Source organism: Nelumbo nucifera, chromosome 3 (assembly GCF_055504915.1).
Source record: "Nelumbo nucifera cultivar China Antique chromosome 3, China Antique-T2T, whole genome shotgun sequence".
In the NCBI taxonomy this organism is placed as follows: domain Eukaryota; kingdom Viridiplantae; phylum Streptophyta; class Magnoliopsida; order Proteales; family Nelumbonaceae; genus Nelumbo; species Nelumbo nucifera.
Window position 1 is genome coordinate 48,425,822 of NC_142651.1, and position 134,262 is coordinate 48,560,083.

Genomic DNA, 134,262 nt, shown 5'->3' on the forward strand with positions numbered 1-134,262 from the left:
CAGGTGAGATGCATTTAGGGTATACGCTTTGCCTAAGTCCCATGCGCAGCACTTTCAAAAGGCATTTGCCTGGTGCACCTTACACTTCAGCCCAGGCACATGCCTTTTGAAAATTTGTGCATTTTTCTGTTTTTTTTTTTTTATGCCTAGAGCTGGGATGGGGGCTCTGGGAAGCCCCTCGCAACAAGCCCAAACAAGTCCGTATTTAGGGTCTTAAATTCTTAATCCCTATAAAAAAAGATTTTATAATTTTTATTTGTCTTTTAAAAATATTTTTATTAGGATGAATGAATGAGACTAGAGCAGAGAAAACCCCCTATTTGCTTTGCTCATTCATTCATCCTAATAAAAGGTATTTTTAAAAGACAATTAAAATTATAAAATCTTTTTATAGGAATTAAGAATTTAAGACCCTAATATGGACTTATTTGGGCTTGCCTAGGGGGGCTTGGTAGAAAGGCATCTCATAGAATCAAGAATGCGTAATGTTCTACATCACATTAGCTATTTGAAATAATGCAATTGGGGAAAAATAAATAGAATGAGAGTTTTACATGCTTGAATATGTTTTATATGTTATGCTTGATTCTATTTTTAAATTTTCATTTTAAACATGTTTTACATGTTATGTTTACATATTTTAATCTGAGATAAATAATAGGTTTTTTAAAACAATATTTTAAAATTTAAGTTTAAATTTTTTTAATTAATATTGTGTTTAATATTTTGCATTTTTTTCATTTTTGCACCTTTCTTTGAATTTTGAAAAAGCGGACGCCTCACTTTACGCCTTGCGCCTCGGGCAGAAAATTCCCTTTGTGCTTGAGAAACACTGGATCCTAGTCCTTGTCTAAATCAATCTTACACACTAATCCATTCTTACTCCTCTTGCACATTCAGCCGATCAGTTTGTTGGCAATAAAGACTCCAGGATGGAAATGATTGAACCCAAAAAAAAAATGTAATAGCTCATGAACCTGATGGGACCCTCCAATAAACATCAAAGATGAAAATGAAAAACTCCCTCTTAAGACACTTTCAAACAAATACAACAACCCCTTGCCTGGAGCTACAAAGGAACTTTATAAGAAAGATATCCCCATCCTGCTTCTAACTCCATCATCAATTCCTTTAGTAAATTTTGCTGGAATTTTGTAAAATACCTTTCAGTTTAATGAATACTCAAGCTCACAACCTTTTTTTATGGTGCTTCCCCTTATATAATACACTTCCATTTTCAAAAATAAAAAAGAAAAAGCTCAAGTGATAAACAACTTCTATTCCATTTTTTGAGACTGCAATAATATTTATCCTTCAGCACTCTTTAAAGGTCTATACAAGATTTTCTGCAACCATTTTCCTATTTTGTCATTTTTTTCTTTTCTTTTGGTTTCCCTTGCCAGCCAAACTAAGAAAAGTCCCTTTTAAATTTTCTTTTACATTATTCCATTTTCTTCTTGATCAAACACAACTAAAGGAATAACCTCATCCTAATCAACCAAATCATCCTTCCACTCTCTTACCACACCACAACAACAACAATAATGGTGCAGTGGATTCCATCTATACTTTTATCAAGAATAAGCTTACCTCCCCTTAGATATATATGAAGAGTTCAGTAGAGCTAACCTCCTTCTGAATAGCCTTTGTGCAACATAACTAGAAACCAATACAAGTCAAAGATAAGAAGGAAATTTTTCTACAAAGCAACACAATGCACCAACAAAGTCCTCCGTTTTCAGAAATGAAATTTTCTCCAACTCTAAAACTCTCAACTTCGAAAAATTCAGTAGATAGTCTTAAAATGACTAAAAAGTATTATAGCATTTTTATTGGTAACAGTCCAAAAAGCATTATAGCATTAACAATGTCGTTCACAACTAGCATTCTATGAAAATGAGGGAATCATCTGCTTATCATCACAATGAGGTATAATGGCCTCAATCTACCAGAAGAAATCCTTAAAGTTTCAGCCCCACAGATAAACGATTAAAGGGACAAATGATCACCTTGCTTCAAACCCCCCATAGCTCCTAACTAACAAGTTCTGGATCATCTGCTTCACAGTACCCCTAGATCTTTATGCCTAAATAACAACTGCTCTCTCCATGTTGATATAATAAACACTTGGATCAGAACTTCCTTATCCAGGCAAATGGATTCTTTGGCTAGTAAACACAATACACTGAACCAAAATATGCATTCCTTATGGCACATTCACTGGAACATGAAAATCAATAGAACATCAGATTTTCTAGCTACCAAGTATTATTTCTTAAGGTTTTAGCTTAGCTGTCCAGAGGCTGAAGTAGGCTGCTCTGGGCTGTAATGTTTTAGGATGATTAATGTGCCTTTTGCTTTTTGTTTCATCAATAATGGATTTACTAAGATCAAAATAGGAGCACTAGAGAAGCACAACAACAAAATTGTAATTTCATCAACCCCTGTAGATGAACCAGCTTCACTTTCAACTAACACCTACCTCTTCTACATGCCCTCTTGGTAGAACAAGAGAAAGTTCCAGCTTTTTTCTCACGCATTTATGCATCCTACCGTAATACTTAATTCATGGATCCCCCCAACCAGAACAATTGGTGTCATACAGGGATTCTGAATTAAGGGTGTCAATTGGACTGGATTTGGTCCAATCCGATCCAGTCCAACGTGAGTCCATCACAAATGGACCAGGTCCAATCCAATCCAATGAATATTTTGGACCGTCCAATCTGTTCAAGTTTGTTTTAGTTTAGATTAATTCTAACCCAAACCTGGTCCATCGACACCTATATTCCTATCTTCTTTTTTTTTTTTTGATCAGCAACACAGAAATGATTTCATTACTAAAAAATAGGCATGAGTACAACAAGAGGTTGTGAAAAAAGAAGAAAAGCACAGCTATGAAAAACTGACCCCACCCAGATATTACAATTGAGTCCTGTGTACCCCTTGCTTAGCTAGACCATCTGCCAAGCTGTTGGTAGTTCTTCTCACCCACTTAACTCTGATAGTCAAGTCCTTTGCTAACCATTTAAAACACCTGAAGTCATTCCTCAGGTGCCGTGTCACCCCCTCTCCTTCCTTCAGCCATTTCACAACAGTTCTCGAATCACCCTCAATGACTAAGTTATCGATGCCCAACTCCTTTGCCTTCTCAACCCCATATACTGCAGCTAACAGTTCTGCTCTTGTCACATCATCCTGTTCAGCAGGCCCTGAGTATAAGGCTATGATGTTTCCTTCCTCATCCCTAATTACCCCACCCCCCATCGGCCATCCCTAAGGGGCCTGGGTAACCCAAGCAACTCCCATCAAAATTCAGTTTCTTCCAGCCGCATAATGGGGGTGGCCACATCTCAGCAGGTTTCTGTCTTCTAGAAGATGAAGCAACAATAACAGCCCAGGCCCTAAAAAAGTCTTCAACCTTAAAGTCTGAAAACAGTTTCAAACTTTTTGCCCATTGTGCCACTCTCAAGGTTATGATTTCCACCAAGGCTTCCTTACTCCTTTCTCTTTCTTCAAATATTCTTGAATTCCTTTCCTCCCAAACTGTCCATGGTATCGCTGCTCTCACACATCTCCCCAGGATCCTGCCCCTCCTTTTAGTACAGCTAAAAACAGGAGGGATAAACAATCCTTCTAACCTGTCAGGAGGAGACCAAAAGCATCCAAAGAGGGAGGAAAAGCAATTCCAAATTCCTATCTTCTATCAATGGACCAGATATTGGATCAATCCAACCCAATCCAATATAAATTAGGGTCCAACCCAAAACCAGTCCATTGGCACCCCTATTCTGAATCAACACACTCCACTTCATGAGATGTTACAACCACTGACCGCAGGGGTTCCCTAGGGCCTGCAGATTCATTCCTTAGTCAGATGATACCAGTCTATCAATCCCCCCCCCACCCCGGAAAAAAAAAAAAAAAAAGGAGATCTACTCAGACTTAGATTGGAGAGGAGAAACTTCACTCTAATTGAGTTTCCAAAACCAATAGGGCCAGAATATACCATTGGAATATCCCCATTGTGGATTCCAAATGCCCCACCAATGCCTGAATACCTGGATTCCCACTGCAGCATCTATCAAGGTTCAAATTTATGTGATACTAATTTTCTCACTATTGTTCAACTAGTCAATTTTAATGCTATTTAAGCACAAACAGGTAATCCTAAAAAAGCATACAGAAATTTGAACGGATGTTTTAAAAATTAAATAAGAAAAGCATAATAGCATATAGACTCAATTTTTCTTTTAGGAGATACACAAAATCTGGTGCAATAACCAGAACCATGTTGGGTATTATTTATGACCCATAGGACTAACTGTCAATGACAAGACCCACATGAAAGTCATGTTGGATCTTATTCTTACATTAAATAATCAAGTATGCGTCCCAATAGCTTATCTACAAAATATAGAGTGAACAGAGCATTTAGATATACTGCCTTCAGATGTATCAATTTATTGACACAAAATTCCAAAAAAAAAAAACAAGGAATTTAGCAATGATAACATACTGCATTCATTGCTGATACAGGTAGCCACCCTCCATGCTGTTGCTGTGCCAGATCAAGTAGAGGGATAACTGCAGATTGCTTGTAGTTGGATGGATAGTGAGACAATATCTCCTTGACCTAGAGATACAAATACCAGGTGTCAATCATTCAACAAACGATGGTTCTTCTTCTTCTTTGGTGGGTGCTGTTAACTGTTACGGATCAGAGTACAAATACATACAAAATAATACAAAATACATGATTTTGCACTCTACATATTTGTATTTGTACTCCTTCCAAACTAAGCCTAAGGTACAAATAATACTTCAACTAATGCCTTGAATACGTTATAATTAAATGTCCGGTGGAACATTATCAAATAATTACGTACATTTATAATCTATATCTATCAGTCCCAGGATGAAGGAACTCATAATCACAAATCAAGTGGTTTATATATCAGAACCCCTTTCTTGTCGAACATTATTAGATGTAGACCAAGAGTTCCATCCAAAAGAATAAGCTTGAGCTCAAATACGGAAAACAAACCACAACCAAAGTAGAAACATAGTATAATTACATAACTGGATTGCACACAAAGCATATGTAAATATATAATGACCTGCATCTGATCCATGGGAGTCAATTACCTTTTCCTTGTTCGCCTCGCTGAATTCCCACGGAATGTCGGGATTGTTATCCGGAGAATCGATATGCTTTACATAGGTCAATTCATGAAAAACAAAATGATTAAGTAACTAACCAAAATACATTCGAGACTGCAATTATGATGTTTATTAGTGGAAAATGAGACTCACATAATTCAGAGCAGTGGAGAAAGAACCAGAGGCCTGCAAAATACAATGTAACAATTGATGAATTAAAAGAGAGATGCAAGGGAAAAAAGTTAAGAGAGAGAAGGATCAGATTAGCACATGGGGAGGCTGATAGAATACTTGATGAATCTCAAGCAACTTTTTGCTCGCAAGACGAACTACTGGAGCGAACATTGTTATGGCATGCAGAGCTAGGCGTACTGTGGGAGATGGAGAGAGAGGGAACTGGGAAATGCACGAAGGTTATGGAGAGAGCTGGGCGTACTGTGGGTGCGTAGAATGCACCCGGCGTTTGCTAAAGGCGTTACGTACGATGTCACAAGTCACAATTTACACTCGTGTAGGGATTGCAACTTGGGCTGAGTTAGCCCGAACTTTGGGTTGGATCGGGTTGTAGTTCAATTAGGCCCGGTTATATAGGATTACAGGGTAGAAACGAGTCCGGATCCGGTCCGAACATAGGTTTCCCACGACCATTACAGCCGTACATCGGGAACATCAAAGGACAAGGGAAATATTCGCAATGCATGGCTGCAATGGCTGTTTGGACCAAATCCCAAAACCGTAGGAGTGAGAATCGAGAGGTTAAGTCAAACCATTTATAAAAAAATTGATAAATTGAAATTTCATTAGTGAATTATAGTAACGAATATGTGACAAAAGTAATTAGATCATATGATATTTTTAATATGATTGCTATTTTTAAAAATTAAACAATTTATGTAACTTCTTCAAAGTGATTACTTTTTTTTTATTTATGCTATGTTTAGTTTGAAGGAATAGGTGGGGAAATACAAGATTTGTAAAGATTTCTTTATCTTTTCCTTTCTTTATCTACTTTTTCCTTCAAATCAAGCACAGCTTATTGTGCAATTATTGTATTATATTTAAATTCATATGTGTATGTATATATCAACAATTTTTAAGTTTTAAAAATGTAATATAAAGTTAGTGATCGTTGAATCATACAATATAAGTATATAACAAATATAGTAAACCTTATAATTAATAAAAGAATTCGACTATGATACCAAAAAGACAATAATACTAAAAAATTTATAACCAACTAACCAGCATCATAAAATTAAGAATCAATCAGGTGGGGTTTTCATCAAAATTCATCGAGATTGTGATTGGTCAAAACTTTTCGGTATGATGTCTTTCCAGTATCATAGAATTTTCCTTAATAAAAAATTAAGGTGGTGTTCAATTGGTGATTAAAAAAACTTACAATTTAATCATGATAAGATATGATACTAAAAAAACTTGTAACCAATCAATCAGTGTCATGACAGTGGTAACCAATGAGGTGGTATTCCATTTAAAAAAAAAAAATGAGGTGGTATTTATAAAAATTCAATGAATGTTGGTTTTGATTGGTCGAGCTCTTTTAGTATCATGTCTGTTCAGTAGCATAGATTTTTCCAAAAACTTATAATGTGATTCAAGAAACCAGGCTAATGTTGTCAAATTGGAAACTCTCTTTTTTTTTGTTTTTTTGTTTGTTTTTTAAGTCATACACCTCATAGGATGGCATTTTGTAACTCTTTGTTATATTTTTGTTGACATGACATGTGCTTTTTTTAGAAAACAAAACTATTCACATTGTCAAACACCCCCTTAGTTATATTTTTGCTGATGTGGAATGTATTTTTCTTTGTTTAAAAAAAAAACAAAACATTTCACATTCCCCAACACCCCCACTTGATTTTGTTCCTTACGGATGTGAGAGCATCAAGTTGACAAACCAGCTTCCTTTACAATGGCTCTACACTCTTTGACCAACTCTCTTTCTCTCCACGGAATGTTTAGATTACCTCAAGAACTCTCCCTTAACACCTTAACTTTCTACTTCTTATTTAATGTCAAATCAAACACGATCTTAATGACAAAGAGTATGTTTGGTTTGCAGGAATAGAGGTTCAGAATTGGAATTGGAATGGTGCAACCATTAGGTAGGGCAGAGTTGGAATCCCATTCCCATTCATGGTGGAATGACATTCCCCCATTTGAGGGAGTGGCCATTCCCTCCCCTCCCCTTGGAGTGAAAATCCATTCCATCCGATTTTTTTATTCTAGTCTAAACCAGACAAGTGAGGGGAATAGACCATTCTGATTCCAATTCCAACTGTGAACCAAATGGACCCAAACTTTATGAGAGTAATTTTTACTACTATGGATAAGTTTTTCTTTTTTCCAACAAGTTTATAGGCATTTCTCATTTGAATTTGCTAATCTTTAAATTTGTGGTTAATACTTTTTGCAATCTCCTATGCAAGTTATTTGATCAAACCAAAATTGATTTTCCATAGAGTTTATTTTATTTCATTTCATGAGAGAATAGAGGTGTAAATCGAGTTGTGCCGCCCGCGGCCCAACACGAATTTGGCCCGACCCGGCATGGCCCAACACAACGGTCCACGAGCCGTGCCAGGCCCAGCACGACCGTGTGGGCCATGCTAGGCCTGGGGTTTTAGGTCCACGGGACAGGCTGGCATGGCCCATATATATTATTTATGTATTATTAATATATTTTTATATAATATTATATAAATTATAATTATATAATAATATGTAGTATATAATATATTAATAAAATAAATATTTTTTTATTTTATTAGACTAATTTATTTAATTATTGTATATATAAGCAATTGTATACAACAAAATTCATATAAAATTAAAATTTTAAGTTTTTTGTTAGTTTTTTTTAAATAAATAGCTTTGGCCCGATGCACAGCCCGACCTGGCCCAAGGCTTAGCCCATGGGCCTGTTTTACACCTCTATGAGAGAATATTGGTTTTTGCATGGAAATGGGAATTATCTACAAGGTTCAAAATATTGATACACCCGATATGCCAAATGATGTGTATGGATACTTTGAAGTTTGATCTTGTGCTCTCTTTTTTAAGTTTTCTTTTTCAAAATTTTGCAGGGGCGGTCTAAGCAAGAACTACCTCTAAGGATGATCATTTATGGCCCAGCCCAACCCGGCTTCCCATCCTAGAAAATTCCTAGCTTGGGTGTCTATTTTATTTTTCTTGGCTTGGCCTGATCCAGGCCTGTACCAAGCTCGTATGAAATATGGGACAAGCCTGGGTGCAGAAAACATTAGGCCTGAAAAACCTAGCCCAGTCCGAACATATAGTAGGGTTAAGGGTTTTTTAGTTTTTAAGAACTTTAGTACTTAAGGCATGTAGTTGTTGTCTTTTACATGTTTTCCTAAGAGTTGTACTAGTTGTCTCTAGGTTTCTTTTTACACTCTTACAACTTACAAGTAGCTTAAAAGAAAGTCGCACGTGACTTTCCATCTACTCTAGTATCTTTTTTTGATTTTGGTAGAAAGCATATTCATTAAAACAATAAGAACAACAATTGAACAACAAGGAAACCGAAAAAAAAAAAGAAAAAAACAACAACAACCACAACAAAAAGATAAATCCAACTTTAAAACATCAGAGAAACAAGCGGGTTTGAAGCACTAGACTTAAAGCTTGGCAATCTACCTTGCTTTGTAGCAGCATGAGCTGCACCATTAGATTCTCTCGAGCAAAAGATAAAATTAAAAGTTTAAAACATTTCCCTATAGATAAGACTTTAATATCTTGGCAAAAAAGAGAGAATTTCAAAAGCTTCAACCACAACATCATGTCTAAGAGCTTTCACTAAGCAAGAACAGTCAAATTCAAAAATAACATTTGTTACTCCTAATTAACCTACAAAAATTGTCACATTCAAAAGGGCCTTTGCCTCCACTACCAATGAAGAAGAAGCTTTCATTAACCCAAAACCATAGCTACCATGCTCTAGATTAAGGCCTAAACCCAAGCTCAACCAAATCTATCTGGCTTTATCACACAGTAAGAGGGAGAGTAAAGTAGATTCAAACTCATTATCACACTTATCACATGCATCTAAGACAACCAAGCCCCTTTTGAAGAGTTTTTTTCCAACTAATCCATCAATATTGCATCTCCACAAAAAGTGTTTGATTTGGTAATTCCCAAATCAAATTCCAAAAGCTTTTGTCAAACCTTAGTCTAGAAGAGGGAGTAGATTACTCCTGCAATTTTCAACAATGGAGGAGGCTAATTGTACTAAGAAATTTCCATTTTTACTACCAACCCAAGTTAATTTATCATTCTAAGGGATAGAGGAAAGGTCCAACTCCAAGATATTTTAGGCAAAGCCAAGGAAATAAGAGATTAATTTTTCCCTGTTATAACATCTATTTTCATGGTCAATAAGATCGACAACTACCATATTTGTTGAACTCTCTAGTCTAGGACCCATTAGCCTAAACCCCTAAATTCCCCGAATCCAAGGGTTATCCCATACTCTCGCATCCGAACCACTACTAACCTTCCAATAGATGCCATTTTTTAACACTTATCTTCCTGCAATAACACTTCTCCAGCCCCACAAAGGTCTACTTCTCAACTATGCATGGAGAAAGTGGGACTCAGGAAAGTATTTTGCTTTTAAAATTCTAGCCAACAAGCTAGAAGAGTCATAGGACAAATGCCAAACCAACTTAACTAGTAGAGCTAGGTTAAAGGAATGGGAATCTCTAAAGTCAAGCCCTCCATTGGACTTATTTTTACAAATTTGAGTCCATCTGACCCATCTCATCCTTTTTCCTTTGCTCACTATCGCCCTACCAAAAACATTTTTGATTATTTACAAAGGATTTATAAGTTTTCTTAATCAAGAGAAAACAAGACAAACAATAAGTCAGGATTGTTGATAAAACAAACTTGATGATAACCCAAATAATTAAATAGAGGGTTTTATTGACAACTCTCTCAGCCAATTATTTGAAGGTTTGGGATTTCCTCCTTCCAATAAGGGGATGAGAGCCCAAATAAGTAGAGGGTTTCTTTGAGAGGCTTTTCTTAGCCTTTGTGTCTAGGTTTTCTTTTAGACTTTTCTTCATGCCTTCACTTTTACTTTTTGTTTCTATATGATCTTTCACCAAAAAGGGAATTTTCACCACCAAGACCACATGAGTCAAAGATGTTAGAATCGAAGAATTCACCATTGTTCTCTTGATCCAATGTCAAATACACCTCATGTTTTAACACATATATACTTGTCTTTTAAGGTTTTGGTTTCCTAACCTATTGATATGAAGTTTGAATTTTGTATCTTTTTTTCAATAATTTTATTTTACATTTTAAATTTTACTAGAAGAAAATCCAAAAGTGTGATCTTGTATGGGATTGGAAAAGCAATACATTTAAGTTACCCTATTAACTTTATCACCTTTATTACATAACATTTATTATATTATATTATATTATAATTCAGTTTTAGATTTCCCTTTTATTGTTACTATGCTATGTCCAAATTTAATATGCTGTAGTTAATGACAATAATATATCTGAAACAAATTATTCTTTCATGGTTTTTCTTTTCTAATTATTCTTCTTTTCTTCATTTGATTTAGTTATGTCAATGGTTGTTAGTGGAGACAAGGTTAATGAGAGTCTTAATAATGTAAATTTAAATGTAGATGTGGATATTGATGTAAGTATGGGCATACTTGGGACTATAACTAAATTGAAAATGAAAATGAAAATGAAATTCAAATTAAAAGAAATAAAAAAACCATCAATTGTTTGTTGGCTAGGTATAAGCATTGCAATGAGATATTTTCAATTATTTGTTGGTAAATAAGTTAGAGATGGATCAAAAAAGTTTGAGATTTGTGTTTCTAAGGCAAAGAAAATGCGTCAAGCAATTATGTATATGCCTATGAAGATTGAGTTGCCATTCCTTTTTTGTTGAATCTCTAGATTTCAAACATCTTATTAGTGTTGTACGTCCAAAAATCAAGGTACCATCTCAACATGCCATTAAGTGTGACATATTGTTACATTTCAAGATAGAAAAGAAAAGACTGTGATTTAGTGACTTCAATTCCTAGGCATATTTGCTTGACTATAGATTTGTAAAAGTTTATCGTAGGTGATGAGTACCTGACCTTAACATCACACTTTATTGATTCTAATTGAAAGTTGCAAAAAAAAAAAAGAATTTTGTCTTTCCAATTCATTCCTCCTATATTGGGTTGGTTATTTGTAATGCTATTATACCATGTTTATTAGATTGGCAGATTAGGACATTAAGCACAACATACTTTCTATCACTTTAGACAATTGGATTGTTAATGATGTTGTTCAAGATACTTTGAAATGACATTTATTGGGTAAGGATGTTCTTATATGTAGAGGTGATTTTTTTTCATATTCGTTGTTGTGCTCACATATTGAATATTATTGTTCAAGCTGGGATAAATGAATTGATGTACATTGTTCCTAGAATACGAGATAGCATTAAATATATAAAACTTTTAGGTCTTAGGAAAAAAGAAGTTTAAAAATACTGATTCACAATTTTGTTTAAATCCAAAAAGAAGGTTGCGATTAGACTCTGTTACTCAATGAAGCTTGACTTATGATATGGTTTTGTGTGTTTTGTACTTTAAGTGTACAATTTCTCATATGGTCTCTCATGATACAAACTTTAATTTTGCGTCATGGAAAGAAGAATGGCCAAAAGCATAAACTCTTTGTGATTTTAAAGGTTTTTAATGATGTAATCAATCTATTTTCTGGTAGCAAATACCTAATTGCAAACTTGTATTGGGATGATTATAATGTTATCTTGTTTATAGTTGTTATTTTGGACCCTTGTTACAAAATAAAATTGGTTGATATTGCTTTACCAAAATTTATGGTCTAAAAGTTTATTTACACTTGGAGAAAGTAATGAAGGCATTTTATGCTCTATTTGGACAGTGTTCAACTTAAGTAAATTCCAATTGTTAGGTGAATGTGAAATTATTAGTTTTGAAACTAAATAGTCTAAATGTTATAAGAGCAATTTCTTAAATGAAGTTACGTATGTCAGCTTCCAAAGCAAATTATCTCGAGTGAAATTAAGGTAAGAAATCAATTCTTGATATTTATTTGGAAGAATCAATGCATAACAATAAAGAGGATATGGATATTTTAGAATGGTGGAAATCAAGTGCAATGAGGTATGGTGAACTTGCAACAATGGCTTGTAACGTTCTATCCGTTCTTATTACAATCGTTGCTTTAGAGTCAACATTCAGCACTATAGGAAGAGTAATATTGCAATATAGAAATTTATTCAAATAAAAAACAATAAAAGTGTTGATTTGCTTTCAAATTGGTTACAAGTACAAACATATAATGATAATTATATAGCAACTTATTATATGTATTTATTTGACAAGTAATTAATCTTTAGTAACTATTTGTATGTAGATGCTTTGAATGATGAATACTTCCTTGATGATGAAGATTATGACAACAATGAAGTTAACCAAATTCGAAGTAACTTAAATGCTTTTCACTACATATAAAATGATTTTTTTATAGTTTTATATCAACTAATTACATTATTATTTAATTCTTTATACAGTAAAAGTTATTTATACTTTGTTCTTGGAAGAGATTATCAAGAGATCAAAAGTTATGTTCAAAATTGACTACAGGACATGGATCTTATGGAACATGGAGTTGATTCATCTTCTTGTTTTTTTTTTATTCGTTTGATGTCATTGAACTTGATGAAAAAACTAACATTGTATTTGAATTTTGAACTTGATGTGATAATGCTAATAATAAACACTATACTTGCAACATGTTGTGATTGTTTTTTTTTAGATGAATGTAACAAGTTATGCTTTTGGATTTTTAAAAGTAGGTTATGATTATTTTTAGATAAAGGAAACATGTTATTAATTTAATTTTTTTTTATGAAAATACTATGTTATGTATATAATTTTGTTGAATGCAACAAGTTATGGTATTGATATTTAAAAAATATAGGTTGTATTTGTTTTTTTTTATTGATATAAGGTTACCTTTGATAGGAAAATTAGATGTTAATATGTTATATTTTTAAATAAATATAGAATAGATATTTACAGTTAAAAGTTGAATCGTTATTTAATGTTTTAGCATAGTTGGGGCCTAATCCCAAGCTAGCCAACGTGTACTTGAAAGTTGAATTGTCAATTGATGCCTATGTGGGTACGCCTAAACATCCGACCTAACGTGGCCCAGTCTTGGGCCTAAACACTTATTATTAAACCTGGGGTGTGGTCTGAGCCAAGCCTAGGCAGTCCTATGCTTTGTTAATATCCTAACATAACCCAACCTAACCCACCATGATCATCCTTAACTACCTCTAGTTACATCCAACTTTGAAAAACCTAATATTTCACATATTGAGGCAATGCCAATATCATACAATATGCCCCAATACATGATGAATTGTAAGTTACATGTGGGAATGTTTTCATTAGGAGTCCACAAGTGAAGTGTTTGAAATGGTCTACCTTCTGGTTAAACCATTTCACTTCTTCAATAGAAATTAAAAAAAAGATTTTAGATTATAGTCAAAAGCAATTTTAGCTACCAATTCTTAGTTTTGATGGTTTAATTATTGAATCCATTTGAATATACTTGTTCCAAGTACATATTGTTGTTTTTGGAATTTTAGCTAAAATGATACATAAATACATATGTAAGTATTTATATTTTTATATGTATAATGTACTTGAAAATTACTTATAAAATTATGTGTGGAACAAAACTAAAATTCCATCAAATTCTTTATGCTTAACTTCTACCCAACTACTCTTAATTGACTTTTAATACATTTACTAAGGTCAATCCCTTTTGGTATTATGTCTTTTTGGCATCATATATTTTTTCATATTTAAGTTTTAGATTGTATATAATATGAAAGATTTTCATTCATAATAGGGAGAAATTAAGAAAGAATATAAATAACCATTAATTAACAAAAATATTAAACACAAAAAATGGGGATTTTATAGTTGTACTAGAACTTAGATTTAGGTCTTGGTGGTTGTAACTTAAAAAAAAATATTAGGGGGTGTTCATTTTTTATTTTTTATTTTTTTTTTGAGGGGGAAATTGGTCAATGGGATTGTGACCAAAAAACCCATATTTCTTTTTCAGATTTATGTGTGGATCAAGTAAAGTTTATTTTCCCGAGGAAGTGATACCCAAATCCCAACTAGGTAAATAACTTTCCCACCTGGGGGAAGTTGCCAACACTTGGATGGGACAAAAATGCCCCTTTTGATAATGATTTTTTTATGGCTAAAACAGTCATTACATTGTTTACCTAGAAAATAAAAGAACATTGGTAAATGCACTTAACTGGATAAATGTTTCTTAGGAAACACTTACCCAGGTAAGTAACTTACTGAAAAGTGAATGGCATCTTAATGCATAAAGTTTTCTACACTATCTTTAGTCCACACTTAGAGTTTTTTATAAAGTTAGTCCATACATGGATTGAAACTATAACATTTTTGGTAATTTTTTTCTAATATATAATTTGACTCTAAACTATGGGGCTATTTGGTAATTGTTGAAGTGGGTGAACTGAACAAAATTGCTTTTGAAAAACCAAATGATGTAAATTCGGGGTCAAACTAGCCAAACAATCTAGTGGATTTGCTTCTTAGATGATCTCCTATTAGGAAAGTTGTAATGAGTTTGTTTTTAATTTGGCATATTTAGTCTTGTATAAAAAGGCAATGGAAATAAAAATTCCTCCAAGGTTTAAATTCATTTTTTCTCGTGGCATATCTAATTGTGGGTATAAAGGATTGTCTTATCAGTCAGGGTATTATATATTAGTGAAAATTTACACCCTACATATCCATATGAATAATTGAAGATGATTCCACTATGCATTTATTTTATTACAGTTCCTTCACCAAAGCTTTGTATTTGCTAACCTGTGGAGCACCATTATTCAAAACAATCAATTTGTTTATTGTTAGGGGCAATAATTTTTAACTCAACCTGCTCAATCTACCCATTTATTATTGGGGTTGGGTTGTATTTTTAATATTGAGTCCTTAGCGGGTGGGTCAACCCAATAAGAAGAATTTTAATGGGTTAGACAATTAGGGTCATGGGTATCCAATGGGTATCCATCAATTAGGATTTTGTATATTTTTCGTCATTTGTTTATTTTATTTTTTAAAGTTTGGAGAAAAACCTCTCGCTCAACTATTTTCTCCTCCTCTACAACACACTCTCTCTCACTCTCGTTTTGTACTAAAACCCTAACCTAGTGTTTTTAACCTAGCCAGTTGAACCATTCAAACCATCACCTAGCCAAGATTCCAAGTCCAATTTTAGTAAAACCTATAATTTTGTCAAAAAATGTTGACCATGTAAAAAACCATATGACTTGGTCAGTGAGACCATTGGCCTGTTTGACCCAGTGACCAAGTGACGGGTTGAACATTAAATATGTATGCAAACTTTTGGAGGCCATAACTTTGCGCTCCAATGTTGGACTACGGTGACCTTTTTTATTTTAGATAACTTTTCGAGATCTATGCACCCCCAATGGGCTTGTAAGTGCCTTTCCCCACTATTTTTGCAAAAAAAAAAAAAAAAAAAAAAACTTCTTTGGCATCAAATTGTAATTTTCAATATTTTTTACAAATAAAATCTTAAAACTAAATAAGCAATATAAATTAAACATAAAATAATGCATATATTACATGTAGATTATAATTATATGTTATTTTATTGATAAAATAAGTGTTTATAGACACATATATATATATATATATATGCATATATATATATTTTGTTTGTGTGTATATATATATATACTTAAATATATAAAATGCTGATATGGAATGGTCTAACCTATTCGACCGAGATGGTTGAATCAGTGACCTGCGACAAAAAATGGTTCAGCCCCCGAGTTAGTTTTAAAACAACACTGCCCTAATTTGAAATCTGAGGTAAGATGACAACAAATACATGCATCAAGAACTAAAGTGGTTCATCCTCCTCCTAATTTTGGCCATAGTTTATCGAAAGCCATAGTTTTAGGTTGATGATTAGCTTCAACTTTATCGGAAACCATGGCTATAGGTTGAATATAAATAACTAGAGTTGTGCAACAAACCGTGGCAAAAAATCACACATTTTAGTCACGATTTATCAAAAACCATAGCTATATATAGATTGAAGTATTTAGCTTTGGTTCTGCCAAAAAATCTATGGTTATAAGTGGCGTATTTAGCTACGGTTCTACCAAAAAACTATGGTTATAAGTGGCATATTTAGCTATGGTTCTACAACAAATGTGGCTATAGATAATACATTTTAGTCATTGATTTTCAAAAACCATAGCTATAGGTTGAAGTACTTAGTTTCGGTTCTGAAAAAAGAAAATATCATGGTTATAGGTGGTGCATTTAGCTACGGTTTTGCAACAAACCGTAGCTAGAAATAAAGGACTTTAGCTATGGTTTAAGAAAAATTTGTGGTTGTAGATTTGAATAATAGCTACAGACAACTTAAAACCGTAGCTATATGCATCTTTTAGGTACAATTTATTCTGTAACTAAAGGCTCATACGGTTTGCATCCATCCTTTAGCTATAGATAACTACTATAGCTATAGATGTTCTATAGTCACGAATTAGTTGAGCTATAGTTGTAGGCTATAGCCACGTGAACATTGACTATGGTTTTCTGTTCGTAGCTATAGAGTTATAGCTACGAAGTTTTTAGCACTTTGTCACAGTTTTGTCTGTAGCTAAAAGTCATATTTCTTGTAATGGCGTGTACTAGAACCCTAATATGAGATCTAAGGTAAGATGGTGACAAATAAAATCTAGGGTTTAAGATTTAATAAGAGAAACCATTGTCCAACTTACTGGTTTTGGTTTTTTTCTTGGATTGCCTTTGTTCAACTATTTTCTAAGAAAAAAGGTTCATTGGAATCGTGAATCAATAGCTTATGTTATTTTCTACCATTAATCAACTTTCTTTTACCTCTATTTTTCTCGAAGGAAATGAGTGATTCTGTTTCAAGTGATTTTGGTAGTCAAGCTTATTGAGGTGTGTGTGGAGTAGAGCTATTATTCTTGTTTGATAGAAATCTCAATGACAAGTATCTTTAGGGTTTTCCATACATGTTATCTTAAATACGATGAATTGTATTTTACCTGCCAATGGTTTTTATACATTTTTTTTGTCATTTTTTGGTATTTTTTATATTTTGTGTAATTTATTTTAATTTGCATTGCTTAATTTTCTATGTTTTTCTATAAATTTTTAAACTAGTCTACAATTTTTGTTATTTTTTCTGTAATTTGTAGTTTTTCTTTGGTTTTTAGTAAATTTTGTTGTTTTCATCATTTCCACGTTTTTCTATAATTTTTATTATATTATTGTGCAAATTTAGTTTTTTGTAATTTTTTTGTTTTTCATATATTTTTCATATTTTTATTTTTCTGTATATTTCTTTTGTTTTTTTGTTCATTTTGTATGTTTTTCCTATATTCCTTTTGCAAATTTAGTTTTTTTGTAATTTATGTTTTTTTTGCATTTTCTATTTTTATATACTCTATTTTATATAATTTATGTTTTATTTTTCTAGAGTTTACATATGTCTCATTTAGTGAATGAAAATTGAATGGGTTGGGAGGACTGACTTTGATCATTCCTTGACCATTAGTAAAAACATATGCTTTTTTTTTTACCTTATAATATCCTTGCCTAGACTGTGATGACCTTTTATTGTATTTGGGCATCAAGGAATTACTTGGTGTTTAATCAAAGAGGTCCTGTGGATGGATTTCAAAAGTGTGTATCATAAACAATAAACTCTAACTACTACATTTTTGAAGGTATTGTTTATTAGAATTTGCTAGAAGGTTTCTACCCATCAAATGAGAGAGCTAGAGAGTAGAGATCACCCTTTATTTTGATCCCTTCGCCCCTGGGGGGTGAGGCCTTTATATATTGGAGTCCCTGCGGGTTTGGTGGAGCAGTTCCCGGATCCTCGTTGTGATGAGATCCGCTTTTGTGTTAGGTGGGGATAATGCCACCAACTGGTAAGGTTGCCCATCTCTATCTGAATCGGGGAGTGGGTGAGCTAATATAGCCGTTACAAGTCAATCCCGTAAAATGCGGGGTACGGTGGTGAGCTCCTCGGGGTTGTCATGCGGTGGTCGGTCTGACTAAGAAGCGAGTTGCCTGTAAGGTGCCAGGCTGCCTAGTGGCGAGCTGCCTGTGAGGTGTTGAGCTGCTTGGTGGCGAGCTGTCTGTAAGGTGCTAGGCTGCATGATGGCGAGCTGCCTATGAAGTGCCGAGCTGCTTGGGTGGCGAGCTGCCTAGTGGTGAGCTGCCTGTGAAGTGCCGAGCTGTCTGTAAGGTGCCAGGCTGCATGATGGCGAGCTGCCTGTAAGTGGCGAGCTGCCTGTAAGGCACCGAGCTGCCTAGTGGCGAGCTACCTGTAAGTGCTGGGCTGCTTGGTGGCGAGCTGCATGTTGTAGTTAGCACTTAGTTGTCATGAGGTGCCAAGTGTCATAATGTCATTGGAGGGCCAAATCCGCCCTCATAATTTGCCCTCCACTCCCGAGCTGAAAGTAACTTGGCGAAGGGAGCAGATTTCTCCTTTTGGCCCGTAATTCGATGAGATCGTAAGCGCTGATTCAATTCCTTAGGCTTTGGGAGTTGCTTGGAAGCGAGTTGCCCGTAAGGTGCCGAGGTCTCTGCCAGTTCGGTACTATAGCCCTTAGGCTCTGGGGGCAACTTATAGTCCACTTTTGTTGATTTTGTCCATGCCGAAGAGGCGATTGTGTCTTAAGTGCCCATGCTAAGGAGGCGACTGGGACTAGCTCGCCCATGCTGAAGAGGCAACTGGGTCTTAAGTGTCCATGCCAAGGAGGCGACTAGGACTAGGTCACCCATGCCGAAGAGGCAACTAGGTCTTAAGTGTCCATGCCAAGGAGGCGACTGGGACTAGGTCACCCATGCCGAAGAGGTGACTGGGTCTTAAGTGTCCATGCCAAAAAGGCGACTGGGACTTAGCTCGCCCATGCCGAAGAGGCGACTGGGACTTAGGTGCCCATGCCGAAGAGGCGAATAGGACTTAGCTTGCCCATGCCAAAGAGGCGACTGGATCTTAAGCGCCCATGTCGAGGAGACGACTGGGACTAGCTCACCCATGCCGAAGAGGCGACTGGATCTTAAGTGCCCATGCCAAGGAGGCGACTGGGACTAGCTCACCTATGCCGAAGAGGCGACTGGGTTTCAAGTGATGAGGAAGTCTTTTGTTAGTTCATCAGTTCACGCCTGGGTCAGGCCGCCAGGTCGGCGCATGTGCCAGGCTGCCAGGCCGCACGTAGGTCGCCAGGCCGCGTCAAGCTGCGCCAGGCCACCGGGTGGGTGCCTTAGAGCTATGATTGTACTACATCAGCCTCGTAATGCTGGTCACCCACTCCTACAAGAAGCTACTAGGAACTCAACATTCGGGGGCAGTACCACTAACTTTAGGTCGCCAGCTCGCACGGGAGCCTTGGAAGGCTCGACCAGCAAGGGCATCCATGTAGTCTGTTGGCCGCCAACTCCCGCGGAAGTCTTGAAGAGCTCATCTTTATAGAGGGGACCTCGCGAAGAGGACTGATGAGGTTTTATCTGAATTGAAAGTAAAGTTGGTAGAGTTGCTTAGTCTGTTAGCTCATTGCATAGTCTTTGAGTTCATAAAAAATGGAAACTATAAAGCGAGATTTCAGATTCTAAAAAGTGAGAACTTAAATTTCTGGGAGAAGAGGACTTAGCTTTTTGTAGGATGAGAACTTAGCTTTTGTAGAATGAGAACTTAGCTTTTTGTAGCGTTTCCCACAGACGACGCCAAATGATGTAATGATTTCTGGTCACGTATAACTTTTTTTTTGGCTAAGTACCTCGTCATTTGGTCTGCTTCCAAGTGGCCGATGACTCAGAGGCTGAAGTGGAGCTCCCTGGTGTAGCACAACCCGATTGCTCCCTGCAGGAGATGATATGCTCATCTTTGTAGACGGCAGGAACTGAGGAACCTGCAAGAACTGATCAGAGAACCCGGGGTGTTTACCCGGCGAGGTCACTCCGATGGCTAAGTCAGCACTTAATAGTGAACTGAAAATGATATTAGAGAATGAGAGAGCTAGAGAGCAAAGATCACCCTTTATTTTCATCCCTTCGCCCTTGGGGGGTGAGGCCTTTATATACTGGAGTCCCTGCGGGTTTGGTAGAGCAGTTCCTGGATCCTCGCTATGATGGGATCCTCTTTCGTGTTAGGTGGGGATAATGCCAACAACCGGTAAGGTTGCCCATCTCCACCTGAATCGGGGAGTGAGTGAGCTAATATAGTCGTTACAAGTCAATCCCGTAAAATGCGGGGTACGGTGGTGAGCTCCTCGGGGTTGTCATGCGGTGGTCGGTCTGACTAAGAAGCGAGCTGCCTGTAAGGTGCTAGGTTGCATGGTGTCGAGCTGCCTGTGAGGTGCCGAGCTGCTTGGTGGCGAGCTGTTTGTAAGGTGCCAAGTTGCATGATGGCGAGGTGCCTAGTGGCGAGCAGTCTGTAAGGTGCTAGGTTGCATGATGGCGAGCTGCCTGTAAGTGGCGAGCTGCCTGTAAGGTGCCGAGCTGCTTGGTGGTGAACTGCCTAGTGGCAAGCTACCTAGTGGTGAGCTGCCTGGTGTAGTTAGTACTTAGTTGTCATGAGGTGCCAGGTGTCATAATGTCGTTGGAGGGCCAAATCCGCCCTGATCGAGAAGTGATAAGAAAGATTCATACGCTAAGTTTGGAAAGAGTACAAATGCAAATATCTACGGTACAAATACATAGAAAATAATACAAAATCAATTAAAACTCAATTCAAAGGGAACCGAAAAAGGGACAATTTTTGGTCCTCCATTCACAACTTGCCACGTTTTAATTGCCATTATGAGGTCAAAAGAGAAACATAAAAAAGAAAAGCAATAAACTACTCACCGGAAGAAACTTTCATATGTTTTTGAAAGAAAATAAAATAAAAATAAAATTTGATTTAAAAATCTTAAAAACAAGACATAGCACTCTCTCTCTCTCTACCATGGTAATAGAATCGGCGGTGAAAAGGAAGATAACCAACAACTAAGAAGGCAAATAACGTAGTTGGATGGTTTTGGGAGAAAAAGCATGATTAAGTTCTGATTTGTTGTTTAGTTACCAAAAATACAAAAAGTTTTGATTCATTGTCTATTCTCTGCTTTTTTTATACGTTGTTAAAAAAATCAAACCATTTTATTAAATTGATGGTATCCCAGATGATGAATCCTAACTAGTGGAATAAAGTGTAAAGACATACCCCATTTTGTCACCTAACCCCAAAAGGTCTATGTTATAATCTATTAAGAACATTGTGAACATCGAAAGAACTAGTTGTTTACTTCATGGTTGAACAGATGGAGTCGCCACCCATACATAACAGTGAGTGATGGGCCTCTTACATTTGCATTTTGTAAATCATTTCGAAATTAATAGTCTCCATACCATTCAACCAAGACAAGGCTAACCTGTGTAAGTTGTGGAAGAAAAAGGGAAAGGGGTTAGGGACCCCTCTCTCAAGTAAGTGAAAAAGCCAATTTCCTTCTCTAATTTTTTTTTTTAAAATTTTTATAAACAATGAAAATGTACAGACCTACATTCCTGATGACTTGAAGATTGACGTTGATTATGAAATTCTTCCTCTCCTCTAGGCCACACCACTTTTGGATGCAGGAGCTTGAGCAAGCAAAAGGGTGAAAGGGTATGTCCCCACCCCTTTTCTATCAGAAGCCCCAAGAAGCCCCACCTTCGGACTCAGTTGAGTGGCCAAAGGAATCGAGATAAGTAAAAGTCGCCACCTTCTAGATGCCGAAGAATATATGGTTCTCACACTTGCAAAAGCAATATAGAAAACAAAATGACATAAAAGAAAAACAGGGAAAAGATACTAATAGCTAAAATAGGCTAATTGACTACTTATCTAGCAAAGACAATGGAAATCTTTAATTGTAACGTGGGAATCTGAGGTAAGTGTGTTACCTTTATGTAGCCTTCGAACAATGAACCGATGCTACTATTGGATCCTGGAGAGCTTACAAGTAGGAGTTAGACAATTTGAATGATTTGGTGGTGTTGATCACTTGGATTGACACTATAGGAATTTTATCTCGGTGATGACAAAGAGATAAGTCGAGGGCACAGACAATGGCACTGGAATCCGAATGGTAAAAGGATTTCAATGGGAAAAACCTTCCCCCCTTCTATCCTTTTGATCTCTCATTCTCTCTTTTATTTGCTCTTGAACCTTCCCTTTCGTTTAAGCTCGATAGTCCCCTTTCAAAATCGAGAGAGCCCTCCCTGCTCATCCTATTCGAGAGCCTCTCTTTTACCGAAAATTGGTATCTCTCAAAACATCTATACTCCTCCTCAAGCTCTCCCTTCTACTCTGAGAGACTCAGCTTTTTTGGGAATGGTGCCTCATATTTATAATGAGAAGGAAGAGGTTTTTGTAAGCTTTCAAAATGAAAGGGGGGGGGGCGGTTTTGGCAAGTCAGGATTTTGGGGGGTATTCGAATAATTTGGTGAATGAAGAGTATTTTAATAATTTTGGCTTTGAAGGGTTTTTTGTTGATTTGTAAAGAGGGGTACTTTATAATTTTGTATGAGGGGTATTTTAGTAATTTTTATGAGAGGGATACTTTGGTAATTTTAGGGAATGAAGGGTATATTTAGGCTATAAGGGTATTAGGTAAACTTGATCATTGAGAAGGTGATAGTAGTATGGGCTTGGATTTAATGCTTTTGGTATGGGTCATCGAACTAGGGGATCAGGTAAGGTAAATGGTGGATTTTGGGTTTAAAATTGGACTTTTTGGGTTTTTAGTGTTTTGGAGAGATCGGAATGGTCAGATTGGACGTTTAGAAATGAGTTGGGGTTTAGATAGAGGGCCGAGCAAAAATCGGGTATTGACAAATTTTAATCATTAACATGTTGATATTGAAAATAGGAACAAACTGATCAAAAGGCACTTTTGTTTGAGTAGGATAAAAGGATAAATAGAGAAGTGAGTTTGAAAGTGAAGATCATAATTGATCGTTGGAGGGAGAGGAATGGTGGTAAGGGTTTCGAGAAAGATGACAAAGATATTACGATTTAATTTTGATAAATTAAAGAAAGGAGAATACGACAAGGGCAATAATCAATAATTTGAGCATTTCATCCTTTAATATTCTAGTTTATTAGATAGGGTGGCATGATCTGAATGGAAATCTGAAAAAAAAGGCCATTTTTTGGTGCATCCACATCGAATTTTTACCCATACAAAATATACAAGGTTTTGCACCTTAAATATTTATATTTGGACTCTTTCCAAACTAAGCCATATGGTTTTATTGGACTTAATATTGATAAGCACTTTGTTTTAGTTGTAGGTAGAGGCAGATGCAAGGGGACCTAGGGGAGCCTTGGTCTCCTTATGCCCCAAAATCCATGTTTATTCTCCCTCTCGCCCCCAATGGATGGTTCCACCCTTGTTTGCAGCCTTGTAGGTGTCCTTTTGGACTTTTTGCATAAGAGTATTGAAACAAAACTATGAACTTATCTTCAAAGTGATATTTTTCTGCTGAGAATATGAAGAGAAATTGGTTGAAATGCATTTTGACTCTCATAATTCTATTTTAGCTTTGAAGGATCAACGATTGTTATCATATAGGCCTACCAGTGGATGATAAAGAAGATATTGGATTTCCTAAAAGCAAAGACCTTGTGAACACTATGAGAGCACCACATCCAGCCACACATTGTGAATATCTATCCATGAATCTAACATACAAGGGAGATATTTCCGATGTGGGGTTGGATGGTGTGCTCTCAAAGTGTTTGTAGTAGGCCACCCTTTGAGATGACTTTGGTTTGATAAAGAATGTGCCATTTTTTTTTGATAAAGTCGTATTTTCTATATTTGTAGAACATTAAATAGGTACCATTCATGTGTCCCAAGGCTGTGTTTGGTTTGAAGGAAAAAGTAGGAAAAATAAATGAAAGGTAGGGAAACCAATACAAGGTTTGTAAAGGTTTCCCTACCTTTCCTTTCCTTTCCCTACTTTTTCCTTTAAACCAAACATAGCCCAAAGGATTAAAAACCTTCTCCCCTAGAGTTGTGGTGGGTTAATTCTTTGGTCTATATTTAAATTTCTTTGAATCACATTAATATATTTGACAGCGATCCTACAAAGACATGATACAACAAAGTTTATAATCAATCAATTGACATCATACAAGTGGTAAACAACAACATGAATTTTCTCAATCATGGGTTTTTTCATAAAAAAATAAATATAGGATTAACTGAATGCAATAATTATTTAGTAGGCTGTAGGACTAACAATAATTCTCCACGGTCCACACTAGTTTTTTAATACATGGTACCCACAACCATTCAACTTGTCACTATGACCCCATGCATTTTGTCATTGACGTGGGATGTTATCATTGGGTTCTTTATAATTATTGTGTTCAACTAATCTGAATTCTCAAAATTCAGCCAGGGGGAAGACAATTACATTTCTTCTGTCATTGGAAACTTCGAATTTACAAAATTACCCTAACTACTTATTAGTACATCTTTCTACGTAATTAATGTTAGATTTGCCCTTCCAAACTTCACTCTACTTGACAATTTACATATTAAAAGTATTTCATTCTTTTCAATTTGACCCAAACAACTTTTTTAGTTAAAAGTTAAAAATTGGTTTGGGGGTATTTTAGTAAACATTTAAATGAATTAATAAGCATAAGGGTAAATGGGTATTTTCAAAGAATTAATGCATTAGGTTAAGGGTAAATTGCTGAAACCTCCATTATACTATCTGACAATTGCGGTTTAGTACCCTGCTTTATGCATGCTAATAGCAGTGTCATCCCTTAAACTTTTTGACATTGTTGCATCTACACCCCTCCATTATTTTAACCCAAAATACCCAACTTTGACCTTTTGAATCGTTAATTGGCTTCTAAATTTGCCTTTCCATATTACATTGATCATAAAATTCATAAAATTTGTGCTTTTTTCTATAATTTCTTTATAGTTTGTTGAATTATTTATATGTATATATAATATTGTTTATGAAATTTGTATATTTTCTATATTTCTACGTTTTTATTAAAACTTTATCGTTTTATGTATGTTTATGCAATTCTGATTTTTTGGTTGAATTTTATTTTTTAAGAAAATCATATAATTTTATATGTTTTTTTAACTTTGGCTTTTTTAAATTTTTATCAAATTTTGCGATTCCTACATTTTTCTTTGAGTTTTGAGAAAAATATTGAGAGTAGTGAATATACAAATCAAAGCAGGTGGGTTGAGGTTGGTGAGAGTTAGGGTGGGTTCTAATCCACTCTTCAAGCAAGATATAGATGATTCTTCCCCGGGCAGTTTGGTTAGTGTAAAGCCACATATTTTCATCTAAGGGCAATCTTAATCTTAACATTTAAAAATGTTGAGATGATGTCATCATCAATTTTGGTTAACATTCTAAAGTTGAGTTAATGAAGGGGTATAGATGCAATAATGTCATAAAGTTTATAGAAGGATGATGCAATTAACAAATTAGGGTACTGAACCGCCACAGTCAGAAAGTACAAGGGAGGTTTTAGCAATTTAACCTTATATTTAGGGTAAAATAGAAAAACCATTCTGAAGTTTTTGATAATAATAAAAATCTTTCCTTTAGTTTCATTTTAACAAATACCTCTCTGAACTTTTAAAAAGTCAACAAAAGCATCCACTCCGTCACTAAGTCCGATGAAAATTTTAAAGTTACTAAATTACCCTTGACTAATTGTCATGTTGATTTTGAAGCTTCTTGCATTGGATCCTTTGAGTTACAGAGTGAATATGGTCTAAAACAAATATTTACTTACACCCAAACAAAAAGACGAGGTATGAATAGAAGGCGAGAGAGATGGATGGGCGAGATTTGGAGTTCGAACGAACACAAAGTGATAAATGCAAATCGTCCATCCTTTTTTATAAGCAATGGCTCTCCCACCTTCTTTTCCTTCTTATCCGATTTCACAAACTGGGTTACATCAAAACCCACCAACTGCCCGGTAGTCGAACTATTATTATTTTCTCTGCAATGACGGACGAGCTTTAAGAACGAATCCTTTTCTTCCCAAATTACTGGAGAAAAATTCAAAGAGATGCCAAGGGAAGCTAAAGAGGACGAATGGAAGATAAGCGCAACATCCGATTGCGCAATGAGACCATATCACTCATCATCTGTACTTCCCTGCATGATATGAGCAACAACAAGATCGCTCATCGTTCCGGTTCCTCTCCCAAACAGATTTCCCACTCTTTGCAGAGTAGGCGAATAATCCAAAACGAATTTAGATTTTTTACGATAAACTTCCCTCTTCCAAATTGAAGAAAACACGAAGAAGAGGAGGAAGGCGGCTTGCTCTTGTTCTTATAATTTTGGTAGCCTTTGGAATTTTCAACGAGCCATCTTCTAGGGAGTATAGTCTTGGGTGGAGATAGAAAATTAATGGCATTAGTTTTGGATAAGTGGGTTCGAAAATGCACAGTGAAGAGAAGAGTAAAGAAGACTATATGAGCATAAATGGACATTGCTGATTGCGCTTTGTTGATGAGGAGGTTATTGCTACCATATTTGTAGGAACCAAAAGATTTCATGGATGAAGAAGGTGAGGACGAAGAAGAATAGGAGGAGGAGGAGGATGAAGATGTGAGCATTTTTTTCTTCCTGTGGATGTATTTGTTGTGGTCATTGCCATTCTCGTCGTCTGGGAAGAACACCAAGAGAAGACCCAAACCCTGACTTTCGTTGCTGCTCTTGGCCTCAATAAAGATGCCCATCTCTGTCATTAACCTCCTCATCAGCAAAACAACAATGTACATAGAAGCCGAGGACAATTTAGTGAATCCTTTATGGGTTCAACATCCTTACAACAACAATAATAATTTGGTAACAGCATTGTTGGCATTAGAGAAAGAGTGATGCGGCTCAAGAGAGATCCTGATTGCCATGGCATTGTAGGGCTGGTGGGAATGGTGTTGGAACAGTGGAAGCGCATTTTTGGGTGAAGGCATGCCTAATTGTAAGTAGACCTGCCTGTTCATGGGTCAGGCCGGGCCGGGCTTTGATTCTTTATTAATAGAAAAATGTTAGGTCCGAGCTCGAGCCCGGTCCGACCAACGGGCCTACAATTTGGGTCCAAGCCCGGCTCTAATAAAAAGCCCGATCTAATAAAAGAAATTCAAAATTTTCCCTATTCAAATAGACATTATCTATTTTAATTCAGATGTTTTTTCCCCTATTTAAATGAACAATGGGCCTATAAATGAATCAACAACTTTTTCAAATCAAAAAATTTATTCAAATGGACATCACATAGGGTTTTTACTTAGGTTTAACTATAGGTCGGGCCGGGCTGAGCTATTTTGGCAAAGCCCGAACCCGGCTCGAATTTTATGCAAGCCGGGCTTTTTGGCCCAAAGTTAAATCCACGGGCCAAAAAGCCTATTCAAGCCCGTCTGGGAGTCGAACCGGCCTATCGGGCCATCCAACCCATGAACAGGTCTAATTATAAGGGATGGGACAAGTGTCATAAAATTTTGTAAGTGCTCATTTAAGGAACTTGCAACGTCTGGCCTACCTGATCCGAACTGCAGTTGTAATTGCAAAGAAGGTGAGTAATGCTGAGGCATGCCCAATTGTAATCGTGAGAATGACGGATTACAACTGCAGTTATTGCTTTAAAGGCACTTCCTTCTGCTCTTGTGCAATAGTGACAAAAATATCTTTGCTTGTTTGGGCTTTGCTTTATTTCTACTATAGAAGATTAAAAATGGTAATTTTGTTGAAGGGTTTTTACGGATACACACATAGGGAGGTGGATATTCCTTTCTAGTATATATGGGGACCGGCAAAATTTGGAAAAATTGGATGCATCAGTTTAACATTTTCGGTGTAGGTTAGTGATGGAAAGGAGGTATTTATCTAATTTTTTAGAATTTCAAGAGAGATATTATTAAAGAGCTTTTTATGATTGTCAGAGAAACATTAGGGAAGTTTTTGTATTTTACCTAATGTTTTTCATTTGGAGTTAGAAGGGAGGTTGGTGCAAGTTTTTTCAAAAATATAAAAGGTTTTGTTAAAATAAAACCTCGTCTTTATCATTGTCAGAAAATTCAGGGAGGTTTTTTATATTTATCCAATATTTTTTTCCCATAGTATAGCTACTAAAAAATACGAAATAACATGGCCTCTCAAATCATTCCCAACCGCCTATCCGGTATCCAAACAAAATCACGACCGGCGACGTTCAATCCGATCACTGATCTTGCCATCTGGCAATTCCCTACAAAGATCGCTCCGGCTGCAGCTTCCTGGAGAGAGTGGCGAACCAATTTTATCCGGCTTCTACTCACAGGCGCACTGATTTTTCGCAGCCGCAGACGGTGAAGCTTGGAACTCGGGAGGACCCCAAGCCAAGAGCTCTACCGGGAAAATCAAATCGGATGTTTGACACAACCAAGACGGGGCGAAGGAATGGAGAAAGCGGTGAAAATGCTGAAGCCATCATCAATTCTATGTGTATTCGTTCTCATATTCTCTGCCATTTCTGTCGACAGAGCTGTGGCAGAAGGTGTTACTCCCGATGAAGCTAAACAGCTTAGAGACGAGGTGCCTTTTCTTGTCTATGTTGCCAGAATAGCTCATTTTCTTTTCCGATATTTTGATAGTTTTAAGAGGGTCAACTGTTATGAATTTCTAATTGTAAGGAAAATAGGAACTTGTTTGATTGAAATTCATGATTGATCTGTTTTTGGCCCGGAACGTATCGGAAGGTAGTTCTTTTATTACAGCCGATTATCTTCGAATTTCTTCCTTTTGCTAAGAGCATAATTCAACGGATCGAGGTTGCGAACTTTCACTAACATAACCAGTCGACTCTCATTTACAATTTTTTTTAGTTGATTTTAGATATCGTGGGGTTCTCTAGTTCCTTTTAAACTGACCTAATGCTTAAATTCACCGTCATATGAGATGATTGAAAGGCCCGGCATACATCATGATATTGGTTCAGGTTTTCTCGTGCAGTGCCAAAACGAAAAAAATCTAGCTTTACCATATCTATTATAATGTTTCAACTCAACAAAGCCACATTCCATTTTACTGTATTTATGTACTGCAAAACGTAGTTCCTGGACACACTGACAGAGATCCATTAGTAGAGAAATCGCCCTCATAGGCATATTCTACTAATGAATTCTTTTTGGTGTTTGTTCTAAGGTTTTGATAAAATTCTATCTAATTATGTGCTTAAGTTGATACACATCTATTGGAGAAAATTTATTTTATTCTTTTTTGTTCCAAAGCATATGCACCCTGGTCCCAGGGTATTTGGTTTTGTTCTTTCCTGTTCAACTGAAGATGTTAGCTGAAAATACCGTGGATTAGAGTGCTTTAAGGAGTTTATCGACTAATATGTCAAACACAAAGAAACCGTAACTACTCTCATAGTCATGTTTTTTAGATGAATGATAACACATATTTTCATATTGACTAATATTGTAGTTTATGTCTCTTAAACAGTATTGTCTGTGTGTTTGATACACTATTAATTATTTATGAAATGGTAGTTGATTATTATTTAATATATCTTGTAAATTTACACTTCACAACTTTCTGAGAAATTTAGTTGGTGATATATCTGTTATTTCCTATAGGTGCGTGAAATGTTCTACCATGCCTTTGATGGTTACATGGAGCATGCTTTTCCACTTGATGAGTTGAGACCTCTGACATGTACAGGAGAAGACACACTTGGTGGTTATGCCTTAACACTTGTAATAAGATAATCCCATCTTTTGTTTGTTCGAACTTTTTTCCCAGTTTAATTTTGTTTAAATATGCTTTGATCATTCATGATAAAACAGATTGACTCCTTGGACACATTAGCCTTATTTGGCGATCGTGAGAGATTTGCTGCCTCTGTTGAATGGATTGGTAAAAACCTTCATTTTGATATTGTAAGTGCCTCATATGCTGCATTGGCTTTACTGGCTTGAACAAGTAACATTTTCTAATTCTGTGATCCTGAAACTTTGAAATATATCAACATATAAATTATCAGAAATCTTAAATTGTAAAGATGCATCATGTCCCCAGTGTGGACCAGACTATATTGACACTTTGCCGTGAAAAGATGTTCAATTTAAAAGATGTTCCAAAAGAAGGCTGAAGGGCTTATTTTGATAAGTATTAAAATTGTTTTAATTATTAACAGGATATGTGCATAGCTTACAGACCCTTAGGGAGGGTAAAAAATTCTATCATTCCCAAACTCAGACTTCCTCTTTACAATTGCTCCCTGGTAGCACCTTGTTAGGCTAATGCATTAGCTGACCTTTGTACCTGTTGTGTTTTTACATGTGTGTTCCTTGTCAGCCATTTAAACTTTCCAGACTTCATTTTTGTAGGACCACAACACTCTCTCACTATTCTTCAGTCAACTGCTCATCACTTTTGAGTTCCTTTCAATGATTATCTTGTTAGAATTCAAGTCTTTTGCCAGTTGCCTCCCCTGAAGAACAGCCATGAGTTCTGCTCTTGTAGAGTCCCCAACTCCAATTGGTCCCGAGAATAAAGCCCTTGCTTCACCTTCTTCATCCCTAAATACACCTTCCATTCTGGAAGGACCCGAGTTTACGAGGCTGCTTCCATTAAAATTGAGCCTAATAAAATCTTTTTTAAGTGGTGTCCATTGTCTATGCTTCACATTCCTCTTAGAAGAGGTTGCAGCCACTTCCCCCACTTAAAATATCATCAAGGGAGAAAGGTGAGAATGCATCCAGTGATATTATCCAATGTGCCATCCTTATTGTATGCATTCAATTAATGCCCTACCTTCCTACTTTCTTGGTCTTTAAAGATTATTCAATTGCTTTCATCCCAAATTGTCCAAACAACTGCTGCTCTAGTGCACCTCTACATAATTCTTCTTCTTTTCTGTGGCCCTATAAATGTTGATAAGGAGAACAAGCTGGCTACTTCCAAAGGAAAATCCAACTACACTCAAATAAGGAGAATAACCATTCCCAAAGTAACAAATGGACAAAAGATTAGTAAATGATAGCAGGTCTAATTAGTAGTTTTGCAAAGAATGCACCAATTGGGGGATAAGCACTAGTTTGCCCATCTCTTTTGAAGAGAGTTGAAAGTATTGATATTCTCATAGATCTGTCAATGGGTTGGGTCTACCCAACAGAACCAAACTGAACTGATTATAATGATTTGCCAAATGCTGACACTGAATCGCGATGTCATCTACTTCCACCAGGATCCTAGCCACATCAATTTTCTTCCAACATCTATTTCTATCATCACACCTCACGTACTTACAGAAAAAATTACCAATAACTTTAAAAGTAAAGAGACACCACACATGTGGAGGAATACCGAGGAACCCAATCCACATTGCTCTCCTCCTTCGCCCCGCTTGAATCAAACCTGCTGCTGGGAACCACCACTCCCTGCTCTTCTTTTCTTCTAAACTCAGGACCCACTCTGCATCTTCTCTAGAATGGAACATTAATAACAACAGGCCTTCGTTCAGCTTTCAAACACCCAGAACTCTCTCTTTCTCCCATTCAAACCCCGCCCAAGATTCCACCTCTTCTTCTTCCAACTCAAACCCAACAAACCTTTCTACTAGACTTGCATTAAGGAAATTTAATCTCTCCCAAACCTTCCGTCCGAGTCGCCACATCCTGCATCACTCCATTTCCTTCCACTTTTTCTTCTCTCCTTTCTGCGACCCAGCTGCCCCTCCTCCATTTCTTTCATTGGTATCATTTGAATGGTTCATATCTACAACTTCTGCTGCATAGAAGCGTCATATGCCCTTCACTAGGTTGACTCCATACAGGCAATGAACCTCATCTGTGAAAGATATCTCCATCTTTGATCAGAAATCCCTCGTCCATTGACTGGCAAATCCCTCCTTTCTAACTTCACTAGCCTCTTTGCCCTGCCTCCTCTTTTCCAACTATTTCCTTTTCTTTAAGCTCTGCAAGGAAAGCACCTATTAGAGCCCAGTTTCCATTAGCTTCTTCCCTATCTTTCCCCTGCTTCTCCTTCCTTAACCCATAAACCTCTATCCACCCCTTCTGGCAATGGCAGAGCACTTGGACAGTCTACAGAAGCACCTACTACAGGCTCAACACCCAACTAAGTAACCAAAACTGAATTTGCACAGGTACCTGGCTTTTGAGGCAAAGAACAGGAGACCACAACATTTTCCTGGCCCATGACTGGACTAGAAGGGTCAACCTGGTTACACAAAGGAGTTTGTTGATCAGTGTACTTGGGACAGGAAACAACTCTTTCTGTGGATTTAGCCTTTCCAAGCTCACCCCTCCCTGGACAGTCTGAACAAATCCTCTGAGAAGAGAAAGGTTCCACTGTACTGACACCCTGACTTCAATACATGTAATGGCTCCTCTGAGAAAGGGACAGTGACCTGCTGAACTTTGGCTTCAGGTTCCGTCACCTTCATTGTTTGAGGTGCCTTGATTGTCCTATCCAAACTCGTTTCAGCTTCTTTACCAAAAGCAACTTCAAAATCTTCCTTAAAAAGAACATCCGTGTGGAAACTATTGACTTCTTCTATAACCGAAGTCTTGTCTTCATTGACACTGCCTACGCTTGGCAATTCATGGGAATCTGAATCAAAACTTTTGTCGCTTGAGCTGGTTAAACTTTGGGTTACGCCTTTCTAGAGAACCACATTGTTTTCCTAACTCAGGATCCATTGCAAGGTTGAGTGAGCCACTGTGTTTGCCTTACCTAATCCTGACCAATGAGCCCTGGCCGAGGACGATTGTGGACCCGAAGAATCATCTACCATTGGCCCTTTGTCTTGATTCACGTGAGACTTTAAACAGTCATGTGCCTCTCCCTTTTTGGGCCTAAAGCTCAGCCCAATTTTTTCAATCAGGCCTGTATTCTCAGGCTTCAAACAACTAGGCTCAGTACCCACATTAATACCTGACTTCTTCACGTGACTACTTAAAGAGTCACACAGGGGGATTTGGACTGTTAGTCCTACCTGGCTCAACTCTCTCTGGTCTGCTTCACCCCTACAACTCTCGACCAATCTTTGAGCCTACATTCAGTTCCCCTTCTTTTTGTGTGTGCTTAACCTCTTTAATGCCATTAGTCAGTGCCTGAGCATACGACCAATCACCTGTCACTGCTTTTCCTTTTTGATTTCTCTGTGCACAGCTTCTGTTCTTCCAATTTGGTGTAATTTCCCATTCCTTCTGCCCCAACGAGCCAACGCCTGCCATGTAAGCTATCTCTCTCTACCTGTTCATCTTCCTCCCTTCTACCTTCCTTCCAGAATGAAGCTTCCATGGAGGTTGTCAACCGCACAATAAGACAAACCATCTGTAAAATCCTCCACCTTTCTGGGTATTTCTTCTGGTTTGACGCCATTTAGCTTTAAAACTACTGAGTGAAGATCAGTAGGCAAAAATGCCGACAAGCTGAGCACTGCATAATGACACAGGGGATTCAAAAACTTCTTTCCACAGATGAAAAGGCAACCCAATGATTCTAACGATAATATTATCTTCTACTCCAGCTTCTTCTGCGTTAGACAGAGGACACCACCTTGAGACTGTTACAATACCAGAACCTATTTTGAAGCTTACTGCTGCAATTATTTTTGATAAGATATGTATTTTATTGAAATTAAAGAGAAGCAAAAGAAAGGTACAAAGATGGACACTACAACCACAGAGGCGCGAGCTGCAGCCTCAGAGTAAAACGCTAATTACATCTGTGCCCAGAATAACTGATTCTTGTGTACCCCTTGCTTAGCTAAATAATCAGCAACTCCATTGATGATCTTCTTTCCCAATGAAACCTTACTTCAATGCTTGTGGTTAGCCATTTAATTCTTCACAAAGCCCCCCTAAATTACCAAGGTGGTTTCTCTGGTTCCCTTGGCCACCCGATTACCAGTTTAGAGTCACCTTCAACTAGTAATCTGCCAAAGCTCAACTCTCTAGCAAGCTCCACTCCTTGTGAGGCTGCAAGGAGTTCCCCATTCACAGCATTCCCTACTCCAATTGGACCTGAGAATAAAGCTAAAACGTCATCATCTGCATTTTTGAATACTCCCCAATCCCAGAGGGACCGGATTGCCTAAGCTGCATCCATCAAAGTTCAACTTGATAAATCCTTCTTTAGGGGGCCCCCACTCTATCACAGGCTTCTCCTTGACAGTTGAACCTTTTGCAATCAGTCCCCAATTCCGCCATAGGTCATCAAAGGAGTAAAGTAATGTGAAAAATAGTCAGATTGTCAGAGGCTTTAATCCAATTTATAACCCTGTTGAGTAGACACTCCCAAACCGCAACCTCATCTCTCTCCTTATCATTGAATGTTCTAGCATTTCTTTCCTCCCAAACTGCCCACACTAGAGCCGCCTTAACTCATCGCCACATAGTCTTACCTCTCCTCTTAGGCCATCTGAAAGATGTAGGATCAAAGAGGCTATTAATATGCGAAGGCTCAGTTCATATGCAACCAAAAGTACCAAAAATCTTTTCCCAGAGACCTACAACAAAGGGGCAGGATATTAGTATACACCAGTTTGGGGAAATACTAGACCGGGTCTTCTCTTTTGCAAGTTGTCCAAGGTGTTTCACTTTCCAAGAGACACTTCCCTACAAAAATCCCTCACTTTAGGGGGAATTGGTCTAGACCAGATTTCCTTACACAAAGACAACTGGGGGTTAGACACAGAACACAAGGAATAGAAGAAGGATGCACAAGAGAAGGAACCCAAAGAGTTGGGGTTCAAACACACGCATCAGGTTTAGAGGGGTCCAGGCAAATAGGTTCAAGAGTCTTGAGAAGCATGGCCACACAATCAATCTTTGAATCCCTCAGGTCTCTCCTAAAACCCAAGTTCCAATTAAAACCCAAAGAATGAGAAAGGGACACAAAGCTTTGAATGGGTTCATTTTTAAAGAGAAAAGAAAACAAAGAAGGAAATTGATCCTTTAGGGCAGAGTTACCAATCCAGATGCCTTCCCAGAAAAGAACCTTATCACCAGAACAGACGTCATACCTCATGAGGCTCAAAAAGTGGGGGAGAACCTCGATTATAGCCTTCCATGGAGAGTTCAAGGTGGCCTGCCAAGATACACCAGCATCCTAACCATTATCTGCACGACCATGAATACTTCCTACAACCTTATGCCAGAGCCTTCCCTCTCAAGCTTACCGCTGCTATTTCTATCTCATTTTCCGTTAAATCAACACAGAAGGGGTAATAATAATGGAACTTTTTAACTTTAACTCCTTCAACAAAGCTTCTGTGACTATCTTCCAGTCTTGTGGATGCTCCCTGGTTTGAACTACCCACTTCTTGCCAGTCCTCCATTCCTCCGTTGGCTATCATCCTGCAACTCTGGGATCTCCTTTCCAAAAACTGCTTGAACAGCTTTAGTTACCTCCTCCTCCTCCATAGCCTCCATTTCTCCAGATTTGTCAATGAACTAGTTCTTGGTTGGAAAACTGGGCTTCTTGCTGTTCATTCTGCTTCAAGAAATCTTGTAGCACTGTTAAATCTCCCCCCATCCTTTGATTTTGCTGCCTTCAGGTAAACATATCACCTGTTTTTTTTCCTCTTCCAAAGAATTCATAGAGTTATAAATAGCCCCTTAACATTTGGTTTTCTCTCTGCCTTAAACTCTCTTCCTGCCTCAATGTTTGTACTCTTGTAAGCAACCTCTCTTCTCAGATTTAGAGCTTCTTCCAAGAAACTTTGAAACCATTCTATTACTTCTATCCCTACTAACAGCACCATCACCATGTTCATCTCCCTTGCCTTCATAGTAATCCTACCTTGGGTTCTGAAACTCTTGAACAGAAAAGTTTTAGCTTCAACCTTCACTACTCTCCTCCATCTCCCAGTCTTTGCAAAGCTCCTCACCATGTCTCCAACTCTCAAATTAAGTTCTGAGTTGTTATATTATAGGTGATTATAGATGACAAGTATAATCGAGTCAAACTTGATTATCCCAATTAATAATCGGTTTGGTACTTTGGTTCTGGGTCTGATTTTACAGAACTGATAGGATCTGGTTTGGAACTGGTTCTACCCTATCCGGGACCCAACATGACCCATTGACAGCTATATCTTCTCATGGAAAACCTCCCAATGAAAAGCTTCAATTCTAGAGGGAATAGGGCTGCACAAAATCTCTTTCAAAGAAAAGGCCTGCACAGGGGTTAAGGGAGGGCAAAGAATATGGAAAAAGGAGGCATGATAGAAAGATCCAGATGGATGAGGAGCCCAAAATGAAGGCTTATCTTGGCCATATGGCAGGGGACTTGAGCTGAAATTTACGTTATGAATAGAGGGGATGGTGAGAGGAATTGGACCCTCAAATCATAATTGCCAAATGGAAGATCTCTAGGTCATTTAGACTTCTTCAGTAAATAATTTGACCAACAAAAACTGTTGATGCAGAAAAGACTAAAGCTTGTACAAAGAATTAGATTAGATATGGGGCTGACCACAATCCCAAAAGAATACAAGAGATAGTTAGAAAATAGCAAGAAAGAGGGAGAATGAGACAGAATAAAATTGCTGTCTAAGATTTGGCTCCAAGAGTGAATGAAATCTCAACTGAAACATAGCAAAGGGGCAAAATTAGTGTTGCATGGACTTCTTAAATTGATGTTGTCTTCATGTTAGACATGCATTGGAGTCTGACACTCCATGGTTTTTTGGAGAAAACTTTCCTGTCTCCTGGCTTATATGACATATTGACATAAATGAACAGATAAGTTACAATATAAATGCCATTTTTCATACTGAAATTACATGTTAACAAAAACAACTTTTTTTGCAGCTATAATACATAGAATTCAAAAACATTTGAACTATGTTAATAGTATATACTTATTCCATAGATGTCTTCAAGAGTCATGTTTTCTCATCTGCTGAGTTAGAATCTTGGATACATGCCAGTTCTGATTCACGTGTCCGTGTTTGTGCAAAACTGGACAAAATACCCCTACAGTCTGCATGTCCACTGACAGGTTACTTCATGTGCAAGAAAAGAAAAAGGAATAAAAACCAAACCTCATAATTTATTCTTATACTCAAACAACCCTAGGAAAGAGCTAAAACATGGAAATCAACATGTGCAATGCTTCAGCACAAAAGGCAACTACCCAATAATGCCTCTGGACCTCCTGGTTATACAAGGTCTTGGGAGAGGTAGACTGGATATGGACCTAACTTCTTCTCTTTTGGCACAAAGTTTTAGCAATCACCTCTGTATATCCTTTTTCATGTTGAATGTGCTGCCTTCTGCAATTGTCTGTCTGTTGTAAGAAAATTTCGATGTTATTGGAAGTTGTACTTTGCTCATTTAGTTTGTAACTCTGAGCTTTGGAGACTATTTTCCATCCAACATGCAGAACAAAACAGTATCTGTTTTTGAGACTACAATCCGGATCCTTGGAGGTTTGCTTTCTGCTCATCTCATTGCAAGTGATTATGCTACGGTATATTTCTAGTTCCATGCAGTCTTCAACTATTTAGTTTTCTGTCATTTTCATTCTCTTTTTTGTTGGATGTGGTGAAATTAGGTCTTCCAATTAATAAAAAAATTAGGTCCCCCTATACCCAATTCTGAAGAAAATTTTATATGCTTACAGAGTTACAGTAAGAAAGGCATTTGTTGTCACATACTTTCTATGCATAAAAATTACAAAACTCAATAGTTTCCAAGTGACCATTTTTTGATAGGTCTTATGCAGAATTCTTTGTACTTTAACTAAGTTTTGTCCAAGGTGCAGATTTAATACCTTGCTTTCTAGTGCTTCTCCTTCATATTGCATGCATTAATAACTTGAAATCCTTGGGTAGAAATCTGCTGAATTAAAAAATATGAAAGAAAAGTAGTTTCTTGAAGAGAGAAGGAAGAGAGAAGGAGAAGAAGTTGAAAAGAAAAGAGGGCAATAATCTGGTCGCTCCCTTCACTTATTATTTATACTAAAAATAATAGAGCAGTACAAAGACAACTATGCCCTTATAGGGCGGCAAAACATAAAACAACATATGTAAGACTCAAAAACATAATAAAATTTGGACTCACATAACTACTGTGGTCCCCACCTTCTATCTAACAACTAACATAAAACATCTACTCAGAAAAACATCATAAAACTGATTAATCTTCAACACTCCCTCTCAAGTTGGGAGTAAATGTCATACATTCCCAACTTGCGTAGATCATGTTCAAGCTTGTTCTTTGCCACCCCTTTAGTGAGAACATCAGCCAGCTACAACTCTGAAGAGACATAAGGCAAATAAACTTCTCCAGTTGTTACCTTTTCTCTTATAAAGTGTCTATCAACTTCAATGTGTTTTGTCCTATCATGCTGAATTGGATTGTGGGCAATATTGATTGCAGCTTGATTGTCACAGTATAGCATCATAGGTTCCTCTGCTTTCACCTCAATCTCATTCAAAAGAGATCTAACCCAAAGAAGTTTTGAGACACCATGAGCCATTAATCTATACTCAGCCTCTGCACTTGACCTTGCCACAACCGCTTGCTTCTTACTCTTCCAGTAGATCAAGTTTCCACCTACAAAGGTACACACTCTTAATGTAGACCTCTTGTCATCTAAGCATCCTGCCCAGTCTGCATCTGTATAGGATTCTAGCTTTAGATTCCCATGATTTGAGAAAAGAATGCCTTTGCCAGGGTGCTTTTTCAGAGGTGCATGCATGTACTGACTCACAACACTGACAGCATAAGAAATATCTGGTCGTGTCATACACAAATACAGCAGTCGGCCCATCATTCTTTGATATCTCCCCACATCCTTTACCAACTCACCATCTACACCATTAATTCTGTGATTTGGATCAATAGGAGTGTTTATTGGTTTGGTCCCCAGCTTTCCAGTCTCCCACAGTAGATCAAGTACATACTTTCTCTGTGAAATGAAGATCCCATGCTTGGATCTTGCAACTTCAATCCCCAAGAAGTATTTAAGCTCACCAAGATCTTTGATCTCAAATTCTTGCTACAATGATTTTTGAGATCATCAATCTCCTCTATATCATTTTCTATCACAACTATATCATCCACATACACAATCAAAATTGACACCAGAGCATCTCTCCTCTTCACAAAGAGGGTGTGATCAGACTGTGTTTGTGTATCCAAAACGGATGAGTGCCCTTTGAACCTGTCAAACCAAGCCCTAGGTGACTGTTTCAGTCCATACAGAGATTTTCTGAGTCTACACACTTTTCCTTTACCAACATTTTCATAAAAGTCTGTTGGAATGTCCATATATACCTCTTCTTGTAAATCACCATTGAGGAAGGCATTTTTGACATCAAGCTGGTACAAGGGCCATGAATAGGTGGTTGCTAGAGATAAAAGGATACGAACCGAACTCATCTTAGCTACTAGTGCAAAGGTTTCTAGATAATCGACACCATAGGTCTAAGTATACCCTTTTGCTACCAACCTTGCCTTGTACCTCTCTATCTTGCCATCGACCCTATACTTCACATTGAATATCCATCTGCATCCGACTGTCTCCTTGTCTGGGGGGAGATCAACTATTTCCCAAGCTTGGTTTTTAACCAAAGCCTCCATCTCATCTTGCATGGCTATTTTCCACTCAAGTTTGGAGAGAGCTTCAATAACATTCTTGGGTATAGACACAGAATCCAGGGAAGAAAGAAAAGCATGGTAGGAGGGTGATAAGGCACTGTAGGAAAGATGGTGTGAAATGCAATGGGCTATATACTTTCTCTTCTCCTTACGAAGTGTAATGGGAAGATCAAGGTCAGTGGGATTAGCTACAACAATGGTGTTAGGGATAGGAACATTATCATCAGAAAACATAACAGGCTCAGGCTCAAGAGGAATACTTGGAACTGTATCTACCGAATCTGGAGTTTCAGAAGGACTGATAGAGAGTGGTGTGGGTTGAGGATGTGTGGAGTCAACCATCATCTGCCGGCGCTGATATTTCTGTGAGGCTGCTCGTAGTGGCTCAGGTAATGAAACTGGAGGTGCAGGTGCTGGCTAAACTGATGGAGGCACCAAAGAAACAGGAAGAGGAACAGGTTGTGAGTTCTCCTCCCCAAAACTCTCCCCCTGAGGAGAACCACTCGAGAAGAAGAAGGTGGATTCAAAGAAGGTAACATCCATAGTAACAAATCTGCTCCTTGACACTGGGTCATAACAGCAATACCCCTTTTGGTTTTGAACATACCCAAGAAAAACACATTTCTTGACCTTAGGATCCAATTTCTTGCGATGAGGGCCAAGAATGTGAACAAAGGAAACACAACCAAAAATCCTCAGAGGTATATGAAATATCTCCCCATCTGGAAAAAGAAGACTAAATTGCACCTTAAACCCCAAAGTCCGTAAATGAACATGGTTAATCAAATGCACGGCTGTAAGAACTGCATCTCCCTAGAACTGCACAGGAACTGAAGCACACACCATAAGACTCCTTGCCACCTCCACAATGTGTCTGTTTTTCCTCTTAGCAACTCCATTCTGTTGCGGTGTATATGCACAACTGCTCTGATGAATTACACCATGTTCTAAGAGATACGTGGTCAAGTCCTTCTCAAAGTACTCTCTGGCATTATCTGATCTAAAAGCCTTAGTTCTCACTCCAAATTGTGTGAGAACCATCTGGTGGAACTGTCGTACCATGTTAGGAACCTCATCACGTGATCTCATCAAATATATCTAAGAAAATCGTGTATAATCATCCACAAACAAGAGAAAGTAACGGAATCCTCCCTTGGAAGGGATATAATATGGGCCCCCATACATTAGTGTGAACAATATTAAAAGCAAAAGTACTTTTATTACTTGGTTTAAAAGACTGTCTACAATACTTTCCTAATTGACAACTCTCACATTCCAAAGTAGATAACTTAACATACTCAAACAACTTTGGGAAAAGACATTTCAAAGAACTAAAAGAAAGATGTCCCAAGCGATTGTGCCAAAGCATAATCTGGTTCATTGATTCTGACCCACTACTACTGCTGCTGCTAACATGATGGCCCTGATGTCTCGGAATCTCATCCAGAAGGTAGACTCCATTCACCTCACGACCACTCCCAATCATCTTCTTTGACTCCAGATCCTGCAAAACACAATTACCAGGAAGAAAGGTCATGAAACAATTCAAATTTTTTGTTAAAGAACTAACAGATAGTAGGTTGGTATGAAGTCTAGGGACATGTAAAATAGAAGACAGAGTTATATCATTGGTCACTCTAACTGTCCCCTTCCCAGCAATGGGAATATGTGAACCATCTACTGTAGAGAGACTGTCTCTACCAGAGCACAATTGGTAGGAACTGAAAAGGGTAGGGGCATTAGTCATGTGCTCAGATGCTCCCGAGTCTATAATCCAGGGAAGTCCCTCCTTACTCGAAGTGGATGCAAGATTTGCAATTGCATATGAACTACCTATATGTGTAAAGGAAGTGGTGTAGTTGGCTCCTGCATTCTGCTGTCCATTTGGGAGGCTAGAGCTAGGTGAATCTTTCTTACTCATAAGCTGTCCAAACCTCTCCAATTCTTTTATCACTGTTGCTACTGCAATGGATTCCCAATCAGTTTGGGAAAGAGGGGCCGAAGAGTCTCCTGTAGTGGCTGCATTTGCATTTCCCTTCTTGTTTCTTATCTGGGCAGGCATAAGATTTGGATGAAGCTTCCAACAAGTGACCCTGGTATTCTTAGGCTTCTTGCAATAATCACACACCAAGTCCTTCTTATCTTCCCTTTCTAGTCTCACTACTCCCCCTGTCTCCATTCGGCTTAGGTTTTGTTGTACCAACCATAGCCGACTGGTCAATCCCAGGCTGTCTCAGCATTACATTCCTCCTACTCTCCTCTCTAGAGACAAAGGCATAGGCTTGAGAGAGTGTCACACCCTCCCTAGAAAGAATATGCTGCCTAGCAATGCCAAATTCAGGGTTCAGCCCTGCCAAGAACTCGAAAACCCTATTCCTCTCTACCAGTCTGTGATAGGTTGCTGCATCATTTACATTTTCCCATACCATAGTTTCTAAGTGATCTATTTCCTGCCATAGGGTTTTCAGCATGGAGAAATACAAAGCAAGAGGTTTTTCTCCCTATTTCATACTTATCACCTGATTCCTTAATTGATAGGCTCTGGCTTCATTTTGCTTATGAGGGTAGGTCTCAGTCATTCCATCCCAAATCTCCTTAGCAGTATTAGCCCATAGGAATTTTTTTGCAATATAAGGAACATAGAATTACACAGCCAGGACATTACCATGTAATTCTTCTACACCCATCGGGAAGAGTCTGTATCAGGTTTCTTCTCCTCCCTAGTGAGATACCCTAATTTTCCACGGGCACCAATAGCCATCTTAGCTGATTGTGCCCACTCCAAATAATTTGTACCATCAAGTTTTACTGTAGTAATGATCTCAAACCCAAAAATATCACTTCTACCTCCAACACCCAGTCCCACAATACTAGTAGATTTCATCTCAGTATTCCAACTTTCCATCTTACTTCAAACAGTTCAACAGTAAGAAAAAATAGATAGGAGACCTTCCAAAAACAATTTAATATCACACACACAGAAACCAACCCTTCTGGAAGAAGAAAACCCTATCTGGAGAGAAATCTCTCTCCTTCCCACGCCTCCCAACAGTGAGAAGAGTGATCGATCACCTTCCTGATGACTAGATCCCACCAAAAAAATCCAAGAACTGGGCCATCTATAGCAGATCGATCAGCCCTTTATTACTTCATGCAGTCGGCTGATCTAGGGCTCCATGAGAATGCTTCAAGAAACCCTAGCCGATGCTCTGATACCAAGTAGAAATCTGCTGAATTAAAAAATATGAAAGAAAAGTAGTTTCTTGAAGAGAGAAGGAAGAGAGAAGGAGAAGAAGAGAAGTTGAAAAGAAAAGAGAGCAATAATCTGGCCGCCCCCTTCACTTATTATTTATACTAAAAATAATAGAGCAGTACAAAGACAACTATGCCCTTATAGGGCGGCAAAACATAAAGCAACATATATAAGACTCAAAAACATAATAAAATTTGGACTCACATAACTACTGTGATCCCCACCTTCTATCTAACAACTAACATAAAACATCTACTCAGAAAAACATCATAAAACTGATTAATCTTCAACACCTTGTTAAGAGGGAAGGGAGTCATATAGAGGAAGAAAGAAGGAAAACAAGAATAGAAAGTCACCTTGCATCTGTTCTCCTCCTCCTTTTGGTAAATGGTGGTATATATATATATATCAATAACAGAAATCTTTATTGAATTCAATTAAGCATAAGTCACAGAAAAGTGGAGGGAGGTAAAGTATCTTAACTCCCCCAAAACAAGGAAAAGAAAAGGTACAGAGTTAGAAATAAACCCAAAACAAAGAATCCCTATTCACCCCTTGCTTAGCTAGCCCATCAGCGAAGGAATTTGCAGTTCTTTCCTTTAACCACTTTACCATTACCTCTGAATCACCTTCAATAATCAGTCTCCTAATATTCAATTCTCTTGCCCTTTGAATCCCTTCCAAGGCTGCTAAAATCTCAGCCCTAAGAGAGTCACCCTCACCAATCGGGCCAAAGAAAAGGGCTAAGTCATTCCCTTCCTCATTTCTGAAAATTCCCCCAATACCTGACAGCCCTGGATTCCCCATGCTACTGCCATCAAAATTCAGCTTTATATAACCAGCAGGAGGGGAAATCCAAGAAGGATTTATGACCCTTTTAACCTGGGCAGAACTTGCAATTTCTTTCCATCTTCTCAACAAATCATCCACAGTAAAGTCTGAAAACAGGTCCAGGGATTTCAACCAATGTGCTGCCCTTATGTGGATCAACTCTGTTAAGTTCTCAGCATTCCTCTCCTTATCTAAAAATAATCTGGAGTTTTTTTTTGATAAATTAAAATGTGAATTCATTAATCAAAGAGAACAATCTGTTACATGCATCCCTTGGAGAAGCAGAAGGTGCAGCCTCTCCTAGATATTACAGTGAAACAAGAAAAAACAATAATAATGTAGATACGTGGTTTGCAATTAGTCTGTTGCTCATTTTTTTTCCTTCTGTGATAAACTTATAGTACATTGCAGGTTTGTGATGAACACATGATTCATCACACGATTGCGATAAACCTATGCTCAACGCAAGCCCAAAACAGATTAGGGTTGAAACTGCGATGAATTCTTATACACATTCGGTTCTGTGATGAACCTTGAGTGCGTGCGACCCTGCGATGAATCTCATACACAATCGGACTGGCGATGAACTTCGAACGAACGCGGCCTTGCGATAAATCCTGGACCGATATGGAACCCCGATTTGATTAAGAATCGGGCTTAAATATTGACTGCATGTGTAATTTTGAGCGATGTGCATAACAAAGCGCCACGTAGGTTTAATAAGAGATTGTCTGCCAAACAGTGATATCACTAGCGCCATGTTGGTTAAGTAAGGTGCAAGAGGCGGTAATACACGTGGATTATGAGAATCCCCGAGTAAAAGGAAAGTCAACCTTTGAAGGGATCTCATAAGACACATGGTGAAACCCTATCTATGCTCCTTAATGACCGACAACGAATCTAATATTCCCTTTCCTAGTAGAAAACAAACTCTTTTGGCTCTTTCCTTTCAGCACCTCGGGATCCTTCTCCAAAAATAGGGATTCCCCCTCATGACGAAGGACATTCGTTCTACCACTGATTACCCCTATCATTGATTCCCTGCTCGAGCGATCTTACTATTCTCTCTACCCTAACCTTTTGGTTGATTCCCTGCTCCTGGTCCTCCTCTGTCCTTTCAAGGAGGCCATTCCCCTAGCCTAACCACTACCTTACTTACAAATAAATTACAAACTTGCCCAAAAAAGCTCTTCCCTAGAAACCCCTTGTTTGGCAAGATTGTCAACAAAAGTATTTGCTGACCTACCCACCCATTGGACTCTAATGATCATGTGTCTTGTTAACCATTTAATTTTTTTTCATAAGATCCCTATAGCTCCAAGTAGCTGAATTGGGGTTCTGCAACCAGCCCACAATCACCTTAGAGTCCCCTTCAATCAGCAACTTCTCTATCCCAAGTTGGTTGGCGATCTGGCCCTTGTAGAATCACCTACTCCCACCGGGCCTGAAAACAGTGATAGGATCTTGCTATCGTCAGTTCTCAAGACTCCTCCAATCCCTGACAATCCCGGATTGCCTTGACTGCTCCCATCAAAGTTCAATTTGATAAAACCTTCTGAGGGAGGTATCCTAACTGTTGCAGATTTATTTTTCTGAGAGGACAAATTAGCCATTGCAGCCCAGCTTCTCCAAAAATCCACAAAGGAAAATGGAGAAAAGGATTCTAAGGTTCTCAACCACTGTATAGCTTTATTAACGATACACTCCTTTACTGCTGGAATGGTTCTCTCCTTGTCAAGAAAGATTATAGAATTCCTTTCTTCCCAAATAGTCCACAATGTGGCTGCTCTAATGCATCTCCACATGCATTTCCCTTTTCTTTGTTGGCCAAATGGAGGTAGGTGAGCTAAACAACAGATTGACTTCTGATGGAAGAACCCACCTGCAACCAAACAGATCAGAAATCCAATCCCACAGAGCTGCAGAGTAGCAATCCTCACTATGGGCTTTGCACAAAATACACCAGTTTGGGGAAAGACACAAAAAAGGCCTTCTCTTTTGCAAGTTTTCCAAGGTATTAATCTAACCATGGTACACCTCCCAACAAAAGACAGCTATCTTAGGGGGAATAGGTTTGGTCCAAACTTCTCGTACAGGGAAAGATCTAGGCACATCACTAGAACAAAGGGATTTGAAGAAAGAAGCACACGAAAAAGATCCTTGAGGAGCAGGGGCCCACACCCTCTTATCAGGGGAAAAAGGGTCTAAACAAACATTGCCAAGAGTAGAAAGCAACTCGATGACACAAGGAAGTTCAACCTCCCGTAAACCTCTACGAAAACCAAAGTCCCAATTCAAAGAAATAGGGGGGACTGGAGAGGAGAGGAAAGGGGAAATAAGCTCTTTTTTTTATAAAGGGAAAGAGAGTAAAGAGAGGGGAAAAGGTCTTTGAGAGACAAGTTACCCATCCAATTATCTTCCCAAAACAGAACTAGATTGCCTACACAAGCATCATACTTTACACATTGAAGAAATTTAGGAAGAATGCCATGTATTGCCTTCCAAGGAGTTGATAGAGTACCCAACGAGATACTTAGGCATCCTAACCTGAATCGGAACAGCCATGAATGCTACCCACCACCCTATGCCACGAGCTTTCTCTCTCCATTGACCATCTCCACAACCACTTTCCCAACAAGGCCTCATTTTTAAGAATCAAATTCCCTAAACCTAGCCCCCTTCTCTCTTTACTTTGACTCACTATCTCCCAACTAATTAGATGGTCCTTTCTTTCAACCCCTGATTGCCACAGGAAATCCCTCATTAACTTTTCCAATTTTCTAGCCTCCCTAGAGGGGATCCTAAAAACGGAGAGGAAGTACATCGGGAAATTGGTAAGCGTGGCCTTGATCAAAGTTACCCTTCCCCCCAAGGAAATATAGTTCTTTTTCCAAGTTACTAATGTTTTTTCAAATCTCTCCACAACTGGAATCCAGAAGCTACTTTCCTTAGGATTCCCACCCAAAGTAAAACCCAAATAAGTCAATGGCTAGGATGCCACGAAACATCCCAAGTAAACAACAATGGACTCGACCTCACTATCCTCCCATGGAACATTCCAAATAATTTGGAGTTTCTTTCTTCCCACAAAGACCAACACATAGCTGCCCTTATACTCCTCCACATTATCCTTCCTCTTTTTACTGGCCAACTAAAGAAAGATGGAGAGAGCAAACTCTGTACATTCAAAGGAGGGTTCCAACTACACCCAAAAAGGGATAAAGCCCAATCCTAAACAGCTTTTGCATAATGGCAAGACACTAATAAGTGGTACCCATTCTCCCCATCTGCTTTGCAAAGAATACACCTGTGCAGGGATAAACAAGTCTTGGGTCTTTTTTTTCTGGAGAAGATCACAAGTGTTGATTCTTTCTAGGAAGGATTCCCAACCCGAGGAGGGATAGGTTTGCACCATATCTCTTTAACAGGGAACGACATGCCAAGGGAGGTAGGTTGCTGAGTTAGGATTTTAAAGAAAGAAGTACAAGAGTAAGAGCCCGAAGGGGAGGGGGTCCAAATTCTACAATCTTACTTTTGGGGGTCGAGAAAACCATTTTCAAGCAATGCCAAAAGGGAAATAGTATTTTCTAACTCTGTATCCCTAACCGCCCTTCTCAAGTTCAAATTCCACCCATAACCAGAGGTTGTATCTGAGGGGACTAAAAAGGATGAAATGGGCATATTCTTTAAATCAGAGAGAGCATGCAGAGAGGGGAACTGGGTCATCAAAGGAGAGTCCCGTACCCAAGTTTGTTCCTAGAATTTGATAAGGTTGCCTGAGTTCAAGTCATACCTGGTCCACTGGGAGAAAATTGGAAGAAGGTTATGGATGGCTTTCCAAGGAGATGTGCATGTAGTCCTTGCCATGATTCCGATATCCCACCCATTGTCCTCCATCCCATGAATGCTAGCCACTATCTTTGCCCACAATTTATCCCTTTCTAAAGGAAATCTCTATAAGCACTTCCCCAATAATGCCAAATTCCTTTTCCTGATATTCCCAATCCCCAATCCTTCTTGTTTCTTGCTTCTTGTTACCACCTCCCATTCGACCCTATGGACCCTCCTTTCCTCTCCTGTCTCCCACAGAAAACCCCTCATCAACTGTTCCAACCTATTAGCTACCTGAGAGGGAATCTTAAACACTGAGATAAATGGTGGATATATATTGTATTACTATAAATCAGGAAGAAGGGACCCCATGGTTACAAAGAATAGAAAGTCACCTTGCATCTGTTCTCCTCCTCCGTTTGATAAATGGTGGATATATATTGTATTCATAAATTATTAGAAAGAAGGGACCCCATGGTTATGAAAACATAACATGGATAAATGGTAGAACCATGTATGAGATATACATGAATTCCTGCATACACAAAAGCCCCATTGAAAATTAACTTGCATCTGTTCTTGAATTTACATTCTTTTGCCATTAATTAGAGTGCACATCTTAGGGAAAGTTTCTTCTGAATCATCTAAATGAACAATATTTGCAGTATTGTAGCATTGACCATGTTGTGTTGATATTCATGAATATTTTTTGATACATCTTTCGGTTTTAGGGAATGGGAATTCCATCCTATGATAATCAGTTGCTTCACTTAGCTGAGGATCTTGCACACAGACTGTTACCTGCATTTGATACTCCTACAGGTAACTTTTGGATTATTCTTTTGTCTTTTGTCTATATGCATAGAATGATATCACTGTTTCAACCTCTAGTTTCCTCTAGACTGAGTTTTTCTGCATATCATGTGTCAAATTCTTTGGAGGATTATTTAACTTGGATACTGATGTCTTATTTTTCTTATGATCCTTATGGTATGCATTACAATCAAATTCTATACAGGCTAAACATTGGACTGGAGAACATGAATGCAGGAATCATAGATGGGTTTAGAGTCTAGACTATCTATAACTTGCCATAATCATCTGGCCTAGTAGATTAGCTGGGTCTGTAATCATCATGTGCAGAGGATTATAATCATGTGATCTTACTGTATTTTGTTGGATGGTGGAGAAAACTTTTAAAGTAAACTGGCAGAAGAGCATGTGCTTCGCATGTATATATAATGTTAAAAATATATGGGTATTATATACACTCTAGGTTTTGACTAGTTTGTCATGTAAAAAAAAAAAACAAAATTATTTTCCCCATCAAAAGAAAATGCAGAAAAGATTCTCATCTTTAGAAGTAGATTGAATATATTTTTTGATCAGCAACACTGAAAAATATTCATTCATTAAGATTTTAAAATAAAAGCATAACAACAAGTTGTGAGAAATCAACAAACTCATTACAATTTACAAACCAAACCACCCAACATTGTATTACAATTGTGCCCAGTACATATGTTGTCTTTGAACCACTTGCTTAGCTATTTTCCAAGCTATTAGCAGATCTTTTAACCCATCTTATTTGAATGTTCATGTCTTTTGATGGCAGCCATCTGAAGTGCCTGAATTCATTCCTCAGCTGCCAAATCGCCCCACCTTTTTTCATCCACCCCACTACTAGTTTCAAATCACCTTCAATAATCAACCTACCAACTCCCAACTCTGGCTATCTCAACCCCAAAAAGTAAAAAATTCTGCCCTTACCTGATGTGGACAGAAAAGAATATATATGCAGCACTTTAAGTATATAGCAAAAAGCACAATAATACCAATCTGGAAACAACAAAAACAAGTTGGACTCTTAGGGATTTCAGACTAGAACCTGAAGTAGAACTCCTCTTGGAACAATTCTGCTACAGTAATAATGGCGTCAAGCTCTCGCGTGGAGACACAGCGATAGAAGGATTGGAAGGTGCTAAATGGGTAGATTCCTCAAAACCCAAGCTCCCAATACTTGAAAACCCTAATTGGGGCTGAACTATAACTCAAATAAGAGAGAAAAAACAAAAAAAAGGACCACCATTGAAGTACCCCCTTCCCTTTCATAAGACTCAATGGCTTGCTGGAGAAGTTAACTAATATATTTAAACATAAGCCCCTAAAATGTTCTCCTTTCACAAACGACACCTTAAGAACAAAAACCAACTTCAGGCAACCTCCCGAAAGATAATTTTTATTACAAAAAGATCTAAGAGACCAAAATCCAACATATGAGCACCTTGTCCTTACCAAAATCTGAATTATAAAATAATGAAAATACCTCTGGGCCTAAAGTGACAACAAAGCTACCCCAGAACAACTATTTGGGATCCTACTACAAAAACAAACTTAAAACATATTGACATTATTTTTTTTTCTCTTTTTTTAATTCTCTCTCTCTCTTTGGGCTCCTGAACCTCATAAAGGTACTAGGGGCATTAGATGACCCAAATGGGCATAACCAGCCATTCATAAAGACCTTCCTTAGTCTTGAATGCTGTCTTCCACTCATCCCCCTCTTGGATACGAATTTGGTAGTACCCACTTTTCAAATCTATCTTTGAAAAGATTTGTGAGCTAGCCAATGTGTCTAACATATCATCAAAGTGAGGTATGGGAAACTTGTATTTAATTGTTTTCTTGTTGGTAGCACAGCTATCAACACACATATGCTAACTACCATCTTTCTTCGGTGCGAGCAAAGCTGGTACAACACATGGACTTAAGCTTTCACAGATCAACCCTTTCTTCAACAACTTTGTTACTTGTCTTTGGAGCTCCTTGTGCTCTTTAGGATTCATTCTATAGTGGGGTAAGTTAGGTAATGTTGCTCTTGACATTAAATCTATGTGATGCTGCACTTCCCTTAATGGGGGAAGGCCATCAGGTAATTCCTCACGCATCACATCAGCATACTCATGAAGTAGCTTTTTCATATCCTTCGGAACAGGTGTTTCCTTCTAATTTCTCTTGTAACCAGCACATAAACAATATCCAAATTCCCATTTCCTTAAGCTAATTAATTTGAGGTGAAGAGGGTAGTGGTTGGCTTAGTTTCTTTCTTTGGAAATGAATTAAGTTGCATTGGTTTAGCAGTTATCTTCTTATTGTCTTAAACAAAGCTGTATGTGTTCTTGTCCCCATAATGAATGTTTTTACGGTCATATTGCTATGGACATCGAAAAAGAATATGGCATGCGCCCATTAGGACAACATCACACCGTATTGATTTGTCGAATGTGTTACCAATAGAGAAATTAAACCTCATTTCCTTGAACCACAAAATGCGATATGGTAGGGAGTGTTCAATAGTCTTGAGTTGCAACTTATCCACTATCTTTTGAGAAACAAGATTGTCACTACTCCCACAGTCAATAATCAGATCACATAACTTCCCACCAACTGCACAATGTGTTTTGAAGATATTTTTTCTCAACTAGTCCTTGGGTAGTGGTTCTTGAGATGCAACTATGGAGTGCCGTATCACTAGTGTTTCACCCTTAACATCCCCTTCATTCATTTCCTTACAATCAAAATAATTTCAATGATGTCCAACCAATCTAGAAACTCTTCAAGTTTCAACTCACCATCAAACATGCTATTCGGTCTTCCCATCACTGGTTGTTGTTTCTTTCACGTTGGTCACCTTTAGGTTGCTCAATGTCTACTTCATTGACAATGTTAGTGGGTTGTTCATCAACTCTAGGAGCTTGTCTTCTTCCCAACCCCAAATCACTTTCTACGTCACCATCCTTGGCAATGTTTTTTTTTTTTTTTTAATCAAATCCCTAGCAGTATGTTGAGCTACAAGTTAAGCAAGGTGTTCAATTTGTTCTTGCAACCCTCTTATAGCCTCTTGGAAAACCTCTATAATGACATGTTGTGGCCTTCTACAACCTCAACCACGTATACCCCTTGCAACAATAATAATATAAGCAAGATACAACAAGAAGATGAACTTTGAAGCAAGCCTAAGGAAAGAACTTGCTTTGATACCACTTGATGTGGATAGAGAAGCAAGGTATATGCAACGCTTCAAGTGTACAACAATACCAAGCTAAAAACAACAAAAATAAGTTGGATTCTTAGGACTTCAGATCTGAATCTAAAGTAGAACTCCTCTTGGAATAGTCTTGTACTCTTATTGGAGTAATAATAGCGTCAAGCTAGTCTCTTGCGCGGACATGCAATAGTGGAAATTTGGAAAGCACCAATTGGGCCAACTCCTCAAATCCCAAGCTCCTAATACTTGAAAACCCTAGCTAGGGCTGAGCTATGGTTCAAATAAAAGAGAAAGAACCAAAAGGATCCCCATAGAAACAACCTCTTATTTGTTATAAGATTCAATGGCTTGCTGGAGAAGCCAACTAATATATTTACACATAAGCCCCTAGAATGTTTCCCTTCACAAACAGCTCCTTAAGAACAAAACTAACTTCAAACAACCCCCAAAAGATAACAGTTGAAAACAGCCCTCTTGTAGTCTAAAACAACTTGAGATTAGATACAAAACCAGAAAAAGAACAAGAGAAGCTTAAGAAGTTGAGAGAGGAAGAGAGCTGGCGGCAATAAGAGAGTTAGAGAAGAGAGGTTCGAACTTAACCTCCCTCTAACACTCTAAATCATTTTATTAACTTAATCTTTGAAATATTACAGAGGAGCCCTTGGATGGGCAAGAAATTACAAAACAGAGTATATAAGAGTATGGGCCCAGAATAAGGCCCATTACAGAGAAAAAACATAAACATAACATAGAATGACAGCCTATGGGCCATTCGGCCCATCTCCTCTACACTCCCCCTCAAGCTGAGCATAGATGTTAATCATGCCCAACTTGCTAGTGTCATGCTGAAGCCTTGCCTTGGGAATGCCCTTGGTGAGAAAATATGCCAAATTGTCCTTCAGAAGTGATGAATGGAAGACACACTTCACCCGAAGAGACTCTTTCTCGAATAAAGTGTCTATCAACCTCAATATGCTTAGTTCTATCATGTTGTATTGGGTTGTGGGCAATGTCGATGGCTGCCTGATTATCATAGTACAACATCATTGGCTTGTCATGATCAATCCCAAGTTCTTCCATCAATGACCTTAGCCACAACAGTTCAGAGACTCCATAAGCCATGGCCCTGTATTCTGCTTCTGCTGAGGATCGGGCCACAACTAATTGTTTCTTGCTCCTCCAAGAGACAACATTACCAGCCACCAGACTACAATACCCTGAAGTAGATCTTCTGTCATCAATATTGCCATCCCAGTCAGCATCAGTATAAGCTTCAAGCTTCAGATGACCATGCTTAGTAAATAGAATTCCCTTTCCTGGAGAGCCTTTCAGATAACACAAAATTCGTTCTGTAGCTGCCATATGAGTATCTCTGGGAGCATGCATGAACTGGCTAATACAACTGACAACATATGCAATATCTGGCCGAGTCATGCACAAGTACAGGAGTTTCCCAAGAAGTCTCTGAAAGACCCCTTTGTCTTCCAACAATGTTCCATACGAAGCTGAATGTTTGTGACTCATATCAATGGGAGTTGCAGTTGGTCTAGCACCCATCTTTCCAGTTTTAGACAACAAATCAAGGACATATTTCCTTTGGGAGATAAGAATCTTATCCTTAGATCTAGAGACTTCTATGCCAAGGAAGTATCTCAACTCTCCCAGATCCTTAATCTCAAATTCTGTGCGAAGGAAAGACTTAAGGGCCCGAATGCCTGAGGCATCATCACCAGTTACTATAATGTCATCAACATACACAATGAGATACACTGCTAGAGATCCACTTTTCTTCACAAAGAGAGTATGATCTGACTGTGTCTGAACATAGCCGAATCTAACAAGTGCAGCTCTAAACTTCTCAAACCAGGCTCTAGGAGTCTGTTTGAGTCCATAAAGTGATTTCTTCAACTTGCATACCTTTCCTTGCATATCTTTCCCATACATTCCTGGAGGGAGAGACATATAGACTTCCTCATGTAAATCACCATTTAGAAATGCATTCTTTACATCTAACTGATAACGAGGTCAATCAAAGTGAGCTGCCAGAGATAGGAGAACCCTCACAGATGTCATCTTGGCAACCGGGGAAAAGGTCTCTAGGTAGTCAATCCCATATGCCTGTGTGTAACCTTTTGCAACCAGTCGGGCCTTGTACCTCTCAATAGTCTCATCAGCCCGGTATTTAATATTTAAGACCCACTTGCATCCAACAGGATCCTTCCCTTCAGGCAAATCCACCACTTCTCATGTATCATTTTTGTGTAGAGCATCCATTTCAAACTTCATGGCATCTCTCCATTCTAGAATCCCAAGAGGTTCTGATACAGACCTAGAATAGGGTTAGAAGCAATTGAAGAGAGGTAAGCAAAGTATGAAGGAGAAAGTAGATCATAAGAAAGGTGTTTGGAAATGCAGTGTGCAGTGCACTTCCGCTTTCCTTTCCTAACAGCAATGGGGACATCAAGATCTGGGAATGATGGTTCCAAGGGGGCTGGAGTAGAACCTGTTATCTCATTTGTGATTGGGAGTGTATGAGCCTCATCTGTTGTAAGGGAAACAACTTGCTCATTTCTGGATCTTTGCCTTTGGTACACTTTTGGATTATGGGTAGGATGAGGAGGTAAAGAAATAGGAGCATCAGGACAGGATGAATGAAGTGGCTGATCCTCCTTTGGTTCATTTGGTGAGGATACAAGCTTGTCAAGAGACTCAACTGGGACAGGAAGAGGAAGAGCAAATACTTGTGACAAACTCTCCCCCTGTTGACAATGTCCTTCCTGAGGGGAACCTTAAAAAGGTGAAAGCTCATCAAAGGTAACATCCATAGAGACATGCCGAGTACCAGTCTTGGGATCAAAACAACAATAACCCTTTTGTGTGGGGGAATAACCAAGGAAAATGCACTTGTGGGCTTTTGGTTCAAACTTATGTCTTTGGGCGCTTGGAATGTGAACATAACAAGTACAACCAAACACACGAAGATGAATCAGAAAAAGATCCATGTCTGGATGAAGAAGACTAAAGGGGGATTTAAACCCTAAAACCCTAAAACCCTGGATGGCATACAGTTTATAAGATAGGTAGCAGTAAGAACAACATCACCCCAAAATCTTGTAGGAACATGTAAGGCAAACAAAAGGATTCTTGCAACTTCAACAATATGTCTATTTTTCCTTTCAACAACTCCATTTTGTTCAGGGGTTCTAACACAAGAGCTTTGGTGAATAACCCCCATGCCAGAGAGATACAAGGATAAGCTCTTTTCAAAGTACTCTTTTGCATTGTCAGATCTGAAAACTTTAATTCTGGTATCAAATTGGGTTAAAATAAGCTCATGAAATTGCCTCACAAGTCTTGAAACTTCATCACGGGATTTCATTAGGTATATCCAAGTGAATCTAGAAAAGTCATCAATAAACAGGATGAAATATCTATAGCCCCCCATAGAAGATAAGTGGTAAGGCCCCCACACATCAGAGTGCACAATATGAAAAGGAAAAGAAGATCTTTTATTTCTCACAGGATAATTGTTTCTACAATGCTTTGACAACTGACATGACTCACAATTGAGACTGGACACACTGACTCCCTTAAACAATTCGGGAAGTAAATGACTCAAAGTAGAAAAAGGTAAATGACCAAAACGATAATGACTCAACAAAATTCGACTGACAGACTCCGAAGAAGTAGAACCAAAGGCAGGGTTCTTGGGATAATCAAGGCATTGGCCAGGAGTGTTGAGCAAGTATATTCCGTTCACTTCATGGCCATGCCCAATCACCTTCCGAGATTCCAGATCCTGAAACACACAGTGAGAAGGAAAAAATGTTACACAACAATTCAATGACTTGGTCAAGCTACTTACAGATAATAAATTTGTATTTAATTTAGGTACATGAAGAGTGGAAGATAAGAGTAAGGAGTCTGTAGGCTTGACAGTTCCCTTGCCAGAAATAGGGGCAAGAGAACCATCAGCTAAGGTGATTTTGTCACGACCAGGAAGCAAATCATATAAAACAAACAAAGTGGAAAGGTTGGTCATGTGATCAGAAGCACCTGAGTCTATGATCCAAGGGGTCTTGGGATTACCTGAGGTGGATACATGGTTAGCAGAAGCTCTTATACTTGAGTGAGCAAATGCGGTGGTGGCTGAACTTCCAGAAGGGTTGGATGATGAAGTTACACCTTCAAGCTGGTTGATCATCTTTCCAAACTTCTCATATTCAGCTTTAATGGCTGCCAATTGTGTACTGGCAGACTCAACCTCTGTATCTGTACTTGTGGCTGCATGTGCACTTCCTGTCTTTCTACTATCATTCTTTTTCTGGAATCGGATAGGGACAAGACTGGGATGCAATTTCCAGCACTTGTCCTTGGTGTGTTTCGGCTTCTTGCAATATTCACACACCACCTCCTTCTTTCCTGTGCCACTAGGAGCTCCTATAACCCCTTTGGGTTTAATTCCCATATTTGCAAAATGATCATTGATGCTGACTCCTTGAACCTGCACATGCCTCCTACTCTCTTCACTGCTGACCAAAGCATATGCTTGAGACAATGAAACATCTTCCTTGGACAAAATGTTTTGCTTTGTGATGTCATATTCAGAATTCAGCCCTGTCAGGAACTCAAAGACCTTGTTCCTTTCAACTAATTTCCTGTATGTTTCAGCACCATTAGGGGTATCCCATGTCACAGCCTCTATCAAATCAATCTCTTGCCATAGAGATTTCAGGGTTGAGAAGTATGCTGCAAGTGACTTCTCCCCTGCCTTAGATTCTTCACATCACTCCTCAGTTTGTAGGCTTTAGCAACATTCAACTTCTAGGAGTAAGTTTCTGCAACACTATCCCATATTTCCTTAGCCGAGTTCATTCAAAGATAGTGCTGACTAGTCTGTGGCTGCATTGAATTCACAAGCCACCCAATCACTGTATAGTTTTCTTGCATCCATCTCTCATAAGATGGATCATCCTCTGGAGGAGCTTTCTTGTTCCCAGAAATAAAACCCCATTTCCCTCTGCTACAATTATGGATTTTCACTGATTGCGACCATGCCAAGTAGTTGGTCCCATCAAGTTTAACTGTAGTTATAGCCAAAATAGAATCGGCTGGGGTTCCCAAAGTCTGTCCATATTCAGCAGCATTCTTGCTTTCAAGGTTCGAGAAATCCATCATGCAAGGCTCCAATTAGGATTTTAATAAGTTTTCCAAGGTACTGGGGTTCTTGATGAACTTAGTTTGAGCTGAATCGACAACAACAACCAGCTCACAGAATCAGTTCAGTCTTGATAATTGTGACAGTCCAGCACGGTGGCAGCTCTTTCTAGTGTAAGAAATACTATTTCAGCCTTCAAGGGACAACAAACAGACCCCCAAACACAAAGTATTCCAGGTCCCCAACAACTGTTGTCCCAAAGAGAGAGAAAAAGTCCACAGTCCTTAAGAGACCTTTTGTCAAACACTCTGTGTGTAGTAGTTAACAACCTACTGTTAACTAGTAGAAACCACTTCAATAGTGTTCCGTATAGGTCCAAGAAAAAGGCTGGGCTGAAATTGAGACTAGTACCACTTAGTCCAAATCAGTTTCAGCAGCTTGGCAGTCCAATAACAGTCGAACTGCTCTCCAAAATAACCCAGAAATTTTTGAGTTGAATTAGTTCAGCAACAGTAAGACAGAATGGAGGAGGGTTTTTAATGCTTTAACAGCCCTCCCAAGCAACGAAAATAACCCAGCAAAAACTGAGAAAACTTATAGTAAGAGAATCTCTGATTTGAACTTCAAACCAAGCCGAACACCTTGCTTTCTGAGATAACTTCAACACCGTTTTCTCTGATTTCAAATCAGGCTAAACACCTTGCTCTCTGATTCTTCCTGGTCACCAAACCATTCTCCAAGTGTATAGAGACTTGGGCACCCTCCAATGACCTCCAAGAACCAGGCGAATGACTTTAAGCTTTAAGCTCTAGAACCTCCTCATGCAGTTGGCTGAACTAGAACCACATGAGGGTCACGCCAAGCTCTGGCCTGCTCTGATACCAAGTTGAAAACAGCCATCTTGTAGTCTAAAACAACTTGAGATTAGATACAAAACTAGAAAAAGAACAAGAGAAGCTTAAGAAGTTGAGGGAGGAAGAGAGCTGGCGGCAATAAGAGAGTTAGAGAAGAGAGGTTCGAACTTAACCTCCCTCTAACACTCTAAATCATTTTATTAACTTATCTTTGAAATATTACAGAGGGGCCCTTGGATGGGCAAGAAATTACAAAACAGAGTATACAAGAGTATGGGCCCAGAATAAGGCCCATTACAGAGAAAAAACATAAACATAACATAGAATGACAGCCTATGGGCCATTCGGCCCATCTCCTCTACAATAATTTTTATTACCAAAACACCTAAGAGACCAGAACCCAACAGATGTTTACCCAACTGCCCCTAACCAGAATCTGAAATATAGAAATGACAAAAATAACTTTATAACCAAACTAACAACTAAGCATCCCAAGACAACTATTTGGGGCTTTGGGCTCTAACTATGTAAATGAACTCAAAACAATATTTATATTATTTTTTCTCTTTTATTCTTTATTCTTTTTTCATTTTCTTTTTTTGGGGCTCTTCATTACCACCCCTCCTTGCTCAATTAGGCCTGAATACAAAGCACAAATATTACCTCTCTCATCCCTAATCACCCCTCCAATTCTTGAGGGACCCAGGTTTCCTATTGAACCAATAATAAGGGAGTGCCACAAAGAGAAGAACAATCAAGGAGGTGTTGAGGAAAGAAAGACCTGATCTAGTGCTTATCCAGAGTCTAACCTTCAGGAGGTTGATTGCAAATGGGTTAGAGGCCTTTGGGGAGAAAGGAAATTAAGGTGGAGCTTTGCTCCATCTTGGTGAGCCTCGGGGGGTATAATAACAGTCTAGGAGGAATCAATGCAGTGTATTGAGGAACTGGTGGGTAATTTTTCAGTCTCTGTAAAACGAAGGAGTGTAAATGATAGTTTTGAATGGGTCCTCACAAATGTCTACGGGCCAAACTCATATAGAGAGAGGAATTTGTTTTGGGAGGAATTGGCAGATATTAGAGAACTGTGAGAGGGACCATGGTGTCTAGGGGGAGACTTTAACATAATCAAATTTTTTGAAGAAACAAATGGAGGTAGGGGAAGGATCACTACAAGTATGAGAAAATTTAATGAATTTATAGTGGCCTTTGAGTTGAAAGATTTCTCTCTCGGACATTCTAGCCTTACTTGGTCCAACCTTCAAGTTAATGCAATCTACTCTAAGCTGGACAAATTTTTAGTTTCTCTAGATTGGGAAGAGCATTGGACAGATTTGCTTGGTAGAACCTTGCCTAGAATCACATTAGATCATTGGCCAATTTGTTTGTTAAGAAGAGTTTTGATGGGGGTCCATCTCCCTTTAGATTTGAAAACATATGGCTTACCCATCCGGAGTTTACAGCCAGAGTCAAGTGGTGGGATGCTTCGTCCCAACCACCAACCTGGGAAGGCCAAAACTTTTTGAAGAAATTGTAGTTTCTTAAAGAAAAGGTAAAAGATTTTAACAAATTGACCTCTGGGAGATTGGAAGAATAAAAGATAGGATTGATTTCTCAGATTGGGATGATTGATTGGAAGGAGATGGATGGGCCGCTGTCGGATACTGATAGAGAGTTGAGATGGTCTACGAAGAAGGAACTAGATAGAGGTTACTCTCCTCCGAGAGGATTTTAGCTGGGAACAGAAATCTAGGGAGAAATGGATCAAAGAAGGTGATGGTAATATGAGGTTTTTTCATGCCATTGCAAATGGTAGGAGGAGAAAGAGCTTTTAGTCACTTCGCTGTTTTTGGGGGAGATTGAGATTACATATCATACTGAGATAGCTAAAGCTTTTGTAGATCACTTCAGATCAATTTTTCGTAGACCTCTCAATGAAAGATGGTCCATTGAAGGTCTTAATTGGGAGATATTGGGAAATGATCAAGTAGAGTTCCTGGAAAGAAGTTTTGAGAAGGAAATTAAGGAAGCAGTTTTTTCAATGGACAGATCTAAAGCACCAGGGCCTGACGACTTTACAATGGATTTCTACCAGGACTGTTGGGAGATTATTAGAGATGACTTGATCAGAGTTTATGGGGAATTCCATAGGAGGGGCAAACCAGCCCGGGAATGAACTCAATTTATCTTTAGTCCTTAAGAAATTGGTGTTGCCCATCCTAAAGACTTCTGACCCATCAGTCTGGTTACAAGCATTTATAAGATAATTGCTAAGGCTCTGGCTCTTAGAGTGAAGAAGATAATTCCCTCACTTATTTCTCAATTTTTGTTCATGATAGGCAAGTTGTAGATCAGATCCTAATTGCTAATGAATGTGTTGAGGCTCAGAAGAGATTAAGAAAGAGAGGAGTTGTGGCTAAGTTGGACGTGGAGAAGGCTTATGATCTTGTGGATTGGGAGTTTTTGGTTAAGATCCTAAGAAGCAGTGGTTTTGGAGAGCGGTGGTGCAAATGGATCAAAGGCTGCTTGCAGTCTATTCATTACTCAATTCTTGTCAATGGATCGGTGGTTGATTTCTTTGCAGGGATTCGAGGTCCTAGACAAGGCGATCCATTGTAGGGCTGGCCAGTTGGTAGAGATAGAATCCAGGTAACTCATTTACAATTTGCCGATGACATTCTGGTATTCTGTGAAGGGGACAATAAAGTTGATGTGGAAAACTTGAAGTTGGTAGTGGATCTATTTGAAAGGGTCTCCAATGTGAGGATTAACTGGAATAAAAGTGTGGTGGTCGGAACCAATGTGCATGAAGAAGTGTTGGGGGACATGGCATGTTACTTGGGATGTGAAAAAGGAAATTGGCCGATCAAGTACCTGGGGTTACCACTTGGTGCAACCCCAACTCTTTGAGTTTTTTGAATCCAGTGGTAGAAAGGTTTGAGAAGAGGTTAGCTGGGTGGAAGAGAAATTACATCTCATTAGGTGGGAGGATAACTTTGATCAAGTCTACCTCAGCCAATCTTCCTGTCTACTTTATGTCAATTTTTAGGATGCGCTTGGCTATTGTGAGAAAGATGGAAAAGATTATGAGAGACTTTTTGTGGGAGCCTAGGGAAGGGAAGAAAGATCATCTGCTCAGGTGGGAGGTGTCGAAGTTGTCTTCCTGCCTTCCTCAATCACATCAGGTATGACTTGGTTTCTGGTCTTAAGATCAGCTTCAGGTTTTGGGAAGATATCTGGATTGGGAATCCCCTTTGATGGGGATCTTCCCCTCACTTTATGCTTTATCCATCCTCATAGGCAGAACAATGACTGAGTTCGTTTTCTCCTCTTCCTCTCCTTCTGAGTTAATTGGAACTTGGGCTTTGTTAGGAATCTTAGAGAGTGAAATTCCCCTTGTTACCGGTTTGCGCTCTCTATTGAATCAGTGGTTCTTGGGGTCAGGGGTGAGTACAATAGGGTCTGGAGCCTTGAGTGTTCTGGGGCTTTCACTTGTAAATCCTTCTTTTACTCTCTTGTAGCTTCCTCTCCTCCTTCCCCTTTCCCTGTTAAAGAAATTTGGTGTTCTCCCATCCCTCCTACAGTTGGTGCTTTCTGTTAGGAAGTGTATCATGGTTGCATTAATACTTGCGATAAGCTTTGAAGGAAGAGGCCAATTTGTGTTTGTCGCCAAACTGGTGCAGCTTGTTTAAGCTTAATGGTGAGACTGCAGTCCATCTTCTAATTTCCTGTCCTTTTGTTAGCTTTATTTGGGAATAGTTTGCTTCACTTTTTGGTTGCAGGTGGCTCTCTCCTGTTAGCTCAGAAGGGATGTTCAACCCTTCTATTTGTAGGTGTTCTACTAAACGGGGTAAGCTGTTGTGGAAGTGCACAAGGGCGGCAGCTATTTGATCAGTTTGTGAGGAAAGAAATTCTAGAATCTTTGGGGAAAAGGAGAGGAACAAGGAGCACTGATTGAAGTCATAACTCTATGAGTGGCTAATTGGGTTTAGACTGTCAACTTGTTTTTAGACTTTAAGTTCGATATTTCTTCAGGGTGTGGGGGGCTATAACAGCTTCCTCTTCTAAAAGACATATTGCAACGGGGGACTGGTCCCCCCTGCCCTGTGGTTGGTTTGAAGATGAACTTTGATGAGAGTACTGTGGGTAATCCAGGCCCCACTGGAATCGGAGGGGCTATCAGGGATGATGAAGGTAATATATGTGCTTTCTTCTTGGGCCCAGGTGGGCAAAGTGATGTTGCATCAGAATTCTTAGCAGCTGTCTATGGGCTTGAGAAAGCAAAGGAATTGGGTCTAGATAGGCTAATTATTGAAGGTGATTCCAAAATAGTTGTGGATTGGTTAAAGAAAGGGGAAGGAGTTTCATGGCACCTAAGGAATGATCTTAGGAGGTTCAAAAGGCTCTCCAGGGATATGTTGATTCAAATTAATTGGATTAGAAGATCGGCCACCAGTTTAGCGGATAGTTTAGCCAAACAAGGGGTATGTAGACACCATGTTTTGGGCTCAGGTGTAACTTTGGGGGTTGGACAGTTGGTGTCTATTTGTAACCTTCACAACTACTTGTTGTGCCTCTTTAGTTAATTTAATGAAATCTTCTTAAATCCCAATTTGAGGATCACTTAAAGTCCAACACTTAGGTTAATTCTAATGGGTCAAGAAGGATCATTTTATAAGTATAACTAAAATTTATATCTTGAAAAATCAACATGTTCAAAACGAGATGACAGAAGCAACCCAATAGGTAGAAAACTAATTTTCATTTCCTAATCTAGGTTAAAAAGTTAGTTCATGTCCTTTAATCACAAATGAAATCCAATTTTGTTTCCTAATTTGTTTGTTCATCATGAACTTAATGGCCTATCTCATTTATCTTTTGGGTTTGAGCTATGTGAATATTGGTCATTAATCAAGTAGAACTACATAAACTTATTGAGCTTAAGCGAGATCCAAAACAGAACTCAAAATAGTTCGGATTATAAATGGGTTCAATTAATGAAAGCTAAAACCCAAATCTGAGTGCCATCTAAATCCGATCAGATTTGAACATCTTGGATTGAATTCAAAAGGGCGGGAGGAGAGGTTTGGTGTGCAAGCTAGACTTGGACAAGGCTTATGATATGCTGGATTGGGATTTTCTTTTGGGTGTAATGAGAAGCTTTGGCTTTGGAGATAGATGGTGTAGATGGACCAAGGGGTGTGTTAGGTCATGTCACCACTCTATTATGGTAAATAGAACTAGGGGTGAGTAGGGATGCAAACGGATTGGATCAGATTTGAATCAGGGTGTATTCGAATCCGATCCGACATTGTTCATGTCAGATCCGATCGGATGTGATAGGACTTGTTTGAATTTGAATCCTATCGGTAAGTCGGATCTTCGAATCTGATCTTATCCAACTTGTTTTCTTTAAAAATTAATAAATTATTAAAAGAAAATAAAATGTACTAATTTAAATAAAGTAAAAACAAAAAAGGCAAGTATTTTTTAATTATTTTCATCATATATATTTATATACATATTTTTTATAAAAAATAAATAATATAACAAATTTATAAAAATATAATATAAAAAATATATTTATAAATAAATAAATAACATATATATATATGTATTATATGTTTTTATTTATAAATATATAATATATACCGGATTGGATAGGGGTGATTCGAATTCGATCCGAAGATCTGAATAGGGGTGATCCGAATTCGACCAAATAGGATCGGATCTCGGATTGGATCAGATCATGATCTGATCCATTTGCACCCCTAGGGGTGAGCAAGAAAATTGAACTGAAAATTCCGCTTAACTGGATTGGTCAGTTTGGTATTTTTAAAAAAACAAAGGTACCAAAATAAAAAACCGGCGGTTAACTGAACTGACTGGTATACATATACTTCTATATATTCTATGTATATTATATATATTTTTCATATATATTTTATATTATCCATATATTATAAATTAATAAATATGCATTATATATATTTATAATATGTAATATATTATTTATTATTTAAAGTATAATATTTTATATGTATTTCTAGCTTTTCTATTATATATTTATATACTTATTTATAACATATAGTATAAATATTAAAAAGCCAAAAAAATTGAAGAATCAAACTGGTCAACCGGTTAACCGATCGACTTCAGTTCGGTTCCAGTTACCGGTTTTTCCAGAAACCGGTAGTACTAATTCAGTTTAAAAAAAAAAAGCCCATCCTAGTTGATGCCTGGTCCAGTTCTTTGAGCATTGGTTTTAAATACTACCTAGGCTAGAAAAGGATTGATCCTTTGTCTGTGGATGTACGGTTAAATTGACCATTGACCAATGGTCTTTAGGGCGAGAATCTTATCAATGTGGGGTGGGTTCCAACCCCATCATGTGCATCATGTGTCAATATCACAAATATATTATAACAGAGAGGCCTTCTGTGAAATTCAAATTGTGGCATGTGGATGCATGTGCATTGTAACACTGTCTCAATACCATGAGGTCTATGACAGAGTAGAGAGATAATAGGAGAAAGGAATGAGGGAGAGGGGGGATAACAAAGTGAGTATTAGTGAATTTAGAGGGGTACTTCGAGGATATAAAAAGTTGATCATTGACGAAAACTCTTTTTTTATAGTAGATAGATAAATGCTATGCACATAAAACCCAAACCAGGTGGTTAAAGGCCATCTTAGTTTGCTGATTTTCAATATGCCCACTGTCTAGTGGGAACCATCCAATGGCAGGTCCCAATCCTTGAAACATGGAACATGTGGCAAGATATGGAGAGGGATTAGAGCTTTTGGTGTCAGGGTTGAATATCTCGTTTAGGTTACTCCTAAGATCTGCTAACTTGGCCATAAACAATTGTGCTTAGGGAGGGGTTTTGAGGAGTCACCTTTTCAGGGAGCTGGTATTCCTGAGTAGTTTATGGCTGCATTTTTTTTTCACCATAGCAGTTCCTTTTTTTTCAGCCTCTTGGAGGTAACTAGGCCTGTCTTCCCTGCATCTAAGTTTCTTTTCAACAATGAATTATCTGTTATTGATATAAAACTGTCATATTCATCGAAAAAAAAGATATAATACTGCCATGAAACATATATATTCCCTGTTAGGCTTGCCACATCAAAATTCTGTAAGGCTTGCCACATCAACTTGATGATGTCAAACCTAGGCAGGTATTTGGATAAGCTTTTTGCTTTAAAGCAGGAAAAGGGGTGGGGTGGGAAATGATTTTCACTTTTTTTTTCCTAAAGGTAGATATGTGTTTTCATCTGCTGTAGGAATATTAGCAGGGTTTCATTCTTTCTAAAAGTTATTTATGTTCAGTGTTACATGGACTCTCATAAACTGTGAAGTTTCCAAGTTAGAAACACGTTGGTCTTTTTCTTATAGATTTTTTTTTTTTTTTTTAAATTTCAAAACTCGACTATAGACATATTCTTTTATGAGTATACATTGTTATGGACTATTTTAATGGTACATACATTTCTTTTGATGTTTCCTAGCTCATGTTGTATTTATCTTTCTAAATCAAACTCCTGGACATGCATGGCTTCTAAGTTCCATGCCTGTCTATGTGCAAAACTTTTCTGTTTTGAAATTTAACAAGGAAAGAAATTGTCTTCTGCAAAAATGCAAGGATTTTGCTGGTTTTTATGACAAAAAGAGTAATCTCTGGGATGTTAGGACTTAGGAAATTCAATTTTGAACCTATTTTATGTTTTTTTTTTTGGCAGTAGTATATTAGTTGCTTCCAAAATCTTATTCAAACTATCTATCTTCTTTTGATGCAAAACACTTACTAGTGGGTGGTGCTAAAGTTATTTTGTATTTACTGCTTCCTAATGGTTATTATACTTGTTTAGTAGAGCATGTTATTGGACAGCAGGCACTTTTGACTTTCTGAGTAGAGAGTATAACAATTCATTTGCTGGAATTCTAAGTTTAAGATGCTTTTAACAAGTTTTTAGTTTTCCATGTTATGATTTTTCTTTTTAACTGTAATGTATATTAGGAATCCCGTTTGGATCTGTCAATCTATTGCATGGAGTTGATGAAAATGAAAGCAAGGTATAGCTGTTCTATATTTTCTGTACTTTTTTCATCTAACAATTCATACTGTTGGGCTGATGTAGGGATATCTACTGATGATTGAATCTAAAATGAACAATGGAAAAGATAGAATCTTAGAATAAGTAAAAACAAAGATTAAGAGAAGAAGAAATAGCTAGAGGAGTCACACTTGTCTTCTATCAAGTATAGAGTCACACCTAACTGTTCTTGAGCACTTTTCCCAATAAAAAGAAGCCAAAAGGAAAAGCAATATTTTTATCAGCCAAAAGGAAAAATGATATTATCAATTTTTTCATTCTCTTTCACATCTATATTATGGACCTTACTTGTATTTTCCCTAATGTAAAAGGCACCTAAGAACTCCTCAATTCATACCCATAGATAGAATGACTTCAACATTACATTTTACTCTTAAACCAAATCCAAAGGTAGGCTTCATAACCATTGTAAGTTTGATATGAGTTTGTGGATATTAAGCAACTTCTAAAACAAACACTGAACAAATAAATCGTAAAACAAGAGACTCTTAACCAGATGTTTCAAAAGAATTGAAAAATCTTGTCACAGATTGATTTACTGTCTGTAAATGTGTCAACATCACACAATCTTGACTCTCTGTAAACAACACAATCTCTCTCTCTCTCTCTCTGTGTTTTTGGCTTGACTTCCAAATAATTTATAGATAACTCTCAGCTTTACATATTGCTTCATACACACACATGTCAAAACTTCTATTATCACATCTGTATGATGGTGATCTTTGACATGTTGATCAGCTTAGGTTTCTTGTTGATTTCCTGGGAGTTTTTCAATAAACTATATTGTATATTTATACTGTTCACCATGCCTTTATATTTTAATTTGTTATTTTGTGCACTGTTAACAGTTTTGACTTTCTTAAGAACCATATCATCTGGTCTAGTCTTAATACATTCAATTTTCTAAGAATCAATGACTTCAAACAAAGACTAAGCATTGTAAATGCTATGGCAGTACTCATTACAAATTTCTCCTTACTCTGCTTTCAAAGTAGATATTTTGGCCACTTATTATCTGAGGCTTATAGGATGGACAAGGGGTAATGAGTTGGGCCAATGGCTGTACCTACACTCTGTAAGGAAAGATAGATCTTTGGCATGCGGTAGGAACACTTTGATCAGCTGGATCCAAATAACTACTGACTTTTTTACAGATCCACTAGCTAGTGAAGGAACAAATAGGGAAGTTAATATTGGGGACTGTCCCAAGGGGACAGATCAATCTAATTGAGTAATTTCTTGTTGGGATATGCCACTTCTTGGGTTCTGCTACCTATGCCAGGCTTTTTTTTTTCTATTTATTGTACTCTTTTATTCCACAATAAAATTTTCATTGATCTGTTATAGATAGAAAAAAGTTTCATTTTCTTCTCCTTTTCCATTTGTTCTCTATTGCATGACAATACTATTTGGTAGAAATCCTAAAGTTCTTTTGGCTGTTTTAGATAACATCAACGGCTGGTGGAGGGACTTTAACCCTAGAATTTGGAATACTGAGTATTTTAACAAACAACCCAGGTGATTATTGTAGTTGCTTTTGTCTGCAAAGTTTATGTTAAGCGTAATTATCAAAAAGAAAGTTTATGTTAAGCTTATAATTCTATCATCTGCTGTTATCCAGTTTTGAATATTTTGTCCACATCCAGCATGACTTATGCCTTCAATATGTAAAGTTGTCTCATTTTCAGTGTCTCCATAATATACTTTCAATTATATCACAGATATGTTATTTCGGTGGTTTATCTGTCCTCTAATGGGAAATAAAATTCGTTGAAACTTAATAACAATGTAGCTTTTGAGATTAATTTAGTAATTTACAGTCCTCTTCAACATTGTTTCTTTTATTATTTTACTGCTCTTATTTCTTTTACACTTGATATAATCTTTTTTTTTTATGTTTCCACTTTCTAGTACATGTGCTGTCTTTTCTATTTTCAGTGTGCCTCAATTCTTATGCCATACAATATGCTTTTTTCCCACAGTTGGACATACTGTATCTAGAATACTCTTAATATTTTACTCTCTATTCTTTCTTTTTGACATGGTACGTTCATTTTGTATTTCTGGTATGTACCCTCCCTTTTCTAGTTTCTTAGTCTGCTTGAAGTACCATCAGTAGGGGTGTCAATGCACCAGTTTTGGGTTGGACCCCGTCCAAATCAAAATCAATTTGAATGGATTGGATGGACCCACAACACACTGAATTGGACCAGTCCAGACTTAATGGTCCAAGGTATTTATTGGATTGAACCTGGTCCATCCTTAATGGATTTATATCGGATTGGGTCCGTTTCATTGATAGAAGATAAGAATACAGGTGTCAATGGACCAATTTTGGTTTTGGGTTGGACCCCGTCCAAATCAAAATCAATTTGAATGGATTGGATGGACCCACAACACATTGAATTGGACCAGTCCAGACTTAATGGTCCAAGGTATTTATTGGATTGGACCTGGTCCATCCTTAATGGATTTATATTGGATTGGGTCCGTTTCATTGATAGAAGATAAGAATACAGGTGTCAATGGACCAATTTTGGGTTGGAACCAATCTAAATTAAAGCCAATTTGAACAGATTGGACGGTCCAGATTCCAGACATTGAATTGTGCTGGTTTAAAATGGTACAGAGTTCATCAGATTGGACTGGACCTGGTCCATTTGTAATGGACTCTTATTGGACCGGATTGGATTGGACCAAATCCGGTCCAATTGACACCCCTAGCCATCAAAACATGCTCTTTTTCCCAACAGTGCATACCATATCTAGATCTAATGGGTATTGCCTGGTGGGGACTGGTCCACCTTTTTTAATATTCTCTCTCTCTGTTTATATTTATATATATGCCAATAAAAAAGAAAAAAAGTATATAAATTTATGTACAGTGACTGAAAAGGTTATTTTGACAATGAGCATGTTTTAATGAAAAAACAGTGAACATGATTTGTTTAATGATTTTGCAGTTTTTCAGCAAGTCACAAAAAATGCAGTGCGTGGTATTTGGGCCCGCCGCTCAAAACTGAACCTTGTTGGTGCTCATATCAATGTCTTCACAGGTGAATGGACCCAGAAGGTAATGCTCCAAAATTCTTTTGTAACATTAATTTAGTAGTTTAGCTGCTAACTGATACTTGTGGACATGCATATAACATTCAAATGTGTAATATAGAGCATCAAACCATCTCCAAACACAATTGGCATGTATCATATGCTCAAACTGTGCGTCTGTGCCCTGGGTTAAAGATGGTACTAGCTCTTTCATTTAGTGAAAGCCCTGACTTCTAGTTATGGCTTTTTAATCAAGGTTTCTTTTTTGTTGCACGAACGGGATTTATCATAGCAGCTTGATTAAATATGATTGTTAATCTGATTTTTTTTAATCTTTTATATGAAGAATTTCTTGTAGATTTATTTCTGCTATCTCCTTCCAACATTAATGCCAATATACTTGGGAATTGATGGTTCTCTTTAGAGGGTTCTTTTAGAGCTGAAAACTTGGGATTTCTTCTTCGTTCATCATTCTTATAATGATTGAACATTCCACAACTGATGAGAAAATTATTTTTAGTGGTAATCAAAAAAATTCTAGCACTTTGGTGGGGTTTCCTATTTAACCTAGGGAGTGGGTTCTTTTAGGATTGGGATAGTAGTACATATTTGATTAGCATATGGAGAATGTTAGTCTTTGTTGAAGCCTTTTCTTCATATTTTCAGAGGGCAGTGGTATTAAAGGGTTGGTGGTACATCATACCTGCTTTGTAAAGCATGATGAATCATTGGGTTAATGTTTTGAACTTTGAAATGATTGGAGCCTTCAACAATACCGGATGTAGTAAAAATTTTATTAAGAAGATGAGCAATTTTGAGGAACAAAGTGTTGTCTAAAGAATATTTAGACAGCTTTATGTAGTAGACAGCCAAGCTTAATTCTTGGAGAGCACATCAACAGATTCACACTTGCTATAATAAAGTTAGATCTACCTATTTAGTATGCCTGCGGTCTTTTCAGAACCCAAAATCAATTCCTCAAAAATGGTCCTTTAATGGATCTAGTCTACTAAACAATACAATCAAGGTTACTAGTTAGTGCATATGCTTTGCTGATCCTAGCAATGTAATCTTTCATCACTCAACACACTAGGAGTTAGAATTTGAAGATATGTTTTGATACAAAAAATGTTTCTAAACAGCTCTTTTAGCAACTTCAACCTAATTTTAAACATGTTTCTTTGTTATTAAGAATGGGATTTCTTAACATGGAAGAGGAGATAACTTATCAAAAGAAAAAAAAAAACATGGAGGAGATGAGAAGAAAAGGGATAGTAGAAAGCCATGTCCCAAGGAGGATGATCAGTGGTTTTCACAATAATACTGACAAAATGCACAGAACATTACTGCAGAAATTTCTAGATAAGGGGGTGTTTGCCAATGTGTATGGTTTTGTTTTTCAAAACAAAAATAACTGCCACATCAGCAAAATCATATTGCTTTTACTGATATGGTAGCTAATTTTTGTTTTGAAAAACTAAATCATACATATGGGGGAGCACCCCTAAATTAGCTGATAATCTCTGCTTCATTTCTTACTTCTAAGCTGATTGCTTTGCTTTGCAGGATGCTGGAATAGGTACCAGTATCGACTCTTTTTATGAGTATCTTCTAAAGGTATGGTGGCTTTGTTGTATAAAAGGAGAAACCTCATTGCCTGCATGATTGTTTTTTAAGACTAATATATTAGGTGCATTATCCCAAGGTTTAGAAAAATTATGAGGCCATCATTAGTTTAATTCCTTAATCCTTAGTACTTTTTGCAGAGATAAAGTCCATATAAGGTTAGTGTTACTTATATTTTAACATGCGTATATCTGTTTGTGTGAAACTGTATTCTAATTGGGCCAGTTATGATTTCCTTTTGTCTGGATGAACCCTCCTATTTGTGCCATGTTTGGAATCATGCTGAGACTATCCATCAAATCAGAGACCTTGTTGATTATCCATGTATAATTCCCAGGCTTCACAAGCACTATACCCTTTTAGTGAAGTTCTGGCCTTGTGATGTTAGTCATTGGTAGTTTCAACTTTTGATTGATAAAATGCTCACAAGCGGCTTTTTCATTAATCCACACCAAATTATATTTCCACATGGAAGATTCCTGGGTTGTATAAACTTCTTTAAATGGCCCAACTAGCAGATTGATGCAGGAACAACCAAACCAAAATGTTTGGACCTACTTTCAACCCAATCTCAAGGTTCAAATATCCATTAAAGGCTCTTTAGTCTAGTCTGAAGATCCAAAAATGGTGCATCATTCAGTCCAATCTCAAGATCCAATAAAGACCCAATGGTTTGGTCCATGCTGTCAAAAAAGGAAAAGAACATTGGGGAAGAACTATGTAGGGGTGTAAACGGATCAAATTCGAATCGGATCAGGCAATATCCGAATTCGAATCCAATTAGAAAATCCAATATCCAAATTCGATTCGATATCTGACGGATATTGAAAATTAATATCTGAATTCAAATCCGATTAAATATTCGAATATTCGATACGATTCGAATTTGATTAATTAATTATTTTAGATAATTAATAAATATATAAAATAAATATTTTATTGATATAAAGTATATAAATATATAAATTATTTAGATAAATTAATTATTATATATATTACATAAAATATTTTATATATTATATATAAGAATTAAATAATCAGTCAAATTTGGATATTTATCGAATCAAATCAGGTCATATCTGAATTCGAATCCGATTAACTATTTGGTAAGAATAGGATATCAGAATTCGACCGATAGATATTCGAATTATCTGAATTTGATTTGATTATGTCAAATATCAAATTCAAAATCGGATTTTCGAATACCGTTGACACCCCTAGAACTATGGGAGATAGAGACTTCACATGGTAACAATGGAAGTACCAACTTTGGGACTTAAGCCAAAGATTGGGTGAAAAGGTAAACACTGAAAGTTAGAGTGTTAAGTGGTGGGTTTCATTAATAGGGAGTTGGATCCCTGAGGCATTGACTAAGAATTAATAAAGTATAGGGTCCTATCAATTAGGAGCTAATTATGCATAGGAATCATTAAGTGCAAATACTTCATAAATCAGCACATCATGTGGGAGGCTAGAGCTTTGTCATCTTGAGTAAATATTTCAGTCAGATGGATTGGAGATCTGTTAACTCTTTAACAGACAGTTTAGCTAGAGTTGTAGGGAGAGCAGGGTTCTGCTGCAGAGTGCGAAGCCTTTCTCTTAGGATATAGATTTTGTTGTATACAGGCTTGCTGTAATGGTAAAATCTTGGGCTGCCATTTGTGTGAACATGGATTTGAGTATGTGATCGGCTATGCTTGCAGAAAAAAGCCAGAAGTTAGGTCTGTATTCCAGATTCCAGCCTACCCCTCCCAAGACTGCAGATAGCTGGGACCAACATCAAGTAATGGCCTTTAGGTAAGACTTATAAGTCTAAAGTTGTTTATTTCTATCGCCCCTTCCACCTTCTGGATTAAGGAGATAAATGTTGCATTTGCACTTTTCTCTACAGATTTTGTTAGTTTGCAAATCCTTAAACATATTTATAGTCTCCTACTCTCCTCCTTGATCAGCAACCATCATGCTTTTAGCATGCTATGTTGAAACCATCTGAGCTTGGAATCTTATCTCCATTCATTGCCTTTCCCACACCCCAAATCTCCTCAAATGATTGATACCCGTATCTTAGACAATAAAGTCTTGGATGCAAGTTGCATAACCTCCTAATTTCATAATACTTTTTTTTTTTTTAAAAAGGTAAAGATTTTTTGCATAAACCACAGCAACAACACACACACACACATGCACTCTCTCTCTCTCTCTCTCTCTTAATGTATCCTCCAAGACTCCAAATGCTGAAGGCCAAAGGGATAGATGACCACTTCCCTTAGTATCAGAAAACCAAGGGCCAAGCTTGCAGATTGCAAAGTTAATAAAGTCCTCCTTAAATCTGCACCTCTTAAGGAAAATCCTTCTATTTCTTTCAGCTCAGATTGATCACACCACAGCTGCAGGCACCATTCCCTACACTGATTTTCCATTCTTACTCATGCCATGCTGCTGCCAACTAGATAGCATATCAGGGAGGAACTGTTGCAAAATTCAACATAGACTGGCTGACTTCAGGAAATGAACCTACAAGGCTTGGACAAAATGACAGTGAATGAAGAGGTGTCCACACTTCTTTTTCTTTTAATGAATTTTATTTTGGTATAAAAGAAGAGGTGGTCCACACATTCAGCCACCCTCCCACACAAACCACAAAAATTGTCCTGGATGTCAACATCTCTTCTTAGTAGGCTATCTCTTGTTAAACACTTCCCAATGGTAGTTGACCAAATCAGAAAGCTGGCCTTATGATGCAGCTCAAATATGAAGAAAGATAATGAAAGAAATTTGCTCAAAAAATATGAAAAAGAAGAAGAAAATTGGATGGAACTTTATTAATATGAGATGGCTTACAATATGAGGCAACAAGGTTGGGGACTCGGTCACCCAAAGAAGAGGGGATTTACTCACCCAAGAGAGGACTCTCTCAACTCTCAAAGAAAGCTCTAAGCTTCTCAAAGCAAAGGGAATAACTTGATTGCCTCTAGCTTGAGATTACAAAGCTTTATATAGATAACAAAAACTAGGTGTTAGAACATTTAATGTAAAACTAGCCATTAGAGAATTTAATAAAACTAGCTGTTAGAAGCCCACTAACAAACTAGTTGTTACAAGCCCACTAATCAAAATGGCTATTGGAAGCCCGTTAGTGAGTTCAAATTTAGGCCCACTTGTCTTCTCCTTTTAAAATGATATGGTGCTTCTCGGGGCATGAACTTGAACTGCATCAGTCTCCCCCTCTTGAAAAGAACTCGTCCTTGAGTTTTAAGAACTTTAACAAAATGATTTATCACCATGCTTCCGCTGCATTTTTCTATTACTGATCCTTTGATAGGCAATTGATGATGTAAATCTCCAATATTGATCAGAATTCCTACATCATGTCTCCTAGCTGTTGAAACATGTTTCTTGTGCTTCAAATAGCCCAACTCTTCATCTAACAACCATTTTAAACTTGGAGAAAATGGCTCCCAGTAAGGGTCCTCATACACTTGTATAAAAAAGATGTAGTTAAAAGTTCTTACTTGATGAATGCTGTCTCCATCAATTTGAAATTGATCACGAACGATAGAAGATTCCTCATAAGTAATGGACTTTTCGTCAAACTTTGGAGGGCTATCCCAATCAAGTCTTCATCACTTTGAAATTGATCGTGAACAATAGAAGATTTCTCATAAGTAATAGACTCTTCATCAAACTTTGGAGGGCTATCTCAATCAACATTTTCTCTATCACTTTGAAATTGATCACGAGTGATAGAAGATTTCTCATAAGTAATAGGATTTTCATCAAAATTTGAAGGGCTATCCCGGTCAATGTACTCTTTTTCCTTTGGCATTGTTAATGAAAAAGGCAACATAAGATTGTCATTACAATCTTTCAAGGCTTGATCCAAAGATAAGGTTGGAGCAATATGGTCATTCATAGGAACTTGTTTGGAAGCCTTCGTAAAATCTTCTTCATCATGCATTGAAGGTTTTTGTAGCCATTCTTGAGCTCATTGATTTCTTCACACAGATGGGCATTTTGAATTGGAGCCTTGTGTTGATTCTTACTTGGCATGATATCTTACTTCGTTGAAAGATTTAGATATGCAGCCAGTTTCATTGACCAATTTTGTTTCACTTATAACTTTTTGTAGAAAACTTTGATTGATGAACTGTTTGTGGCATTAGAAATTACACTCAGAGAGCTTTCCAATGATATATAGCATGACCCAATTTGATGAAGATTTCATTGCTGGAATTGGGATGTCATTTGACCTATTTTCTATAACTGCAATACTATTTTGGATGAGGAAAGAGGGTTGAGTAATGAAGTTACAAACTCTAACTACACCCGCTCTGATACCAATTGATGCAGCTCAAATATAAAGAAAGATAATGAAAGAAATTTTCTCAAAGAAAAAAAAGGAAAAAGAGGAAGAAAATTAGATGGAACTTCATTAATATAAGATGGCTTACAATATGAGGCAATAAGGTTGGGGACTAATTGATGCAGTTCAAGTTCATGCCCCAAGAAGCACAATATCATTTTAAAAGGAGAAAACAAGTAGGCCTAAATTTGAACTCACTAATGGGCTTTCAATAGCCATTTTGGATAGTGGGTTTCTAATAGCTAGCTTGTTAGTGGACTTCTAACAGCTTGTTTTATTAAATGCTCTGATGGCTAGTTTTACATTAAATGTTCAAACAACTAGTTTTTGTTATCTATATAAAGCTTTGTAATCTCAAGCTAGAAGTAATCAAGTTATTCCCTTTGTTTTAAGAAGCATAGAGCTTTGTTTGAGAGTTGAGAGAATCCTCTCTTGGGTGAGTGAGTCCCCAACCTTATTTCCTTTTATTGTAAGTCATCTCATATTAATGAAGTTTAATCCAATTTTCTTCTTTTTTTTACTATTTTTTGAGCAAATTTCTTTCATTATCTTTCTTCATACTTGAGCTGCATCACCTTATAAGGCACATGCTGTCTCCAAACCAAAGAGCTAGGAAAGAAAGAACTTAGGATAGATCTCGGGTTCTTTGCTAAAGAGCTAACCAAAAGTTCCCATCACTTTGCCACTTCAGGGCCCAAGCATCATCTTGTCCCAGTCTAATAGATTGATTCCCAAGAAGCTGAAGCAACTGCAGCAGGCTATCAAACTCCCAATCTTGCAGTTTCCATGGAACTTAGGTGACCACACTACATTACCTTCCAGCAATTGATAAGAGTCTTCTTTTTTGTTTGATAAATAGTAAGAGAATTTATTAGTACCAACAACAATGTTACAGAGATCCACCAAGAGGTGTGTGCAACCTCTCCTAGAAATCATCAACAGATTATAACACTAAGCCCAGAATAAGTGGTCCCTAGAAACCCCTTAGCTAGAGTATCTGCGATTCAATTAGCTGATCTTCGTTGCCACTGTATTCTTACATTCATATTACTGACTTGCAATTTGAACCTCTTTATCTCCTCTCTATAAATTCAAATTGCTTCTTCCAGGTTCCTCAACCATCCAATCACCACTTTGGAGTCCTCTTCAATGACTAACCTGTCAAAATTCAGCCTCCTTGCTAATTGAACTTCCTTCAAGTGCAGTGAATCCCCCATACCAATTGGACCTGAAAACAAAGTCACTATACTCACATCTTTATCTCTAAATACACCACCTATTCCTGAGGGGCCTGAGTTACCTTGGCTGCTACCATCAAAGTTATGTTTAATAAAATCTTCTTCAGGAGGAGCCCAACTGGAAACTACCTTCTCTTTATGAGCTATTTGCCACTGACATCCAATTCCTCCAAATATCAACAAAGGAGAACTGTGAGAATAACTCCGTAGTTTTTACCCAATGTATTACCCTTGTGTAATGCACTCAATTACTGCTTCCACACTTGTTTCTTTTTCTTGGAATGTTCTTGCATTTCTATCTTCCCATATGCTCCCAACAATTGATAAGAGTCCACCACAATGGAGGAACACCTGCTCCAAAGGACTGTTATAACACCACTTATCTCTCCAAAAAGCTGATCTTCTACCCTTGTTCCACTCATCTCTCAAAGTGTAATTTCATAATACTTTTTGATCATTAATGATAATGACTATCAAAGGGTGCAGCAAAAAAGTGATGATCTGGGTTTTATATATAGTATAAAATTAGGAGGAAAAGACTCTCCTATTCTACAAAATGACCATAACAAGGTCAGAAGTACAAGAAGCCATACTATGAATCAGCACCTGGGCCTTGAGTTCCTCACAACATTTCAGCTCTTACAACATTATTCCTGGATAGTGTATCCACAAGCTTGTTGATCTTGGTATCCATCTAAACGAGCAGTTCAGCATAGATGTCAAGGCCTTGGCTTCTCCAACAAAAAGTGTAATGACTTATGGACCTACAGATGTCTCAAAGATCAATTCAATCACAACCAGGAAAACCAATTTTATACCATTCATCTTCCCAAAATATCTCTTGTTACATTCTTTTTTTTTATCAGTAAATATCTTTTGTTATATTGCCAACCGTGAATTTTGTGCATTCAGAATGAGGACATTGAAGCTTAATATTCCCTTCAACAACTAAACCATTCAAGGATGAAACACTTCTTGAATTCTGCTCATGAAACATTACTTAGGTTTTTAGACTTTCTTAAGTTATGGATCTGCACATGATGATATTTAAAGGTGAGACAGTAGAAGGATTTTTCGAGGTGCCAAAGCCCAGGGAAGTAATTTGTGTGCTGGTTCCAAAGGGATTTAGAGAGATGAGGACTGAGACACATTGACTTTAATAGAGACTAGGAATCTAGGAGTAGATCATAAAACATGAATTCATTAGAAATTACCTATTTTTTTGTTCAAGATTTTTGACACTCATGCAGAGCCTCTTGCATTGTGCATCTTCATGTGCCTATCAACACTATTTTTGTTATCTTAGAAACAAAGAAGTTACTATTGCACTGCTTTTTTTATTGTTTTTTATGCATGATGCATAGTCAGGCATGACCTTGGCCAAATGGTCTAAGGTGCAACTTGCATTCTTGATGATTCATTAGATTCTGCATTTTACTTCTTATTATCATTTCTTTTTGTTTGAGTTGGGAAGGAGGAAGGGAAGCCAGTGAACTTGGTCCTCCTTTCTTTTCATTATTGGCCTTTCTATTGCACTGCAGGCTTACTTATTATTTGGAGATGAGGAATACTTATTCATATTTCAAGAAGCTTACAAGGCTGCAATGCACTATCTTTACAATGATCCTTGGTACATTTCTTCTCGTTTCTGTGGGCATTTAAAAAATAATCCTTTTATTGATTAGTTATTTTTGTTTTCATTGTTTATTTTTTCTTTAGAATTTAGCTTATTAACTCTTAACATACTTGTAGGTATGTGGAGGTGAATATGAACTCTGCTGTTATTGTCTGGCCACTGTTTAATAGTCTGCAGGCATTCTGGCCAGGACTTCAGGTATTTTACACTTCTATGTTTTATCATTTTATCAGGCAAAATGTTGTTTCCCCTGGGAGAAGTGATGGCATTATTGACTGTGAAGAAAATTGATCATGTTGTTTGGAAGGTTCTAGCTGGGGATATTGATCCTGCTATTCGTACACATGCAGCCTTCTTTAGTGTGTGGAAAAAATATGGCTTCACCCCAGAGGGTTTTAACCTTGCTACACTCAGTGTTCAGGTTTCTTCTTCAACCACAAACTTCTGGATGTCTCTATATTTTTTTAAATTTGATCCTTAGGGACTTTATATTTTACAGATGAAGCAATTTGATAGTGTAAGAGGCTTTTTTTTTTTTTTGAAAAAGGTAAAGTATAAGTTCATTAAGATGAAAGAAACTGTACATGAGATAATGTACCAGAATGTAATTTTAGTCCCCCCCCCTCCAAAAGAATCCACCCTCAAAAAGGAAGAGAAAGTATCATTTTTAAATACAGTATTTATGGATAACCAACTTCTAAGATCCTCTACTACGCTATTAATCACCACAGATTTTGGTGAAGCCATCTGTTCGAAAATCCTCAAATTTCTTCCAGACCAAATGGCCCACAAAACTGCCAAAGGAACTGCTGATCAACAAACTTTCCCTTTCCTGGATAAACCTGGAATGCCCCATTCTTGCATCAAGTCCTTGACTGAGAAGGGACAGCTCCAGTTCAGATTGAGGGCCCTTGTGAAGTGACTCTTTTATGTTACTTTTTGCTGACTGAACTTGCTATCTGGCAGTTGATATGTTTTGCTGGTACTGTCACTAAAACTTAGATTGGCACATAATACTAATAAATGAAGTTCTCCTCAATGAAATCTATGGTTTGAATATGGTAACGAATTTGATATATCCAGATTTGGGGTCCTGAGTTGGCACCAAGGGTAATCTGCTGACATCACAAAACAAAATAGGCTGAAAAAAAGTGGAATTTCAGTCTAAACCTTAGTTTTTTTTATATAAACAAGAATGTATAATGTGGATTGGAAGGGGTAAAGTTACCCCAAAGAGTACAGATAGGTATAGTTACCCCAAAGAGTATAGATATTGCAACAGAGCCCAGTACAGTTGCTCCCTATCAACCCCTTGTCTAGCTAGAGAACTTGCTAGCCCATTTGCCTCCCTTGGGACCCATTGAAAAGTTACTGTCGTTCCCCTTAGTAATCATTTGATTTTCTTAACCCCTTCTCGATATTTCCAAGCTGCCTTCTTCTTGTCCTTTAGCCAGCTCACCACCACTTGAGAATCCCCTTAAAAAACCAACATTTCCAAATTTAACTCTTTTGCTATTTAAGCCCCATATAACAACTCTAATGGGTATTGAACAACAATTTGTTTCCAACCCTATTCACACTCTGAATGCTCGGTCAACCCCCATCACTATCTTTATAACATGTTAGAACCCTAGGAACCCAAATCTCAACTCAAATACCCAAATCCACTGTTAAATATGTAAGATTCCCTTCTAACAATCACAATTGTGCCACATCTCCACTCCTGTCACACGATCAGACTCCTTAATACGAAATAAAACCCTTAACATCCTTAAGCTCCAACATTTCGTTGTCCATCCATCAAAGATTCCATTTTGACGGATTTGGTTCTATGACACTTTTTGAGCCCAAAACCTGTAATCTGCACATCCCGATGCAATCAAACCCTTCCACTAATCCTATAACCCAAATTCCTACCACTTTACCAAATTTCAATCCAAAATTCCCTTATTTACCCTTCCATCAAGCCAAAATTCTATTACGAGCTCTCTCATTAGTCAAAATACCCACATCCTAGATTCCCATGATTTCAGCATCTCTAAGTTCGTTAGACACCCCCATTAGACTCGAAATAACCTAAAATATCCATCCACCAAATTTTAGCCATAAAATCCCCATTTTTTCCATCCTACAGAAAATATTCCAAATCAAGCACTCTCGTTGCCCGCCACTCTCAAAATCCAAGATCTCCATTGTGGCACCTCTCCCAAGACCTCCAAACCATGATGTTACCTTCCTAGACTTCTCGATCAGCCACCCATCAAATTTTGGAATTCAGACACAAGATCCCCATTTTACCCTTATATAAAAAGATTTTAAATCGATTATCCTCATTGGCCACTACTCCTCCTCATTCAAGATCTTCATCGTAATACACCTCCCAAGACCCCCAAAACCCTACCAATTCCTTCCTAGACCTCCTGGTTGACCATCCACCAATTTTCAAACCTCAAAATACCCAATTTATCGCTCATATAAAAAGATTCCAAATCGACTATCCTCATTAGCCACCACTCTCCTAATTTAAGATCTTCATTGCAACACACCTCCCAAGACTCCCAAAACCTACCAACACCTTCCTAAGCCTCTTAATTGACCATCCACCAAATTTCAGACCTCAAAATACCCATTTTACCCTTTATATGAAAAGATACCAAATCAGCCATCCTTATTGGCCGCAATTATCCTAATTTGAGTTCTTCATTGCAGCATAACTTCCAAGATACCCAAACCCTACCAGTATCTTCCTAAAGCTCCTGATTGACCATCCACCAAATTTTAAACCTCAAAAAATCCATTTTACCCATTGTATAAAATGATTCCAAATCGACTATCCTCATTAGCTGTCACTCTCCTAATTCAAGATCTTCATCGTAGCACACTTCCCAAGACCCCAAAGCCTTACCATCACCTTCCTAAAGCTCCCAATTGACCATTGGCCAAATTTCATACCTCAAAATACCCATTTTTCCCCTCATATAAAAAGATTCTAAAACTATCCTCACTGGCTGCCACTCTCCTAATTTAAGATCTTCATCATGACACACCTCCCAAAACCCCTAAAACCCTATCAATACCTTCCTAAACCTCCTGATTGACCATCCACCAAATTTTAGGCCTCAGAATACCCATTTTACCCCTTGTATGAAAAGATTAAATCAATCATCCTTATAGGCCACAATTATCCTAATTTAAGTTCTTTATCGTAGTACAACTCCCAAGACCCCCAAACCTTACCAATACCTTGGACACCCATTCTTTTTTGGACCCTTCCGTATTCCCAAAAATCATTTTTTAGGCCATCTCCATTAAATCCTTCTTATCTTTGGATTTTGCAAAAAAAACTCTTCACACATGGCACTTCCCTAGTCGTTAGATTTCCATGGGAGGTTACTCAATCTTGAGCATCCAAAAGGCCCATATCTCTTTAAATATCATAGAATTACATTCTAGGTCATCCCCGTAAACCCTTAATCTTTTGAAAATTGCAGGAAGGCCTCCTACCACTTGTGATTACCCTAGCCCTTGGATTTCCCCAACTTAATCCTCTTTAAATTTCAACCATCAGATGGGGAAACCCTAGGCACCCCTCTCCTTTTTTGGAAATTTCAGCCCACTCCCCCTTCTTCTAAAAGAAGAACCTTCTCTCCTTCCCTTTTTCTCTCTAGCATAAAAAGGCAAAACCCTCTACTTACCAAAAGGCTATTCGAACAAAAAAGAAAAAGTCCTCTCCCTCTATTCATTCTTCAAACAAAAATAACCTTCTCTACCCCCAAACATTTTCAACGAAACTAACCTCCTCTCCCACATCTTCTCCTCTCTAGCCTCTGCACTTTCTTCAACATACCTCACCAACACCATCACCGTCCCCCTCCATTCTTTCAAACCATTATTCTAGTTTCTTAAAAAAAAAAACAAAATAGAGAAAGAATGATTGGAGTTTGGCCAGCTGTTGGAGATCTGAAAGTAAGAAGGAAAAGCAAGTAGAAGAAGAGGAAAAAGCAAGAGGAAGGTGAGAAGAATTTTCCAAATGCTTCTTTTTTTTTTGGGGGGGGGGGGGGGAGGGGGGGGTTCTCTACAAGCTTTTGTCACCATTTGGGGTTTTATTTGGAGTCTAGCAACCTATAAAATGTCTCAGCCATCTCCACATACTTGGATTTGTCAAACACCGCCTCCATCACATTCCAAGTGTATGCAAAGAGGCCAAACAAGGTATATAATCCTCCACTGGATTTTTTTTTGAAAAAAAGAACGATACATAAATAAGGGCTGGCGTTCCTGATTTTTAGTGATACTGGGGACAAACACATTTTTCTTCTTTTTTGTAATAAGTCCAGATTGTTGATTTTTCCACGATAAACCTCCCTACGGAAAGCCTCTATTTTTGAAGAAATTGGTTTACACCAAACCTTAAGCATCGGAAAAGAGAACCCATTGGAAACAAGAGAAACTGGAGTCTAGAAGGAGGCACAAGAAAAAGAATCTCTGGGGTTGGGGGTCCAAATTCTCTCATAGACTTGAGAGGGTCAACAGCAACTGAATCAAGGATTTGTAGTAAATCAATGACTAGGGAACACTCAAACTCTCTCAAACCACTTCTGAAACCCAAATCCCATGTCACCCATCAGATAAATAAAAAAAAGGAGTAAATAGGCTCATCTTTTAACAAAGAGATGGCCTAAAGGGTAAGGGAGGTGTCTTTCAAAGTAGCACCTCCCACCCAAAGGTCCTCCCAAAACAGAATTTTAGACCAAAAATCATATCTGATAGGGTTGAGGAAAAGAAGTAGGACCGTATGAATAACTTTCTAGGGAGAGACCATAGATGTTCTGTTGAATAAACCAGCATCCTAGCCGTTTTGCATCAACCCATGTATACTTACTATCACCTTATGCCAAAGCTTTTCACCTTCCAAAGGCAATCTCCACAATCATTTCCCTAACAAAGCTTGAGTTTTACAAGTGACATTACCTACCCCTACCCCTCCTTGTTTCTTACTTGTACATACTGTTTCCCACTTCACCAGATGGTCCTTCCCTTCTCTAGGTTTCCAAAGAAAATCCATCATTAGTTTCTCCATCAAGTTACCTATTTTCTTAGGTACCTTAACACTGAAATGTTGTATACTGGAAGATTTGATCAAAGTTATTCTCCAGTCCAAAGCCTATAGCTCCTTCGATTCCCCCCCCCCCCCTCCCCCAAGGCAAACCTAGGTACTTCAAGAGCCAAGTCTAAACCTTAGCTTCCTAAAACTTGTTTTGTTTATTGAAATCTATTACAAGCCCTCCTCTAAATTGCAGCTAAATAGTTGAATGATCCCAAATTGGACAAATTCAAACTGAAATTTTGAATAGGCATAGAATCCCATAAAATGATGTTGATGGTGCAAATTAGATGTCAAATCATTGATGAAGAGAATGAAGAGATATTAGTGATGTAGGACTGGTCGCTTTAAGACCAGATTGATGTAGGTCCAACCATGAACCAAGGATGATCTAGAAGGGAAAAGATGGTATACTAAATTCTTAGAGATGATTTTAGGACTGAAGTATGGATGGATTGATAGCAATTGGAAAGGTTGTGGGTCAAGTTACCAAGAAGTACATGTTCTCCTTGGGAGGTGGAAAAATAAAAAATTCAAAAACTAAGACTAGGGATGTTTTTTTTTTTTAATGAAGCTTTACAACTATGTTTGGGATAGTAGATTATATGGGGGAATTAAATTTGTAGGCATTCTAAGTGGGTTTTCCATGAAAGGATAAAAATTCCTTTTGTGAGGAACTACCAAAATTCGATAAATTAGTTTTTTCTTTTTTTTTAAATTGAGTTTTGGGATAAAATATGGCAGGACAAAAAGCCAGGTACCTTGCTTATGTATGTCTTCCGATACTTCCTAGAAATCAGGTATCTTGCTTTCAAGATGAGTGAATGATTCTTTCTTTTGTTCCATTATTTTATGGTAAGTGATTGTTTCACTGCAATCTCTTTTTTTTATCAGTAACCAAGAATTTATTATAAGTGCGCTCATTTTTCAGCATGGGCAAAAAAGCTATCCACTGCGTCCAGAATTAATGGAGAGCACATATTGGCTTTACAAAGCTACAAGAGATACAAGGTTAGCTTTGCATTCGTTGTTGTCTAGTTCTTCCTTATTTAATTTTATTTGTTGGGAAATTCATAATTAATTGAAATAGTTTATGCTGTAAAATGTGGATATGGCTAGTTGGTTAGGTGTACCTTTTAACTTGTTTAGCATTGCATTTACTACTTTATAGGATCACATTTGAAAGAGAAAAAAAAATATATCATCTGTGGAATTTCTTTGGAGGTTCTGAACCTCTGCTTTCCCACGTTGACTGTAATGAAACTGTGTAAAAGAAAAATTGTAAGTTAGGAAAAACCCATCAGACATGTGAAAAAGCTTCCTATTTATTACTTTTTTTGGCTGCCCTAGGGGTTCTCTTACCTTGTCCATTTCAAAACAATTTCCTTCTTTTTTTTGGTTGCCCTCACAATGTTTGTTCAATCTTTTGAGAAATGGATACACTCTATTTCTTGTGGTCTGATATGATCTCTATTTTCTTGTAATCTCTATCCTGAGATTTTTCCCCTTTCCTGCCAATGTATTAGAAGATTAAATCCAATTATTGTCACAGTTTTGTTAATAGAGGACGGAAGATGGGGGACTTCGTTCAGGTGACAAGATGGAAGAAAGAACTCAAGGTGGAGAAGAAGAGATTTCTTCTAGATGAATCAAAGACTAAAGGTGGAGCAGATCTGAAAATCAGAGAAGATAGAAAGACAACAGTTATGAACATGGAGGTGCTAAACTGGTTCAAAGGCTTTATGGATGGAATGATCTTTTTGGTTAAGACACAGGGCTGGAGGAACTAACTGTTTAAATAAGGCAAGAGGGCATGCTAGATAGTTATGTGAAGCTCCGACCCAGATTGACGGGAAGCATGTGAAACCTGAGAGAAGGCCATGACGGGAAGCATGTGAGGCCTGAGAGAAGGCAATGACGGTGAAAGAAATCTTCGTGAATTCGAGTGAAGGAGTCTTTGAGAGAGTGAAGTGATTAGAGAAGTGTCTTGTGGGTCGGTTCGTGAACTCTGGTCCTGATTAGGTAGAGGTTCTGAGATGGGTCAGATTGGAATGAAGTTTAAAAGAAGCCGTTCAGGTGAGAAAATTGAATGCAGGCTTCTTTCTTTTTATTTTCTGTAGCAAGGAAGAGGCAGATGAAGTCCTGGAGAGTGAAACTACTAAGCTTAGGATTCCAGGCCTTCGGCCATAGTTTTCAAGGTGCCAAGGCGAGGCTAGGCGACAGGGGGGCACCTTGTCGCCTAGGCGATGGATTTTTTTTAAGTAAAACCATATATCCTAGGGTAGTTCCCTAGGTTCCATAACCATCTTTCCTTAATAGTTATCCATAATTTTCATAAAAGAAGTATAAATTTCCTGTTTAAGTCTAGAAAACCAACATTTTATGAGAAGAAAAAGAACAGAGGAAAGAAAATTCAAAAACTATAGGGGCTGAACCTCTACTTTTGTTATAGGAAAAGATTAAGTTCTTCCCTTGCTTATTGGTTCAAGTTTTGAAATCTTTGAGGATTCAATCAAGGATCAAAATTTCAATACGATATGCCCCGTATCGAGTGTATTGTATTGTATCTTTGCCATCTTGATACACATGTTTACAGGTGTTTTCAGGAACCCATTTTTTAAAATAATATATGTATGTATATGTGTATATATATATATATATGTATGTATAAAATTGAAAACCAAAGAAATAAAAAATAGGGGGAATATCGTTATAAGTATTGATACACCTCTACCGATACACAGAGGTGTATCGATACTTTGAACCATGGGTTCTATTACAACACTTAGCAATGTTTGTGTTGATTAAGCCCTAAGAAATAAGAAAATAATAAAAAGAAATTAGTATATAAACACATAAACTGAGTATTCTAGTTTAATAATGTCTATTTTATAATTGTAATGTCAAAAATTTAAAAATATAAAAGTATTTTATAACACAGTGCACAAAACTGCTTGGCGACTGGGTGAGGTGAGCCTCCAAGGCGGCTAGGTGCCCACCTAGGTGTCACCTTGATAACTATGCCTTCGGCTGGGTAGATGGAATCTTCTTGTGAGGGCAATTCGAGAAGTAGGAAGCAGAAGCCTTATCTGGATTTTTGTCTTTGGTATTCCTCTTCATGCTTGGAATCTTAATACGTTTTGTGCCATTGGGAATGCTTGTGGTTGTTTCAGAAGAGTTCATGCCCAAATGTATAAGTTGAAGAATCTGGTTACAACAAGAATCCTGGTTGAAGTTGAGAACCTTCACTTGATTCCCCTAAGCCTAGTGTTAAACTTTGCTGGGGAGTGGTACAATTTGACGTTAGTGGTAGAGGGATGCATCCCATTGCGTTGGCTTCAAGTGGAACCAATGATCTTTCCTAATCAAACTTAGGAGTTAGTCTGTTTCACAAAGGAAGTAGGGGACTAGAAGCCTGGAGGAAGAAGATGATGGAATCTGAAGGGTCGGGCAGGCGGATAGTCAGGAGGGGGTGAGAGGGGAGAATCTGGAAAAGGGGGGTGAAGTTGTAATTTTCTAGGAGGGAGTTGAGAAGTATTCAATGGAGAAGGGACATGCAGAGGGAGCATTTAAGAGGGGGAGCATTACCGATAAAGCTAGTTGCTCTTCCTCGAGACTGAATGCAGCTAAGTTTAAGAGTGAATCCTACAAGTTTAGGAGATTGGTATGTAACTTTAAGAAGGGTGGGCCCCGCATCTTGGGTAAAGGCAAGTTTGGGTTTCGGTTAGGGAGAATTAAGGGAAGAAGAAGAACTAGTCAAAGGCTTGGGGCATCTTTCATTGGAGGTGGATGTTTCTTGCGCTTGATTTATTGGGCATGGCTCAGGAGTAGGCTAGACTTTTTTGAGTTTGAGCGAGGCACTTCAAGAGTCACAGGACAAGGTGTTCTTGCCTCTTGATGAATCTAAAGGTAAGCAGGATCCACTTTCTTCATCTCCCATTTTTTGGTCTGAGTCAAGAGAATGGGGGTACTGTTGCTTGTCACAAGAAGGATGGCTTGAAAAGGGAGGCGGTAGTGAAGGAAGTGAGCAAGGGTGGATTGGAGAAGGCAGAAGAAGGGTCGACCACTGAGATCAAGGAAGGGGAGGAAGGAGCCATCATTGAGGTAGGAAGTGGCTCTTCAAGAATTGAGGGAGAGAAGGGGACTGCTTCGAACCTCCAAGATAAGTTAATTAAGGATGGTGTCGATTATGAGGTTTCCGAAGTGGTTGTTGAAAGACTGGGATTGGATTTGGGTTGTAGGGATAAGCAGAAGAGGTTGGCCGGAATGTTACGAAGGTATTTCAAGACTGAAAGATGCTTTGGTGGGAGCTGGACCGACCAATAAGTATAAAAAAGAATTTACAGAAGAAAAGGTGTGAAAAATAACTCCTCGAGTCATGAGAACTCGTGTCTGGAGTCATCCCTCTCTCTTCTGAAGGGGCTGGAAAGGTTTTCCCTGTGGTGAAGTCCCAAAGAGGTTTCTGCTGAAGGGAGTCAAGTGATGGTGGGGGATAAGGCAACAGAGTTAAGAGGAGTGGACTTGAAGACTCTAGTTGATAGAGAGGTGGGAATTGGAAAGTCTTTGGATTTGTTCTTTTTAGGAGGGGAGGAATTTGGGATGAGGGATGAGGAAGGAGGCCCAGAAGAGTTTGATGAGGCGGAAGATTGATCTGCACATAGGATCTGATTGGCTGGTGCAGTGTTTGTGCTTTCTCATGTTTCTCTTTCTTGGTTTCTTCTTTGTTGTAGGCGGTTAAATGTAGTAGTCGTTGGGCCTGGGGGGTGTTATCTTAATACCTGCCTTTAGTTTGTATCCAGATTTTCTTTTTCAACAAATTATCAAAAAAAAAAGTAGAAGCAAAAATGGGTGGTTCATTACTCTTACAAAATGTGAGAATCGAAGAATTTAGTCACTGAACAAAAAGAAACATGAGAAGCCAATGAAAATTTTGATGATGGCTGAGGCCGTAGAAGAGATTCTGTTAAAACGTGAGAAGCTAATGAAAAATGAAAGTATCAACAGCTTTGAAGAGGAAGATCTGGTAGACACAGAAGAAATTGTGATTATGTCTACCACAACAATACCAAGAGTAATTTGGGAAGATAAGAAGATAGGTTGGGACAAGATAAAGGAAATATTGGCAAGGTATAAAGTTGATGATTGGAAAGAAATCCTGGAAGCAGTAATGGAGAGGATTCAAACAAAGGAAAAGTCATTTCTTATTCCATTCAATGAAAAGAAAGCAATATTAGATTTGGGGGAGGTTCATACTGATTTGTTAACCTTTAAAACAAAAAAGGGGTTGATAATGGTAGAAAATTGATTGCCTTCTTGCAATGAAAAGGAATTTTTAGAAGGAAGCATTGCCATTATTGCCGTTTAATCTGTGGCAGAAGTACATCTTTGAGAAATTTGCAGCAGTGAGTGGTGGTGTCCTAGAAGCTTACTTCTCACAGGACCTGAGTGCAGCCAAGCTCAGAGTCATGGGGGTGAAATCAGAAAATGTTCCCCGAGCACTAGAACTATTTATTGATGATTGGTGGAGAACGATGTGGTTGGCATCAGAAGTGAAAGCAACGCTTTGGCTACCAGGGTTGAAGAAAGAAGACAATGCTGGCATGGAGGTTTGGGTGCCATGTGGAAGAGATTGGGTGGAGAGCTTGAAAATTCGCAAAGTTGTTAAATGTGAGGAAATTGAAAATTTGGACGTGAATGCAAGAATGGTCCAATTTCCTTTTAGGTCAAAAAATTCAAATTTCTTTGAATTTAATAACGACGCCTAAAGCTTCATATGCGGAGGTATTGAAATCGAACACAAAGTCAGGCCCGGTCAAAGGGAACCCATGGGGTTATTAAAGAAATTCATAATCCGTGTAAGTTCTCCGACTGAACCAACCCCACCTGAACAGGGAGTAGAACCGAGTGAAGTTGAGAAATTGGCATGTGGAGTGTCTTATGACAAGGATGACAGCCGAAAGAGAGAAAAAAGGAGAGGGGAGTTGTAGTGTGGTGGAGAAGGTTAGTGTGTCTTAAAAAGATTGGAATGAAGATTCTTTGCTTGAATTTAAGGGGTTTAGGGAGTTGTAAGAAAAGGAGAGTTATAATAAATGTTTTAAGAAAAGAGAGACCAGGTATTTTAATGTTACAAGAAACAAAGTTCTTAGAACTGGACAGGAAATGGATAAGGAGCATTTAGGGTAGTAGGGGGTTGAGCTAATCTTATGCCTCTTCTAGGGGTGTTTCAGGTGGAATACTGACAGTATGGAGAAATAAGGGAGTGGAATGCTAGGAGAGTCACACGAATTTTCAGTCTCAATAATGTTATTTCCAGTCGAACAGAAGAAGATGAAAGAGAGTCACATGAATTGGTGGGGTGTGTATTGTGTCTCACACACCCAGAAAGAAAGATCTTTATAGTTTATCTTAATATGTGGATGGACAGTTCCGTCCTTACTCCTTACAAGAATAGTCATGTACAACAGTGTACAAAGAAGTATACAAAAGAAATAAAGAAAAGTAAAATTACAATATTAGCCCTCATCATCTCTACAAATAAAAGCTAAAAATGTGGTGGCCAAAGGGAATGGGTCTTGACAAATGTTTATGCCCCTAACTCGTATAGAGACAAGGACCTTTTCTAGGAAGAGCTATCTGCAATTAGGGGTTTATGGTAGTGTTTTAAAAGTGCAAGGTGCAAAAAAAAGCACAAGGGCCATTTGCACCCGAGGCGCAAGGCACAAGACGAGGTGCATGCCTTTTTGAAGCAAGGCACAAAAAATGCAAAAAATTCGAAAATTCAAAAAAATGCCAAAAAAATTCAAAAAAAGGTGCAAATTATTGAAATATTAAACAAATTATTAATTACACATATAAACTTAAATTTTAAAATAGATGCTTTGAAAAACATATTATCTCAAATTAAAATACATAAACATAACATGTAAAACATATTTAAAATGAAAATTTAAAAATAAATTCAAGCATAACATATAAAACATATTCAAGCATATAAACTCTTAATCTCTTTATTTTTTTCCCCAATTGCATTTCAAAGAGCTAATGTAATGTTAAACATTATGCATTCTTGATTCTACAAGCTGCCTTTGCACCAAGCTCCTTGAAGCAAGCCCAAACTAGTCCGTATTAGGATCTTAAATTCTTAATCGCTATAAAAAGAAGGGTTTTGTAACTTTTAAGTGTTTTAAAATATCTTTTATTAGGATGAATGAATGAGCAACATTGGCAAGGTGCAACGGGCACATGCCTTTATGAAAATACTATGCCTGGGACCTAGGCGAGGCACATACCCTAAAATGTGCCTAGGCACACCTTTTAAATCATTGATCCAGCAAATATATTCCATTCACCTCATGGCTACTCCCAATCATCTTCTGAGGCTGCAACCCCTGAAAAACACAATAAGTGAAAAAAAAAGGTTATGTTGCAATTCAAGGATTTGATTAAGCTACTAACAGAAAGAAGGTTAGTATAAGCTTGGGAATATGGAGAACAGAGGATAGATTAAGGGTATCTGAGGTCTTGATGCCTCCCTTGCCAAAGATAGGGGCAAGAGAGCCATTGGTAAAGGATATCTTGTTACGGATAGAAAGGAGTTGATTAGAACTAAAAAGGTTAAACAGGCTGGCCGTATGATTAGAAGCACTGGAATCTATTTTCTATGGAATTCTATGATTACCTGGAATAGTTGCATGATTTACAGAGGCACAAATATATGAGTGGGCCAAGGCGGATGAAGATGCATTGCTTGAAGAGTTAGAAGTGGTAACTGTGGTCTCCAGATGGTTAATAAGTCTGTTATCTCTCTCAAATTCTGCCTTCACAGCTGAAAGTTGTTCCATAGCTAATTTCTCATCACTGGACCCTTTCTCCCTTTGAAATAATAGTATCCACTCTTCCCAGTCTTCATACTATTATTGTTATTCTTGAACCTAGTTGGTAAGATGTGGATGTAATTTCTAGTAGTATCCTTAGTTTGCTCAGGCTTCTTACAATACTCAAATGGTATCTTTCTATTCCACAGCCTTCGTCTTTACCCTGGCATTTGCAAAATGATCCATAGAAGCTCCTTGGACTTGCACTTGCCTCCTCCAATTTTTTCCTTACAAATCCTTCAAGATTATTGGAAAGGTTCAAATGTAAAATGAAACCTTAACTGGGTGTTGAAAATCTTAAATATTTAAACAAATCATACACACACGGAAAATTTAGAATTGGTCTTTAATTTGGTTTTAGGATGAGATACCTACTTGAATTAATGTCAACGGAACTCTACTTGACATAAGGCATCTCAAGGTGTAAGGCCAGTTCCTTGTACTTTTAGGCATGAACCTCAAGGTTGTCTTGGGGTCTTCCCCTTTAGGCCTCACCTTGAGGGAAGTCTTAAGGCTTAGGCCTCATATGCCTTTTAAAATATTGTTGTTTCAGCATGTTTAAATTGTTTTTAGTTGTTTTTTACAGATACCTTGATGCTGGACGTGAAATGGTTGCCAGCCTCCAATATGGGGCCCGATGCCCTTGTGGATATTGCCACATATCTGATGTGGTGTCTCACAAACAAGAAGACCACATGGAGAGCTTTTTCCTTGCTGAAACAGTAAGAGCAACTCAAATATAGGTTATTCAAGTTTATAGTTTCTCACGTGGTTTAGTTTTTTGTTTGTTCTAGGCAAGTTATTGTTATCTTGAAAAATGTGTAGAGCATCAGGGATCACTGTCTAACAATCAGATTTTGTAGGTAAAGCTTCTCTTTGAGAAATAGTTCTAGTCATCCAATCATTGGATTTGTCCCCAATAGCAAATAATGAATTGTGGATATTCCTGAAAGTGGAATTCATAGATGATATGTGTGTGTTGATAAGTTGATTGATCAGGTTAAATCTTGATTAGCAACGATCTCCCTGAGTTGATCTGTTGGATGAAGGTCCTGACCACACTACATTTGTGTGTCCAAGCCCTGTCTGCTATATATGTGGTATTTCCTCGTCTTCGGGCCTCCCTTTTATTCATTTCCATTTTAGGTGTCTTCCTAGCAAGCATTGACCTATTAGAATTTCCTTAACATCTCCTTTGTTTATCTGTTGTATGGATTGAAATAAATAGTTGGATGCACATAAAGTACAAAGAGATTGGATGGCTTATTCTTTAACTTTGGACCAAGGAGATCTCCTTGGTGAAGGCTGTAAAATAGTTTAAGAATCCCCTTTCTATGTGTACAATGTATAGAGCAATAGCAGGGAGGAGAGTTTTATCCATTGACCCTATTGACACCACCTGGTGTTTATCTAATTTCCTTTTATTTTTCTTTTTTTTTTCATTGCACATTACCAATCACCTAACAACAAATTTCAGGTTAAATATTTATGGCTTCTATTTGATTTGGCTGCGGGGTCAGACAACCTGGTTGAAAATGGTCCATATAAGTAAGTATATGTATCTTTTTGTCTAGATTGTCTGAGGAACTAGAAAATCAAGAACATAGCAAATGTCTGATGGCTTTTACCAGAAGCATGTGACTGTGGTCTTGATCCATCTTGCATGCAGGGAAGAGATTTTCATTTTTCTTTTGTTATTTCTTGAATTTACTCTAGAAAATCTCCCACCTGCAGGTATATATTCAGCACTGAAGGCCACTTACTGCCAGCAACACCTCAAATATCTCTAGTAAATGAGCATTGCTCTTACTTTGGGGCATTCTGCAAAAATGATGATATTAGAAAGAGATCACGAATATCAGATATCTCAGTTGATCCTCAAGAGGCTAATAATACATTGCATGAAAGTTGGGTTCCTAATAGGTTTCCATCAGACCCTCTATACCGTAACTTCATTTCAGTATCTGGTGTGATCAAGGTTAGTACCACTCCCATTCAGTATTCATGATAAAGTAATTTAAATAATGTTTAGTTGGACATTAAAATATTTCTTCTATCTGTTGTGTATTTTCTTGTATTTTTAACAGGGGCTCTGTCCAGGATTAACTCATGGGCAGAAATTTGGAGTATCATATCTTGCTGCAACAGATACAGATAATGAGGATGAATTGACAAAGCAGCAAGAGAGTAATGTGGCTCAGAGCTATTCTTTGTTGGTCACTAACATAGCTAATGATTCACAGCCCAATGACAATAAGAATAGTGACGATGCTCAGGAACCAAATCAGGGCAATTCAGAGTGACCCTTCCTGGAGATGATGAAAGAAAAATTCAAAGGAATTCAATCTGTTGGAATGATCAGGATCTGACCTGCCAACATCCTGTTGTTACTTAGCTTGCTCCAGACTGGAAGTCTCAAAGAATGCTGCATGCAGGGATGTTGTAAAGCTTCAAAACAGGTTTGGGCTTTCGGGTAATGTGTAAAAGGACCTTCCTGTGTAATGATAAATTCAGGTGGATTTCATTAACAAGGGCGGCAATTTTGAGATCACAGGTCAGATAATCTTGCTACCAAAAGAAGAAACGAGGAAACTCTGAACACATGTAGAAGAACCTGAGTGAGTGACCGTCGTGTGATATTGTTTTGGTCCTATTTTTTCTTCATAAGCATAACTTAAAACAAACACATGAATCTCTATTTACTAGATCTTTTTTTTTTTTCTTTTGCTACTAAAGGAAGTCGAATAATCCAGAATAAAAAGATAAATCAATCAGTTACGACTAGAGTTGTATTTATTGGAAACTTGAACATAATGATTGCTTTAAAAAGGGAGCAGTGATGCACTCATTCTGGTCCATCTAAGTTGTACTCAAATACCTATTTCTCTTCTTTGCCACCCTATAAAACCATATTTCTCATCTTCCTGTCTCTCATCTCATGCTGTCATGCATGAAAACAACTATAAGCAAGGTTAAAAATATCTGTTATCACAAAGCGTATCGGTAATTGGAAATGGACTTGTCTTTGACATTTTTTGCATGGATTAGTCAGGCTGCCAAAAATTTCTTCATATATGCTCAAATTACTGAGTATAAATACATAGACGTAATCATCATCGTCAAGGTTCGAAGTATTGATATGCATTGTAGTCCGTTGTTATGATCGATTTTTAGGGCCATCGATACGTAATATCATGAGATTTTAACCTTTTTAATTGTTTTGTACATCAGTAACAGATGTGGTATTTCTTTTATTAAAGTATCAAATCAAAATGATGAAAAAAAGAAAAGAGTATTGAATGATGTAAGATCCATTTTTCTAATTGAGAGTATTGATACTTTGAACCTTAATGTTGTACATTATGTAGAATGTGAACTATTGGGATATATTTAGAAACAGAGAAATGAAAGGAGAACAAAAATATGCATATATAGTTTAGCAAGTCAGAGTAAATTTCATTAACACTTAAATTAGAGTAAATCAGGCCAAGCTGGCCTTCCTATCAGGTCATGCTCTCTGCTTACGTAGCTGTGTGTGGTTTGGGTGTCAAAAACTGTGTAGGCATGATTAAGAAGGTGAATAGTTTGGTGATGTGGGGGTAGTTTTGTGGTTTCAAGAAGGACAAGCGACGAAAGAGAAAGCAGAGAGATTGGGTAGACAATTGATGAATTAGGAGGAAGGGGGTGCGGGTTCAAATGGCTTAAATTTGAGAGCGTTGGTGGATTGCGATGAGTCCAAGCTTACAAGTAGGCTTGTAGGAGGGATTGGGTAGAGCTTCGTACAGTAGGGAAGAACGCGTGGAGAGGGGGAAACAAAGGAAGAGGTTCAGATTTCCTCTGCTTGAGATGAAGTTTGTTCCAGAATTCTCAGAGATTCAATCGGGACCTAAGAAACTTTCTCACTGGCAATAGAGAGTTTCAAGTGATAATCTTGCCAGAAAAGACTGGCATTGAAGTTAAGAATGGCTGGAATTTCTGGCTAGGATATGAACGAAATCCTTGATAAGGAAAAATAAAGGTAAGAGGGTGGTTAGATCGAATGATTATAAGGGTGAATTGGGTTGGTGCATATGAATTATCATGGTTTTTAAAACCGAATCGGTCAGGGGTTCGGTTACTGGGTTGAACGGTCCGACCGTTTGAACCAAATACTAGGCCTGTTCTGGCAGAAAAATAAAAAAAAAAGGTCAAAACTGTCTGAACGATTAACCGCCTGATTCAGTGGTTCGCCGACCAAAATCAACAGTTTTTGGGAAAAACGAAACCGATCAGGTGACCAGTTCCCGATTTTTCCGATCCGACCGTCCAATCCAGTTTGGTATTTTGAAAACCATGTGAATTATTGAACATCCCAACCTTCGAGGGGGCAATATCTATGCACTAGGCTGAGTTGAGTTGGTGCAAACCACCTGAGAATTTGATTAAAATGAATGCTGATGGTGCTCTTAATCACTCTATGATTGGTATTGGCATTGTTGCTTGTGATGGGGATGGCTTAAAGGTTACAATGGAGTAAGCCAACTATTGAGCCATGTTATAACTAAATAAAATAAAAATTAAAAAGATAGAAAACAAAAATTGTAAAAAATATACATTTTGTATAAAACATTTAGACACATTTTTGATGTTTCTCATATCAAACAAAAATTAAATATTTCAAATAAAAATTATTTTTATACACACAAATATAAAAAATTATAGAAAAATTTAAACACATGCAAAGCATGTATACATTTACTAATGTGTTTGTACTCTATTCGGACTCGTGTTATCCAAGCGTCAAGCTTGGGCCTAATCCATTAAATAAAAAATCCTGATTTTCCAGACTAGACCTAGCCCAAAGATTGAATATCCATGCCCTCTTGTACAAATCAATGTTTTAAAAACCAATCTCAAGACCAAACCATTTTTGCTCCTCACATAGGATCCACCATGCACGCCTCATACGGACATCATAGCACGTTTCAGCCATACATTGGAACATCTCTGTAATTATAAATTTTTATTCATGGGGAGATGTTTCTAATGTGCGATTGAAATGTGATATGAGGTCAGTGTGAGGCACGCTCTGTGATGAATAAATCCAAACTCCTCACACGGACCTCATGAGCATGTTCTAGCTGCACATCAAGAACATCTCCCGTACTTATATGTCATAACGGGAGATGTCCCAAGACACGCCAGGGAATTGAAATATGCTCCTCATAGAGCGCTCCTCAAACCAACTTCATAGCCCCAACTTCTCCTCATGAATAACAATACAAAGTACGAGAGATGTTCTCATGTGCGGCTGGGACGCGTTGTGAGGTTGGTGTGAGGAGCAAATCCAAACTCTAAGGCAAGATGTGTAGCTGTGAAAGTGAGGTCTATATGAGGAGCAAATCCTGATTCCCCTATAGCACATTCCAACCGTGTATTGACTCCCCATGCGGAGAGATTCCTGGGCGAAGACTCGGAGTTCGTATTGGCTCCCCACAGTACAGAATGTGTCCCATACACGCCCTATTGTAATGGGGTATGTCTACAGTGGAAGAAATTAGTGTAGCGTCCAAGCCATGTTCGGCCAGGACAAGCCTGATGTGTGTGTAAGGGCCATGTGTTGGCCCAATGAATGGCTCCATCAAGGTCAATGGCACTGGATCATGACCTCACGGCTCATAATCGGGGCTATCTATTGGCTCTTGCCAGTTCATGGGAGGTGCCTCTTATGTGCTAAAGGGGGATCACCATGATGAGAGGCATAAGTTGTGTTGATGATGTGTAAGGAAACTGTTGGACCTGAGCACACCCGTGCTCTATGGGAAACGGGGTAGCTTGATCAACTTAGGCATGGAGTTGGCGAGGTGTAGGGACATGATCAAGGTTCTAAATATCGATACAGGCCAATATGCTGGTAGGGCGTATCGACTTGTATCGATGCTTTTTTAATGTTTTATTTATTTTTTCAAAACCGGTTCAAAGGGGTTGGCTTAAGTCCTGGCTACCCTTTGAGCCATGGCTTGACCCGATACATCCCCTGTAAGGGCGTATTGGGAAGGCCCCGATATGGTACGTATTGGCCGATGTTGGCTGATATGTAATGATATTTTGAACCTTGGACATGATTGGGGTAGACCCACATGGAAAGCCCCAACTTCATGTGCATTGTACAGTACCGGTCCATTCACTGTCCCCATGAGTGTGTGCGTGTGTGTGTGTGTGTGTGCCCATGAGGAATCTTGGTAGCCATGTTGGCCATTAACCAGGGTCATCCCGTAAGGGATGTTGGTCTATGAGTGCCAAGGTTAGACATCCAAGGAGATTAGCCACCCCTCCTCAAAGAGTACATTAAGCTTTTGGAAGTCTACCAATAGGAAACATCACTTTTATGAAAAACCATACTAGCAATATTTACGATAGTGCCACTCAACATAAGTCTACCAAGCATAGGTAAGGCTAAGCCTGTGTGAGACCATGATAGGTTCCCCCGCTCAATCTGTTGTCATCCCGACAATGGCTCCTTTGTGAATGGGCATATATGTCCTACGTCATCCACTTGTGCTCCAATTTAGGGCTGCCTAGTCAACATGGGTCTCGCTTATGTTGGTATCATTTATGGGGATGGAACCATTTCACCATGCCGACTTGTTTGGACTTCACCCATTGTGTTGGGGTTACTCAAGCCGTGCAATGGCTATGCCCTCGATGTGTGTATATATGGCCCTCAAAGAAGTGAGTGTGTGATGCTTCATGGAGGTCTGCCCCATGTTCTTTTTACCTCAACGCTCAATTGTCTTCTTGGTAGCTTTTCGGTGGTGTTACCGAACTCAAGGTCTTCTCCTGCTGTTGGCGTAGTGTAATGGGAAACCCTTTCACCATGTTGGCCTACAGATTTCACTTCAATGTGTTCGGATTACTCAAAACTAGCCATGACTTATATTCTTTTGGCCCTTGAAACTACACTTCACCTCGTTGTGTCTGGGCTACTTATTCACTCCGAAGGGGCCCTAATGTGTTTATCATCAAGGATCTGACTGCAATGTGCGCGAGTGGTGGCATCTTTTACCCATGATGTTATCGAACATGCATTTGCTTGTGCAATGTGTTGTTGTTGCGAATGTTCCACCGGTGTTGAATTGAGCATGTCCTCCGATGCTGTGCCGGTGCTAGGCCGCCATGCTCCAATGGCTAGTGTACCCACATTCCTATCATTCCAATATTGTGGCTTCAACTATAGACCCTTTTTGTAGCAAAGCTGCCACCTTAGTGATATTCCTTGACTAACCATCAACACCGACCAATTTTGAACTATCGTCCCCACCTTAGTTGTGCCTTTGACAAGCTACGGAATAATGGCTAGTACGTCATGAAACCAAGATGTAGGTGCACCACCCACACCTCACCAAAATGAATAGGAACGAATGTCTGTGAGGATGGCACTCCCCCACTCAAACCACCACAATATGCCTTCCATGAGATAGCCCATGCGTCTGCCCCCACATGAGTGTTGCTTTGGGTCATTGGAATGGAGGCATAATGAATGACCTCTTGCTAGGCCTGATGCTTGATGCTTGCTTGAAACCGAGTGGGAGTGCCGAGGGACCGCACCCCACAATGTGGTTGCTTGATGAGATGACCGCTTCAATTAGCATTGTTGTTTGTTCTAATACCAACTATAGCAGTAATTGGCTGATGTGCTTTGATACCAACTATCACGAGGGTATGTCTACAACGAAAGAAACACGTGCAATGTCCATGCCATGTGCGGCCAGGACAAGCCTGATGTGTGTGTAAGGGCCATGTGTTGGTCTGATGAATGGCTCCATCAAGGTCAGTGGCACTGGATCATGACCTCGCAGTTCATGGCCAGTGCTATCTATGGCTCTTGTCGATCCATGGGAGGCGCCTCTTATGTGCCAAAGGGGGATTGCCATGATGAGAGGTACAAGTTGTGCTGATGATGTGGGCACCTATGTGCCGATGATGTGTAAGGAAACCATTGGGCCTGAGCACACCCGTGCTTTGTGGGCAACGGGGTAGCTCGATCAACTTAGGCATGGGGCTAGTGAGGTGTAGGGACATGCTTAGGTCAGACTCACATGGAAAGCCTCCCTTTCATGTGTGTTGTGTAATACTGGTTCATGCACTATTTCCATGAACATTTGTGTGTCCATGATAAACCCTTGCAGCCATGTTAGCTATTAACCAAGGCGAAGTCAACCACCCCTCCTCAAAGTGCCATTCAACATAAGCCTATCAAGCGTAAGTAAGGTTAAGCGTGTGTGTAAAACCGTGACACTACTGTTACGGTTCAAAGCAGGCTTAGCCTTGCCTACGCTTGGTAGGCTTACGTTAGGGACATGCCCGTCATTTTTGCCTGTAAGATTTTTGGGAGAACTGATGTCATCTTCAGGCAGACCACTAAAAGCTTAACGTACTCTTTGATGAGGGGTGGCCGACCTCCTCGGGTGCCTAACCTTGGCACTCCTAGACCTTCATCCCCTTGCGGGGCGGCCCTGGTTAACGGCTAGCATGGCTACCAGGGTTCCTCATGGACGCACACTTGCTCATGGGGACAGTGATGGACCGGCACTACGCTACCGATACTCAAGGGAGGCTTGGCATGTGGGCCTGGCTCAAGCATGTCCTTCACTTCGCCAGCCCCTTGCCCAAGCTGATTGAGCTATCCCGTTGCCCTTAGCGCACGGGTGTGTTCCGGCCCAAGCGGTTGCCTATCATCATGGCACACAGGTGCCTGTCATCATCGGCATACAGGAGACCCTTCACATCGGTGCCAAGTCACCTCATCGGTGCATGGTCGCCTTCCATTATGGTTGTCCCCCTTTAGCACGTAAGCGGCGCCTCCCATGGACCGGTCTGAGCTAGGAGAGTGCCCCGGCCATTGGACTTGAGGTCATGATCCAGTGCTACTGACTTTGGTGGAGCCATCCCATCAGGCAACTCCTAGCCTCTAAGCACATAAAGGCTTGTCCTGGCCTGCCTTGGCTAGGACGCCGCACGGGTTTCTTCCGCTGTAGAACTACCCCCGTGACAGTTGGTATCAGAGTGAGTTGGCTAATTGCAACAACAGTTGGTTTTCAGCAGATTAACCCAGAGCCAGTTGAAGCGGTCATTTTGACAAGCAGCATTTTGTGGGGTGCGGTCCCTAGTCACCTCCACCCAGGATCGAGCAGATTTCAAATCAGGCCTGGCAAGAGGCCATTTCATAGTTCGTGTCCCCATTCCAATGACACTAAAACAGCTTCCCTTGCGGTTGCAGACGCTTTGGTTGCTGTCCTCATGCGGTGGCAGACGCGTGAACCTTGATAGGAATGTGGGTACACTGACTGAGCAGATTGTTCATTAGGCCTATCAAGAGGCCATTCAATGTCCGCGTTCCCATTCCAATGACCCTAAAACAGCTTCCCTTGCGGGTGCAGACGCATTGGTTGTTGTCCTCATGCGGGGGCAGACGCGTGGGCCTTGTTAGGAATGTGGTTACGCTAGCCGTTGGAGCATGGCGGCCCTACACTAGCAAAGTTTCAGGTGGACATGCTCAGTTTTTAGGTTGAACACTTGTAGCAGCAGAAGCTTATTACAAGGCGAGTGCATGTTCGGCAACTCATGGGTAAAAGTTGCCACTCTCGCGTTTGAAGCGGTCAGATCTCCTTGAGGCAGCAGCGTGGGGCCCCCTCGGAGCGAACATGTAGCCCGAACCAGCGAGGTGAAGCGTAGTTTCGAGGGCCGTGAGAGCATAAGCAATGACTAGGTTTGAGTAACCCGTACAGGGCGAGGTGAAGACCGCAGGCCAGCATGGTGAAAGGGTACACCCAGCATCCATCGCCAACAGCAGGAGTAGACCTATCAACGTGTTCGGTAGCATCACTGAAAAGCTACCAAGAAGACGGTTGAGCCTTGAGGTAAGATGATACATGGGGCGGACCTCCGCGAAGCACCACACACATTTCTTCGAGGGCCCTTCTTTCACAGTTCAACGGCATAGCCATTGTGCGGTTTGAGTAACCTCGACACTGCGGGTGAAGTCCAAGCAGGCCGGCATGGTGAAATGGTTTCGTCCCCATAAATGGACACCAACATAGGCAAGACCCGGGTTGGCCAGGCTAGCCCTGGAACTGGCTAAAGAGTGGATGGCGCGGGACTCAAACGCCCATTCACGGAAGGAGTCATTGTCGAGGACGACAATGAATTGAGTGGGGGAGCCTGTTATAGTTCAAAGTAGGCTTAGCCTTGCCTACGCTTGGCAGGCTTACGTTAGGGACATGCCCGTCATTTTTGCCTGTAAGATTTTTGGGAGAACCGATGTCATCTTCAGGCAGACCACCAAAAGCTTAACGTACTCTTTGAGGAGGGGTGGTCGACCTCCTCGGGTGCCTAACCTTGGCACTCCTAGACCTTCATCCCCTTGCGGGGCGGCCCTGGTTAACGGCTAGCATGGCTACCAAGGTTCCTCATGGGCGCACACTTGCTCATGGGGACAGTGATGGACCGGCACTGCGCTACCGATACTCAAGGGAGACTTGGCATGCGGGCCTGGCTCAAGCATGTCTTTCACTTCGCCAGCCCCTTGCCCAAGCTGATTGAGCTATCCCGTTGCCCTTAGCACACGGGTGTGTTCCGGCCCAAGCGATTGCCTATCATCATGGCACACAGGTGTCTGTCATCATCGGCATATAGGAGACCCTTCACATCGGTGCCAAGTCACCTCATCGACGCATGGTCGCCTTCCATTATGGTTGTCCCCCTTTAGCAGATAAGCGACGCCTCCCATAGACCGGTCTGAACCAGAAGAATGCCCCGGCCATTGGACTTAAAGTCATGATCCAGTACTACTAACTTTAGTGGAGCCATCCCATCGGGCAACTCCTGGCCTTTAAGCACATAAAGGCTTTCCCCACCCCCCACTCTCCCTTTAAAATTAAAGGCGCGAAAATTGCTCCGATTGCCCGCGTATTTCCGACCTTATTTCCTCGCTCTCATGGTTCTGTCTCGCTTTCACCTCTCTCTTCCACTGAAAAATAAAAAGAAAAAAAAATGCAGCGCAACTACCGGCCGCCTTCTGATGCCACCACTCCCGACTGCGCCACAACAACGGAAGTCGCTAATGTAAAGCGCATAAAAAAGCGCGGGAACTACAACTGTGGGCGCTGTGGTCTCCCAAAGAAGGGTCACTCCTGCAACGTCAATGTTAACTCTACGACGCCAATCACCGATTCTTCCTCAGTCATCGCTCTATCCCCCACTTTTCCCACCCCTCCTCTTCCACCGCCACGACAGTCACACTCTCACCTCCGCCGCGCTCTCTCTTTTGACAACTACGAGGTGGATGAATCTCTCGTGTCAGAGGACGAGGATGAAACCGGTGGATCGCCTGAGATAGGGAACGACTATGGTGGAGCTCGATTGCCGGCGAAATGCTTGTGGGAGGTATTGCGGAGGTTGCCGCCGCCAGCGTTGTTGTCGGCGGCGAAGGTTTGTAAGGGGTGGAGGGACTGTGCTAGGAAGCTCTGGAGGGCCGCCGAGGAGCTCAGACTCAGGGTTCCGGCCAAGGCTCAAGTTGGGTTTGTTGGATCCGTGTTGCAGAAGTGTTCGGGGCTTGTCAGACTCTCTCTGCGGATGCAAAGGTTAGGTTTTTCTTGGGTTTATTGATATGCTTTTGCGGATCTACTTTTTTATTAAAAATATGGTGAGATTGGTAGAAATAGGATCTGGAAAACGGTAATTACATTATATATGGCTTTAATGACACAATTACAAGTAGGATTTTCTTTCTTAGTTTTTTTTTTTTTTAATTTTCTGTAATTTTGGAGATTCTTACACCGTGAATCCTTGGTAATATTTTGGTGTGTAGTTATCTTCATCAATTTAATTCTATTTGCCAACTAACAGAGAAAAACTGAAAAAGGGATGGATAAGGGAAGCTAGGAAAGCATATGAACAGAATGGATTTTGGTTAATGCTATTATCTATCTTGTATTTGTTTAAGGAGTTGGGTTTTTGATTTACTCTATTCGGTTTAGCAACCAAATTAGAGGCAAAATGGAAAGCAAACTAGAAAGATGATAGAATTAGTGAATTTTGTTAGTGTTGGATATTTGCTAATCTAATTAATTATTTTTTCTACTGGGTATTGCAGTGAGGTGGATGCTACAATGTTGGCCTGCATTGCATTTTCATGCCCAAACCTGGAGTCCATGGATATCAGTTTATCTGATACCGCTACCAATCGGATATCTGGGTATGCTCCGCGTCTGTTCCTTCCTTTTTTTTCATCATGGTTGCTAGCATTTAGTTTTGCTTTTTTTTTTGGATTAAAACACTGGCCAAAGGCTAAGTAAACTGATATATTTTCATTTTCTAGTTTTCATTTGCGCTTTAGGCCACAATTTCATTTAATTGGAAGCTTTCTGAACTCTTAATTAAAGATTTGCCGGAAGTGATTTTGAGTTTTCAAGAAATGACCTTATTTCCATTTTCTCTTAGCTTTTGGAAATAATTCCATTATAGATGGTGGCATCGTGTGCTCAAATGCTATTGAGAACTGTTTTTTATAAGTGTGAACTAAAAGAAATGATTTCTTTTTAAGTAGCATCTGAAAATGTTATGTTTGCTTCTCTCAAACGTTTCAGGAAACCTGTTTTTTGGTAGATTTAAAGAAAGTCTTGCCTTTTCCAATTGTTCAGTGGGCCTTTGGAATATTTACTGTTTTCCAATTGGTAGATTTTGAATGTTGTTTGTCTGACTACTCGATTCTGTATTTTTAGTTTCCTATTTTCTTTCTACAGGAGTAAAATTTCCCTACTGTTTAGAAATTTTAATTGTAGTGTTTTGCTACTGATATGACTTGGTTGCATTTCCCACACCCTCGTGTTTTGTTGGTTCTGGTCCATCCCATTGATATGGTCTGTGAGAATCCAGAGAAGAGAGTTTGTGTCCAACTGTCCATTGCAAATTTTCTTTATGTTACATTAACATACATGTAGTGCAGGGATGAATTAAGTCGGTTTGTTGCTGATAAACGATGCCTTTCAAGCCTTAAGATGGAAGGTTGCTTTAACCTTGGTGGTTTCAGACTCTGTTCATCAAGTCTATCAACTCTTTGGCTTTCTGGTCTCTATTCCCTCTCTAAGATGGTGATTCTCTTTATCTTTTCTCTTATGCCTAGTGGTGGGATTATAATTACCATCTCCATATGTTTTCTTTATTCTCCCTGATGATGCATTTAATTAATCTCTTGCTCTTCATGTTGGCTTTGTTAGGTATTTAACTGCCCAAATTTGAAGGAGATTTCCTTGGATTTTTCCAGCCAAGAAAATGACTGTACTGATCTTTCTGCTGTGGTAGATGGTATGGGAAGGAGTTGCCCTAGGTTGCAAAACATTCATATTTCATCAGTTCGACTCTCCCATGCTGTTGTGCTTGCTCTTACTGCTGCAAACTTGAGGTTGGTTAAGTGCTATGTTTGTTTTTCCAATATATTCATTTGCTACTGTGGTTGAAATGGACTAATGTTTTGTTTACACTTTGTAGAAAATACCTATGGTCTAAATTTTGCTTGTTTAGCTATTTGCTCCATTTCTATTAAGCTCATATTGAATTTTGTGTTGTTATAGTAAAATGATGTGATAATTACAAGTGTTACAAATGAATTATCAAAAAAAAAATACAAGTGTTACAAATGTTTTTTGGTTTGCTTCTATTTTCAGGTGTCTGCACATGCTCTCACTTGTACTTGGTTCCGAAATCACCGATGCATCTGTTGCTGCGATTGCTTCAACCTATGAAAATTTAGAACTGCTTGATTTAAGTGGGTATGTGTTTATTACTTCTCCAATGCCATTTGGTACTAATGTGGACCTTGTGGGTTAAGAGCTAACCTCATGCATACATAAAACATTAATTTTGCTTTGATTCGAGTGTTGCTGAAACATTTTGAAGATTTAAAAAGTCAATTTTATAAGTGTGCTATTGTAACCATGGTTACTAAATTGCTAGGTTTCTTTGGAGATTAGTGAACTGGTTCAGTATAAATCAGCCTGCAAGTTAATTCAACTGCATTCGATGTATGTGGTGATTTACAGGAGACTTTCAAATTTCAAGTAACACGAAAACAGAGTGCTAAAAATTCTTATGTGATCTCCCACTGCCTATGAAGTGAGGAGTCAAATACTTAAAATTTGATAAAATACTGTTTAATATGCATTAACAGTATATAATTAATTTAGGAATTAGTGAAGTGGGTTCTTTCCAAAATCATGAATCACAAACTATGACAGACTTGAAACTGCTCGAACCAACAGACTAAGTAATTATGATTGCAAGGCCATACCAAAACTTTGTTAACAACATAATAGCATGAACCTTGTATTTGTTCTTGATTCTTTGTGACCATTTATTAAGAAATCCTGGGGGCTGCCCAAATGTAAATTATTAGGAGGGACTCTGCCTGCCAATACTGAAATGGCTTGGTGGGGTTTCTTTAAAACTATTGTGGCTGCAATATTGATTGCTAAAAACAGTTTCTGCTAGCTTCTACAGTGTAAAGTGGGCCAAGTTTAAACTGGATAACTCAATGGACTGAGTATAACTCTACTGTTTACCAAAAAAAGTATGACTATGCTAGGTCTCCATCAAGTTTATCAATGTAATGATTATTGACCAAGAATGTCATGAACCCAATTGCCTGCAAATTTGTCTCCTGCCACTTAAACTTGTCTAACTTAACTAGATATGCTAGTTCTGCAATTGGATAAATCCTTGGCTGGGTTATGGGCATCAAAGAAAGTTTTATCTTGGTATTCTTTTCCATATCAAACAGAACTGTCCCAATTGACTTTCCTTAATTGATCAATGATGTCCTGGAAATTGCAGTAGCATCATTGTTCATTAACGTGTAAAACTTCTTTTAGTTTTCAATTAATCTTTTCTGTTAGAGAGTCTCAATATTGTGCCTTCTGATCTCAGGTCCAGCATCAGTGACAGTGGCATTGGCATGATCTGCAATGTCTTCCCTGAAACTCTATCAAGACTGCTCATTGCACTTTGTCCTAATATCACTTCAAGTAATCCTCTCTAAGCTGTTAATATTTTTAAGTACTCTGATTTGTGGTAATTCAAGTGTTATTTCTAAGGGTCTTTCCATTTGCCTCTTCTATGCATTTCAGGTGGTATTCAATTTGCTACTGCACAGTTGCCACTTCTGGAGCTTATGGACTGTGGCATGACCATATGTGAGCCCAATTTGAATAGTGAAACATCTGTTGAAAATAGGTCCCATCATGTCAGTGGTTCTGAACCCAAGTACCTGCAGAAGTCACCCAACAGTAAGCTGCTTCATATTTACCAAAAAGTGATAATCAAGCATGCAAAATTGAAGAAACTCAGTTTGTGGGGTTGTTCTGGTTTGGATGTAAGAGCCTCAGCCTTAAGGAAAAGAAAAAATTCTTCCCCACCCCTCTCTATGCGTATTATTAAATTGTTGTAATGAACTGCAGGCTCTGTATCTGAATTGTCCTCAGCTTAATGATTTGAATCTAAACTCTTGTGCAAATTTGCATCCAGGTGAATGATCAAGAGTCTCTTTTATATGATTCATGCAATCTTTAAAAGTTGTATGTCTGAATTAGAACCCATGGTTTTATTTTCTATTCAGAGAGGTTGCTGCTTCAATGTCCACGTCTGCAAAGTGTTTATGCTTCAAGATGTGAAAAAGTTTTGATTGAAGCTATTAAGAGTCAGGTAAGCTCTTTTCTTGATTCTAATAAAGAGAACAGACATCTTCAAGAGGGAGACCATTGATTGGCCATGGGATTTTGAAATTGTGACCACAGTTTTACATAAAGTGACCTAATTCATCACAATGGATCTGATCCATTTTTGTTCGAGGTTGAAAAAGGAGTTTAGGTCTTTGTCTGAAATTTGAGTCATGTAATTAATTTGTGACGTGACTTGTTGCTGTTAGTTTGTCCATTGATCTTGCAATGCATGAAACAAAATTCCAGAGTCACGAGTTTCTTATTCATTTCCATATGTTTGCCTTGCAGGCCTGTAATGATTTTGTTTCTTCTGAAGAACGCCTCCCATGCAAGCGCTTGGCAGATGGTTCCAAGAGGGTTGGAGTCCCACATTATATCACCCCAGAGGTTGAATAGAGAAATAGATTTGCATATGGAGCTATTGTCTTGTTTCAGAGTACTGAAAAGCATGATATCTTATATAAGCTTTCTAATTCTCTTGCAGCCATCTGATGATGAGAAGCGGAAGAAGGCCTGGCAAATGCAGTGTACAATACATGCGGACTGATTAGAATGGTTTTTTTTTTTTGGGAATCTTCGGTCAGCTCCCCCTCAGAGGTCAAAACTTCAATTAAGGACGTACGGAAATCCGAATCAATGCTACCCCCACCTAATAAATGTAAAATTTATTTTAGCTCCCCTCCCCTGCCACGTCAGAAAAGTTAAGTTTCGATCCCATTATACCCCTCATCCCAATTGTAATCTTCTTCCTCATTCGAACCGAATGCAGTAGCGTCTCCGTCGTCTTCTTGCTCACCCCATTCCTCATTCGAACTGAACCAGTAGTGTCTTCATCTTCCTCGAAGAACCGAACCAGCAATGTCTTCTTCCTCAAAGCTACCAACGATAACTTTCGGTCTTCTTCATTTGAAACGAACGCAACAGTTTCAATCTTCCTCATTCGAACCGAACGCAGCAGTTTCAGTCTTCTTCATTTTGAACCTACAGGCTACAACAACCACCCTCTTCTTTGTTTCTCAGAGCCGAAAGGTACAATATCTTTCTATCCTCTTCTTCCTCATTTTGAAACTACAGCATTCACTCTCTTCTCCATTTCTCATTGTCGTTAATCCTGCTTTATCTGAATTTCCTGTGGAATTCTTCATCTGAATAATATATTCAACTCACACTAATAAATATTTGGTTTTATTAACATTTTTTAACATCTTTATGTATCTCGAATGCAAAGTTATAAGTTTCTTGCAAGTTGCAACTGGTATCTCGTGTCTGTTGTGTACTACTAAACTAAAAAAGTGTGTGTAGTGTTGAGAGACTTGGAGCCAAGTATTATTCAATAAGATTAATTATTCAAATTTCCAAATTCCAAACTACTATCATTACTGTTATATCCATCATAAAATTGACAGCACCTTTATATTTTATATATATAAAGTTTCCTATTGATTGTAATGGAGATTTGAAACCGAATCTCATCTGCACCTACGTTAAGGATTTAGGGGATAGACTACCACTGTATAGCCCTTCACAAAATTTATATATATTCAGACACACAAATCAGATCAATTTTTTTAAATCTATAACCATGTTGTGTTAAACCATTTATTTAAATATGTCATCTATTTTGAAAAATTATTTAAATATTTCTAAGCTGGTCTCACATAACATTAACAGGCCCTTTGTTTATATTTTATAAAACAAACGGTCTAATAGTATATTGTTTTAATGTCAAACTTGCCCCTTTTCAAAACATTGTTCATCTTCTTCAAAACTGAACTCTAGACCAAACACTACGACCATTCTATTCTCTTTTTTTTTTTAAAAAAAAAAACATTATGGGTCACTTCATTTCTTGGATTTTGAGAGGGAAAAGCGGTTCTTTTTTTCAGATTTATGTGTAGTCCACAGAAAAATAATTAATACCAGTAGCCAGTCGCTAGACACATCATCTCAAGTTTCTCAAGAACTTGGGCTGAAAAGTACTTTCTGGACCCAAGCAAAGCTGGGCAAATGATCTTTGAATCAAGTCAATTCCGAGGCGTGCATAATCCTTTATCATGTTGTGTTGGATATTGGGATTTATATGGAGCTTTGCCTCGGATTCAGCCAAGCCAAAGACTGAAGGCTGAGGGCCATTCTCAGGGTTGGGCCTAGATATTGGCCAAAATCTAGACGAGCCCGCAAAGTTGAAACAACTCAGAGAAATGATCGATTTTTAAAACGATCTTGAAACCCATGTGGGTTGTAGCAAATAAGTTGGTTCTTAAAACAAAATTGCAGAAAACTGATTATTGGTTGTACCTCTCAAACCAATTTATTTGGAATTGGGATTTGCTCCTCACAGATACATTCCATCCACCGTGTATTGAAAATATCTCCCATGAATAATAACATATAAGTATGTGAAGAGCAGATCTAGACTCATTTATTGTACTTGTCAAAATATATATATATATATATATATAATTCAAGAATGTATTCCAATCTTTTGCTGATGTAGCAATTTTAGACGGTTGAAATCCTTCTCCATAAGAAGTGATTCATTGCACAGTCCAGGAATAGGAAAGTCCCATGGATTGGGATTGGGATTTGGGAGGAAGTCTCTTCTTTATTAAAAACGGGGCCTCTTCAGGATCTGCTGATTTGGTTCAGGTAGGAACTATCTAGACAAGTTGGCCCAGATTAAAATTGCATGGGGGATCAGCAGGACGGAGAACTTAGAGAAAAAGTGGGCCGCTCGCTCAGACAAGTTGGTATTTGGTTCTTCAGTGAGATCTGTTGAATCACATTGGACTAATGTGATATGTACCAAAAAAAAAAAAAAACAGAAATTAGGCTTATATGATTATATTTCTGGTTTAATAAGACGGGCCCAGCCGCATCCTGACCCAGAATTTGTTGAGATTGAATGAGCTATTAGGCCGTGTTTTATTACTAGAGCTAAAAATTAGAGTCCGACTATGACCCAGAATTCATTGGTATCTTGTCTATCCGGCACCGGCATCATGGTTTTATTTTTTAATGAGCCCAGCCATGAACAGATCCACCACGTGAACACTAAGATAAAAAATGCTTCCATGCAGGATCGAACTACAGACCTTCAGTTTACAAGACTGACGCTCTACCACTGAGTTATAGAGGCTCAATGCTTTGGATTGCGAGCCATGTTCTATCTATTAAATTTTTATATAAATTAGCAATTAATGACTTCTCTCCCTCTTAGATTCCAAAATCAGTTGACATTTTCGGTTCGTGATTGATTTTTGGCGTGACCATTTCCATATAACTGGAATCTGCATCCATTCATTTTACAAAATGCACAAAAAAAAAAAAAAAGTTTCGAATAACCTTTTTCTGTTTGTTGAGAACTTGAGAAGTGATATAGGCTCGGTTTGGAAGGAGTGTAAATACAAATATCTACTAGTTGAGAAATACAAAACACAAGGTCTTGTATTGTGCACTACTTCCAAACTGAGCCTTAACATCCATTTTACAGATGCCAGTTTCAAATGCTTGAAGTTGGAATATGAATCAATCAGCTTATACGCCTTGCTTTGCTGCTATATTGCTTCAGGTAAAATAGAGTGGATTTATTTTATTTTAATTTTCGTCTTTTGTTGAATCTTTTTTATAGCTCGATAGATAATTTGATAAGCCAATGATTTATTTCCATGATTAAGCAACATGTTAATTTAATCGGTTACAATAAAATGGAAATGGATCGGATTTGGCAGTTTTTTTTCTTTTGTAATACCCCGACGTGACAAGAGAATCAATTTTCTTTTTTTAAGGGCTAAAAGGAAAATTTTGTATGAAAGTAGCGTTATCTGGCTATGAGGAAACATGTCCTTTTTTTTTTCTGTTTTGTCTAATGAACATATAAATTCTATGCATGCAGGTTTTAAGTAAATTTTATGGAGGCTCATTACCAACATTTTCCCTATGAATGCTAGGACTTTTGGTGTACATCTATCTACTTTCTAGACTTCTTTCTTTACTTTCCCTAAACAAAGCATAAAATATAAGTAAGGTTAGTGTAGATGGCTCCTACTTAAATAAGATTCGACTTATGTGTCCTTCTTTACATCTCAAGTCTGATGTCTGAAAAGTCAAAAATTAAATAAGTAAAATCCCTAAAAAAGTACTTTGAAATTTGGTATTTCTTTTGCTTTATCTTATATCTTATATCTTTATGAGTTATATCTTATATCACTATTATTATTTTAATAATAAATAATTAAATACATAAATAATAATAGTGATGATCATGATCATGATAAAATAATAAAAATATTAATGAAATAGTAAATAGTTAAATCATAATAAAAGTAATTATATAATTAATAATAATTACTATGAGTATTTTAATAATAATATGATTGTTATTGTTAAAATAACATTTTAGTATTATTACTTATAAAGTTTTAGTATAGTAAGAGTATGTTACTAATAATAGATGTTGAATAAAATGTGTGAAGGAATTTTGCGGACAAATAAACAAAAATGTTGTCAAGTTTAATGCTTGATGTCTAATAAAATAAGAGTTCCCATCTGCACCCCACAAGGGGGCGCCCCACAACATCCTACAGCCATCCCCACCGTGTATTTGGGAACATCTCCCAAGTACCAGAAATGATGATATCATCATCAGGAGATGTTCCCAATACACAGCGAGGATGTGCTCTGGGACGTTGTGGGGTGCAGATCTAAACTCTTAAAAATAATAGTCTAGCAACTTTTTAACCCAATCAGTTAACTTGCCCAACCCATGGGGCCATAGGTTGGGTTGTATTCATTTAGTCCTATTTCATTGGCAGGTTGGTTAATTAACCCAATGAAAGGCATTTAATGGATTAGGTGGTTTGGCTCAATGTTTTTGAACCATCGTTGACCTAGACGGTCGGACCATTCGGTCTGAAAATCGTCCAACCAATCGATTCCATTTCATCCCTAACCCGTTCTTGGGTCAAAAATCATTGACTTCGTCAGAAAAACTTTGACCCGGGCAGTCGAACCGTCAACTCGTTTGACCCTGCCAGCGATTTGCAATATAAAGTTGTAGAGAGGAGAACTCAGATCTGATATCTATTTTGAGACACGAATTCAAATCTAGATCTCAGATCTGGGATCTAGCACAAAGAGAAGAAGAAGAAGAAGAAGACTACAGGTGTTTTATAGAAATCAATCTCATATCTGAGATCCGAGAACTGCATCCGTTGCCATTGCCTCGCCATCGCCGTCGCCGCTATCATCGCCGGTGAGCATCGAATCCTCCTCCTCCTCTTCTTTCTTCTTCCTTCCTTTTTTTTTTCTTTCTCAACCAACAACAGTTCTCCTTTCTCCTTTCTAGCTTTCTCAGCCGACATCTCTTCTTTTTTATATGAAGTTTGCATATTAGGGCAAATCTCATATAAACATTTTCCCTAATATGCAAACCATCCGAACCGTTCAACTCGAACGATTGGACTGATGACCCAAAAACCGGTAGCTAGAACGGTTATGTATCCATGTTGGTTTTTAAAACCTTGGTTTGGGTCATAATTAGCCAACGGATAATGCATTAACATTTGACAGTTCGACTTTCCTCAATCACTCATGAAAGATTATTACCATTTGTGATATTTGACTGATATTATTGTAGTTATTCCTATGATAACCATCTCAGCAAAGTTGCAGTTTGATTCATGTTGTTTAGTGGAGATTGGTTTGTGGATTCAGTTATTCTAGTCAAATGTAATCATTTCTTTAATCTTCTAATAGACTTAGGGCTGCAAATAAGTCGGATCAAATCCGATTTGAATTAGAACCTGATCGATTAGAGTCGAATTCAGATACTTCTCTTCATCCTAATAAATCGGATCAGATCAAGAAAGTCAATCCGTTTAGTTAATAGATCCAACTCATGTATACCCCGATCCGATCTATCATGAACCAATCTGATTTATGTTAGTTATGAAATATTATATATTATTATATTATTATACTATATAAATAATATAATAAATATTTATATTATATCATAAATTTCTTTTGTTACAATTCTAATCAAATTGAATATCCGATAAGATATTCAAATTTGAATTCGAATCATTGACGGATTCCTATGGATTTCTTATCGGATCAGATCTGGCATACCCTTTACCAAATCCTATCTGATCTGTTAGCAGCTCAATTTCCCAAATTGTAGCCTAATTTCCTAGTTCAAAGAGAGTGAAATATGTAGCCCAGTTTCGCCAAATTGTTGTTTGTCTTTCTCAGTTGCTTTGATTAGTTTCATCCATGGCTTTAGGTTTTAGGTTTTATTAGAATTCCTGTTGTTTCTCCTTTCTTGTTTCCTATTTAGTTTAATTAGTCATTTTACCTAGGCTAGTTTTCACTACTCTATCCGTTTATTTAGTGGTTTTCTCTTTTGTGCTTGTATAATGTTAATTGCACAAGTTCCCACAGAATATAACCATTGGGGGAGTTCTAGTTAATTTAATTAATTCCAATTCCTATAAATACACATTCTCATACTCTCTCTAATCCTTAATTCTCAATTTTGTTCAAGTTTCAATAAGAAGCAGACTTGTTCAAGTATCTCAAGTTAATAATTTGGGAGGTTTAGAAGATCAAGTAAGCTGTAATTAAATTAATTTTCATTTTTTTAGTTTTAATGCTATAATTTTTTAAAAATGGCTGGCTCATCTCAAAATCAATTTTCCAATATGTTCAACTTTGATGATGTCCAATCACAGTACGTTATCACCGATATGGTCGATGTTACCGGAGTTGCCACCCCTATTGCTACTACTTAAGGAATTAGAAAAAGACCACTAAGCTAACTAACCCACTTTGGAAAGTATTTACTATAGAAAACTTTGAAGTTGAAGGAAGAAGAGTTTTTTTGTAGTAAATCATGAGTTATTTTAATTATAGTAGCTTCATCCTCTGTACAGTGGAGCTAAAGAATTCTGAGCTGAGCTGGAGCTGGACTGATCATAGAAACATATAAAAAGGAAGAATGTTTTCTGTGTTTTCTAGTCTTGTATACCCTTGGGTGTATAAAGACCAAGGTTCAAGGTTCAAAGCATAGTCATTAATCACCGGAGGTTCATCTCTCATTGTCGGAGCTACAACGTTTTCCCCATTTTTCATAGCCGTTAATCACCGGAGCTTCGGAGCTTCATCTCTCATCGTCGGAGCTACAAAAGATTGAAACTGCTGCGTTAGGTTCGAATGAGGAAGAGGACTGAAAGTTACCGTTGATAGCTTTGCGGAAGAAGACTCTACTGGTTCGGTTCGAATGAGAAGACGATGGAAGATGTTTAGCTTCGAGGAAGAAGACGCTGCTGGTTCGGTTAGAACGAGAAGACGATGGAATATGTTTAGCCTCGAGGAAAAAGAAGACGTTGTTGGTTCGGTTCAAATGAGGAATAGGGTGAGCAAAAAGACGATGGAGACGCTGTTGCGTTCGGTTCGAATGAGGAAGAAGATTACCGTTGGGATGAGGGGTATAATGGGATCGAAACTTTTAACTTTTCTGACGTGGCAGGGGGAGCCGAAATAAATTTTACATTTATTAGGTGTAGGTGGGGGCGGCATTGATTTGGATTTTCGTACGTCCTTAATTGAAGTTTCGACTGACCGAAGATTACCCTTTTTTTCTTCAAAATTTTTCTGTAAAATTCAGGCTTCTGCCTTGAAAATTGAAATGTCCCAATGCTCCTTACCTATTCATAGTGATTATATTGGTGACAGTATTTGGTGTTAGCGTTCAGCATGTCACCGATGGAGTTGGTTCATGCTTAATCCATAACATCATAGGGAAAGGACTATTTCATGTTTGCCTTTCAATCTTGGGAAATAAAAAGAATTAATCTCTTGATCATAAATTTGATTGATCTATTGAAAGATTGAGTGAAGACTCGGTGCTTGGATTCATATTGGAAATACCTTTGCAGTCTGCAACCTGGGAACTGAAAACTGAAGTTACTTGTATCACTAAAGTTTTATTGGAATTTGTTATTAATGACATCCTTATCCTTTTTTATGGAAATAAGATTTTCCTAAGAGGCTAAGGCCAAGGTTCTGAACACGGTTTTGAACTCAAAAACCCTTGGTTTTCAGGGTCACCGGTACACCACCCTTCCTTCCCAGTTCCCATAGATGGCCTGGTCCAAAGCTTGAAATTCAAAACAATTCCTATCCATGTGTATCATCCAATGGGTCGTGCCATATGCAATTTTTGCCTATTGCCGAATTGATACTTTGAACTTTTGTTTTAAGATGACCCCACTTATTTTAGGTCTTCACTAAATGATGCATTTCTTGTGTATTGTGCATATTTATACTTTGAACTTTGCTTAACATGACTCTACTTGCCTTTTGGATCTTCAGCAATTTTGGTATATTGTGCATATTCATACTTTGAACCTTGCCTAGGATGATGGCTCCATTTATCTATTGGATCTTCACTAATAAATGATGCAATTTTTGTATATTGTGCATATTGATACTTTGAACCTTGCCTAAAATGACCGCATTTATTTTTTAGTCTCCACTAAGTGATGCGATTTTTTGTGTATTGTGTGTATTGATACTTTGAGCTTTTTTTAAGATGAATCCACTTGTTTTTTGGGGTCTTCACTAAATGATGCGATCTTTTGTGTTTTGTCGGTATTGATACTTTAAACCTTGCTTTAACATGAGCCCACTTATTTTTTGGGATCTTCATTAAATGATTCGATTTTTTGTGTATTGTATGTATTGATACTTTGAACCCTGTTTAAGATGATCTCACTTATTTTTTGGTCTTCACAGTATAATATAGTTTTTGCATATGGTATTGATAATCATAATCTGAACCTCCCCACTTTTGTGTTTTACTAAACAATGCAAATTTTGCGTATTGTACATATTGATACTTCGCAATTTAGATGTTCTGATGTTGTGATCCAATTGAGTGGGTTTAACAGCCGAACCTCAATTTGTCATTTGTCAATATGTTGGATGCCGGTAGTTTTTTTCATCATATAAATTAGATGATGATGGCATGATGCTTAGCTTTGTTCTTTTTGTAGATCGTATAAAATTTGATTAGAAGATGGTCGTCTTTGATCATCTGATAGTTCAACTGTCCAAGAGGTTTTGTTCCTTCTTTATTCATTCACCACTCTGAAAAAATCAATTTGTTCAGTCTTTCCCTGTGGCATTGCAGTTTATATAGGTGGATGTGGATCTCACCCCAACTTTTAAGCTCTGTTTGGTTTGATAGAAAATAAGTGAGAAACAAAATATTGACGGAAAGTTTCCAACAAATTTCATCTTTATGGTTTTCTTATTTTCTTTCAAACCAAAAAGTACCAAACATAGCCTAAGTTTAAATATTGGTGATAAGGGGTGATTTGGCCCTTCAATAATATTGTGACACGTGGCATCACATAATTGTCAAATGACACTTCAGTGCCATGTTAAGCATCAACCTCAGGAGCACCTCGGACATGTTGCACCCCTCTTGGTCTCCTCGACCCCACCTCGTCAGGCCAACCTGTGGATGTCTTGAAGAGTATTAGGTTAGTGTAAGAGGCGACTTGCCTCTGCCGACCTGACCATGGCCCAATTAGCGACCTGTGCAACGTGGTTGGCAACCTACTTCACAAGTGGGTTATCGTCCCTGCCACATCGACAGAATTGACCCCCTGTCTTGCTCGCTTCGGAGGCAATTGAATAAGCATTATCGCTTTACGCAGAGTCTACTTCCAGGCGTGAAACCACCTCCAAACTAGACAGGCCAGTGATTTTGGACGTGTTACGTGAAGCCCACGATAAGTTGTGCCTATATAAAGGCATGCCATTCTTCAAGAAAAGTACTCACAATTTAGCTCTCAAGCGTATTAGCTCTCTTGCTTTCTATTTCTCTAAATATTCCTCGCTAACTTAAGCATTAGAGTGTCCACCTCGGGTAAAGCAACCTAGACACTCTGGCTTTCCTCTTTGCAACTTGACCAAGCGACCTCACCAACCTAGTGTCCGAGCTGTCCACCAGCAGAGAGCACTAGATCGTGTATCCTCAATTGGCACTTATGTTGTTCTTAGGAATGTCAATGGGTGAGTTTAGGAAAGGTTTTGTAAATTCTAGACCCTACACGTCTCTCTAGATCTTCCAACCTGTCCCCAAAACCATAGTGGGTTAGATTTTCATGATCCAAACCCTCCCCATGCTTGAAAGTGCAAAATGCTTTCCAACCCTACCTTCTCCACATTTGAGAATTGAGGGTGGGGTGGGTCAAGTTGGCAGGTTGGGTTCATAACTCACATTTAATTTTTTATTATTTTCTATTATATATAAGCAATAAATAAGTAAAATAACATGAACAAACAAAAAATTCTAATTATTTGATTAAAACAAGTAAAAAAACACATAAATTATCAATTGTCCTTCACATAAAATTCAAAATATTGTTAAATTCAACGCATAATACATAAGTTCATATTCCTTCCAACAATATGTGGATCAAGAGAGTTGGGTTTAGCCTAATACTGTACCTGAATGGGTTGTGAAATCAAAGAACTCATCCCTGCCCAAAATTTTGTTTTTCAAGAGAAAAAAAAAAGAAAAGAAAAAAAATCTGCTGAAAAGGGTAGAAATTGTCATCCCTACTACTTATCATATCCAATTGTCTAAATTCGGACTTGTTAAGGGTGATCCAAATTTTATCTGCTTTTAATTGGATCAAATATGAATCAAACCTTATTCAGTCGAATATAATTCAATTTTATTCGATTGAAATATATAAGCTCATATATGCTTAAAATTTATATCATTATTAAAGTTTATCTGGATGTTGTGTAGTTTTTTTGAACTGTCATAACTTTAAATTACATACAATAACTTTGCAATTCATTTTGTTTATAAAATAAAATAATAAGTCCATTTTAGTTCATTTTATTAATAATATATAATATTTTTATCATTTTGAATCTAATTTATTTATACTATTTAATATCCAATGATAATCCGAATTCAATTGGAATCCGCGGATGCAATCTGATTTGAATCGGAATATAAAATGAATCAAATTTGCATCTACATACTAATCCGTTTGCAGCCCTAGCTGCTCCTGTTGCTGTACGAGCGGATGTAATTTTTCTTCCATATCTGAAAAGATATTGAAGTCCATTGTATCAATTCATTTATCAGTCAGGCCCAATATTGACTTTTATAACCTCTAAGAACCAAGCCCAGCTCAGTTACTCAGTAGCAATTTAAATGAAGCACTGTAAATCCTAATCTAGCACGATCATCATTTGTCTCACTTCAATTTATTAAAAGAAAAACTTCTCATTTGTTTCTCGTTGATGTTAGGAATGAAATTGGGTTTTTCTTTTAGAATTTTGTTTTCATAAACCCAATTAGATAAATGATTAATTAAATAAAATAAATATAAAAATGAAAATGAACGATAAGAGAAAACATACTTTGGCATTGCTGTGTTGGTTTGCAAAGCAAATATGAACCAGATACAAAATTTGCACTCAATTTAGTTTTGTATCCATTTATTTGTGACTACAATTTCCACTCTTATGCCTCATTTGCATCCATGTGCAAATTTTGCATCTAAGAAACTGCTGTAAATCTGCACCATTTCCTCTACCTTAATTCTCTTTCAAATAAATAACCTTCCACCTCATTTCTCTTTCATAAAAATAAATTGGGGACTACATCATTTTACGTTTTACAAACAAACAAAATAAGGTCAAATCTGAAGCAAAAGTAAACCAGGATTTACACTCCTATGCATTTACACTCAAGGTTTTTAAAACCGACCTGGACAACGAATCAGTTAGAGGTCTGGTTCCCAGGTAGAATGGTCCGACCATTTGAATCGAACGAACGGCCCGTTCTGATAAAAAAAAATTTAAAAAAACCGGCCAAACCATTAAACGGTTCAACCGCCTGAATCAACGATTTGCTGACTAAATCAACGGTTTTGGGGGAAATAGCAGTTTTAGGATAAAACAAAACTGACCTGGTTTTCTGATCCAACCATCCGGTCCGGATGGTTTTGAAAACCATGTTTACACTAGTGAAAATTAAATCTGCATCGCAACCAAATGGAGCCTTATTTAAAAGTTAAAATTTAGAAGTGCCATTATCAGTATTGCTCTTTTACATCTATATCATAGTTCAGATAACCTTTCTTATATTTCATCTATTTTCTTTTTTAATTAAATTATGTGTTCATAGATTATATATTAATTTTCTAACATAAATAGTGTTATGAGTTTTATGTTCAAAGCCCCTTCTACATACCCATGTCAATGTCAATAGGTGGACAACGGATGTGACTGACTACTTGGCCCTTCTAGAGGCTCTTCTAACTGAAGGCCTGTCTGCGGTTTGATGGGAGTCGTTTTCTTGATGTTTAACTTCGTCATTTGCACTTTTGTTATATCCTCCAGTTTCAATTAATCAACCATCAAAAGAATTGATACTGCCAAGGTTTTCAGTAAATTAAATCTTGCTGTTAGGAGATATTTGCTACATAAGGAATTTCAGGCATAATACCTGGAACTTAGATTTTTTTTTTTTAACCTTTTATTTCAACAGAAGAAAAAGGAAAAGTTGGGGATATTCTAATAATTCATGATTATCATAAATGAAGGTGGAAGCGAAATATTGGGCATTAGGGCAGTAATTTTTTCTTACTGTGTTGTAAGTGTATAGAGTATAATCAGACTGCACAAAGAAATTTGAAATATGAGATGGCTGCATTTTGTTCATCTCTATTCGCATCTAGGGTTGCAAATGAGGTTACCGATTTAAAGAAATTAAATTATATCAGCTTAAGCTTAACCATGGTATTAAATAGAACAGAATGGTGAAACAGCATGAATGGCCTACGCTTGTTGGTGCTTCAAGCCCAATAGTTTTTCACATGGTATACATGTTAGAGAATGAAAACTTATTCATGAACTTTACCCAACGGTTTAAGCTTTTCGATTGAAGGATTCTTTGACAGTTAGAAATCCTTGTGATTACATTAAGGCCAAGTTGGGAGTACTTATTCTAAAGAGTACTTATGAGTGTTTGGTGAAAAAACACTTATTTTAAATAGGGCCAGTATAGATATTTTTAAAATGACATACTAGGCTAAGATAGGATAGAAAGGAAATAAGCACTTAAAAATAATCCCAAAACTTGGGCTTTTCAAATAAGTGCTTATTCTTACTTATTTCCGACTTATTTCTCAAATGCAAATAAATGCTTATTGGTATGGTCCTAACCTAAAATAAGTGCTTATTCTAATAATCACTTATTTTTAAGTATTCCCGAATTTAACCTAAATTCTAGAACTTTTAAGATGCATTGGGTGCAAATACCCATGATGTACCCTATCCCAATCGTTCAATTACTTGGGTGGTGTTTGGCATCGATCCCATTTTCTGAGAAAACAGCACCACGTAGGCACCACATCAGAAAAAGCGGTGTTTCAGAAAATGGTCTCTTATTTGGTACCATTTTTCCATAAAAAATGTTGCTCTAAACCATGCCTTGGAAATCAGGAAAGTGTGGTATGAAGAAACTCCAAATTCAATGTTTTCTCAGAAAACAGCCCGTTGCTGCCAGCGGTGCAATGATGTAGAATCAATGTGGCGTCACCTTAGATGTTGGATAATATAGGCCAATGCTGAAAATGGTTCTACAACATTGATACCAAACAAAACCAGTATTGTTTTCCCATAAAACAGCCTATGTGGCAGCATCGATGCCAAACAAAAAAAGGATGGACTGGCTTTGGACTGGACCCCGTCCAGTCCAAAATATTTATTAGATTGGACTGGACCTGGTCCGTCCATAATAAATTTATATTGGATTTGATAGGATTAAGCCAATATCCGCTCCATTGATATAAGATCAGAACACAAGTGTCAATGCACCGGGTTTGGGTTGAAACCAATCTAACTTAAAATGAATTCGAACAAATTGGACAGTCCAAACATTGAATTGGATCAGTCCAAAATGGTCCAAATGATTCATTGAATTGGATTGGACCTTATCCATTTGTAATAATCTCACATTGGACTAGATCGAATTGAACCAAATTCAGTCCAATCGACACCCCTAAAAATGATGCAACAGACCCTTCATGCACACAACTCGTTTTCTCATAAAACATCTTTAAAACAACAATATCAATGCCAAACACCTACTTAATTGAACAAACGAAAGCTAGGTATGATTGCCCTTAGTGAGGCAGGCACATGAGAAGATTATGAAACAACAATATTGTATAGGGAACTAGCGGGGACTCGTGCGATGCATGAGAATTATTAAGCGAAAGCTAAATAATAGAAAGGGTCATTTACTAAAATACCCCTTATAGTTTCATAGATTTACAAAAATCTACCCTATAGTTAGCATTTTACTAAAACACCACTTATAATTTGCAACGGATTTAATCAATCTTCCATTAGGTGATAGTGGAAAATAACTGAATTGACCCTAATGTTCATTTAAATAAATTTAATCAAAAGAAAATAGAAATAAAAATACCATTCTTGTACTTAATAAGACACGGGCAACCCCCCTATTGGCTATATTAAGCCAATTTTGTTTTATGTATAAAAAAGTGTTAAGGGTATTTTTGGAATAAAAATCATGGGCCTAATGGCAAAACAAACACTCCTTAATGAAAAGTTGATTAAGTAAAAAGTTGTAAAATATATGGGATGTTTTAATAAAATGAAAACTATAAGCTAGGTTTAAGTAAATATGTAAAACTATAAGGTGTGTTCTAGTAAATGACCCTAATAGAAACATGAAACCGATCAACTCGACCCGAGTTGGTCGATTTTCTAGTATTTTAGGTTGGATTTGGTTAAAAAATTTTCCAATTTGACCAAGTTGGATCAGTTTCACTTTGGTCGTTTGTAAACCAATTAAAATCGAACAACCTAACCATAGATATATATTAATATTTTATATTTTAAATATAACTTTTAATATGAAAAAGTGAGAAATTTCTCATATTTCTTAGTCTAAAATGTTTTATTTCATAAATCTAATTTTTAAACTTATTTTTTAATAATTGCACTATAATTTTTAAAATTAAATTAAATTTTTAAGTTTAAATCTTTTGAACCGATTGACCTTTTGTGAAAACCGACCCAAACCGATACAACTTGAGTGAGTCAGTTTTCACAAAAGGTCAATCGATTTTAGCTGACCAACTCCCCAACCTGACCAGGTCAATTTGGTTTGCCAAATAGCCTACAGTCGGACCGAACCAACTCACGAACACTCTTAATTTTAGCTAAATTAATAGTCTTATCTCCGATAAATAACAATAGTTTAATCTCCAATAATTATTGAAAATTTATAGCAAAAATACACAATTATTGAAAATATATTGATAATAAAAAATACAATAATTACAATCGTTACAAAAATACAATAAGTACTAAAAATATTTTAACGTGGTCAATAAATAGTAGTTTAATCTCCAATAATTATTGAAAGTTTTCTATTAAATAACAAAACAAAATAAATTTATATATAATCATTGAAAATACATCTATCACAACAAAAAAATAAATAATTACTGAAATACAATAAATATTAATTTTAGTATATATAATTATATAATAAATACAAATTAAGAGTTTAAAATTATTACTAATAATTATTAATTTTTTTGAAAGTTATTTTCTCGAATTATAACTTGATATAAGTGAAATTATTTATTTACAATATTATGTAAAAATATTAAATTATTACTAATTTCAATATTATGTTATAATTATTTTTCTAATTTTCAGATTTTTTTAAATTTATTTCATAATTTCTTTATTTTAACTATTTAAATTATAGTTATGTTAAATATTTTGTTATTTAAAATATTTAGTTATTTAAATACTTAAATAGTATGTAAAATATTTAAATTCTAAAATATTAATTATTTATTGAATTTAATTATCCATAAAATCATAATTTATATAATTATTACATAATTTCATTATTAATTTTGTAATATATTAAATTATTATTAATTTCAATATTATGTTATAATTATTTTTCTACTTTGAAGAAATTTTTTAAATCTATTACATAATTCTGTTATTTTAACTATTCAAATGTAGTTATGATAAATATTTAAATAATCTATAAAATATTTAAAATTTTGTGTTATTTGAATTTTATTTATTTAAAGCTATTACATATTATTAAATATTTGAAAAACATTTAAATTGATAATCTGGAAAAATATAATTTAAATTGTTAGCACATAATTTCGTGATATATTTTGTGGAAATATAAAATTATTTTTTTTGTGTTTTTAATAAATATTTTAAAGTTATTTTATAATTTTGTTAGAATATTTAAATAATTCTTAAATTTTCTAATCCAAACTTTCTTTAGATAGATATAGATCAATAGTAGGGGATAGGATAAATAGGAATTAGAATTAATTTAGGAGAGAAACTCTCTACTAAATTAGAGATAATTTTGGAGATAAATAGGAATTAGAGACAATTTTGGAGAAAGTGGGGGAGGTAGTTTAGGAGAAATTTTAGGAGAAGAGATTATTTAAGTTATCTCATTGGTTGTTTCAAAAATGACATGGAACAAAAAATAAATAAAAATTTCAAAAAAATGAGAAAATTTCTTGACCGCTTTGTTTTAATATATACTAGTGGGAACCCGTGCGATGCACGGGATTTATTAAGTGAAAGCTAAATAATAGAAAGGGTCATTTAATAAAATACCTCTTATAGTTTCATGGATTTAACTAAAATCTACCCTATAGTTAAAATTTTACTAAAACATCACTTATAATTTGTAATGGATTTAATCAATCTTCCATTAGATGACAGTGGAAAATGACAGTGTTGACCCTAATGTTCATTTAAATAAATTTAATCAAAAGAAAATAAAAATATAAATACCATCTTTGCCCTTTATAAGACACGAGAAACAATTCTATTGGCTATATTTGGTTAATTTTGTTTTTTGTACCAAAAAAGTGTTAAGGGTATTTTTGGAATATAAAAAATTATAGGCCTAATGGAAAAACAAACACTCCATAATGAAAGGTTGATTAAATAAATAAGTTATAAAATATATGGGGTGTTTTAAAAAAATGAAAACTATAAGGTAGGTTTAAGTAAATATGTAAAACTATAAGATGTGTTCTAGTAAATGACCCTAATAGAATCACATAAGAGTATATACAATTGTTTTATATTTTCAACATTTTAAACAATTATTAATTATTCATATTTTATATACTACTTTTAATAAATTTTTTATAATACAAAAATAACAAAACTTAATTTCAGTTAGGTTTATTCATCAAACTGATGAACTGACCAACCCGATCAACTCGACCACGAGTTGGTTGACTTTATGGTATTTTAGATCGGCTTTGGTTCAAAAATTTCCAAATTTGACCAAGTTGGATCAATTTCACCTTGGTCATTAGTAAAGCAACCAAAATTGAACGGCCTAACCATGTATATATTTTAAATATAATTTTTAATATGAAAAGTGGGAAATTTCCCATATTTCTTAGTCTAAAATGTTTTATATCATAAATCTAATTTTTAAATTTATTTTTAATAATATTGCACTATAATTTTTAAAATTAAATTAAATTTTTAAGTTTAAATCTTTTGAACCGACTGACCAAATCAAAAAATCGACCCAAACCAATTCAACATGAGTGGGCCAAATAGCCTACAACCGAAACGAACCAACACATGAACACTCTTAATTTCAGCTAAATTAATAGTCTCATCTCTAATAAGTAACAATAGTTTAATCTTCAATAATTGTTGAAAATTTATAGCAAAAATACACAATTATTGAAAACATATTGACAATTAAAAAATACAATAAGTACTAAAAATATACTAACTTAGTCAATAAATAGTATAATCTCAAATAATAGTTTAATCTCTGATAAAACAAAAATACAATAAATATAATAAGTACAATAAATTAAATTTAAAAATTTTAATAATAGTAGTTTAATCTCCAATAATTATTGAAAGTTTTCAATTAAATAACAAAACAAAATAAATTTATACATAATTATTGAAAATATATTTATCACAAAAACAATAAATAATTACTGAAATACAATAAATATTAATATTAGTATATCTAATTATATAATAAATACGGATTAAGAGTTTAAAATTATTATTAAGGAATATTAATTTTTTTGAAAGTTATTTTCTCAAATTATGTTATAATTACTTTTCTGCTTTTTAGAATTTTTTAAATATTTATTACATAAGTTCTTTATTTTAACTATTTAAAATCTAGTTATTTTAAATACTTTTTTATTTAAAGTACCCAGTTAATTAAATACTTAAAAAATATGTAAAATATTTAAATTTAAAATTATTAATTATTTATTGAATTTTTATTGTCCATAAAAGTATAATTTATACTATTATTACATGATTTCATTATTAATTTTGTAATATATTAAATTATTATTATTTTCAATATTATGTTATAATTATTTTTCCTTCTTAAAGAAATTTTTTAAATTTATTACATAATTTCATTATTTTAAATATTTAAAATCTAGTTATGATAAATATCTAGTTATTTAAATATTTAAATAATCTATAAAATATTTAAAATTTGTTGTTATTTGAATTTTATTTATTTAAAGCTATTACATATTAATAAATATTTGAAAAACATTTAAATTAATGACCCAGAAAAACATAATTTAAATTGTTAGTACATAATTTGGTGATATATTTGGTAAAAATATAAAAATATTTATTAGATAATTTCATTATTTTGACTATTTAAAATATAGTTATGATAAATAATTATTTATTTAAATATTTAAATATTCTATAAAATATTTAATTTTTTTATTTAAATTTTATTTATTTAAAGCTATTACGTATTATGAAATATTTGAAAAATATTTAAATTAATAATCCAAAAAAAACATAATTTATATTGTTAGTACATAATTTTGGGATATATTTTGTAAAAACATAAAATTATTTTTTTTTGTGTTTTTAATAAATATTTTAAAGTTATTATATAATTTTGTTAGAATATTTAAGTAATTCTTAAATTTTTTAATCTAAACTTTCTTTAGATAGATATAGATAAAAAGTAGGGGAGAGGATAAATAGGAATTAGAGATAATTTTGGAGACAAACTCTCTACTAAATTAGAGATAATTTTGGAGATAATTCTAGAGAAAGTGGGGGAGCTAGTTTAGGATAAATTTTAGGAGAAAAGATTATTTAGGTTATTGGGAAAGTGCATCTCATTGGTTGTTTAAAAATGACATGGAATAAAAAAATAATAAATCCAAGAAAAGAAGAAAATTTCTTGAACGCTTTGTTTTAATATAGATAGATAGATAGATAGATAGATAGATAGATAGATAGATAGATAGATAGATAGATAGATAGATAGATAGATAGATAGATATATAGGTAGATAGATACTAGCGGGGACCCGTGCGATGCATGGGATTTGGTAAAAAAGGTGAAATAATGCATTTATAATTGCTTCTAATTAAATACTGTAATTAATAACATTAATTAATTAATATGGTTAAATAGTAAAAAATATGAAAAATAATTCCATTATAAATACTTCTAATTAAATACTGTAATTAATAATGTTAATTAATTAATACTGTAATTTTCAAACGTTGTTTTACAATCACATATTAATATTAAAATTATACCGTAATTAACTAAATACAAAAATACTGCAATTAGTTAAATATATACTATATTTATTAATTGAATGAAATACAGTATTATTCTAATACTATTAATTATTATTATTATTATTACTATTTTGTTTTTATGGATATAAAATTGCAACAACAAATTGAAAACAGCAAAATAAAATTCAATTACACATCAATCACATAAATAACATAAATATTCCAAACATTTTCAAATAAATGGCAACATCAAAAAAACACAAAGTATCTAAGAAAATTGGAACAACAAATTGAAAGCACATCAATCACATAAATAAATCAAATATTTTCAAATAGATGGAAACAACAAAAACAAAAATAATCTACACCATTTTCAAATAAATAAACCAAGCATTTTAAAAACAAAATGTTAAGAAATAAATGCTGTAATTAATAATGTTAATTAAATAATACTGTTAAATGTTAAAAATACTGTAATTATGAAAAAATACTATTGCTTAATAATACTGTTTTTCAATAAATACTGTATTTATTTAAGCTACATTAATTTCTGGAAATGATCATATTTTCAGAAATATATTGGTAATTTCTTGGCTAAAACTAATTAAATGTAATTTTTTGGTAATTACAGTTTAAAAATAATTTAATTACAGCTTAAAAATAAATACTGTGAATTATATTACTGTTAATTAATAATTAGTGTTAATTAATTACTAGTTATTAATGTTAAATGTAATTTTCTGGTAATTAAATGTAATTTTATGCTATTTATAGCTTAACTTATAATCACTGTTAATTACAATTTAAAAATCATTTATACCTTGTAATTTTATGCTATTTATAGAATAATAGACATCACTAATGTATTTTACATTATTTATAGCATAATAGCATAAAATTACATTTAATTTCAGTTTCAATATTTTGAAATATTAACAATATTTGTATAATTGATGGATATTTTTATTATGTTTCGGTTACTTATACTAAATTCTATCACTAAATTACATTTAATACCGCATTTCAGTAAATACTGTAATTATTAAAATACCAAATTATTAATAATACTGTAATTATTAAATTACTGTATTTATTGAAAAAATATATTTATCGTTAAACATAGTTGAAAAATAATTATTTAGTTACATTTCAAAAATAATTACTGTTAATTGCTATTAAATAATACTATTTTTTATAAATATTGTTAATTAACAATACTGTATTTATTGAGAATACTGTTAATTATTAAAAATACTGTAATTATGAAGCATACTATTAATTACTAATAAAATACTGTATTTATGGAGAATACTGTTAATTATTAACAATACTGTAATTATGAAAAATACTATTAATTAATAATATTCTTTTTCAATAAATACTGTAATTATTATATTACTGTATTTATTTAAAATACATCAATTTCTGGAAATTATCCTATTTTCAGAAATATAGGGGTAATTTCTTGGCTAAAACTAATTAAATATAGTTTTCTGGTAATTACATTTTAAAAATAATTTAGTTACAGCTTCAAAATAAGTACTGTGAATTATATTACTGTTAATTAATAACTAGTGTTAATTAATTACTGTTAATTTATGTTAAATGTAATTTTCCAGTTATTAAATGTAGTTTTGTGCTATTTGTAGCTTAACTTATAATTACTGTTAATTACAGTTGAAAAATCAATTATAACTTGTAATTTTGTGCTATTTATGCTATTTATAGCTTAACATTTAATTACTATTAATTAATGTTAAATGTAATTTTATGCTACTTTAAATATAATTAAAAATAATTAGTGTTAATTACTATTAATTAAAAAATATATTATTTTTTAAAAATAATGTATTTATTAATTACTGTTAAATGTAATTACATTTAATTACTGTGAGTTATAGTTTAAAAATAACTACTTTTAATTACATTACTGTTAATTAATAAATACATTATTTATAAAATATTTATTAATATTGCTTTCCAGAAAATATTGCAATTATTAAAATACTAAACTATTAATAATACTGTAATTATTAAATTACTGTATTTATTGAGAAAAATATAATTACTATTAAATACAGTTGGAAAATAATTATTTAGTTACAGTTAAAATATAAAAATAGATTCATAAATAATTATTGAGAGCATATTTATAACAAAACAATAAATAATTACTGAAAATAAATAATTATTAATTATAGTATATATAAATATATAATGAATATACACTATTATTGTAAAATTATTACTAATAAAAACAATTATGTTGATACTTATTTTCTATAATTATTAATTGATATAAGTGAAATTAGTTATTTACAATATTTTTTAGTTATTGAAATAATATTGTTATTAAAATTCTTAAAATATTAATTATTTATTGAATTTAATAATCCATAAAATGATAATTATACTATTATTACATAATTCGTTATTAATTTTGTAAAATATTAAATTATTACTAATATGAATGTTATGAATTCTATTATAATTATTTTTCTACTTACAAGATTTTTTTTAATTTATTACATAATTTCGTTATTTTAACTATTTAAAATTTTGCATGTTCAATATTTTGTTATTTAAATATTTAAATAATATGTAAAATATTTAAAAATTTTCATTATTTGAATTTTATTTATTTTATTGTTATTACGTAATATTAAATATTTTGTTATATTAGTTAGCTATTTTAATGTTTTTTATTTAAGATTTTTAGTTATTGAAATATTTAATTAATGTTTTATTTTTTAATATTAAATTTTTATTATTTAAATAACATTTAAAATGAATAATTTGTAAAATTATAATTTATATTGTTACTACATAATTTTATGATGAATTTTGTAAAAATATTGAACTATTAATAATTGAATATTATTAAATCTATTAATTTTTTGTGTTTTGAATTTAGTATATAATTTAGTTATACCATTTAAATTGTTCTGAATTTTTTTTAATTGAAACTTTCTTTAGATAGATATAGATAAAAAGTGGGGGAAAGGATAATTAGGAATTAGAGATACTTTAGGAGAGAATATCTCTACTGAATTAGAGATCATTTAAGAGATAAATTGGAGTTAGAGATAATTTAGAAGATAAATAGGAATTAGAGACATTTTAGGAGGAAGTGGGGGAAAGTGGTGCCACTTGGCTAAACATTAGAAAAGCAAATCCCTCTTTCTTTATGGTTGTTAGAAATAGTTAAGCATATATGATTTCGTTATTGGTTTAATGGGTAATTATGTAGAATTAAAAAAATAAGAAAAATAAAAAATTAGAAAATTAGAATGGGGGGTTCCCTGAAAGGAAAGCTATGCTGACATAGCAGGACCAGTTTTAATAAATACTAGTAGGGACCCATGCGATGCACGGGAAAATCTGAAAGATTTAATAATTATTTTTTATTTAATGTTGATTTATAAAAAATAATTATTGTTAATTGAATATAAACAAATATTTTTTAATAAATTTAGTTTTATTCATAATTTGTAGTAACTTTAATAATTTTTATTCTTTTATAAATTTAAATGAAATTTTGATTAATCTTAAATAAATAAAAATAATTATAAAAGCTAACATTTTTATTAATTCCACTAATAATTAATAATTATATAGGAATGACAATGGGGTGGGTTCAAGGCAGGGCACCCCATCCCTTTCCTTGCCCCATAGTCAAGACATTCTACCCCATCCTCGCCTTGTCCCTAGTGTCATGCGGGTTCAGGGCAAGGTAACCACTCCTCAATGTCGAGCGAGTTCAGGGGCAAGGCACCCCATTCCTCATCAATGATGGAAAATCCTTAAATTTTCCTACCCCATCCCTATCAACCCAATATTCAATTTGATGATAGAAATGATCAAAAGGATATGTTGAGTGTCAACCACATGGTAAATTTCTAAAAGTACACTAAATTGTCTTTAATATTCAGAAATGTAATTTTATGAAAATTTTGGAAATTTTATTGTACTTGTGTAATTTTGAAAATTTATTCAAATTTTTATTAAATAATTTATTTTATTTTTAAATGGTTTTACTTACAGAAATATACTAATTTATCTTACAATTTCTAATATAAACTAACAAATAATTTCCTTTTTCCAATATTATACTAATTTATCTTAGCAATTTGTGTAATTATTTGTTCAAATTATAGTTTTCCATTTCCCATAGTCATTTATCTTTAATAATTTTCAATAATTTGCAATGAAAATTACATAATTTTTCAATGATTTTCCAAAATCTATCAAATGTAATATATTTTCCTAAAATTTCCAAAATATTCTAAAAATTATCAATAATTATTTAATACATTTTAAATAAACTTTCAAATACTTCATATCTTTTAATTTCAAAAATGGTATTTTACAAAAAATGTAGTTTTATGAAAATTTTTGAAAATTTTATTACATTTGTGTAACTATGGGGATTTATTGAATTTTTTAAATTGTTATTAAATATATATATATATATATTTATTTGGTAGCTTACTAACAAAATTACACTAATTTATCTTTTATTTTTCAATATAAATTAATTAATAATTTCATTTTCTAACATTATAATATTTTGTTCCCCCATTTGTATTTGGTTATTAATTATAATAATAACAATAACTAAAATTTTATACTTTTTGATAATTGTTAAATATAATTCTCAATTTTATAGAAATTAGTTAAAGAGTTTTCAATTTCTATAAAATTTTGTTAATGACTTAATTAATAACAATATTTATTAATTTTTTGTAATTTGCTAACCGTATTTATTAACTTTTGGTAATAACACTATTTATACTCATTGAATAAGGGTGCGATTAAATATTAATATGAATATTTTAAATGAGGGACAGTGGACATAGATTGATGGATGCATTTTAGAAATTGATTAGGGAGTGGGACAACATGATACTTTCCTATTGGTTTAAATGAGATACCTTAGGAGAGAGATTATAGGAATATTTTTAGGTAGTTGGGTGACATGGCTTAATGGAAGTGGTGTGAAGGGAAGAGGAGATAAAGTCAAAGAGAATGCAAGGTGGGGATAATGAAGCAAGGAGAGGCATGGTGACGGGGACCCATGCTTTGTTAAGCGAAAGTTAAACAATAGACCCAAATCGATACAACCCGAGTTGGTGGGTTTTCGCTAATGGTCAATCAGTTTCGAGTGACAAACTGCGGACTTGATTAGATTGATTTGGTTGGCAAAATAGCTAGCAACTGAACTAAATTAATCATTGAACACTCCTAATTTCAACTAAATTTATAGTCTAAACTCTAATAAATAACAATAGTTTAGTCTCCAATAATTATTAAAAATTTATAGCAAACATACACAATCATTGAAAATAAGTTTATAATGAAAATATAATAGCTATATAATAAAAATACAATAATTACAAAAATATAATAAATACTGAAAATATACTAAATTTGTTAATAAATAGTGTAATCTCAAACAATAGATTAATCTCTAATAAGTATTAATCTACAAATTATAGAAAATATATAATTATTGAAAATAAATTTATAACAAAAATACAATAAATATGATAAATTAAATTTCAAGAGTTAAATAATAGTTATTGTTTAATATCCAATAATTATTGATAATTTTATATTAAATAAAAAAAATAAAAATACATTTATAAATAATTATTGAAAGCATATTTATAAAAAAATAATTACTGAAAATAAAATAACTATTAAATATAGTATATATAAATATATAATAAATATACACTATTATTGTAAAATTGTTACTAACAAATATAATTTTGTTGATAGATACTTTCTATAATTATTAATTGATATAAGTGAAATTAGTTATTTACAATATTATTTAGTTATTGAAATCATATTGTTTTTTAAATTCCTAAAATATTAATTATTTATTGAATTTAATAATCCATAAAATTATAATTGTACAATTATTACATAATTTGTTATTAATTTTGTAAAATATTAAATTATTATTAATATGAATATTATGAATTCTATTATAATTATTTTTCTATTTTTAATATTTTTTAATTTATTACATAATTTCGTTATTTTAACTATTTAAAATTTTGTCATGTTAAATATTTTGTTATTGAAATATTTAAATAATATGTAAAATGTTTTAAATTTTTCATTATTTGAATTTTATTTATTTTAATGTTATTATGTAATATTTAAATATTTTTTTATATTATTTAGCAGTTTTTAATGTTTTTTATTTAAGATTTTTAGTTATTGAAATATTTAAATAATGTTTTATTTTTTAATGTTAATTTTTTATTATTTGAATAATATTTAAATTGAATAATTCGTAAGATTATAATTTGTATTGTCACTACATAGTTTCATGATGAATTTTGTAAAAATATTAGAGATAATTTAAGAGATAAATAGGAATTAGAGATAATTTATGAGATAAATAGGAATTAGAGACAATTTAGGAAGAAGTGGGAGAAAGTGGTGCTACTTAGCTAAATATTAGAAAAGCAAATCCCTCTATCTTTATGGTTGTTAGAAATAGTTAAGCATATGTGATATCCATCTGATTTATAGTGTTTTTATAGTTGTACCGTCCAAAATTAATTCATCAATTGTGGGCCCCGATTTTTATTAAATTTATAAATCAATTGTTTGGGTTGGCTCCTTGGCTAAAATATATTTTCCATTTCAGCTTAGAGTTTTTCGCAAGGAAATTAATCATTAAAAATATCTGTCATAAAACAATAGGAGAGAAATTCTAAACTTCTTATTAATTTCCTTGTCAAAATAATTTTGGAATTTTCTTGATTCGTTCATCACTTTACCCTTGTGCAAACGTCATTTTGATCGTTCCAGTTTTCCTGGTTCCCTTCTAACTAGACAACTTGCTGTAATCCCCATTAAAGGAAATACATAAAATTCAACGTCAGATCCGAGACCCATTTGCTGAATTTGATGACAATCTTCATGGAGTCGAGTGAATTAATTATTCATAATGAGAAAATGTCAATTATCATGACCTGCCAGGTTGAATTCCACAGAACCCAAATAAAATATTTAATTTTTTTATCAAAGAAATAAAATATTGGGTAAGTTGCATACTAGTACTATATACTTCGAGGCTCGTTTTACTTTATTACCCAAACTTTAGAATATATCATTATAATACCTAAACTCTTGAAAACTCTTAATTTAGTACCCACCATTAGCATTAACGGGTTTGTCAGTTATCTATATCACATACATGAATGATAGATAGATACGGGTTTGTCAGTTATCTATATCACTTACATGATAGATACGTGTAACTTAAATTCTTTAAAAATGTCAAAATTACTCTTTTAATATTTATGACACCATTTTACCTTAATTGTTTTTCTCGGTCGAATGAAGAATTATCCATCTTCTTGGACAACAATGGCAGTCTAAAACCTTCCTTTGTTATGGATTGAATAACTTAAAAAAGGATTATAACGACGTTGGTCTAAATCACTCCTCTCTAGAAATATTTTTTTATGTAATTTTTCTAAGGTATAAAGTGAACAATGGTGCCTAATCGCAGCGAAAAGGAATTTAAACATGTATGACTATTTTGACTGTTTTAAATTCAAAATGTATTTGTGTCTTTTTAAACAAAGTTCAAAATATTGATATGCCCGATATATTAGTAGAGGCGTATTGGGTGAATCGATATCTTTAATTAATTAATTTATTTTTTTAAAACCGATTCAGAGGGGTCGGTTTAGAGCTCCTCCACCCCTTGAACCGGTTAGACCCCCAATACACCCACTGTATGGGTGTATCGGAGAGGTCCCGGAACGATACGTATCGACCGATA

General features: G+C 36.5%; 3 protein-coding genes and 1 non-coding gene across 5 annotated transcripts in view; 2 read left to right on the top strand and 2 right to left on the bottom strand.

Moving 5' to 3' along the window:
- LOC104609560 (NADH dehydrogenase [ubiquinone] flavoprotein 2, mitochondrial) overlaps nt 1-5,624 on the bottom strand; it is a 14,423-nt gene extending 8,799 nt beyond the window's left edge. The window contains exons 1-4 of one of the 2 annotated variants that reach the window (XM_010275905.3): nt 5,455-5,624; nt 5,317-5,349; nt 5,149-5,214; nt 4,520-4,636 (exon numbers count right to left, since the gene is read on the bottom strand). In XM_010275905.3, the coding sequence (XP_010274207.1) occupies nt 4,520-4,636; nt 5,149-5,214; nt 5,317-5,349; nt 5,455-5,508 (270 nt within the window). In that variant the 5' untranslated portion in view covers nt 5,509-5,624. Of the gene's footprint in view, nt 1-4,519; nt 4,637-5,148; nt 5,215-5,316; nt 5,350-5,433 lie in introns of both variants that reach the window. The other variant, XM_010275904.3, reaches the window with a different exon arrangement.
- Nucleotides 5,625-28,543: 22,919 nt separating this feature from the next.
- Nucleotides 28,544-93,846, top strand: LOC104609559 (Glycosyl hydrolase family 47 protein). The gene is made up of 17 exons (XM_010275903.3): nt 28,544-28,961; nt 30,008-30,127; nt 30,218-30,310; nt 37,791-37,877; nt 48,659-48,749; nt 66,003-66,058; nt 67,545-67,617; nt 69,063-69,172; nt 70,714-70,764; nt 77,916-78,004; nt 78,127-78,208; nt 78,318-78,431; nt 84,046-84,125; nt 91,575-91,710; nt 92,466-92,536; nt 92,723-92,966; nt 93,076-93,846. Exons 1-17 carry the CDS (start codon nt 28,827-28,829, stop codon nt 93,289-93,291), a joined length of 1,848 nt encoding a protein of 615 aa, XP_010274205.1. The 5' UTR covers nt 28,544-28,826; the 3' UTR covers nt 93,292-93,846.
- An 8,047-nt stretch (nt 93,847-101,893) lies between these two features.
- Nucleotides 101,894-107,934, top strand: LOC104609558 (F-box/LRR-repeat protein 17-like). The gene is made up of 11 exons (XM_010275902.3): nt 101,894-102,609; nt 103,122-103,223; nt 103,974-104,118; nt 104,245-104,429; nt 104,692-104,796; nt 105,950-106,047; nt 106,150-106,394; nt 106,480-106,546; nt 106,638-106,723; nt 107,029-107,127; nt 107,225-107,934. Exons 1-11 carry the CDS (start codon nt 102,020-102,022, stop codon nt 107,285-107,287), a joined length of 1,785 nt encoding a protein of 594 aa, XP_010274204.1. The 5' UTR covers nt 101,894-102,019; the 3' UTR covers nt 107,288-107,934.
- A 1,873-nt stretch (nt 107,935-109,807) lies between these two features.
- TRNAT-UGU (transfer RNA threonine (anticodon UGU)) lies at nt 109,808-109,879 on the bottom strand. Its single transcript has one exon. It is a non-coding gene; the product is annotated as a tRNA-Thr (tRNA).
- Nucleotides 109,880-134,262: the final 24,383 nt, after the last annotated feature.

Bases quoted from the DNA above. Each gene is read 5' to 3' on its own strand.
- LOC104609559 (XM_010275903.3), top strand. From the start codon at position 28,827: ATGGAGAAAGCGGTGAAAATGCTGAAGCCATCATCAATTCTATGTGTA. The intron at 28,962-30,007 runs GTGCCTTTTCTT...TATTTCCTATAG, and splicing joins CTAAACAGCTTAGAGACGAG to GTGCGTGAAATGTTCTACCA. The intron at 92,967-93,075 runs GTTAGTACCACT...TATTTTTAACAG, and splicing joins CAGTATCTGGTGTGATCAAG to GGGCTCTGTCCAGGATTAAC.
- LOC104609558 (XM_010275902.3), top strand. From the start codon at position 102,020: ATGCAGCGCAACTACCGGCCGCCTTCTGATGCCACCACTCCCGACTGC. The intron at 104,797-105,949 runs GTATGTGTTTAT...TTCTGATCTCAG, and splicing joins GAACTGCTTGATTTAAGTGG to GTCCAGCATCAGTGACAGTG. The intron at 107,128-107,224 runs GTTGAATAGAGA...ATTCTCTTGCAG, and splicing joins CACATTATATCACCCCAGAG to CCATCTGATGATGAGAAGCG.